This window comes from Centrocercus urophasianus, unplaced genomic scaffold, assembly GCF_019232065.1.
Source record: "Centrocercus urophasianus isolate 14NV4802_14NV808 unplaced genomic scaffold, USGS_Curo_1.0 seq_73, whole genome shotgun sequence".
NCBI lineage: Eukaryota > Metazoa > Chordata > Aves > Galliformes > Phasianidae > Centrocercus > Centrocercus urophasianus.
Window position 1 is genome coordinate 12733887 of NW_024885344.1, and position 144179 is coordinate 12878065.

The window sequence follows — 144179 nt, forward strand, 5'->3', positions numbered from 1 at the left end:
CACTCAACAGTTGTTAACTTTTTGCATCAGATATTTGTAGGAAGATTTTTGCTAAAGAGGACGAAGACCTGGAGTTTGGTGAAAATTTGGGCCAACATGTGGGCAAAGTGTAGCAGAACATCCTGACTGTCATGTTACTGATGTGTATGGTAAATTTTGGTTTTCTGTCCTGGGCCATCCCTAAAAGCTCCCAAAATGCTGAAGAGCTATGAAGGTAAATTTGGAATCATGGAGTCATAGAATATCCTGGGTTGGAAAGGACCCATAAAGATCATTGCATCTCACTGCAATCTTTCATTTGCAAGCTCTGTTTTCTACTGACAGTTTGAAAAATGCGGAGTGGCACTAGTTTTCAGTGGGGAAATTCTGATGGCAGACTGATAACTAACCTTTTGCTCCAGAACAATAACATAGTCAGCTTGGAAGAGAATACCTGATGGATTGCTACTCAAAACATCCTATCTCATACATCTCTTTTCCCTGCAGTAATAATTATTTCAAAAGAATCTGAGATTAAATAGCATCTCATCACTATGAATAAATGTCAGAGTCCTTCAGGGAGCTTTAATTAGTTTCTTTTCTAGGAAGTCTGAAGAGCTCACCCTTACCTTCGTCATTCTCTAAAATTACTTTTTGTATTTCTGATACCATTCCTAAAATTCTTCTCATTGTGTTTGTTAGCAATATTTTAGCTGCACACCAAAGCAGTGATGTCCTCCAGAGAAAGTCCCAAAGGAAGTTACAGGCTTTTCACATTTATTATGGTTGTTTCAAGTAATGAAAAACAGAGAAAAGAAGAAAAGGCAACTCGCGTGGCTACAAAAAGATATGGTATTTGTAGAACTTTGCCAACATTTGTTTGTTTTTAACAGATCACATAGGCTTACCATTCTTTTGTTTATGGATTTGTGTTAAATATATTTTGGCACAACAAAACGAGGTGTATTTAATTTTGTTAATAGCACTCACTGCTTTGGTTTGAATAGTACTTCAATGAGGAGAAATATACCCCAATTTTGGACTGTGGAAAGGAAATAATTTGGAGTAGATATAAACTTCTGTCCTAGATTTGCACTAAATTGAGTGGAATACTTATATAAATCTGGTTGATATTATGTATATTCTTATGAGATACAAGATTTTTGGATACCACGTGTATATCCTCAGTGTTCTATCAAGGTCTTTTTTGTGGAACTGCGGATCTCTGTCTGCCTTTCCCTAACAGGCAAAGAGATCTTTATAGCTTCAAGTCAGAAGGATAGATTTGGAGTTATCTATGGGACAATAGAAAATAGATAAAGCTCAGCACAGAGAAATCTTTAGAAAAGAAAGAAACATGTCGGTTTTATTTTTAAAGCTGCTTTTTGCTTGTTTCTCTCTAAGCAGAAACTGAATGGAAATTAAAGCTCCAAATGAATTTTCTGGGTTTTTGAAAGCAGAAATGGAAGACTGAGCTGCTGTGTTCCATTGCTGGCATTTTACAAGCCATCATGATGGCTTCAGACAATTGATTCACTTTTTCTATGGTCAAATTTCCTCTTTTATTAAAAAGAAAAAGGAGGTTAGAGGATATGATTTTGATGTTTTCTCTATTTGTTACAAAACCTTGCACTCAGCTCTACTGCTCTTGGCAGTTGAGGAATGGGTACTGTGAGAGATTTTTGGGTTAACAACTGATCTTGGACTTCAGATTAAGCTCATAATTATGCAGTTCTCACCTGTAAAAGTGATGAGCAGCACAAAACCAAGTGAATAAAATGAAATGTTGATATAACATACCAGACCTGTGCATAGGAGACATCACGTCTCCCTGCAGCAGTGAACCCTCTCAGTGACTGAACTTACTGACATCAGAAAACATTACTTGTTTAATTATTGCTTCGAAGGTACGTGCTCTTCACTCTGACAATCCTGAGATCTTAAACGTAATTTTGGGGGAAATACTGTAGTGGCAGTATAGATGTTCTTTGGTGGCTTACCCAGAATTTCAGAGCTTCTTGGTCCAATATTTATCTTGCACAACTCAATATATTCTCTTATCATGCTTCAGTTGTTAAAATTTCAGGAAAGAATGAGCTTCCAAATTTCTCAAAAAAAATTGTAGATTTATGTTTGCAGCTGATTTTGTTGAAAGTGAATCATGAATAAGACAGCTATAGTAGTACTGAGTAAAGTTATTTAGATATGTTATATTTCCCATAGCTTAAAAACTAACTGAAATACTGAACAATCCTGAAACTTTCTTAAAGTATAGCAGGATATCAGAAACCTGGCATTAATTGCAAATTCCACACTTAATAATATCTGTTACATCATAATAATAGTTTCACTTCTTTCCAGTTGTACTTGCAAAAATTAAAAAAAATCTAAACCTCAAAATCACCTGTTTCATTACAGTGTTAGTGTACTAAATCTATATATATATGTATCTAATCTATATATAATTATTTGTATATATATATATATATATATGATTGAAAAAAAAAAAAAAAGAAGTATAGATTGGATCATAGAATCATCATAGAATCATAGAATGGCCTGGGTTGGAAGGGACTTCAAAGATCATGAAGCCTTAACCTCCCTGCTGTAAGCAGGGCTGTCAACCTCCACATTTAATTCTAGACCAGGCTGCCCAGGGCCCCATCCAACCTGGCCTTGAACACCTCCAGGGATGGGGCATCCACAGCCTCTCTGAGCAGCCTGCTCCAGCACCTTACCTTCTCTGTGCCACCTAAATGGGAAACAGATCTGAGATCTGATTTGAGATCTGCTATTACTATGCAGCTTAATATTTCACGGTGGACCCTCATGATGCAGAATGTTTTTATCAGGATTAGGACCATGGCAGCTGCCAAACAGGTCTGTGCTTTATCTATGAGACAATCCCTTATCAGCAAAAACAGCTTTCCAACTCTTCAGAACAGCTGTGTTCAGCTTTAAGAATTCACATCCAGAGGTGTAAGTAAATATTGCATTCCTGCAAGAGAAACCTCTGAGCTGTTACACAGCCTCTTTGTCCACACAACATCTCCAAATACCAGAGTAAATGAACACCTACCATATAAAAAATCTGACATTAGGACGATGACATTGGAAAAACAAAATAAAACTACTTCTGCTTTGGAAAATTTAGCAGAGGTGAAAGCGATCAGTCCAAAAAAGTCAGAAGATAACTTTCATCCTATTCTTTGATTTATTAAATGTCTGTCAGCAGTGTGAACTTACGTCTGAATTTCCTACCTTTGTACAGTGGGCTAGAAATGGAGGTTACATTTTTCAAGCTTAGGAGCCAGGCTGGCTGTGCTTTCTCCATGTGTTGGCCATCAAAGCTGTGAACTGGAGTCCTGACCTATCCGTGGTTTAAGTCCCTAGTGTCACTGAAGTCCTGCCCCAGGAACTTGGACTGTCTCTGGTGTGAGCTGTGCTAATAGCTTTTCTCCTGTGCAAATGTGTTTACAGAAAGCAGGCTGAACAAGCCTCGCAGACCATCATTATCGCCTCCTGGTAAACTCACAAAGGTGACAAGCTGCTGCTCTGTATTGTCACAACCCTCCAGTAATTAGTGCCTTGCGCCTGTAATGGAACCAAAGAGAGTAACATCAGGGTTTCTAAAATGACACTGTTTTCATCATATATTTCATTTTTCAAAGAACATAAAGGCAGATACATCAATCTGCCAAGGAACTCTTTTTAATTAAAGCCTCCATTTTTCTTTTCTTGTCAAGATATGCAAATAGTTTGAGTCATTAAAACAACGATAAAAGAAATCCGAAGCACTGTTTATCTATAGCCATTGTGACTGCATTTACTTTGCATTACTTTAACTGAAGCAAGTTACAGTGCAGCTTGACATAACTCAGAGCTGCTTTGCAATGCTGTTGAGGCAAAGAGTGGAAAAACGCTTTACCTAGCTTGGGGAGTCCACCTCAATGCATAGATCCTGCATCTGGATATCACATACTGCTCTGTCGGTGGTGGCATGCTTACACACTTGCTGCCATTCACCTACTCAATATTTAGCTTTGGATTACTTCATTGGCCCAGATTTGGAGGAAAACAAGGAAGTGATTGCTGCTAGTTCTCCATAGCTGTGATGAGGCTTGGCTACTGTACCTTATGCAAGGTACTTACAACGTACCTTCTCTTCAGAATAAGGAGACTGTGTTTGTCCTTGGAAAATGAGCATAGCTGTTGGCAGGTGTTTGGCTGCAACCAAATCCGTGGCAATTATCTCCTAGACCTCTCATTCTGGGATTTTACCTGAGAAGCTTGGGATAAAGACCCATCTTATTTTAGTAAGCATGAGTGTGAAAAAGGGTTTCCAGCGTGCTTCAATGAGGTCATTTAATAACCGTGGCACTGTACCACTTTTGATCAGCTTTGAATTGGTAACCATAAAATGGCTTGGGTTAGAAGGGACCTTAAATATCATTCATTTCCGAGCCCCTGCCATGGGCAGGGCTGCCACCAGCGAGCTCAGACTGCCCTGGACCCCATCCAACCTGGCCTTGAATGCCTCCAGTGATGGAGCATCCACTGCTTCTCTGGGCTGTGTTTCACTGTAGATTCTGTTTGACCTCTTGATTTTAGGCTTAGAAGCCAAATAAGATCAAATAAACTGATCCAAATGCTGAGGTGCTTGTTCAGACAAAATTCATTGCTTGTTTTCTAAGATAAAGCGTAAAAACCCTGACTCAGGAATTCTGGAACTGATCATTTAAAAGCTATATGACAGTGTTTTGGAGATAACTAACAGAAAACGAATGCAAAAGAGTTCAGTACGGACAGCACATTTTTTTTTATTATTTTTTTCTTATATATTATCTACAAGCACAAGCTTTCATATTTTTAATGTAAAAATGCATACAGATCATTATATATATAAAAATCAACTAGCCTTGTAGCAAACTGCCAGATGCAACCATCCCCAGGTTTGGGGACAACGTGTCTGGATCCAGGTGCAAATTCAATGGCTGACCCTCACTTCCATCCTTGGTTGCACCGAACCCCCAGATATGAAGATTCTCAAAGTTCTAGGGAAGTCTTGGTTCCTGATCCAGGTCTCACAGCATGGGCATGACTAACTCTTCATCAATTGAAGATAAATATTTAAAAACTTCATAAATGACAATCAACTTGTTGCAGGTAACAAGTGTCCATTTCACCTTTCCTCCCCCTTTTAGTTTTTCTTCCTTCCTGTCCTCCCTCTGCCGAAATGGAAAGAGCAGAGGAGAAGAACCGATTGTTAGCGTTGTCTATGTAAATAGCAGCATTAGAAACAGAATTTAAGCTGTTGATATCTGCTGCAAAATGGCTACTGAATGCAAATTCATGTTGTATTTGGTCTTTCCAGTGCTTGCGTAAGCTGGGGCTTAATTTGCACGCTGTAGAAATACGACACATTTATAGCATAGCCAATATTATATTGCTACATTGTGAGGAACAGTAGATCAAATTGCATTTAATACTATGTCGTATGTATCAATAGATTATCATAGACTCTACTATAATTGGCTTGTCAAGCAGCCTATTACACAGAGGGGGAAAAAAAAAAAGAGCAATTAAGTAAAGAAATTCGTATTTGTGTGGGAGGAAAGGTCATAAAATAGCAGCCTCCTTTCTGACTGAATGTTTATCATGTTCGGCAGTTTCCAAATTCAGTCTTTGCAAAGAAATGTTACTATTTTTATTAGAGGTTCTTTATGTAACAAATAATGTTTGCACAGTGGAATATTTTCTTTCATGGAGATTTTATAACTTCCCCATAACACTACATATATATAATTCACTGGGATTCTTTTGGAAAGTATTATGGCCATACCTTAGGCTTTCAACTCTCTTAATACAAATATGATTTCTTTATTTTTTCTTGTAATTCATGTATTAATGTTTTTATATTTTAAATGCTGCTCTACTCTGAAATCTAAGACAAGATTTCAGAGAAAAGAGCTGTTGATGTTGTCTTAGAGAGGGATAAATCATTGCTTACAATATTAACATGATGACCTTCCTCATCAGCTGCATTCCTATAGGATTGCAGGTAAGGATTTTGTTTGCTGCAGATTCATACAACAGCACTGATGTGAAAGATAACAGACTGATTTAGTGCCTGAACTTGCAAATGCTTACTCTTTCTCATAAAGTTGTAACGTACATGTATGCAAGTTCAGACCTTCAGCTAATGACTGTCAGTGCATTAATTTAACTCTCACATTCGTGTTGATTCTATATTACTAACAGAATTAAAAATTGGCTAAACCTCTCTTCCTCTTTATTTCATTTATTTATTTATTTTACAACAGATAGAGGCATGACCAATAGTTTGGGAACAAATGTGTCAACAGTGATGTGATCTGTTGCCAAAACCACCTGTCCAGAAGCACACAGTCATTTTGATTGCAGAGTGTGTAGCTGATGTATGGCAACGTGCCTGAATATGAGAACCAAAACAGAAATATTGATTCTGAAAGACTGGAATGAATTTTCACTATCTACAATGGGAAACAGAGGAAATAAACAACAGCAAAAATACATTTGAATGTGATTTTCATTTATGCAAACTTTTTTTTTTTTTTTTTTAAGTTACTTTGGTAAGTATCTTTAAGCCAGTGCTTTGAGCATTCCGTACTTGGGACATTTCTCTGTCCATGGGAATATAGACTTGGTTCTCCAGCCAACGTTCCAACAGATGTTCCATCATTTATACGGCTACCTACAACTGCATAAAGTGCTGTCCTACCAGATATCCTCACTCTTGTACATCTATAGCAAATTGGATTTGATAGCCTTTTGGTGTTATTTTCTCACAAAGGCGAATAACCATATGAAGTGCAAAGCAGTGGAGAATGAAGTTGTAAGCAGTTGCTATAAGAGGGCTATTCTTCAGAATAAAGTACTGCTAATAATCTCGTTTGTCAACCTACCCTTTGGCTGTGGTTCTACATGATGTCACTTTGAGCAGCACACAAAGATGTCTAAAGGGATGCAACATCGTTGGTGAGGCAAGCACTGTCTGAAAGTCTTCCAGTGCTAGTTCCTGTATCTCTTCTTCTAGAAGACTTCACTACTACAGTTAAGACAAGTAGACAGGGGAAAACTTGATAGCTCGCTTCAGTGTGAGACATGAGGGAAGAACAGGAGAAAAAAACTGAATGCCTTTTATCCCAGGAAACAAAAATATGATAAACCGCACTTTCTCTTGAAAATGCCAGATAGAACCACAAAAAAACTGCTGGTTTAAACCACAGATGCTTCAAGCAACATCTGGAAGTTAAACAACTGGAAATTATGGCCTTTTGATATGGTGAAGGCCATTCACAACTGATTCACGAGGGCTGCTCTAATAGTAATACCACTTACTCTATTATGTTGGCCACAATGTCAGAGGTGGTATGGCAGTAGTGGCTGAACCTTCCCACCAATATTCTGTTACATTTTGTTGCCGTGTGACAGATGGGAGCAGAGGGGCAGTCTTAAAGAATGGCATCTGACATGCAAGTGTGTATGAGGCAACGGTGTGTCACTGAATTCCTTCACGTGGAAAAAATGGCACCAACTGACATTCATGGACACTTGCTGAATGTTTCTGGAGACCAAACAGTGTATGTCAGCACAATGACGCGGTGGGTGGTGCATTTGTGCAGTGGTGACAGTGACATGAAAGACAAGCCATGTTCCAGATGGCTATGCACAGCTGTCACACCATGAAATGAAGAGTGTCCCTATCAACTCATCTGCATAAATCAGCTGATGGTGGTAACTGTGTTGAAAAGTAGTGTTATGTAGCTGAGAATTTTCTCTATGAAATAGTGCTATTGTGCTTTTTGTAGTTTTTGTCACTTTACATGGAAAAAAAAATAGGAGGCGATACTTTCAGAGCAGCCTACATACATTCGGGCTCAGAATTTAAACATTTGACTTCCTATGGTTTGAATTTTTCTTCAGTGGAAGATAGAGCAAGGGAAACTACTTGAATTGAAATAAATCCAAAACAGAATTGTAAACAAAAGCTAAAAACTACCCATAATGAAATCAACAGAAATGTGGTTATCCTTAAAGTTCAGTCTCCTGATGCATACGCTCCCATTTCCCCAAGTACAGAACTGTACTTCAAGGAGGAAACGCTGAAATGCCACTGGACTAGCTGATTATTTCTTGATGAATTCTGTAGTTTTAGAGGATCTCAAAAAGCAGCTGAACTTTAGCTCCATTGAAATGTTTGTCTTGCTAGCTAAACATTCCATGAGAAAGACCTTTACTGTACTTTTTGCATAACTCGCTAAGAACATCAGCACTCATAGATCTGACAAAATGACAACAAGGAAGGACTGTTTGGAGTAAAAGCACACAATGCGCCAATTTAGAGCTGGTGAAAGGTGTCAGATGAACCTTCTGGTGCAACACAGCAGCCTCAGTCCTTGAGATTACCAGTTGTGATGGTTGTTGCTGGACTGAAGACTGAGTTACTCTCCAAGTAAGTGGCTACTGAGCAGTTGGCTGGCTGGGAATGATGTTTAGGCACTACTGACTTGCAGGGGATTGGAGCCAGCCTTGTAGAAGCAGAAAATACTCTGTGAGTGCCAACCCCCACAATCATTTAGTCCTTTGGAGTTTGTTTGTTTGTTTTTTTTTCCACGTTAGCCCAAAGCAGTGTGGCTATAATACATTTTGAAACAGGAAGAAGTCTGATTCCATGCTACTCAAAAAGTTGTGTGGTTTCAGTTTTCTATTTTTTTAATAGCAAAGCTTTGACCATTTTTTATTAAATGTGCTCTGCCTGCCTTGTCCCTACCACAAGCTAATATGCTCTATAATGCTTTTCTGGCTTAGTACAGATCTTTTTAGCTGCTGATTTTGGTAAGCATCTTATTAATAGCCTGCTTGACGTGCGTGGTGGAGCTTCGTCTCCGAGTCTTGCCCTGGACCATCTTTCGACGCCGTACCTCACGACAGAGCTCATAGAAGGCCTCCATAATGTTTCCCTCTCCTGTGCAAGCAGAGCACTCGTAAAAAGCACATGCTAGTTCTGTGGCCAGCTTTTCACCTTCCTCTGTGCTGACCTGCCTGGAGTGATCCAAGTCTGCTTTGTTCCCCACCAGGATCAGAGTGACATTTTTGGGTTTTTTAACTTCATCCAACAAGTTCTTGAGTGGTAGAACTTCCTCAAAGCTGCCTCTGTCCGTGATGTCATAGACCAGGACGAAGCCTTCACCCCATCGCACGTGTCCTTCTTTCTGAATAGCATCCTCCTGTTTCAAAAAGACAGATACCAGCTTTAGGAACATGATTTTTGAAAAAGACACAAGGTCTTCATTCAGACAGAGACTGCTTTTCCAGTGCCTGGAAAGCCACATACATCTGCCTGATTCTGTACTCTACACACATTGTTCTCTTTATTGTGTGGCATAGGACAATGTGGTGGTTAAACTGCACCACAACTGCTCTTCTCCAGTCCTCAATGGGGTATGTGGAGAAAATGTGATGAAAAAGGGCTTAAGGACTGAGATAAGGACAAGGAGATTGCTCACTCATTTCTATCATGGACAGAAAAGATTCAGTATAGGGAGATTAATATAACTTACTGCCTATTACTAACAGACTAAAGCAATGAGAATTCACAGCAAATTAAAACCACCATCCCCCTATCCACCCTCTTCTACTTCCTCCCCATGTGCAACAGCAGGGAATGTAGAGAGTCCATCTCTGCCTTTCCTTCACAGTTGCTCTCTGCCCATGCTCCATGTGGGGTCCCTTCCATGGGATGCTATCCTTCCTGAACAGATCCTGCCTGGGTTTCCCATAGACTGCAACTCACTAAGCTCTGCTCCAACACAGCTCTGTAACCATGGGGCCCATTCTTTAGCAGCACACTGCTCAATCACAGGGCCCCACAGGTGGCGTCTCCACAGACCTCCTGCTCCACCATGCTCTCCATGCGCTGCAGGGAACTTCTGCTACATGGTTGGAGCACCTCCTGCCCTCCTTCTGCACTTGTGGCTGCAGGGCTGCTTCTCTCTCATTTCTCACTCTCTTTCCCAGTTGCTGTATTTTAGTGTTTTAACCCTTAAATCTCTTGCAAAGCACACCCAGTGTTGCTTATAGCTTAGCTCTGGCAACGGAGGATCCCTCTTGGAACAGCTGGGGCTGGCTCTGACATGATCAGGGGGCCCTGCTCACAGAGGCTATTCCTGCAGCCCCCCTTCTAACAAAACCTTGTCAAGTAAGTCCAACATAGAGACCTACTCTGACAAGCCATCACGGGCTGTCTATCATGGGCAGACTGGTAGCAGGCAACCAGAACAGGGTCTCTGCTGAACGATACCCAGCACACAAAATGCATAGGAATGTGCAGCTTGAATGCCTGTCATGTTTTGAAAAAAAGGGGTTCCTTGCTATGACAAAACCGTTCTACAGTTTGTTGAGAATCATTGGTAGAAGCTATTGAGCTTCATCACTTGACTGAAGAAACAGATTATGGCTTTCTGAATAGTAATAACACATTATATGGTTGGCCCTCAGTCAAGGAATGAAGCAGAAATAATTTTAATCCCAGTGTAAACCCTGACTTTGTTCTTCTAGCGTTTGAAAACTGTAAGCAGGGTCCCTTGCAGAACAGTCTGGAATATAGAACACTTGGTCTGGCAGCAGGCTTGTGATGGGGGGAGGAGGGAGAGCTGTGTTCAGAAACAAATCTCAGTCCCTGGGAGTGGAGCACATTTGCCACCCACCACACTGCCTCCACCGCAGTCCCTTCCCTACTGCCTGTCTGAGCCAAGGCACTGGATGTTGGTACACGCACTCACGCACCTGACCAGCTGTATCTAGTATCTCCATGGAAACCACTTCATCATCAATGGTAGCTTGGTGACGATACGTAGACTCTAAAATAAGAACACATTTTGTGAAATGTATTAAAAAAGAGTAATTTTTTTTCTATCTTCTTTATGGTTACCCCAGACATACGTGACACATGACTTTGCTAGATTTTATTTGTTGGAGGTGTTCCAGCTAGTCTGGAGCACATTCAAATCTTCCTTTCTACATCTGTGACTCCATTCTCTCCCTCCATATCTTTCTTTCCAATTTCTTATACTTATGGAAGGCTATACCTGTGAACACTACACTCTACCCCCAAGAAAAGGACTGAGTCTCCTGCAGCAAAGAGCTTTGCAAGACTGCAGGCAGTTTTTCTTGTTTGCTCAAATGAAGGCTGCCACTTCTAAAACACAAATTCTGCTACTCTGGATGTATCCGGCTCAAAAGCCTGTCACTGTGGAGCCTGAAGTCTGACAAGACCAAAACCAGCATGCTTGTAGATTAGGGATAAAACTGCTGTACTCAGGCCTTACACAATGATAAAACGACAGAAGAGTTAGGTATTTTAGGAATGTCTCCTTGAAACATACTGAAATCATCACATTCCCCGCTTATAGCAAGGGCTCAAGCAGTAATTTCCCCTTATGTGATTTATAAGAATAGCCAGTGGCATTAAGCATTCACACTATCTAAAGGAAAAAAGGAACCTATTTACTTTGTCCCAGGTTCTGGAACGGCATAACAAATCAGAAACCTCATGACAAAAGAGCTTGTTTTATCTTAATGAGCTGATAAGTTAAATTTGATAGTGTCTGACTCAAAATCTGGAAACTCATCTATGCTAACATTGAGATTTATTACTGTTGCTGGCTCACAGATGTCCTATATCAAAAGGCAAACATGTATGTTGTGAAACTGTGGCTCATTACTATGAATGCTTTGTGTTGTCAGAGACACGGTGCTTTTATTTGGTGTAAATCTCCCCAGAAGGAATGCAGGATATGTTAAAGGAAGGACATTTCTTGAGTTAGAGCTTCTGAAAGGGCTCATGTTTGGTGCATGTCTTTTTTTTTTGTTATATACTTGAATGTATCACCTCTTCATTGTTGAGAATGTTTCAGTGATGTCAGCACTTCAAACACTCTCTTCCCACACCAAAAACTGTCACTTCCCCACCCATACCCCCTGCCCTGTGCCACCTTAATTGCTTTACATAGCACAGCTGCCTCTAATAGGGACAAATGGTCAATTTAATTAGGCAGATGGCAAGCAATCTTGCATAGGGCTTCAGGCAATGAAGGCTCTTGTGGTTTTTTTTTATGTTTTGTTTTTTTTTCTCTTTCTTTTCAAAGCAGAAGCCCCCCACTGCTCTTCATTATTGTAAGGCTGCTGAAGGTGTTGATGTTCTACCTTTGTGATCTTGACATTATTCCTACAGAATAGAGTAAGATATATCTAAGAATCTCAGTATGACTTACCTAAGCACTTCCTGCAAGAGAATGCAGCCAAGCAAAAGCTTTGCTTTGATGCAGAAGACAGAGGGATGCTGCTTTAGAAAACTAGTTAATTGGAGAAAATGCCCAGTGCTAATTCGGGACTCTGTGTGCAGTACTCCCTATTCATGGCCATGTGTCCAGTTCTGGGCTCCCTAGTTCAACAGTGACAGGGAAAGAAGGAGTCCAGTGGAGAGTCAGCAAGATGAGAAAAGGCCTGGAGCATCTCCCGTATGAGGAAAGGCTGAGTAACCTGGATCTGTTCAGCCTGGGCAAAAGAAGACTGAGGGGAGATCTGATTAATGTTTGTAAATATCTAAAGAGAGGTGGGACATGAATGCATGGGGCCAGGCTCTTCTCGGTGGTGTGTACCAATAGGACAAGGAGCAATGACCTAAAACTTGAACACAGGAAATTCCAGATAAACATGTGAAAGAATTTTCTTATGGTAAGGTTGATACAGCACTGGAAGAGGCTGCCCAGAGAGGTTGTGGAGTCTCCTTTGATGGAGATATTCAAGACCTGTCTGAACACCTACCTGCGCAACCTATTGTAAAGGGACCTGCTTTGGCAGGGGGGTTGGACTCAGTGATCTCTTGAGGTCCCTTCCAACCTCTGCAATTCTGTAATTCTGCGATTTAGCATCTTAGATTTCATTTCCTAGGTAGAGAGTGGTATGAAAAGATTTTTCAAGGGAGTAATGTGATATTAGCTCTTCACTCATGTAGGTCTTGCAGCCTAAATGCCTTCAATCAGCTGGCCCTGCTTGACCAATTGCTGTTAAGAATTGGTCCACACAAGTCCCAAAAAAATATATCCACCCATGTTTCCAGCAAATCTGTGAAATGATCTTCTTAGGAAGCAGAATGTGGTAGCTCATACGGATCTTCTGCACGAAACTGCAGAATGAATCTCAAGGAGCAGACTTCTGCCTGCTTCAGAAAAGAAGTGTGATTCTTAAGAGAGATTTGAATTCTTGAAACAGTACTTTGCCAGTGTTTCATGTTGCACATTTAACTCCCTTTATCTGTCTTCTTTAGGGTGGAATTTAATTCTGGCTCAGTAGCATTGATTGGGGTCAGATTAGTGTAAATACAACTTAGTAGAAGTGAGTCTGTTCCCCTGCTTTGGAATGTGCAGTAGCTGGGGTGCTTTTTAGTGAGGAGTGTAAAACAGCTGGATCTTTAAAGCATTTTTGGTGTAATAGCAGACATGGCTTTTCCTTCAAGGGAACAGAAACATCCAAAGAATCTGGTCAGATGTTATGAGCCCTGAAGTTGTGATTTCCAATCTGTTCACACTGAGCACCCTAAAGCCTTAAGATCCCATGATGCTTTACAAATAAGTGGCCTTGCTTTGGGTTTTATTGATGTTATTTTCTCTGTGCTACCCTTTATTTTGAGACACACAGCTCGAGAGAAAGATGACTTGAGATTCTCTAACTGAAATCATCTGCAATACAAGCATCTGTGTCTCACCTAAGTACTGTGACCCCTGTTGGAGTGGATGAAGTAAAATACATGCTGGATGTAGGTTGTCTGATCTCTTTCCTGGGATGAATCATACCTCAGAAGCACTTACAAGTCTAAAATTGGTCAGACGAATCCAGGCTGTAAATATCTTATCCTTGCATTATCGTGTTCAAGTAGGAAGAGTAAAGCGTATAGCATTGTGCCAGCAGTCTTTGTGATAAAGGCTCCCAAGACGATACCAGGCAATTTTCTGAGCTCCAAAATATCATTTACACCAGGTGATGCCTATATTTTATATTTATAGTTATATGGCTGATATCCCACTGATAGAGAATAAACCTCAGAGCCAATTTCACTCTGTGTTTTAGAGCATGATATGTGTGTAGACTGTCAGAACTGCTAATCTCAAAGCAGAAGTAGACAGCTGATGCTGATGGAGTAATGGAATACTAGACGACAGCACTATGGAAATGACAGTAGTCATATTCAGTTCCGCTTTGTTATAAGCAAGCCTGACCTGTTCTTGTTAGTTTGGGGGTCTTCTATGTTTCTGTTCATATTCCCAATAACTAAAGAGCTTGCTATTGTGTGGCTCTGGAAGCTGATGTCAACTTACAAGGTCCTCTTTTGCTTACAAAACTGCAATCTCCCAGTGCTTTTGCTGTACAAAGAACTGGTTCTCATAGTTACTTTGTTTAAAAATTAAAGCTCATTCCAGGAATATGTAGGTCTGTTGAAAGGCTTGAGAAACATGACTGTTGCAACTGGCTTGTTTTTCAATACGTAATATATTGCCTCATTAATTCATTAATAGGGATCATTTTTTAAAAATTCTGCAGCTGTGGAAATAGCTTTGGAAACCTGATCTAGCTGCAGGTGTCCCTGTTGGTGTGTCACAAATCTTACTCTTCTCAGCAATCTTATTGTGCAAATGCAGAAAATACTAAAATTGCATAGACAGGCTCTAAGCCTATACTATGCAGACTGTCTGAGGATTCAGTCACAGCTTGATCACAACCTTGTGTGATGCTTATTGTGACATTCAATTGCATTTAGGCCTTTAAGTACTAAGTAGTCATTTATCAAACATGCTTGTCCAGTGCAACCTAGATCTATAGAATACATTTGTTCCAAAAGATTATGTTTTTTACAGGAAAAAGTCTAAGAAATAATTGCTAGGTCTTAGTCTGTAAGTCTAAGTCTAAGGTATGCATCCCAGAGCTCTGAGAGAACTAGCTGATGTAGCTGCCAAGCCACCCTCAGTGATATTTGGAAAGCCATGGTGGTCAAATGAAGTCCCTGGAAACTGGAGAAAAGGCAACATCATACCCATTTTTAAGAAGGGTAAGAAGGACAGTCCAGGAAATTGCTGACCTGTCAGCCTCACCTCTGTGCTGGGTCAGATGCTCCTGGAAGCTATGCTAAGGCATATAGAAGAGGTGATACAGGATAACTAGCACAGCTTCACTAAGTGCAGCTCCTGCCTGACAAACCTTGTGGCCTCCTATGATGATGTAACTGTGTCAATGGACAAGGGAAGAGCTATTGATGTCATCTGTCTGGACTTCAGTAAGGCCTTTGACATGGCCTCCATAATGCTCTTGTCTCCAAATTGGAATAATATGGATTTGATAAGTGGAATGTTCAAAGGATGAGGAACTGTTTGCATGATTGTATCCAGAGAATGGTGGTCAATGGCTCAGTGTCCAGATGGAGATCAGTGATGGGTGGTGTCCCTCAGATTTCAATACTGGGACAAATGCTTTCATCAGTGACACTAACAGTGGGATTGAGTGCAACCTCTGCAAGTTTGCAAATGATATCAAGCTGTGTGGTGCGGCCAGTACACCCGAAGGATGGGATGACATTCAGAGAAACCTGGATAGGCTTGAGCAGTGTGGGCCCAGGTGAGCGTTGTGAGAATCAACAAATCCAACTGCAAGATTTGGCATCAAAAGAAGTTAGGTGACTAAAGGATAGAGCACAGCTCTTCTGTAAAGGACTAAGAGGTACTGGCAGATGGCAAGTTGTACATGAGTAAGCAATGCTCCCTCGTGGCCCAGAAAGCCAACAGTATCCTGGGTTGTAACAAAAGCAGCACATCCAGCAGGATGAGGGAGGCCCCTTTACTCTGCTCTGGTGAGAGACTTTATCTAGGGTGGCATGTCCAGAGGTGGAGTCCTTCAGTACAGGGGAGATGTGGACCTGTTTGAGTATGTCCAGAGGTGAGCCACAGAAATGATGCAAGGAATGGAACAACTCTCCTATGTGGACAGGCTGAGAGAGCTGGAGCTGTTTAACCTGGAGGGAAGGAAGTGGGGAGACCGGAAAGTGGCCTTTCAATATCTAAAGCAGGGCTGTGAGAAAGAAGAGGACAGACTCTTCAGCAGGGTCTGTTGTGACAGGACAAGGAGAAATAATTTCAAACTAAAAAAGGAGAGATTTAGATTGCATAAAAAAAGAAGTTTTCAGCAGTAAGGGTAATGGCTTTATTGTAAAACTAAGGAGCAGGCTGCACAGAGAGGTGATGGATGCCCCATTCCTACAGACACTCAAGGTCAGGCTGGACAGGGCTCTGAGAAGTCTGTTCTAGCTGTGGGTGTCCCTGTTCATTGCAGGGGAGTTAGATTAGATGACCTCTAAAGGTCCCATCCAACTCAAACAATTCTGTATTTGCAGGAATTTAAGGATTTCTTTTCAATACTTGCTTGCTTTGAACAGGCAATGCATAACATGAGCATGCTATCAGCTCTGGAAGCAAATATTTGCATTGCAAGGTTTTATTGCTTTTAGGAAAAAAAAAACTTGCAGTAGGAGTAGGTTCAGTTAAGATGAAACAGTGACATATGCTATTTTACATGCAAATTTAAAGAACAGCTTGTTGGTTTTGTTTTGTTTGCTTGCTTCTAAGTACAGAGAGACATGGGCTTTGTTTCCATTCAGAATTCTAGTTCACTTTTGTCAAGAAAGGTTAATAAAACAAGTACATAGAAAAAATACTGTAAAAAAAAATTTTGGTCTCCATCCTGGTGGCTTTCAGCCAGTTGGATCTGAGAACTGCAAGAGACCTAGAAAAATCTTTTTTGTTAAAATAATTATAGCTGAGTTTCCAGACCAAAAAGCTGTAGCTAATAGGTATGATCTTCTAAGTTATGTTAAAAATGTTGATTTATGGTGATGCAGAAGTATGTTCAAAAGACTAAAATTTCCCATAATTATTTCTGATTACATGATACAAGTTCCTGTTTGTTGTTTTTTTAAAAAATAAACTCCCTGATCATTTAGACATCTGTGATCCTTGGCATCCATCAGTAAGGCATCTGTCTCTATCATATTTTAAAAAAATACATGATTTGATAGCCATTGGAAAAACAGTTTACTTCCATTACTAATTGTGGTGCTGTTTGAGGACGCTCTCCAGAGCCTTGCCTCAGTCCGCCTTTGAGAAACTCTTCTGCCTTTCCTTGTTGCTTTAGGAACTTCGTGCCTTTTATAATGCCCTTGTAACTTGAATGGGTCCTTTCTCTGGTCAAGTCTCTTCGTCTCTCCTGCCTTCTTCTCCACCCTAGCTTTCCCTGAAACTCAGTTGAACGTATTTTTCTTGCTTGCATTTTGTTACTTTCTCCATTTGTTATTTACCTTGTAGGAGGGCTTTTATTCTGCAGCCATCAGTGATTTTACAGTAACCAGAACTCTGACCGTGTGTACTTAGAACATATCCACTGCTGTGTACCTCCACATGTCTCATTATTAATAGATACTACAAAACTCTTAATAAGCATAGTTGGGCATTTACTATTTACCAAAAAATTGTCAAATTATATGCAATCTGTTTTTTTACTATCTTTATCACGTGTAAAAGCAGTAGAAAGTTACAGAAAGAAAGCCATTCACATGGCTCTGACAGCACTGATAGTTGGGCTTGCACTTGTCAATGTTTTATGTGTTTTGGCACACGTAGCCCCAAGACTTGACACATACACAAGCAGAAGTTGCAGAAGCGTATACCGTTCCTGTGATGTGCTTTATATGTATCATTATCATGCAACATTAATACACTCATGTCAAAGCACAATTTTAAACCAGGATGTGTATATGAAAGAAGGCTTTTTTTGCAGTGATGTTTAATTTGATTCTAGGGCCTCTACCCTATACCCACATGCATTCTATCACTGTCAATGCTGCTTTTGGAATTGATATGTTGACACGCAACGGAGTTTCTTTTTGAATTCCACTTTGGCTTTTTTGGCTCCTTTCTATGAAGCTACATTTGCTGTTATCAGAGATGTGACTGCAGTACAGCAAGCTTTCCCAAACTAGCCAGATTAGAGCTAAGCACGGAGCTAAGCACATATGGCAGTCACTGCAGCCACTAGGAGTCCTTGTTTGTCAAGCTGCTTTTACTTGCTGCTTTCAGTCCAAGACAAAGCTCTCCATCTTGTAGATTTTGCTAAAATAAGAATTGGGCTGAGGGTAAAACCCCTATCAAACCCCCTGCAGACACACAGGAAGATCCGGCATCTTCTCTGGGTGCCCAGCAGGCACATGTGTCTGTATGAGCCAGAATGTGGCTACCCATACTCCACGCAGATGTTTGAAGACATCAGGGTACACTGGATGAATAAAGAGGACACAAGATGACACTCTGTGAAACAAGAGAGCATGTGCTAAGACAGAAGCTACTGCAGAATGAAATAGGGAGAACAAATTCAAAACAAATGAGCCTCCGGTAGGTTTGCTGCTCAGTAAACACTTTGGATTTATCATGTTTACTTTTTTGGGAAGCAAAATAAATTGGTAATGTACACACAGCCACATTAAACTATGAAGTTCTCATTGTGAAAGGATCTATATTGATTATCAAAATTTGGTATCCAGGTAGAGCAGGGGGGATATATAAAACTAGCCTACAAAGAACTCTTATTTATTGCCTTAATAGTATTTTCAGTAAATAACATTTTGCCTCAAAACAGAAAGCCTAGAATAGTTTTCTTGAACACAAATATGTGTCTGTCGTACTGTGCTGCATTTAACTTTCTCCTTGGTGCTAAGACTGGGCTTCTTTTGAAGAGAATAGTGTTACTGTTCCTTTCCTATAGGTCCCATCCTTGCTCACTTTTTGCTGAGACAGGCAGAGAAAATGTGCACAAGTACTTGGGAACTGGATTCATTAAGGCAAGTAAGAGCAAAACCAACAAAACTGAGGCAGCACTAACTAGTAGGGAGCAAACTTCAAGACCTCAGCTGTTTTTCTAATTGTCTGATTCAACTTTCCCACCAACACCAAGCAGAGAGTTCCTGGTGGGAATTATGCCTGTCTAAGTCTAAATAAACCATTTCTGGATGGATTCTTTTGACTGTGGCAAAAAGTCTTTCAGCAAAGCTCTGTGCATTTCACCTTATTTCTGCCAATATAAATGAAAACTAACCGGTGAGCCTCTTCTCACACCTAAAACAAGCAAAATAAATCCTTTGCTCCTGAAGGTCCAGAAGCGAGCACTGGAAACTTCTTCTCATCTGGAGAACATTTTGGAATATGATGAACAAGAAAATTGGGGGCAAGATATCTTGCAGCTGTAGCTGCAACAAGAAGTGCCATTTCCATTCCTGATTTTACTGCATGCGCAGCAACAGTGAAAATACAGTATATATATATATATATATGTTTTACTGGCATCAGGAATATCTTCATCTTGAGACCCATATGAAAGAAAACAAACCACATTTTTGGGTAACTGCTTCCCATGTTACTTTAAACATCTTCCTCTGCTGCTCTCAATTACACTTTCATCATTTCAAGTCTTTGAGCATTTTAGAAGCCAATGTCAGGGGTTTAAGGTGCTGTAGGCCATACCAATCCATTTTCTACAGACACCTTAGAGAAATTGGAAGGATTTTCACGTTTTATTTCCACGATACACTCAGTATAAATTCCTACCAGAAAGAAGCATAGTAAAAATGATATAATGTGCATTGAATTTATATCAAGTTAAGTAATATTTCTAATGTACTGAACTGGGGAAAAAAACAAAACTCAGGGAAGACAGGTAGGAAGGCATGATCTGGATTATTATTGGACTGAACCTGTTAAGTACTGAAGCATAAGGAACATGTAATTTTTCAAGAGAAGTTGAAGATGTTATTGGCTTGAGTCTTGCTCGAAAATAAGGCTGTTTTCCAGGGAAGTATTAAACACATACACATTATTTCCTGAAACACAGGCTGGCAGCCATTCCTCCCAGCCTCCAACGGTTGGTTACCATTATGTTTCATTTTGGCTGGAAGCCAGTAATGAACAGCATACATTATTTCTGTCTAAGCACTTGGATAAGGTGTAGTTGTCAACATGGGTGTTCAGATGAAATATGCAGAAGGCAATGTTTTGCAAGATGATGTCCTCCTTCTCTCCCCTCTCTTTATCTTGCTATGGAACATGGGTATTTTCATTAGCATACCGGTGATCTTGTCTATGGCACTCCGTAGACTGCTGGATAGCAGAAGGAGGAAGAGGCTGAGAGAGGGGTGACTTCTCCAGGCTGCTCCCTCTAGGGCTGCTGTTCTGTCAGCCTCTATACCCCATAGCTGAAGGGACCATCAGTTAACGATTTATTAACACTGATGTTAGCATGGGCCTGTTCGTTAAAAAGTTCAGTTTGCTGTCTGGGCAGCTTCTTTCTCTGCTGTGCTGCTGGGAATTACTGACTTTATGGTAGAGGCAGGCAGTAAGCCTTCAGGAGTGGTAAGACAAACTTGCTAAGTGAGCCAAAAGTCATGAAAGCTAGAAATCTGCAGTATACAAAGACATGCATTTCTTCAACTTGCAATCTGCAGCAGTGAAAGCAATCCTGGGGACAAAGACTCTGTATTCAGACTGTATTCCAGCTGCCCAGAGAATGTGTTAGCTGGATAAGCCAGAGTGCAAAGGCATTCCTCGAGAAGTGTCTATGGACCTGAGGATCTGTTTGGAGGACCTCAGCTCTTTTTCATGGCTGGATTGGTATAAAGTCCAGAAATACAGTTTTTGCATCTTTATCTCAATAAACTATTTTTACTGAGGTCTTGACTGCCACAGCTAAGTTCCTTTCTGGTTCTCAACAATTTTGATGGAAGCTAGTTGGGATATATTCACAGTCAGCTCTGTTTATGTGATTTGTATGAATCTATCCTTCTTAGGGCACAGAAAAGAAATTCAGATGCCTGGTCCAGTCTAGAAATACTTGCTGGGGTTATAATGCTAATTACTTTATCATATCTGCAGACTGCCCCTGTGATCTCTGAACATTCCGTTTTGTCACCAGAACCCCCCAGCTACAGATGTTATATAGGCAAAACTGCCCTTTTAAGGTGTTTGTTTGATTTGATTTTTCTTTTTCCTAAACAAAAAAAATCTTTCTTACAACAAGTTTTCCATTGGGAAAAGCCTTCTTGCCAAGGTAAACAATATCTGCACAAAGTGATTTCTGCTGTTACAGCCATGGTTTTAAAAGTTTTAAGTAGCAGCTGGTCAAAGTTCTCCGGTCTGGGATAACTCAGGGCACTAGCAGAAGTATCTCTGTCCCTCTATCTAGAACTTGCAATTTTGTGCAATCCTTTGGCCATCTCATGTTTAGTTGAAGAACAACAGTGTTACCATGGGCCTTTCATAATCAACCTAATAGGAGATAAATGGATACAAATTGCTGTCCCATCTTCTCTGCTTTACTGATTCCTATATATTTCATGTATATTTAATGTTGTCTTCTAGGTTGAACATCAACCCAGTGTCTTTTTTTTTTTCTCTCTCCCAACTTAAAGAGTGAACAAAAACCTGAGCAACTTGAAGAAATCCTGAAATAGTTAAAAGGGAGCACATGCTCTTAACAATGTTACCATTAACCTAGTTACCCTAGCAAAATTATTTTTCTTTAGACATGTGTTTCTATATAGTTACCTTCGCTCCTTCAAAGTAATGAATAGTCTTTGCTCTATCACATTCAAATTAAAGAAACCCTTATATTTTCTGCCTCTTTAGCTTCATAGATGGGCCAGTCTGTCATGCTGTGTGCGGCTGGTTGTCTGCTCAGGGACACTTTTCCTTTCAGAGGATTAGCAAAGTTGTATGAAATATGTGAACAGCTAGAGAAAGACATCTAGGAATAGTGTGAGAAAGCCAACTGAGTTTTAAAAAGGTCAACAAGAATGTTAACTCTTTATTTGCTGTTTTTTCAGCTTAAAATTCAGTCTTTGCAGAAATACTTGGTATTTTTGTGCGCCTTTAACATGAGAGTCTTTAAGGAACCAGTACTTGAAGAGTTAAAAATTTACAATCCTTCTATGAGATGAAGGATTTTACAGGTGAGAAGTAGAAGCAGAGAGACTACAGGAAACGAATTAGTGACAGAATCAAGGAAAGAACTGAGGAATATGTCTCCTGCACTTCCTTGGGGTTTTATTTGTGTGGTTTCCCCCCTTATATGGCAAAAATGGATGCTGCATGTCTTTGCTCCTCGTAACACCTCATTCTCTTATCTGTACATACGTTCTATTGTAGAATAAATGATACAGCTGAGTTCATAATATCCTCTTCCTCTTTCTTTTTCTAATAATTTCTTCTTAGACTTGATTATCCCAAGTTCTGCTTCTAGCTGAGTGAATTGTCCCGATATGTTAGAGAAGCACATGGGTTTTCAGTGAAATACTGCAAAACTGGATTTTAAAAGCACTCATTTAGGCATAACTGATGAATTTTATTTTTTCATCATTTGAACAAGCAGATTTTCCCTGCCTGTCATAGCTGATACAGGCAGGTCATTTGCTGCTGCTCATTAAGTACTTTTCAAGCATGAGTGTTGTCCGTGATGACTCTTTGAGATTCTTCCTCCTTTTCTGGCCTCCAGGAAAAAATGAATTGGTTTGTTTCCCTTCTGATTTTAAAACTGGGGATGCTGAACCAATTAAATATCACAAACTACAGTATCTCTCCATCTTTGAGGGCAGGTGAATCACAGAATCATAGAATGGTTTGGGTTAGAAGGGACTGTTAAGATCATCCAGTTCCAACCCCCTTGCTATAAGCAGGGACACCTCCCACCACAACAGCTTGTTCAAAGCTCCATCCAGCCTGGCCTTGAATGTTTCTAGGGAGGGGGCATCCACAATATCTCTGGGTGACTGCTCTTATCACCCTCACAGTAAAGAACTTCTTCTTAATGTCTAGTCTAACTCTACCCTCTTCCAATTTAAAACCATTTCCCCTTGTCCTGTTGCTACATTCCTGTAGGCCCCCTTCAGGAATTGGAATGCCAATATAAGGTCCTCTTTGAGCCTACTCTTCTTCAGGTTGAAGAGCCTCTGCTCTCTCAGTCTATCCCTGTAGAGGAGATGCTCCAGCTCTCTGATCATCATCATGGCCCTCCTCTGGACCCACTCCAACAACTTGATGTCCTTGTATTGGAGGTCCCAGAACTGGACACAGTGCTCCAGGTGGAGTCTCACAAGAGCAGAGTAGAGGGGCACAATCACCTCCCTTGACCTGATGGTCACATTTCTCTTGATTCAACCCAGGATACAGTTGGCCTTTTGGGCTGCAAGAGCACACTGTCGGCTCATGTTGAATCTCTCATCAACCAACACTCTCAAATCTTTCTCCTCTGGGCTGCTCTCAAACTATTGAGAGCATATCACAAATCCAGACTGTATTTGTGCTTGGGATTGCCCCTAGGAGGCACACTAATTCTGGGCAATGCCAATAGTTCATGGAGGAAACTGTTGAGATCTGTACTCTTACTCCTAATTACTGGTGCTGAGAAGAACAGCTATTCACAACATGCTTTACAACGGACATGAAGTCCAGGATGACTGAGATCCATAGGAGTCCTGAATTCAGCCCAAGATATTACCCACAGAAGGTAGCAAGCAATATGAAGGCCTTCATACCTCCACCTTGATACATTTCCCCATAGAATATGTCTATCCATGAGAAGAGGCCATCTGGCACATGCTATGCATTTATGCACATCTGTTTTTGTGGCAAGTGGCAGCAATGGTTGAACCCTAGGAGAACTGTGAGGGTGGCAGCTTGCTGCATGTGGGTTGCTTCTAGCAGCTGAGCCGCCATGTTGGCAGGCCAACTGTCAGTCTGCTGCCACCCGTTGCCTGGCAAGCCCTGCTGAAATGGCACATAGCAATGCTTGTTTTCATATTTCCTTTTTATGAATCTGTCAATAGAGCCAAACTGAAATATAGCGCAGATTTCCAGTCCTGTACTCAATCCATCGCAGAGATGTTGCCTATGTTTGTGAAGTGCTCTTAGGCTGCAGGCTAAATGGTGCTCTAATGAGGCCAAGGTGGTTTTCAGGCTTTTGAACACCACAGTGAATCTGCTTGTTAGCTGGTGAGTTGCACTCTAAATAAAGACACTGAGTGAATTTTAGATGAAATTCATGTGGTGGCCCAATCCCCTTTCTCAGCACATATTTAACTAACTAAAAATGACAAAGTTTAATGCTGAATTCATATACTAAATATTTTAGAAAACAACTGCACGTGTGTTTTTAAAAATGTGCAGTTCCAGCCTATTTCTTCACAGGGCTCTTTCTTGGGACCTTCATATTCTGTTGCATGCAAAGGATACTAGCATAATTTATGACAAAGAAATATTGAAGGAGGAAACTCATTCACCTTGATAATGCCAAGTAACCACACAGTTTGAGTGACTAGGCACCTTTTCAAAAAACAATCAAATACATTTAAAAAAAAAGCAAACAAAAAAACATTCCGTGATGGTGACAGTGACTTTCACGTTAAGCAGAAATGACAGAGAAGTCAAGGCTGACAGTTAATGCTCCCCACAAAATGACCTTCGCTGCAATTCTTACCCCTTGGCTGGGAAGGATAAAATAAAAAGCACAGTGGTATGTACTTTTGGTGAAGATGCAGCTGTCATATCAGTGCCTCCACAGATCCAGTACCACGAACAGAAGGGGCAGAACTGCAAAGTCCTGACTTCCTTGACAGCTCCATGTGCCAAGACTTGCAAGATTCAGTGGTGTTGCTCTTGCCAGAAAATGTTATTTTGTGGTTTTTAATTTGGCTCCTGGAGATACAGCAGCATGTCCAGACAGTGCTAAAAATACTGTCCTTCATTTTCTTCTGGCAGGTTAGAGTAGTAAAAAAATATCTATAATGTATGTTGTTTTTTTTCTTTCTGGTTAAAATGTGCCACCCTTGAATTAAGAGCACAAGAGATTATTCATTTAACCTTGACACTTAGCTTAGGACACTGCTGAATTTCCATCAGGCCTAGTATATCTTGGTGAAAGCTTTCCTAAAAATAGGAATTATCTGTTCTAATGGGGGATTGAGAATTTGACATAAGAAATAAACCATAAAAAATGACACTTTTGTCACAGACCCAGTGATTTTTTTGGCAAAACCTCCTGCTGCTTAGTAGCTGGATGGTTTGCATCTGTTTAAACTGACTATATAGATGTCATTCTTTCCACCCAATTGCCAGTCTATTATTACTAAGAAGAAACAAATCTGATAAAACTTCTCAGTAAGTTCAGTTCAGCAGTATTTACAGGTAACTGGACACTAAGTCGCCCCACGATGACCATGATAAAGCCAGGAATGCATTCTTCAAAGCACTGTTTCTCACAGCTTTTGAAAGTACAATCCTTTTGATTGATCTCTGAAGGCCTGAGTAATGATTAGAATTTCCTGAGATGTGTTTTCTAACGCTTCAGAACCTGCTCGGAATCCTACTGTAATACGTGGTTTGAAAAACAGTACTTCAAAAAAGTTTCTAATGCACATCTTCTGTCAGAGATTTCTATGATTAAGAAACAGCTCCCTGACAATAGTTTATTGGTTTATGCATTTCTGAAGCCTTTTGCTCTGAGCAGGCTAAAGCACTTAGCTTCACAATAGCTGTAATATATAGTCTAAGCTGTCAACCTCTAAACTGGATGAGAATGTAGAATTCAGTCAGTCAAAAGAGATTTAATTTTTATTTTATTGAGACAGGAGTACTGTCTGCATTAGAGCTTTGATGTTTCTAATGGAAGACAATCCTGAGGGGCATGGCTGGATTGCAGTTGTATTAATTTGTAAAAACAGAAACAAACATCAAGGCTCATACACAAAAAAGGACACACAGCCTCCATAATGGGACAAAAAATAATAAATCTTGCAGCATGCTAACTTCTTAGATTGTGTGCTTAAACTGGAAGTCTCAGAAAGAGCTGGGATATTGTAGTATGGAGTGTCCCTACAAGACATTAATGAACTTGTATATAAAGTTTTTTATATCAGTGTATTCTATCGTCAAATTCTGACAGTGAAGTATTAATAATAGAAGTGTGAAATCTAATGAACATTATACTGAACATCCTATTATGCAGGACAGGTGACATACACCAATACATTCATCAGTGAATTATATTAGAAGATGAAAGAATGTATTTGTGTTCAGTTTGTTCTGAGAAATATTTTCTCAACGATGAGAATTCTATTATCTGTCAGTCCTTCATCATCCTTCTTCTTAACAGTCAAAAATGTGCAGTGTGATACTGGAAACTTTCCTTTGTAGAAAGGGTTGCTGGGTTTTGTGTTAAAGTGTATTAAATTTTCATCTTATTTGTTACAAGCTTACATTGTTCTTTATTTCTTTAGTGGGACCTCTTAAAGGAAGATCCCTAAGAAAGAAATAGCTTTTAACTGGACAGTGTTTATTCAAGTCTCCAAAGGAAGGTAAAGGAGATGGCAACTGACTCTAGAAGAAAAGGAAATTGCCTGGCTCGTTACTTCACACCTCATCTCAGAATTCTTGGCCTGGATTTTCTTTGGCACTGAGTGTTCAAACATTCACTAACTTCAGAAATAGTAACAAATCTAATGTTGGCCTATATTTTCAAGAGGCTTCTAATTCAGAAAACTATTTGAGATCTTTTTGAATTAGCTGTGTTAGCTTCTCAACAGTGCCAGACCGAACTCAGCTGAGCAGGAATTGTGGAGGGGACATTTTGATGCTCTTATGACTGGTGTCCTTTATCTGGCCATCACATATAGAAGTGAAATGCAATTGTGCTTGACAGGTGAGAACTACATATGTAGTAGGCAGAGTGTAAATACCTATGCTTGTTTTTCCCTTGAATTTCTGAGATGCATATCCCAGCCTCCCATTCTCCAGCAATTGCTGGCTGTGTTATCCCAAAGCCAAAAACAGATCCCATGCTCAATGCTTTAGTTTTCAGAGTGAAACAATAATCGCCTTCAGTGGCAGAATTCCCACTGACCTCTGTGTGGGCAGAGCTGTGCCTTGTTTTTAATTCTGCTTTTATTTGAGTGCATTATTAGATTTCTGTTCTGCCATCTTAGGTAATATTTGTTCCAGCTTTAAGTGACCATGGAGGACCTTTCTACAGCAAATGATCTTAACCGAGGCTCAAAATTTTGACTCCATGATTATCCATTACTTCAGACATGCTAGTGTATACAACATACTGTGTAGATGGAAGAACATGTAACCTACCTAGAGTCGGGTCATACTCCCAGATAAATCGTTTGGTCAGGAAGCGCACAACGAGAGCTGGAGGAATGAAAAGACATACAAACCATCAGCTTGCCCAGTTAATGAAATTCTATCAACAATTTTTTTCTGTGTGAATGCTTGTGTAGTGGCTCTTCTAAACAGGGGGTGGAATTCAGCTTTGTTAATGGGGACAGTTGAGACCTTTTCACTATCTGTCGCCCACTTCTAACATTCAGAGGAGGGGAACAAAACAGGAAAAAAACAAGTTATAACATTAATGATTTACCCGTGTAACAATGCTGGGAAAAGAATGCCAAGAGGCTTTCAATGGCCTTTAACTTTCTTTCATGTTGTTTTCTTCACACAATAGCTTTACTGTTAAAAAGACAAATCAGAACCTTATTTAGAATGCTTTGAGTTGGATGAGCAGATGACCTTTGGTGGAGGGAACCACATTTCTTTTGCTGCTTTACGGGATAAGAGCTGGCAGTTTTGGAACCAGAATGCTTTTCAGCTTCAAAGCCAGAGGTGTTCATCATCATTTATGTAGGTTGCTCCAAAACTAATGCCTTGTATTTATTTTTATTGAAACTACAACAGATATAAGGAGCACAATAATGCTACTTGATAGAGCAAATTTTCAGCTACAAAACACCATTTGTCATCACAGTCTCTTCCATTAGATATGCCTTTTGCCAGTGATGAACAAAAGCCTGCATGCCACAGTTGTAAAAATCTCCACAACTGTCCAAAACATGCCTTGTCCTTCACACCACCATTGCTGAAATGCACCACCCACCTCCTCACTGTGCTCACATCTGCTGTTTGGTCCTCATAAACATTCAGCAAGTATCAGTGAATGTCAATGGGTGCCATTTTCTCTGCATGGAGGAATTAAATTCTACACCCTTGCTTCATCCTCACTTCCATGTCAGATGACATTCTGTCAGACTGCCTTCCTCACTGCCATTCGGCACACAGCAACAAAATGTAATGAAATATTGTCCACAGGGTTCAATCTCTACTGCCATATCATCAGCATCTGCCTCTAACATCATAAGCCAACACCATAAAATTGGAGGCATTACTTTCAGAGCAGCCCTCATAATTTCTGATAAACTTTCCCTTCAGATGTGAAACTTCAAAAAGTAAACATAATTGGCTAAATTGCTTCCTCTGCAGCTTGACATGCTTTCCTTGCAATAACTTGCCTTCAGTATTTTCCCTACTTACCACTGGCAGTGATCAGCTATATTTACATTCTTGACCAACAAGTGCAATTAATGAATTTGCAGAAATAGAAATAATGTTTTGGATTTTGGAGCATGGGATAATTAGTTTTCAATTTCAGTTTATGGGCTAAGATCTTGCTACTTATATTCTTATATCGATTTTTTTTTTTCTCTCCATCCACTTAAAGACATCCTACAAATGCTTTGCCAAGATTTTGATTATGTTCTAGCTATCAATCTTAAAGCTAAGCACTGCCTTGTAGTTCTAGTGCTGTAATTCTGTGATTCCATAAGCAAAGCATTCACTGCTGTCAAATATTCAAAATTCTCTCTGTGCTTTCAGATTGGAGAAAGAAATATCCCTGCATTAACTGTGATTTTAGTGATTTCAGCTATAGGAGAAGGTTTTCTTGTCAGCCCTACAGCTTTGTTCTATTTCTCCTTCAGCTGCAGACAGACAGCAAAAGGTGACATCTAAGCTGAATTCTGGCTTTTTTCAAAATCAAAGCAATAGGAATCTCTCACACTCCAGACTTCTGTGCCCAGAAGCAGAATCACAGAATTACAGAATCACAGAATTGAAGGGTTGGGAGAGACCTCAAGAGATCAAGTCCAAACCCCTGCTAAAGCATTACCCTACAATAGGTGACAGAGGTAGGCGTCCAGATGAGTCTTGAAGATCTCCATAGAAAGAAACTACACAACCTCTTTGGGCAGCCTGCTTCATTGCTCAGTCAACTTCACCATAAATATGTTTATCCACATGTTAGAATGGAACTTCCTACGTTCAAGTTTTAGGCCATTACTTGTCATACTGCTATACATCACTGTATAAAAAAAGCCTGGCCTCATCCATTTGCCTCCCACCACTCTCTGGATATTTATAAACATTAATGAGATCTTCCCTCAATCTTCCTTTTCCCCAGGCTGAACAGACCCAGCTTACTCAGCCTTTCCTCTGATGGGAGATGCTCCAGGCCCAACACTATAGAAAAAACTTCATTAATTCAGCTTTGGTCACTTCGAACCTATTTTATTTAACAGAGTCAGAACCTTAGTTTTCAGGAAGACTTAAGTATGCTTCACACTTGGAAAGTAATAAGAATGTGATCCTAAGGAAATGAGATCACTAGACAAGATGCAATTTTAAATTGCTGTTATTTTATGATTCTTTTATACCTTAGGAATTTTTTTAAGCCTTTGCAGCAATGCTCTCCTTGGCCCTCTGAGTGAATGTGGCAGTACTAAAAGTACTTTTCAAGTCATACCACTAACATGGATGTCATCATGGAACAAGAATATCTCTGTGTAGCTCATTTTCCATCCATAATGCACAATTTCCCCCATGTTTTACCTCAGCTGGTGAAGTTCAAACATCTTGACGTTTTAAAATTTTGGTCATGACTCTTCTCTAATTGCTAGTAATTGGTTCTTTAATTGCTGTTAAAATAGACGGCATGTTCTATTTTGACTGGGGAAGTAATGCAGGGTAGAAATTCTCCTGACATGCTTTTTGAAGCTCCTTACCATGTTACTTTTCAAGAACAGATTTTAAAAATGCTTCCAGGAGCTTTGCGGCCCACTAAAGTGAAAAGCCTGTATGCTTGAGCACTCAAAAGAAACAGCATTTGCTCTATCCTGCCTCATGCCTGCTGCATACTGTTTTTCAGATGCTGAGAATTCCAAGGTGTTCCTCAACCCTTTCGGAGAAGGTGGTTTGATGCGCATTGTATCATAGCAGCAGAGTGGGTTCTCAAATGGACTCTAAAGGTGGAAAACTATAATTTGTTTTAGTGACAGAATAAGAATTCACAGAATTCACATGAGTATAATCATGTTTTTTCTCGCTTCTCAGCTTATCACTTTGTCATTGTTCTTAATGAGCACCACCCACAGATACATAGATGCTATAAAATGCTGGCAAAGAGAAGAAAACCCCATGGGCTGGCTTTTATGGCAGCACATTGAACTTTTCTACCTTATGACTGAAGAGGGCTTTTGGGATGCTGGCTCACAAGTGTCCAGCAACTCTGCTTGCATTCTGCTTGCTGGGACTGCAGCTGAATTGCTTGGGCATGCTGTGTGTGGTGACAAAGAAGCAGGTAAAGCACAGCCACCTTGTATTTGTAGATGGAAACTGCTGGAGAAAGAGGGTCAAAGAGATGAAGGAGACTGGAAGAAAATCTGTTAAGCTCTCATGTCTGAGAAAGACCATAGATGTGCAGCTCTAGGGGAGGAGGGCTTATTTCAGATATAGCCAAAATGAAGGAGATGAGGCCAGGTGAAAAACAGAAGATAGAAGTGGACCATGACTGCTGAGGTTACCCTAAGAGAACAGGGTTACAGGTGTGTACACTAAATGAAACAGCACTGGCTTCCACACTACTAGACTGAAGTTTAGCAGCTGCGTTTTACAGATGGGAACATGAGATACTCTTGATCCAGTATCTATCCTGTTTCTAAATTATCACAAGATGTTTTGGATGGAAAGCATCTCAACCTTCATCTCGTTAGGGGTGCTCAGCAAATGGGTCTCTGATGTACAGTTGGGTATTACAGCAGTGTCTGACTTTATCTGGTTTGACAGAAGGGAGTCAATGAGAGGAGAGCTGGGAGAGAGAAAGTGCTCGGCCTAGACCAGTTGCTGGCTCATGTTGCCTGCCCTAGAAACGATCTCTCCAGTCCATGAATATTACTGTGGAGCCATTTTGTTTATTGCTGAGCTCAGTTACTGCCAGATTACATCACTTTTATTTTAGTAGAATAACTTCTGCCAGCAGAAGAATCAGAAACAAAGACATTAGAAATTGACTACATTCAGTGTTGTGGTGCTCAGATTTTTGCTGCTGGCAAAAAGGACATTTCAGGCAAAGCAATAAATCTTCCTCATATCCTTAGCAATGCTACAAATAAGAAGTTGGAGTTGCACAGACCTTTGCTAAGGTGAGCAAGAAGCACTTGACCTGTTAGCCATGTTTGCTCTGATGTTTGCTAAAAGTAAGCCAAAAATAGCCCAACACTTTAAAGTAATAATAATCTGCTTACTGGATTTTTATTTTAAATAATGCAGAGATTGAAAATGTATGAAACATTATTTTCCCACTAAACTAGGTGACTAATTCTGGTGTTCATATTATAATCAACATTCCTAGTGTTTGTTGTAGGAAAAGACGAAATGCATTTTGAAGCAGACAAGATTCGAATTGATGCAGTACTGAACAGAAGTGAATTTCATTGTTCTCTGCTGAGAGGAGCCCACACCCTCCCCCAGCACTCACTGCTTGTGAAATGCATGAATTTTCAGGCTGTGAAGGAAAGAATCTCCAACAAACTGCAATTTGGATTCTCGCTGTGTTTTGGAGACATGACCATTACCTAAGGAAATTGATGTAATGGCTCATGTCTCTTTTTGCCTTTCTTTACAACCTCATTTCCAAGTCAGCTGTTTTGTACAGGGTTTAAATTAGGGTAGAACTTGACTTTCATTCAGTCATGTTTAAACCTTCTGCCTTAGAAGTTATTCTTGGAGAAGAAACATGACTATCTGTCAAACACATTTGCACTGTAACTCCAATGAAGACAGTGAAATTATAGCAGGAGTTAACTTGGTTTATAAACTGAGATTGTCAACTACACAATTAATCAGTTTCTTTGGGACTTGTGTGGCTAAGGTCCTTTCCCAACTTTAAAAATCTCAGTCCATATCTTTTTGGAACATTTAAATGTATATACACCATTGAGTTTTGGTTTAGATCTTTGTTTGGATTTAGTAACATAAATGGCTCCGGTAAAATTTACAGTCTGCCTGAATACATATCTTCATGATTCTGTTACTGTTCCAGCTAATACAGACTGAGCTTTTGGGGCAGGAAGGATGGAAGTTGGATTTTATTTGAAAAATGCTTCCTTCTTCCCAAAAGAGACAGAGTTCAAAGTTATTCTAAGAAAAGTAACAGCTCTCTACAGTTAAATAACTGTATGATGATTCTTTTATGCCATGAGAATTTTGAGCTATAAAAATTATCTGAAAGAAGTCCCATTATTTAACATATCAACAAGTCCATTCCTGGTGTTGTGATGACGTGTCATCAGTAAATCATACTTGGCTGGAGAAAGCGGAGTGGCTGAAACTAGTTGTTACAATGATCAAAAGGCACTTTCACATGGCAATTATTTCATTTTTAAAAAATGTGTATTTTGGGGGGGGGCAAATGGGATACGGACTCTCTCCTGGAGGCCCCTCATGATTCTCATGATTCTGAGTTTCAGTGGGCTTTGAGAGCAGCAATGCAGCACACTGGCGTGGGAGTTCTGTGACCAGCTTTGGGAGGTAATGGTTTGTGTTAAAACCTCTACCATGAGACTTCTAATTTGCTTCTGAATGTGCAGGCCTTCCAGTGAGGGGGAAAAATGTGAACTTGTGGTGTGGCACTGCCTTCTGATCCTGGCTGCACCTTGAGTGTAGACATGCAGTCGTGGCTTCTGGCTCTGTGCTCGCGGGCTTGGATTTGACTTAGTTTTGACAATGTCTCAATTAATTTAGCAAGGCCAGGTAAATGGTGAGCTGGACATCAACAGGATTTCTCTGCATTCCCTACTCTCACTGTGATCACTGCTAACACTGAGACCTAATGTGCTTGCATTAAACTAGAAAGAACATTTAATGGAGCAAAATTAGATCAATAGGGGACATGGAAGGAAAAACTGTATCAAGTATAAAAATCATAGAATCACAACAATTGGAAAAGGCCAAAGATAATCTAGTCCAACTGTCTGTTGGTCACTTGCTGACTACCTTGCTGTCTCATACTCTGCACATTTTATGGGTATTTTAATCCACGTCTTAAGCAATGAACTCTTCAAAAAAATCACTGTGTGTTCTTCTATATTTTTTTGTGTGACAGTGTAATGAGGTCCACTGACTAAGGTTAAGTACAGAACAAAAGCTTATATTATTTGTAACAATAAAGACAAACTAGGATTGAACATGTGTGAAAAAAATATGTTACTCTTTCATTTCAAGAGGTTATTTTGCTTGGTGCTATCTAAGGGATTTCCTCAGTCAAAATGGTACAGGCTTCAGTGCTGCGGACCTAATCTGAACAATCCCTGTTTTAAATGCTAATTCAATAACAAGCAATCAAAAAAATTGCCAATTTTGGCAAGTTGTTTGGAAGGACAGTGCCATTTTCCTACTCGCAATCCATAATCAGCTATGTCTTTTAGCTGTCATTCCAAGGATATTTATCCTTTGGATCTGACCAAATAACAAAGTAGTTGATGTTTCATTTTAAAATCTCTGTCCCGTTTCAGTTTATACTGTAAAGTCTTGGGTGGCGCTTATTTTATCAGTAGCAATTTAAATTTCTCTCAAATGCATCTGCATTTCACTGTTGTGGAAAGTACCTGCTTTTAGGAACCTATGAGTGGGAAGCATCTGGAGAAAAGTAACTTGTTTCAAGGAGCTCATCTGAAACTATCAGTCTGTAAGTACTGTTTATTTCATAATCTTCTCTCCACTGTCTGGATAGAGGACTTGAAGGAAGCACCATATCAGATTTTACAAGCATGTCTTAATTGCAGGAATGAAACAAGGAAAAAGAAAGCTGTGCTTTTATCAGAGTGTGCACAGTAGTTTAGTTTTGCTTTTGTTTTTAGTTTTCACTGAGAATGAATGTAGAAGTCATTGAAATGTAATGAAACCAATGCTCACAAGTGCTTACCAAACAGAAAAGCGAGTGGTCGATTTCCTGGATTGTACAAGAGTAATTGCTCTACCCGTGACCACACTTATCTCCAGGACAACTGCTTACAGTTCTCCACTTCCCTTGCTTCATCTCTCTCGGTCAGACCACGTGGGCTGTACCAACTTCCAGATGTCTACTGGCTCCACACACTCAGACATGGGCTCTTAAGGGTTCTCCAGCTCTTGTGCATTTCTAGCCCTGCCCAATCCTGTTCTTGTAGTCTGACACTTTGAACACCCCCTAAATCTGTTGTTGTAGGGCAGTTGGTATCTCCTTTCATGGATGGAGAAGGACTAAGTCTTCACATGAGAGGCAAAGTTTGCCATTGCTGAGACACTGAGCAGAAAGCAATCTCAGCACTGACATATTTGCAAACTGAAAGCCTTCATTATTCAGTACTGAATATGAAAAACGCAGGAGTTGTTCATCAAAATGTTCATTATTAACCATGTCCAAATATTAACATCAGGAAGTGGTTTTTGCCTTGCTCCTGGTGTGGTAATTTCATGATAGAAAGAATTCCATATATTCTTCTGAAATAGCCTACCACAATCTTGCAAAAGACGCAGTGTGATGGTCATTCATCCCATCACCTCTTATCTGGGACGTTTTTATACTAAAGTATTGCCCACTGTCTTTTATACTGGGACTATTTTCAACCGTTACCGCATGTGGCACATAAGCAGGAAGCTTAATTTATCTTGTTATCCCATTCCATAACAAACTGTTCCAATATAGGGTTGTTTATTTTACAGGACTCCCTTCATATAAAACACAAACTGTGAGACTGGCCTCTCTAATGGTTTTGATCATTTTAGAAACATGGTGTGCAATATCCATACCTCCACCATTTCTCCTCTACTGACTTTATTGTATAGCTTGTTATGTCGCCGCTTCATGAAGACTAAACTTTCTGGTGTGCTATTACTAACACATATGGCTTTCCAAAACACAGTTAATGATAACACCTCCAGATGTTTATGTGTACAAGACGGAACGTATTTGTGATCGGACTGTAAAGCAAGTTCTACAAGTGAAATCACACAAATAGCTGTGACTTTCCTAGGTAATTGACATGGGTAAGCTTTGAATTTGTGTGCCCTTTTGAAAGACACTGGACAAAGAATAGGATGAGGTTTTTCTGTACTAGAGTAGCAAGACAGCAAGATTTGCAGGGGTTTCTATTTTTTTCCCCTTAAATTTCTCCCAGTGCTGACTTCAGAAAACATCTCACTCTGTTCTCTGGTCATGTTTCGTCTGTCATCTCTACAACAGAAAAAAAAAAAAAAAAAAAGAAAAAAGGAAAGAAATAACAGGGAATTTTTTAATACTCTAGGTGGCAGAATGGACTTCTGGTTATTGTCAAAACGTTTTTGTATGAATGAATTTTTAATGGAAACTGCACTGTGAGTAGAAAGGCCATTTTTTATTTGTGAAGGAAGAGAGTATTTTAGATTTCACTTTCAAAGGGAATGCCTGAACACCTCACCTTTTTTTTTATTATTCCTGAAAAACCTGCAATTAAAAGCCAGATTAAATAAAGCTCAAAGCTCACTAGCTCCATTTGTTCTTTGACTTCCTGCAGTATTTTGTAATACACTGAAGGGATCTGTTGGACTATATTATATTATTACATACATAGTTTTTATGAAAATAAAGAAGAGGCATCACTTTCAGAATGACCTGTCTGTAACCTTCAGGATAGCATAAAGTACCTTCGTAGAAGTAGCATGCTGTTTCTCTGTCTGTACATATCAGGACAAGCAGTATCTAGAAATGACACAAATTGCACCTTTTCTCCTTTGATCCAGAAACACGGCGATGTAAAGGGACACAGAGCTCTCTATGTCACTTTTGTTAGATGTCACTGTCTCCTTCTGTCTCCTACTGGCCACTGTATGAGCAGAATATCGGTCATCCTTCTCTTGAGTCTGACCGTATTAATTCTCTAGTCACACACTAACTGCATGCATGGTTTATCAGATGTGACTGCAACTCATACCTTCAAAGATCATCTGTCCTGTGCAATTTTCAGCTTTGTCTGACAAAAGAGCTTAGGCAAACACAGGAATACTACTGGTTTGTCAGGACTGGTCAGTAGGATCAGCAATCAACAGATACATGCCTGTAAGGTGCCTGTGTCACACGGGAATGCACATTTAAGGCAACCAAATGCACTGAAAACTGACTCATGTACTTTCAATTTTTTATTTTTTTATTTTTTAATAAGGAAAATGATATAAGCATTGATAAATGTTACATCTTCTTAACATGTCACAGTATTATTTTTCTGTGAACCCAGTGTTTTCAAACCATGCAAGTAGTTGGCTTTGCATTGCAGCTCCCTAGCTACCTGGTGTTTTAAAGGCAGAAGATACAGAATTTACAGCTTTCTTTCTGTTGAGCTCACTGCCAAATACCTGAACCAGACACATGGGGAAGTTCACAGAAGAAAGAAAGGAGAGGCATGTGAGAGCAGACATATCAGAGAGCGACAATAAACTATGGTGGTTTTCAGGCTTCTGTAACCAGTTACTGTCATCATAGTGTATCATATTCAAAATGCCTCAGGCATCTCACTGAAAGCAGTGGCAAATGTCTTAATGGCTGCTCTCACATTTTATGTTCACCTTTTTTTTCCCCCCGTTCTTTTCTCTGCATTGTTAAGACATCTGCTCCTATTACTTGCTTGCCACCTGGAATCTTGCAGTTCTGTTTGTGCCAGCATTTTTTACGGTAAACAACTTCTCCGTTACACGTGGGAGACTAAGAGGCACAGCAGCAGAAGCAGAGAATCTCTAAGAGAAAAGCTATTATTTCCACAGTAGGGTTCACAATACCAGAGAACAAAACCAGTAAGTGATAGGCTGTGTTTAACAGTCAAAATAAAACATAATTTAAATACTATGGACCATATGTTTCTTTGTCACAGTACAAAGAAGAACGTTCCAAAGTGGAGAAGTGATGAGCTGAGGAGGAAAACTCAGACTAAAGCTTTTCTAACATGCTGTAGATAAAGAATCCCAAGAGAGATGAGACTGATAGGCACCAAGTGGTATCTAATAGCATCACAGGCAACATCACCTCTTTTCTTTTGTGGAGAAGGCTGGAAGAGCAGGTGTGGGTGGACAGCAATTTTTCATAAATCACTGGCAACCAAAGCCTGTTTCAGTCTGAAACTTTAAGGGTAATCTGAGTGATCTCACATACTGCTCATCTCATACAACCACCGTCAGCAGGAAGTTTGATGTCTGACTCCAAAGTAACAAGTCCCCATCAGAGCTACAGCATGTTAGGCTGGGTGACAATAAACACTACTAAGTGGTCCAGCCAATATGCTACAGCGTGGTGTGCTTGGTTCCCAGTACTGACAACAGCATTAATGAAGTTAAACTAATCCATTGCTTTGATGAATGACTCTAATCTCCTATCTCTGTCTGCAACTGCAATTTTATAAGTGCTCATTTGGTGCTACAATAATGTAGGGGCTATTATTAACCTTCTGCTTGGAATTTGGACACGTGATCATGAAAGCTGCTCAGATTAAACTTTAAACTCCCAAATTTAAATGGTAAATTTCTGCTTTCATTTTCAATACTTGAGGGCATTCAGCTAATAAACATCATATGACTTCAAACAAAATAAAAAACACAGTAGCAGATAACAGATGTTGTGAAAGCTCTGACTTATCTCAAGCCTCAGCCTTGGAGGTTTAACATAACTTAGTTTATGGTGGTCATCACAGCTGCCAGCAGACCTGGCCCTGCCCCTCCAGAGTGCCACAGATTCAGAGAGTCTTCTGGTCTCAGCTAGATAATTAGCTAAGCTTAGTTAAAATTATATATTAAGAGGAAGTTCTGCTACATTTAACTCACTACAAACAATGAGCTAGTTCCCCCAAAAGCTGTGGTTCTATTTGTTTGAGATTCTTTTGCACATTTTTTATCTGTAGAAATTACACAGATGCAAAGATAAGAAGTTGTATACTCAGGGTTCTTCCAGTCATTATCTCATCCAGTGGTTTACCCAGTTTAAAGTGACCTTAGCAATAGGATTTTCTTCATTCCTTTTAGATGAGGCTGAAAACACCAAGTTCCTGTTTGTTCTAAGGGAAGTTAAAGATCCCATAGCAGTTTTGCAAGAGTGTTATGTCATCTTTTCCTGCTAGCATCTTATCCTCAGTCCTGAGGGTCGGAAGGTATGTGTCATCCAGTGGATTGAAGTGTCAGATGCTCAGAGACCCTTCAGGACTAAGGAAGTTTGTGGTATTGACTTCTATTATTTTCTCAGGCTAATCTGATAATCTGTTCATTGCTGAGTTTTTCTTTCAATGCTTTTCTTAAGAACACTTTCTCAGTTTCACCCCATTGTCATTTCAGAGTGAGCAGAGCGAATATAAATGATTCCACTTTCTCTGCCAGCGGTTGAATAAAGCAATTTAAGTTTATTTTCCCCATTACTGCCCTATAGAGTGCTGTAACCTGACTGCAGCAATCTGCATTTTCTTAGCTCTTGGTGATGACATCATACAAATTGTGAGGAAACACAGCCCTGGGAATCTACAATTTGACAAGCAAGAATACCTCCAATTGCATGTAACAAAGGCTGATACAGAATCTCTGGAGCTGGTCTGAGACGAGGTTTACATTCCTTGCTCCACCATGTTTTTCTCTGGTTTAAAATGGATTAATGGGTGATTACGTATTCAAAGCTGTTAATGTGCCCAGCAGGGCAGAGAGGCCACCAGCAGTCCAATAGTGGTTAGATGGTAGTGGTCTCTAATGGATGCCATTGCATGCTGTTGTCTTCTGTACCCATCCCCAATGAACCTCTTGTCATTCTCCAATCCATAGCTACACGAGTGCACCCACCCAATCCCTGTGGGGATGAGCACCATGTGTAATCAGTTCAATCACCCTCATTAAAAAGGTGCTCTTTCCCCAAGAAATTTTTGTCTTAGCCCCAGTGATCCTGGAAAAAACTTCTGAGTGACTTCTGAGCCAATGTGGCCAAACTAGGAGCAGAAAATGATCTTGATGGAAAGGAGGGACATGCTTGGACTGGCTGTACTGCTGGAGAAGACGTACCCTATACCTGGTGATTTCACTTGTGCTAGGGCATTTCTTAAAATTCCTTTTAATACATCATCTGCTTTTAGCACCTGAGCAGCTTCAGAGACATTTGGTCTTTAGTTTTTCTGCACATTCCTCAATTTCACTGGGAACCTGGATGGAATAGGGTTGCTGTGGGAATAAATAGATTGGCCAACACTGACAAACCAAAAGGGCTTAGGAAATATGAATATTGTTTTTTATCTGGATGCTGAAACAACGCTCGCAGGGATGGAACTTCAAGGAAAGTATTCATTTTATTTTGTTTCTTTGCTAGAAGATGCATTTTCCATTAGCCGTTTACAGACAGCAAAAATATTCTATGACCCTTTGTTCCCTACTACAAGGGTGCACATTTAGTTAGCATTTTCTATTTTCCTCATTCTCCTTGACATATCATTGAATCATAGAATCATTAAAGTTGGAAAAGACCACTAAGATTATCAAGTCCAACTATCAACCCACCACCACGACCACTAAACCACATCCCTGGGAAGGCTGTTCCAATGCCTCACCACTCTTTCCGAGAAGAAATTTTTCCTAATACTCAACCTGAACCTCTCCTGACACAATTTCAGCCCCTCTCGTCCTATCACAGTCACGTGGGAGAAGAGACCAAACCACAGCTATGCACAAGCTGCTTTCAGGCAATTATGGAGAGTGATAAGGTCTCCCACGAGACTCCTCCGGATTGAACTATCCCAGTTTCCTCAGCCAATTTCCATAAGACCTGTGCTCCAGAACCCTCACAGCTTCACTGCCCTTCTCTGGACCTCAATGTCTTGTAGTAAGGGGCTCACTATCCTCCCCAGGAGCTAAAGTTGAGACTTGCAGTCTGACCAACGAGTCTGCTGAATGGAGCAGATGAACTCTGCAACTCCAAAGACTCAGCCAGAGCTGAACTTCCTACTCACTTTCTTTGTGGGACCAAGGGTTATTTTTTAAGTAGTTGAATCCCCTCTTTATTGTTATGTTTTCACACAGAAGAAAAGATACGGTCTTTCAGCTCCGAGGTGCGCTCCGTGGGCTCACTGTTAGATGGTGGAGTACCTGGGAGGGCTATGTCACCTCCTACCAATCCACCTGGGGCTAAGTGATCACACCCTAGTGACATGGAGCCTTCCAGGGGCAACAACATCCACAGTGATCCTGTTCCTACTCCACAACAGCTTCTGCTCCAGGTGGGCCTATCTCCTCTATCTGCTCTACCTGTTGTCCCAGAGGAGGTACACTCAGGGTAGCAACTGCTGCTCTCCATGCTGCTACCAACCTCATAGCTGGAGGAGGAATGTTATTGTTCCTCCTCATTCTCTCAGTCCCTCACATTTTTCATAATTTAGTCCAAAAAAAGCACCATAAGCAGCAAGAAGAGGTAAATAATTTGCTGCTCTAAACAAATGAGCACAGTCTGGTTAGAAGAAGTTACGCGCTCATTTTAATAAGGCAAAGAACAACTTTTAAAGGCATGTCACGCATTGATACAGGAGATAAGAAGGCTGTGACTGTGTTTAGGAAAGCAGAGAAGTGGTGGTAATCATTGTAACTTACAGTTAGATAAGCTACTTTTGCAGAAAGCGTTGGCTGGAAAAGAGAAAAACATTCTTGGAAAGAAGCTGATAATGAAAGGGCAGAAAACTCACATGCCACAGAATTTATTCCTAGAGGATCAGAATAAGGAGGCTGCTTTTGACTGGGCTGTTAAATTGTTCAACAGCTGGGAAGCACTCTGCCGTTGCTCAATGTAACTATATACTTCTGCAATGACTTTTGAACAGAATTCTTCCTTCTTTGAATGGAGCCTGAGGCGCAACCCACTGAAGTCAGCGGCAGCTTTGCCTCGCTCTTTGTAGGCTGGAGCCTGTGCCCCCAGGGAGCTGTTTAGGTGTGATAAGTAATGTTCTCAAATTGATACCAGCAGCAGCCTCACCCTGCAAGAAGGAGAAACCACAGCACATGCAATGGAAAAAAGGAGACAGGCTAAATTCCTGCATTGTAGAGCGGTCTCTTAAAGAGATCTTCTGATCTCTCTAGTATCTTCTGTGTGGGAGTTAATGCAAACATTTCACTAGATACTGATCTTAAGATTGGAGTGCTTGTTTTCCTATTCAGTGCTCTGAAAAGCTTGTCTGCATGGGAAAATCATCTCATGTGTGGAATGAAATACAACTAAAATTCTTCAACAGCTTTTATGTGGATAGGCTTACTCCTGGTCCTTCTCTGGTGAAAGCTGGTAAAACTAAATTGATTTCAAGAATCATTGTGAAAATAATTGTTAGGTCAAATTCCATCTTGATCAGACAGGGAATTCCTCCAAAACTAGCTGGCTACCTTTTTTCCCTGGTATTTATTTGCTCACCTCCTTGGCTTTGGGTCTAGCACAGCTGTCTAGATGGACCCATGGAGAAGAACCGCAGCCCTGCACCAGCTATTGCCAGAGAGGTTAGGCAACGAATGCCAAATATGTTAGCAGCAACTCCCTGAGCAGGGAAGTGCAGAGGATCTCTGGTCTCTTCTCCTTGAGATTCAATAGCAGGATGTGTAGGAATGGCAAAAAGCTGTGCCAGGGGAGGTTTAAAGTGGACATTAAGAGAAATTTACGTACCGTGAGGTTGGTCAAACAGTGGTGCAGGCTTTCTAGAGAGGTGGCTGATGTCCCATGCCTATCAGTGCTCAAGAGACATTTGAACAGTGCCCTCAGTAACATGTGTAAACTTTTGGTTGGCCCTGAAAAGTCACTTCCAAAGGAACTATTCCATAATATTACTAAAATAAGCATGCAGCCTAATAGAAGAGGAAAAGAACATCCCATGGATGTCTATAAACATACAGCTCATGAAATACGGACAATAACTGCTGGCTTAGATTAGGGTCAGCTGTTGCTTTTTTGTGTTCTTGCTCCATCGAACTTGAGCTATCTTCCCATTAGCTGTCAGGAGAGTGCCTAATAGATGGCAGATGGATGTGCTATAAACCACAACAGGCAACTAATTAATTAATTTAAAGGGGTACGGCATGGTTGTGTCCCAAAGGGGTCATGGTAAAAACACTGATTCAGTGTGATCATATGTCTGAGGGAGGGCCTAGACAGTTCAATTTTTATCTATCAAGTACAAGAAGTATGTATAGAAAAACTCATATCATTACAACTATCACACACTGCCCTTATCAGAAGAGATTTCACTAGAACTTTTTAACGAAAACGTTGCCATTTTAGGCTATTGCCCATCTGATCCCCAACTCCTATGCTCCAGAAGGAAACTTGAAATTTCAAGGTAGGTTTCTCTACCCTTCTGCTTGATCACTCCGTTTTTCTTTTCCTGCCCTTTTCAGAAGTAAAAATATTTTTTTTTCCAGTAAAAACATTGTCAGAGAAAAATGTGACAACTTCTCAGGCAGCTATGTTTTGAACTAGTTCTGAAAAATAATTCCAAAGATGCAAACAGTCATAATACTGAGCTAATTCTTAGGATTACCATTGTCAACATGATACATTTTCATGGATCTTGTCTCTTTAGTTTGCAAAATAAAAAATAATGACATAAGATACCTATTTTGAATCCGAGCAGATCATAAATCTATCAACTGATGGATTAGCAAGTGCTACGATGGTATTGCTTGCCATTACGGGCAATTTCATGCAAATTATGTAGCAATGTGCTTACATTCTTTTTACAAACACTTGCCAATCAAACAATTAAATCACTTTCCCTTTTTCAAACATTTAATCTAAAGACTTTTACAGAAAAGAAATCCTCGCGTTACTTGTCCTGTAGAACAAGAAAACTCAGTCTGGTTTTACGCAGCTGATGAGAACATCAGAAAACCACATATCCAGACTAGGGTTAATGAGTAACTGATCCCTTCATAGGGTTGGTGCATGGCTGCACGGCTGATGGCCCATGGGTCTTTTCCACTAAGTCCTTGCAAAATGTTTTTTCCACTATTATATAAGATCATAAAGTTAATTTGTCTCCAAAAGACCAATCTGAGCAATTTCCTATAATAACATTTGGTCTCTGGTTGTCAAAAGTTTGGATGACCCCAACAAAAGATTGGGAAATTTTCAATTGCCTTTGAAGATTTCCCAGTCACTTCAGTGAGATGAGACTATTTTTTTTTTTTCAAAGGCCCAGATCAACATCAGTCTTTGCAGAAGTTCAAATTTACCATATTGTAAGTTTACTTAAGCTCTTTACTTACCATTGTAAGTTTACTTAAGCTCTTGAAATAATAGTGATTTGCATCTGAATTTGATTTTCCAGAAGCACCATTCGTGGCATTTATCTGCATCTTTAGAGACGTGTAAAAAAATTTGGTCCTCAGTCTCTGTTTTTAACTTACACGTTCTGTCATTTTCATTTATTCCAAGAAGAGTTACAATCCCTACAAGCTTTCTAAGTATTAATGCATCTCTGCCAGTTTAGAATTTGCTGTACAGGTTATTTCAGCAATACATACAATTAATCTTATAGTTTCTACTTGGACGTAATTAGAAATTTTCTGCATTAATACGGAACCTAGTGAAAAGTACTACAGCATATAGGACAGCAAAGTCAAGGTGAAAAACCATGGATGTAAATCAGGAGCAAGTATAAAACTGTTGGCAGTCCCAGTATTTCTCTGCAAGTCAAAGTACCTTTTTTAGGTGAGTAATTCTAACAACAGTACTCAAATAGTAGTCAATTCCAAGGGTCAGTGGAATCATTATGAAACTCCAAATGATTTTCTATTAGGTACTTAGGTCCAAACAAAGCAATATCCAAGCTCTTGCACCCAGCTTGCTTAGCAGAAATGAAATGTTTGGCTGCTCTCTTGCACAGTCAGCTAAAAATAAGAAAAACTGGACACTTATGCTAAGATCTGAACTGTGTTAGGGACATGCAGAGTAGCTGGCTTTACTCTTCCAGGACTAATTTCTCCAAGGTCTCCTTCTAGCTGACACAGTAGAGTTTCTTCTATAATCCAATTTAAAAATCTAAAATTATTCTCTGTTCTAGCCATGCTTTTACCTACCAGTTTTGACAAAGTGATTTCATATGGGGAACTCTGGAGCAGTGATGGCAGCAGCGGATCCCATATCTCTGGATATCTTCCTCTACTTTTGCCAGCTGGGTGACTGGCTACTGCCAGCAAATCAACGCAGAAACGGCTAAGCCCAATAATCAGATGAGGCCCTGTGTTTTACCATGCTTTGCATGGTATCTCTGCTTTGCACTCAATCATAACAGCCTGCTGAGCAGACCTGCTGCAGTTTAATTAAAGTGTCTTGGTCCACCTCCTGTTCCTTCTGACATTAGTCAGAAGTGAGCTGTCTGGTGCCTGCATCTACTTGGTTAGTATGAGCTGCTGATGCAGAGCTGGCCAGATTGGTTAATTGCACCCCTGACTTTTAAAGGTCAAGTTTTATGGAGTCTAATAATGCTCCATAGTTTTCCAAAACAAGGTAGATTGGAAAGAAGAATCTGGATTCCTCTGCTGTGATGCTGCATGTTGAGACATGGGACAGCTCAACATCTGCAGCTCCCCAGTGGGGCAGCTGGGAGAATGGGAGCTCCCAAGGGCAGCTGGTGCAGGGTGTGCTCACTGCTGGGGGTATGCACTAAAGAAAAGAGGACAGAGCACTGGAAAAGGTTATCTAAAAGAAAGCTGTAAAACAAGTCGCTACTCAGCTGATTTGCCTTTGTGTAAGGGATTGCATCATGCCCCAGAAATCCTTCATCTTTAGCTTATCCTGATAAGAAAGTTGAATGGTTCCTCAAACAGTATCAGCTAGGACAGAAAAACTGAGAAACTTGAAAAACATCTTGAGTATGATGTTCATGATGTTTCAACAGAAAATGCACTAACCCAGTCTTGTGCCTGAGCCACCTGTCCCTTCTAGGCAGGGAGTGATCTGGAGAAAAGGACCCCTAACTAGGATCTAGCATTTGCATGGTTTTTCAAAGTTAGTAGCTACTGTATCTGAACAGCAAATTATTATCTGTTTAAACCTTTGTAGAAGAGCAACCAACAGCCCTAACTACAAGCACCTCTCTCCTAGCAGAGGGGAGTGATACGAGGGAGCTGCTAGCCTTCCCCCCTCTGCAGGATATCTGGAGGCTGGAAACACCTGGGAAGGAAGGGTGATTGTTAACTAGGGCATTCCTTTCCCCCATCCTTTCTGTCCTTATGCAAGCACCTGAAAAGTGTTAAGGTCGTAAGTCCTAGAAATCCCCAGTCCTCCCACTGTTCCTAATTCATCGTGCCTTAGCCAGGTTGTCTTCACCATACTACCCAAAGAAAAAGGGAAAGTCTGAAGGGGCATCAAAGAGCTTCTGCTCTGCTTTTTACCAAGAAAGATGAGTCAGCCTATTCAATAACAGCTGGGATTTCCTCTTTTCCTTTTGGCAGATTGCCGTGTTTAAAATCTTCCATTTGCCACTTTACAACTGAGTTTATACAAGATGAGTGGGGTAGATATGGGTTTTTTTTTGTGCATGTCTTTCTTTAGTTGACAATTTTCTAATTTTGTTTTTCAAGTAAAACATTGCAAAATGCCTGAACAATTCCTCGTATTTTTTCCATACTTCATTCTTCACCACTCGTTCTCATTGCTTGTCTAAGGGCTTTTTTTTTTTTCCTTTTCTTTTTTCCCCTGGGACTTTTTGAATGGCTTATTTCATTATTTATTGCATGTGCTTATTTTCAACTGATTTGAATGTAGATGGTGTCCAATGGGACATGCAGTTTGGGTAAAGAGATGTTTACAAACTGATACTAAAATACTCTGCTTGTTTAAAAAAAGCAGTAATTGAATAAACACTAGTTATTAGTTGCATATTTGCTTTGCTTTTACTTGTTTTTCACAAACAACAGGGTGTTTGTTCTATAATTAACAGCATTTAGGATGTTCTTTAAAAAGCTCTATATTTTTCTAGAGAAGACAAACCAATGTTTCTGCAAGAATGAGTCTCAGAAAGTAGTCTATGTTTTCATAGTATTGCTGCCTTCCTAATAATTAATCTCCTTTCATATTTATTCATTTATTGGCTGGGTAATGCTCATGAACTGAGTCATTGCTGTCACTGCCCTTTCTTGTTGCTTATTCTCCAGCTCTATCTCCTACTTGTTTTGTTAGATAACACAACCTAATAATAATAAAAGGAAGCTTAGCATAGGTGTATTCATATTTCAGGTACTGAAACAGCTTTTGTGCTTTTACACCAATATGAACTTCCATGCACCAAACTCAAGCCATGTACTGCCATTCGTTACAACTGTACCAAGTTACAACTTACATCCAATATCCAACTCAGGTGGGATATTAGAAAACATTTCTTCTCAGAAAGAGTGGTCGTGCAATGGAACAGGCTGCCAGGGGAGGTGGTGTAGTCACTGTCCCTGGAGGTGTTCAAGAACCGTGTGGATGTGGCACTGAGGGACGTGGGGATGGGCTGGTTGTTGGACTGTATGATCTTAGTGGTCTTTTCCAACTTTAATAATTTTATTAATTCTGTTAACTTATGCCTAGTTTATAATTCAGCGTGGCTTCCAGATCACTTTTAGTGTTACTGCGTCCATATTATCATCCTTAAGTTATCACCTTGATTTTATACAAGCTAGGTTCTGAGTTCTTAGTTCCTGAATATGTATCTAACATCCATTAAAACACTTTAGTCAATCCTGCTAATTTATCATTGTTAAATAGCTGGTAATGTTTCCTGTTTTCAAATCACTGTTTCAAAACTTTGCATTTGTACACAGCTTCTATCCATGTTGTATTTCCAGCTATATAAGCAAGTTAATATATAAATATTTGATATTTGCTCTTAGATAGCTCTGTCTTCACTCGCAGTTTACAAGGGACTTTTTCAATAGAAGTCTTGTTACTGTTCCATGGGAGAAGAGGCCAATCCCCGCCTTGCCAAACCTTTGTTTCAGCTACTGGCTGTTTCCTTGTAAACTGAAATTGCTAAGCACTTCTTTTGAAGTTTGAAACAGTTAACTTACTTCTTCCATTAGATCTTCACGTGCTTCTGTTCTTGTTTGTTTTCAATTTGACCAGAAGAATACTGCACTTTCCTGGCAGATGGTGCTCTTTAGATTCTGTTCTCATTTGTGTGACAAAAAATGCTAACAAAGCATCAAGATTTTTCTGCACAGGCAACCACAGTCCTGAGATATGCTGGCACCAGCAGTCAGCAGAAAATAATGAGCAATGTGTGGGTTCATGAATGGCACCGTCATTACGTAAGCACAGTGGTTTGACAAGCCTTTCCTAGCACTGCAGAAGCTCAAAGCAGGAATTGGTTAGATTAAATGTTCCCTTTACTGGTCATCACATTATTCTCTTAGCATTAGCATTCACCTAAATGAACACTGCAAGGTATATGAGAAGAATGGTATGCCAAAACTTCAGAGGGCAGGTGGGTAAAAAGTAGAAGGTTCATGCCTGTGCCTAGCTAGAAGTTTTAAGTATATCTTTCTATATTTTTCCTTTACTTGAAACTTACCTAGATATACCTTAGAGTTACATTTACATATGTATTTTTTTCTTATCAAATTTGAACTCACACACGTTTGTGTATTTGTATACTAACAACAGCAAAACTACAGTGAACGGGGTAAACTCTTAAGCGGATCAGATGTGACTAAAGCTATGACAGGAGTTTTGAGCATCATTTGTAACTTCACTGTGATCCAGTAAGATCAACTGAATTCTGCTGTCTTACACCAGCTGAACGTTTGGCCAGAAACACATTGCCAGAAATGAAGAACTCATGCTGCTAACATTCTTTAGATAGAACAAGAATTTGGAAGGGGTGGTGGTGGAAGGACTGATGAGGTTTAAAGTGGCTGTTGTCTCAACTCAGAGAAAGGGAAAGACAGTTACCATTCTATGCAAAATGTGTTACCAGATGTCCAGTGTAATTTCTAGACGAGGTGTGTTCAAAGATCTCTCTAGATCTGTATTATTATATTATCCAATCCTTTTAGGAGTCAGGTTAAGAGTAAATACATACCTGATCTTGTAATTCTGGCTTGTTTGGTTTACTTGTCTTCTAGCACCTAAAATTCCCAGTGACTCACCAGTGTAGTCCTCCAGGTTATTTTTTATGCTGTAGACTCTGATCTCTCCTATTAGACACGGATTAGATATTACTGACAGTGTGAGCCTAGCATGTCTATTCAAGATAAAACAGACCTCAGGCTTCTTGACAGTGCTCCTCTAATAGTACGAATCAGGAGTCTTTCATAAAACCCTCCAACATCCTATCACCTATAATTATGGATGTTTACTGAATACTGTAAACCACCTAGAATAAGAAAAGGATACAATGATCTTCTGTGGATGTGCAATAAGGAGGCTAGCAGGCTGCTGTTTGCAGTATTATTTCTTTTTATTTTCCTCTAAATTATATGTACCAGCTATTAATCTTTCCAGAGTGATTTTGTGACACTGAGAAATGAAATAGGAGGCACTGACTAGATCCTTCATAATTTCCCTTCATAATTGCATGCTCTCCCTTCCTCCTCAACTGCACTTAATTTTTATTCCACACTCTGTGGACTCTGGTGTGAACTCTGCTTTTCTGTAGTGTGTTAAAAAATCTGTAGTTAAAAAAATACAGTTTTTCTTTTTTAAAAACTTAAAGCTCAATTATTAGTTACGGTATGGCTGAAGCAGTCAAGCATTCAGTCTTTAGAAACCATTCAGAAATAGTTTCAAGCTAAAAGAGGGGAGATTTAGATTGGATATAACGAAGAAACATTTTACAGTAAGGGTGATGGATGAGGCAGTGGAAGAGGTTGCTCAGAGAGGTGGTGGATGCCCCATCCCTGGAGATACTCGAGGTTAGGCTGGATGAGGCTCTGACCAACTGATCTACCTGTGGATGTCCCCGTTCAGCACAGGGGTGTTGGATCAAATGGCCTTTAAGTGTCTCTTCCTGCTCAAATGATTCTATGATTCTGTGGTTTAGAAATAATGGTAAGGATGAGTTATTGTGCAGTTTAATTTTATTATGGTAGTTCCTATGTAGACCTGTCTAATGCACTCATTTAAAAACATTTTTAACAAACTTAAGGCACAAGTGGATATTCCTCTTCAAATATAGGAAGATTTGAAGAGGGTGAAATCTCTGTCCATCTTTAAAGACCGGATGGTTCTCCTGCTATGGGTTCCAGCTGCCTTTGAAGCACAGGTTCTAGTTAGAAACTGAAGCTGAGAAACCTACTGCACTGCAGGGAATTCATCACAAGGAAAAGCTGCCTTGGTGGCATTAGAGGGAGGAAGACACTGTATCTTCGAGAAGCAGAGCTTCAGGGTTTGCTGGATCCAGATGTCAAGAGAGCGTGTGCAAGTCATTCAGGCTGAGAGATCTTGCTTTTGTAGCCTGGTCCTGAGAGCTAAGCAGTGCAAGGAAGGAGCCTGTGGGGAGGCATCCCAGTCAGAGCTGGAGCCAAGCGTAAGGCAGCTCTGCAGAATTGAAGAAATTGATGGAGCTTGACATTTTAATTGTCTTTGTTTGCAGGGCTAAATTAGGTTATGGAGAACAGTGATCAGTGGCTGTGATTAAAAGTTTGAAATGTGCCATGAATCCTGAGACTACCAGATTGTGACTGCATGCTCTAAGTGCTAGGTTTGAAGTGGCTGTTAGCAAACAGGGGCCAAGAAAACAAGCGAAATTGTCAAAGCCAAATGAAAATGCTTTTCCTCCTGTGCATTGCCCCCTGAAGCGTTACTGTGTTAGAATTTGGTTTCCAAAGTTACCACTAATTTGTGAACTTGCAGGATTTTAATTTTGCTCTAAGTGGAACTGTCAATGTACCTTTAATGCTGGAGTCCCTGGTGCCACTTATGTAATGATATCTCTCTGCTGATTTTGACTTGCACTACAGCAGCAAATAATTTCAGTGGAAATTACATGAGTGCAAAGAAACATGCACGTATCCTTGAACTCTTTCTAGCTGTGCTAGGGTTAAGATGGCCAAATTTGTTTTGCTAAAAATCTCCAGCACCATGCAGCCCCCTACCTGAAGGATGCTTGCTGTTTTTCTTCTTAAATTCATTTTCCTCCACCAGGAAAGAATATGTAATGCCCAAGTAACCTTGAGCTCAGACAAATAGCAAGTATTATTATAGTGCAAACCTCCCAATGGTTTTATTGCCCTCTTGAAACACAATTGTCATAGAAGCATCTGTGAGAAGCTGTACTAAAACTGTCCCCTTGAATGTATTAATTAGAATCTGTCAAGCATATTTTGACTGGAAACAGTTCATGACACAGTGAATATATTTTTGGCCTCAAAAGGATTCTAAGATGAGAACAGCAACAAAAATTAGTTAATACTTGATATGTATTTTTGTTTCTAAAGTTACATAGCCCAAGTCACGGCAGGGACTACTCTTGATACTGACTAGAATGTCTACCTTGTCCTCTGAAATTCTTAAATTCTTCATAGCGGCTTGCAGGCTTGGGTTGTTTGGGCCTGAGTGTTTAATATCTAGACACTTGCCTTCATCAACAACTCATGAACGTGGCTTTCTGTTGAGCAATTAAACTTCTGATATTTATGGCTCTACACTGTTGTAGGACGAATGAGTCACATATTTACTTAGGAGACAAGACACAGGGGACCTGTTGCGCAGCAAACAACCGCCCCTGTAGGTTCTGAAGCACTTACGGGCTATAAAGCACTAGCTTAATGATGCTGTTCCTCCTGAGTAATGTAAAAAATGTCTTTACTACTTAAATACAGCCTCTGATGATACCAAAATAATATCTGAGAAAGTCAGAGAGACCTATAGACAGGAACAGAGTGAGGAAAACAAGCTGGTTAGTTGTCACAATTCAGTGTCCCACTATACTGACATGTATTCTAGACCTTGAACTGGACTTGAACACTCACTTGTCTGTGTCAGAAATAGTCTAAAATTGTAGAAAACAGGAAAAGCAGAAGGCACAGAGATGCACTATTTCTGCTCTACTTTGTGGCAACTGAAGGGAGGCAATTAATCTGTCAGGAAAACTGCTGCTTTGGAAAATGTTTAGATTAAGAGAAGCAGTGCTGTTGGCTCTGTTATTTGGTGACCAGTTCCACTTACTTTCTATGCTGTGCTCACTGCTTTGCTGTTTGTATAAATAGTAGAGACCCTGAGGGCTTCATTCCATGGGCTGAACGTAAAGCGGCATTAGATATTCACTGTGGTACCTCAGGTGGCTCTGGCTGCCCTTTAGAAAAGCATGGATATTTAATGGATTCTGTCTCATATCTACCGGTCTCTTAGAGCTTTCTCAGATGGCACCAGGGGACTCTGTTTAAGCAGCTTCGTAGAGCTTTGGCTGGGTGTGAAGAACAGACCTCTCGTGTAAGCATGAAAAAACAAGTATGTTAGATCTGTCTTTCTGCTTGAGTTCTGCCTTTAGTCTCTCTCAACATCTCTCCCACAGGAAACCTAACATGGAACTTCACAATTAAATTCACACCCAAAGGAAGCTGAACAGCCTGGGAATAACTACAGCCTAAAAATAACGCTGAAATGATCCTGTGAGAGAGATGATGTAATAGGAGGCCACTGTGGTTTTTATTTTTTTTTTCCTGCTTTCCGTAAGAAGAATATAGATTTCTTCCTACTAATATCTTTGATTTGCATCTCTAAGGGTTCCTCCTTGTAGAAATGCGAGACAGAACAGACACAGCAGAATACTCACCTGGTATCAGTAGTGTTATGGATTCAGAATTCTACTGTGTGAGCCAAACCTAAACCATTTCTATGGATGTTGCTATGGGAAAGTTTGTATGCCACCAGATATTATGGATTGTCCCAAGCTGATGTTATAACCTTGTTCAGTTTCTGAAAGGTGAACACCCACAGTTTGCCAGTCTTAGCTTAAATTGCTCAGAGGCAAAACACTTATTAATACAGCTCTTTGAGCAACTAGTTGGATGGCAATACTGGTGTGAAAAATGAAGAGGTGTTGGTGTGTTGAGGCCATTTGTTATCTCTGAACGAGATGTAAGGGCATGCACTCTCAGAACAACGTTATCCTGTCATAGAATTAGTGGAAAAGTTGAGGAGACAGTAAAAGATAAGCCCAATTATTAAAGATTTGACAAATAGTGGAGGGCAAAATTGCATGTCGCTGCTCTCTGCTTCATTTGGTAGGAAATATATAGGTAGTTTTTCCTTTGGTAAAAGAAAACCAAACAATAAGCCAACCCCCAGCTAGCCTCTGACTTACAGGAAATAAAGGAATTGCTAACTCTTATTCTGCACATACAATTTTTCCCTCCTCACTACTCAGTTACAATCCTTCTTTGTGCAAAACAAATGAATCTAGTGCCTGGAAAGGCCCTGATGAAAATAACATACACACTCTTGTACTGGTGAGATCAAACAGAAACCTTTCCTGCTAGAGATCAGTATCAACATTTGTGACACTACATAAACCACGGTACAGAAAGACAATTCCTACCCCTTAAAATAGACATTGACAGAAAGCAGAGCAGGTCAGATGGGGAACAGGAATAACTGTACAAATTCTTTGGGGTTATCCCTACTGTTAGTTGATTCCAGCACTGTTCATTCATACTTGCGCACTAATAGTTCAGCGAGAGAGAAGAAAAGCCACATGGTACAAAAGCTTCAGTATTTTGTAGTTACTTTAAAACTGGATTACATGTTGTGCAAGAGAACTTCACCTCTATTTCTATACAAATCAGGAGATTAGATTTGTTTTTGTGATCCCTAGCTAAAACTGTGTTCTTACTTGTTGCTACAAATTTTTATCCTGGGTAAACAGTTTTAAAAGTGTTCACTTTAATTCAGTTAAGTAGTCCCTGTTCGTGTCTGACCAAAGGAACTCCTACAAAAGCAGCAAAAAAACAACCAAACCAAAAAGAGACCAAAACTCCAATAAATTCCTGTGCCTCGTGGACAAGTAAAACATCACAATCTGTTTCCACAATTCTCATAAATTTTCCTTCTGACCCCTTATGCATAGGCTTGTTTTCATTGTGTGAGGAAGGAGCGACTGAGTAAGACAAGTATTTAGTCATTTTGTGCTCACTGTTTGCATTTATTTTTGCCTCCTGCAAAGATGCTCTTATGTTCTCGATTCACCAAGGCTTCATGCCTCTAGTCAATATATATGCTGACACAGTAGGTGTGTGCAGCACCATAACTCCATCAGTAATCGCTGAGATAGTGTTTGCTGCTTCTTGTAGCTCCGATGGCACTGCCCATACTTACACCCTTTCTCTACATCATCTTCTGTTCGGATCTGTACCTTTGATTTGAGGCATCTGTCAAATCTTCAGTTCCCTCTTTCAACAGTGGTCCTCAGGCCTGTCTGCCTTTCCATTGAGTACCCAGTTTTAGAGAGTGAAATGAAGGGCTCTTTTTTATCAGGGTTTCCAAGCACAGAACTTAAATTACACAAAAAATAAGCTGCCTACATTCTGAAAGACCTTTGAAAAGGTTAGAAAAACGTGGCTGGTGAATACAATTAAAGGGAGTGCAGAATGAAGCTTAAAGGAGGTGAAATATTTTGTGCTTTCATTCCTTTCATTCACTTGTGACCTTTTTATTTACAAATGGTATTTTGCCACCAGTCTACCAGTGACGATGGCCTTCCTTTCAGAAATATGACAAAATTTTTGTTGTTTGTGATCGCATAATAGACTGGAGCAAGTATCCAGTCTGTGCAATTTGACATAACTCCATGCAAATCACTGAATGCTTCTATGAAGAGAGAATAAAATGCAAACTATATGTATATCTGTTTTCATAGGAACATATTTTCAGTTTTACAAATTTCAAAAATACAGTTGTCACTCCAAAAAATAGTTTTGCTTGCCCTGTCTCCCCAGATGCTGTAAAGGCACTTGCCATTTGATTGAAGAAACTCCTGAGCAATTCCAATCTCAAAGACTTTCTTGTTTTTAAGTTATGAAGGACCAGAAATAGCCGTGTAGGTAGAACAGAATGGCTCTTTCATGCAGGCTGTGTGTGTGATAGTTGTGATTTCATGAGCTGCGGCCAAAACCAGGAAATGGGTAGATCAAATTTCTCATGTTGTTAGGGCAGTTGATATTACCTTGGGGAAAAAATTATTGCCTTCAAATTTGTTATAATACGGTCAGCACAAACAATTTAAAGAGTCCTGTATTGCATCCCCTTCTGAATCTCACAAAGCAACAAGGGATCTTTCTGGACCTAAGGGAACTGGTAGACTGTTCTCCCACATGCAGCTGAAGGACCTAGGGATGGATGTGGTGCACAGAGAAAGTTCTGCTGAGATGTCTCTAATCCTATTGCTCGTTGTGGCTGCTCTCCCTTGAGGTACGTACGTTTGCTCAAATGAACAGATTGTGCCAGGCAACCTGGAGAAGGCACATCAATCTCTTTGTTCAAATCAACATCACAAATTCCAGTTGGATCAAGTTAGTATGTAATAAAGGCGGCAGACCCATCTCTACAAGCTGTAATGAGTCTCAAGTATCCTGGCTTACCTCCAGATGCATTTAGATGGGAAAAAACTTTTGACCAGCAGCCATGTGGAATAGATCTGAACCAAGGATGAAAATGAACATAATCTTGTTACTGCTTTCCCACATACCAGTCATTAGCTCCTAGCACAAACTTTTCAGCTCACTTTTAGCAGAAAGTCAGACAAGGGAGAAAATAGAGCTAGTCATGCCTGCTGTCACTTGAAATGCTTCCTCCAGGGAATCAGAAGTGCATTTAGTAGCTCCTCTAAGATATTCTTTATGAACATTTTGTTGATTTCCCAGTTAGCAGAAAAATACACCAAATATGAAATCCATTTTGTTCTATGCAGATCATATACATAAGCAACCCCCAGGGGCATAATGAGATGAGATGAGATGAGACGAGACGAGACGAGATGAGATGAGATGAGATGAGATGAGATGCACAATGGAGATGCGTTTCTATGAAAAAGTACTTTCTGTATTTTCAAATATCACCATGTTTTTTTATCATTAAGTTCCAACAGTTTTACACTAGTGTATCCACTTTGATAACATTTCCTCATCCAATTTCCCTTCACAAGTGCTGTTTTTATCCTATGGATCTCCTTTCATACATCCTGGCAAGCACGAAGATATGTCCTCTGCTTCTATTACCAATCGTTTATCATATAGAATATGGGCAGAATCTGGCCTACAGTGTTCTGTGCTCAGAAAACACCTGCTTTCAATTCATTTCAGCCAAGTCAATTCATTTTTCAGCTCTATATCATGTCAGATTGCATCATTTGTATCTGAAGAATGTGCATCGAAGGCTGTGGTTACCATTCTTTCTATTCAGTTTTAAAACCAAATGAACAAACAAGCAAAAAACCTCACAGCACCAAAAAAGCAGGTTTATTCAGGTGTTAATGGGAAGTAGAACCTGAGCTGACTGTGGTGCACTATGACAAATGTGTGTTTGCTTTTTTAAGAAGTGAGCACCCAGACAGCATGTACTACTTGAAAGATGGTCTGCATTCATGTGAATACACAGCTGACTGCCCTTATATGTGTTTTCTCCACGTCAGGGAGTTTTCTTGAAAATGTTTCCACAGTGCAAAAGTATTCTTAGTCCCAAATACTGCTATTAACTTGTCTGGACTCCATATAGGACAGTAGAAGAATCCATCAAACAGAAGACAAAGCATTTCCCTCCTTTCCCTGTTTTGCTATTACTAGTGTGCAGTAAAATGCAAATGAAAAAAAATTATTAATGTTGCCACTGCCTTCATTATCTCACATTTTGAATATGAAATGAATAAATATTTACGAACAGTAGTAGCACAATCTGAAGGTGGGACAGTGATCTGTGACCTTAGACACCTATTATCTTTGCATTTGCCACACTGTGGGAGAGGACAGTGGCATCTCTCTGACTTCATTTCCCAATTCCCTAAGTTGAAAAAGGTTGTGAGTTGTTTATTACTTATTGGTAAAGCACTTGCAGGGCTTTATGCCTTCCAAGAGGCAATGTAGGCATCCGTATGGCCTTTCAACAGCTGTTGAAAATGCGTCAAAGAGCAGAATCTGGCTAAATGAGGTTTTCCAGATAAGTGAGTGGAAGCGGGTTCTCTGCCCTGGTTAAATGTCAGGGCAGGGGTGATATATCATTACACTTCTGAAATGTTCAATAAGAAGGTGATTCTCTGTCTTCTACAATATTTATTATTATACAATAACTCTTCTGCCAGTAACTCATCTATCTTCCCAGGTTTCACGTAAGGAAAATTCAAAGAAGATGAGCTTTGTGGTTTTTTTAAGCAATGACAGACTCTGACCTACAGAATTGCTTTTCCTCCTATCTTTTAATACCATATATTGTTAGAAGACTTTCATCCAGGAATAATAATGGACTTGAAAGTTGTGTTGACCATTTATAAGAGTCAGCGCTAATTCAGAAAGAAACAAGACATGCTGCTTTCACTACCAACACAGTGGAGTGAGGATGAGCTTCTCAGCCAGTCCAAAGCTCCATTTAAGCTAAAGACTGATTTATGCTCACTCTGAACTTGGCCTTGCTTTCTTACGGTATCCTGTGTGGGCTATAAATCAGTTATGCTGTACAACTATGTATAATCTTCAGAATAACTTTCCTATTTAAAAAAGGCAGTTCTAAAAGACCAAACAAACAACAAACTCAATTTTCCACAGTATTTTTGCCTTTTTTTTTTTTTTTTCTTTTTTTTTGCAAAATGTTGGGGAACATTATTTTGTTGTTTCTGCAACAGCAGAGATGAAAAATGCTGTCTGTTGATCCTCAGTTATTTTTCTTTGGTAATTTTAATTACTTTCCAGAACAGTCAAAAATTTTACCTAATAGAAGTATATTCATTTTCCATTAAGAAGTAAAATATTTTCATTTTCAAATTAACATAAAAGAAAAACAAACCAGCAGGAGAATTACAAATATGAACAGTCATGTTATTTCCTGAGACTTCCCTTAAGACCCAATTATTACTTTCTTAAATACACTCAATTAATAATACCTTCTAAGATGTCTTGGAAGCTTCCTATTTTCAACAGGATTAACTACTGCTTTTGGCAATGTAGCTCTCAATTCTTGTCATACCCTCACTTGTTAAAGTTTATCAATCTGTTCTAAAATCTCATTGATTTATTCTCTTCAGCCAAATTAGGATAAAATTGCAGTGAGGAGCCTTTTCTTTCCCTGATGTGTGATCACAGCTCATTTTACAGCTGTTAATAAACATTGTCATTGCAGATTAATTGTCTTATCTTTGAGGCCACTGTGTGGTCTCTGTTCCATGCACAGACATGAGGTGCAGTTGTTTCTCTAACATCTTTACCAGTCACTGAAAACGGATAAGCTTCTGAAATGGCATCTGGCAAGCTGTAACCCTAAATCAATTGTTTATCATTGGACGTGAATATTTTCACGCCTGGCCTCCCACAAGATTCATTTTATTATATTTGGCACGGTGTTGGGAAGAGACACAGAAATAAATGAATAGCAAAATACTGTTAGCCTGCTTAAAGAAAAACTGCAGAGATTCATAGTACAGCCACTCTAATGACTGATCAGCAGAAATTCATGCATGGAGAGAAACAGCTTATTAAAATAAATAAGCATAATTACCTTATCTCTAATCTAGACAGGTATGACTCCATGTCCAAAGGCCACCACATCATCTCTACTTTTATATCCGTAACTACAAGCTTTTTTTATTCTGCTCAACAAGCCTTTTACTGTGCAGATGCCCACATATTTCCTGCAGTTTACCAATAGAAATATTTGATTTAAAAAATTCTGTTATAACCCTCAGTTTTGACTATTTGGACTGCTCAGTTTCTATAATACAGATGGATATTGCCTGAGTAGCAGCAGAATGCTTAAGGGTCTTTTGAAGTGCTGGGTTAGTGGAGAGGTGTTGGAAAACAAGGCATTGTTCTTCATCCCTAATTGTATAAGAACAATCCACTGGGAAAACTTCCCAGAATCATGCTTGAAGGGGAGCAGAGGAAACCTTTGGATGACCAAAGGACCAGATGTGGGAGCAGGGCATGCAGATAAGTTATTTGACAGCACTGATGTACTTAGAATAGATTTCTTGCTTGAGTCTGACTATGCATTCAAATATGAGGAGGCACTGCGCATTTTTATCTGGTTTTCTTTTTCCATTTACATAGGTAAATACTTAAGTTTCTTAGTTTCTTTCATTTTCTATAATACAACAGCTTTGTAGCTTCAGAACCTAACATATGTAGTTTAAAAGAGCTTTTTATTGATGTTTTTATTTACCCTGAGATCAACTATTTATTTAATTGCCCCTAAGGCATCTCTAATCAATTTTTTTTTCCATGCATCAGTTCACTACTTTTTCAGTTCTCTATGTTTACCCCCTTCATTGAAAGATGACTCAGATATTACAGTGAGAGTTGTACATTCCTTTCAGGGATATTTAGAAAGATGTTTCGGCTATAAAGATTGTAACCAGATCTCAGTCTGTCTGAAAGCCTTGCTATGTTTGGATCCAATTGCTCTGGTTTATATATATCTCTAGAAATGTTTAGCTATCCTTTAACTGTAAATGATGATATTCATACGCATATTTGCTGTAATTTCTTCCATTGAAAGTGATATTTAAAGTTTTGCTTTCAAGGAATTAGGGTAACAATCTCTGAAGCACTTAAATCACTTAAGCACATTGGAACACTTCAGCTATTAAAAGTTGTAAATGTTTGCCTCTGCTATCAGGCTGACAAAGTTACGTAGAAAAGCCTGCTGACAAATACCCAAACCCACCACCATTTTAAAAAATCAAACCCTCAAAAACACAAAACACCATAACTTCTGCAGCCTACAAACTTGCACCTCAAGGCAGGAAATGCAAGTCCACTAATTGAGATTTCCTTGAAAATTGCTATTTTTAAAATTTTATCCTCCTTTTGTGTATATATCTGATTGAAGTTCTCTTCCTCTCACCGAGTAATGGAAAGCTTACTGTAAAGGACACAGTTCTGAATAGGATTCCTAGGTCTGCACTGTGTTTTATACAGTCAAATCTTGATGCAGGCACCCTGTCCATGCTGTGCAATCCCTGCATACTTGTTCTGCCTCCCATCCTTCACTCTTCTGGCCACTGCTCTAAGTTGAGGTTAACAGAGTGCTACAGCCCTAGCCCTGTAACAGCACTGGGATTCTGGCAGTGCTCTCTTGCTCTGCTCCTCACACAAGCAAGTGCCTTCAAATGGTATCAGACAGATTCAACACAACTGTACATGTGGAGATCTCCCTGTGGAAATGTGCCAGTCTCCTTATGCTAGCTTACTACTGGCTAATTTGACTTTATTGTAAATGTTTTATCATGATGCAGCTTCCATTGAATGGGAGCCTAAAACATTCCCACTAAAGGGCCTGGTTCCTATGGAAGGCTTCAGCATGAAAGGATCTGCTAAGCAGGAGAGAGTAACTAAAAAAGCAAGAGGAAAAAGTGTAACCACAACGACTCTCTAAATTTACATTTATGTCTTATCAGCTTTAGGTGGAAATATTACTTTGTTTTATTGAAACAACATAATCAAAAGATATTTTTGCCAAAAGCTTCAGGTATATTGTAAATAATACCTATTTAAAAGCTCAATAAGCAATTGTCAGCAGTACCCTCCAAAGCCGTGATGTCAGAAAAGTTTGAAAAGATTTCTTTTCAATTGCTTCTTAGCTTGAAGGATGGTTAATTAATCTATTGATTTTTGCAGAGTTTAACCAAATAGTTTTATTATTCTGAAAAACTGATGTGTTCAACAATTCAGTGTATTTGGAAAGAGATCAAATGTAGATGAAAACTCCTGCTTACTTCATTTATTGATGTGTAACGAGACAATTTACAGAACTGCTCTATCTTCTCTTATCAGTGCCTCCAAGATCTCCTGAACTGCTAATGGATTCTGTGAAGCAATTCAGATCAACATCTGGTGCTTTGTAAAAAGCAGTGCAGTAACATGTGCTTAGCTATGAGCAAAAGCTGATTTCTATATCTGAATGCAACAGAGATTTCCTGCTGAAATGGCTGGAAAGGTTTTGTTTCACTCCCTCTTTTTCTCTAGTCAGTTAGGACCACAGATTTGGAAAATCGAGTTTTCTAATATCATGCTGCTCCACCTTCATGATGCTCGCATTTTGGCTTGTGAACATGCCTGGCGTGAGGCTGCTACTGAAGGAATGTCCTGGGCTGTGGCTGCTGCCTTGAGCACACAGTTCTTTGCATTTGTTGCTCCCTCCACCTGCCTATTCTCTTTCCAAGACGTTCTGTGTGATGAGATTGTGATGGAGATATCCTCCAGAAGAGTTGGGAGATCCACCCTGACATTTCTCTACAATAATCTGCCCCCGAGGAATATGAGCAGACAGCATGTAGCCTCATGCTGCATGCAGTCTTACAGTCAAAAACCCTTAATTAGTATATTTTCCCTTGGTTGGGGGACAGTGATTGTGTTTCTCCAGAGCGTTGCAAATGTGAAGACAAGCTAGTTAGGTGCTACCTTTGGTGCATTAAGCCTGCCACATTTGCAGTGTACTGGGAGCACAACGTGCTAAGCCTTCTGCTGATGTTGCTCATTTGATGGCATGCTGTAAAAGGTATAAACATATGGCTTTACTAACCTGAAAAAAAAAGGAAATGGGATGTTTAATTTTCTGATTTAACAAAATATGCCAGCCGCACTCTTTCTTTCAACTTGGTCAGCTCATCCCCATTTTTGGCTGCAGGCATGTATTGTGACCCACATCTGGGCTCTCAGGTCCCTGAAGGCATTCAGGAGACATCCAGTTCTACTACACTGGCAAGCCCTTGTGTCTCTCTTAAGTAGTGATATTTGCAAAATAGCATGAAGTGGCTTCTCCTGAAGTAATTCTGTTACAAATAAGAGGAGAGAGCAGTGAAACATCAGACAGTACCAATCACTGTGGCAAAGCACTGTGTTTTCATAACCATCTTACTGAACTACATACGTATGCTTATGTCATTACTTTCATGAAAAGAACCAGATATATCCCATTATGTTCTATTAGCTCGGTAAAGGAATGGAAACATTGTTACTGAATTACCTGAAACACCAGTGCTTCATGCAGTTTATCTTTAACTACCTGGAAAAGCTCGTTTTTACATTTGTTCTACCTTTTAAGCTTATGCTTTACATAAAAAATGTAGGATACTGAACTGGAAACTGGGAAACAGAAACAAAAATAGAGCAGACTTGAGTTTCTAGACGTTTGATATGTCAAGGTCAGGGATGGCAATTTTAACTGAAACAACAATATAAAAAGAGGTGCAGTTGTGAATCTCCTCTCCCACCCTCTGAGAAAATAGTGCGTTTTGACTTCAGAGTGCTTTGCAACTGTAACTGAAGTGGCCTAGCTGAATCTAATAGCATGCATAAAGACTTAGGTGCATCAAGGACTGTGTACATAATGTGATATCTGAATAATTTTTGTGGTGGAAAATTAACCTCCAAAAGAATGCTTTAGAGCTATTTACTGTGCAGCTGCAAAAGCTCCATGACTAAGTGGTAGGCTAGGAACAGAACTGTCTGCTTCCTCTGACAGCATTAATTGCAGTTCACATCATCTAGCATCACCGTGAAATAGCAGGTCCATGACTGCCTCAGAGGTCATCAGAACAGCAGCTTAGAAACTCTGAAAATCAGGTGCATGGGGATTGCTTTTCTGGTTTTCAGTTGTCATTCCTGAAAGCAGAGCCATTTTCTTGAATTGTAGACAGAAGAGCCAATCAATTAGAGCAAATTGAGGTTAGAGTGGGCAGTTTAGTCATTCAGTTACAGATGTGTGTCTCAGCACATTTAGATGATCTGCTTGTCAAACTCGTGTAGATTAATGTGTTATGTTAACATCATTCTGTGAATATCTGACATGCATAATGGCCAATCCTCATATGCTTTCCTCAATTTTTCTTCAAGAAAAGCACCCCTTAAAATCTACAATCACATTGCTACACGTACAATGAGTACCTTCAGACTGAGCCAAAGAATGAAAATTTGCCAAGGAATACAAAGGCGGATTGATTTAGCGTTCATCAGACAACACACAGGTATTCAAGGGATGACAGTGCTCCTAAAAAGTGTTATTACTGATTTAATTGACAGTACAGTTCTGCACCTTCAAAACGCTACAAAAAAAAAAAACAAAACAAAAACCAACATGGTAATAGTTGAGGCAATATTCTACCTCCTTTTTAACTTGAAGCACCTTTTTAATTTCCTGGGACTTTTCATAATCCTATTATCTTTTGTCATCAAAAGTAATTTGCCATTGATTTCTACAGTGACTTCTCCTGCAAATACTGTATTTACTTATTCCTATGGAAGATGTGGAAACAACTTATAAGTGAGGCAATTTTTAGTGCATTATTCATGTAGAAAGCAAATACCTTACAGGGGATTCATGACTTGAAGAATTAGACTCAGTGATCAAACCCTCTTTCCTGTATCTTCACTACACCATTTACTTATAAAAGCTTTATTTACATTGAAGATAATCTAAATTTTTAGGTATTTTATGAGTGTAAAATTAATGGGACATCCGTTTTTTTTTAATACTGACAATCAAAGACACCTAGGAGAAGCATTCCATGTTAATAATATTCTTGTTTAGTTTGTAAAATCAAGTTTCAAGTGCTTAACTTTTAGATTGCCCACAATACCTTGACGTAATCACTTTCTGTCAGCTATACAACCTCTAGTTAGATGACTATGTATTATTTTTTCAAGACCTTTGCCATAGTTGATGCACTTGACAGAAGGTGGAAGGTAGAGCTTTGCTTCTGAAGTTTCTGTATATTGAAGATCAAACTCACTCATCGGAAAAGGTGCAAAAAGCAGGATTAAGATTTGCATCTGACTGTAAAGCTGTACCTGGGAAAAAAGAAGTCTTAACAAATTTGATGCTACAGTAGTGAATATATTTAGTAAAAGTATGATACCGCCAAAGAAAGGTCTTTACTTCCCACCTAAGGACTCATCATGGTTACAATCAATAGCTGGTCATAAATTTGCCACGAAAATTATTCTTCAATACTACTAAACTGACTTTTGATTAAAAATAATTTTATGAAGCATTCCTCCCTATAGCCAAGTTAATTTAATGACAGAAAATTACATTGTAAAACTTCAGTTTTTCACCTTGCTTTGCTTCAACGAAGAGGATTATCCTTCAGCTCCCACTTTAGTCAAGACTTGGACTAACTTTGGGGGTTGGACTCAATGATCTCTGGAGGTCCCTTCCAACCCCTACAATTCTGTGATTCTGTGTAACTTGCGTTGTTTTTTTTTTTTAAATTTTAACTCTATTCCACATAATGTAATGAGCATCCAAATGAAACACTTCAATACACAATTTTTTTTTTTGTTTCTTTCTTTTTTAAAAATAAAAATAAGATAAAATACAGTCTCCAAGAAACTAACAGAATTATAAAACTCATCTAAGGACCCCATTCTTTACATCATGATAGTTTAGTGTAGCTATTATTACCAAGCCCTCTGGTGACTGTTAATAACGTAGCAGCTTTGTTGATTTGATTAGCATTGTGATCTAAGATTTCAAGCTATACTGGATAAATTTTGTTTATAGATGCTTTACTCTGAGTTATTTTTTAGGCTCAAGAGTAGAGAATCATAATTCCCCACATTACTGGAATAGCCAAACATCTCTCAGTTTATCCATTTCAAACTACAAAAGAAGACATATGCAAAAGTCCTGCAAAATGAGATAAACTTCCCAGCTAAGATTCTATTTTATACTTCTTTGTGTGTGAGTGATCTGTCTTTAACAAATAAATATTAAAGGTTTAATGTAGTTTCCTGAAAAAAAGATGAACCCAAAGATATTAGCATTTTTGTCATGAGCTTTTTAGGAATAAGACTTTGGTTTCTTTCATATTTTTACACTGGCAAAGAACCAGTTCTGAGACTTCTATTGAAAAAGTAAAATAATGAAACAGTACATAATGATTAGAAAGGCAGACACAACTGAAATGATCATTATAGATTTTATACAAAGATACATACAAAATGCCTGAGGCAAACAGAAAAATGTATTTTCATTAACAACCTACAAACTTTATGACTGATGAACAAAAGAAAAAACTCACAGCAAAGACAATATAAAACGTGAAAGAATCTGTACTCCTCACTACCTGAGTGATTCCTTTCCATGCCTGTTTTTTGCATTGTGCTGGGATGCCTCAAGAGGTAAAATCAAATTTGAACTGCTGATACATGTGTCTAGGATCTGTTACTTTCTATTTTAAGAGTGCTCATTTAACAATAACATTGGATCAAGTTCTCCTTTGAATTGCATAGAAAATTGCAGATGAATTTTATTGATTTCTTTGAAATTACTTCGAACTTGACTCAAACAGAAATATGGTCATTGTCATTCTAAATAGAGTAAACAAGTGACAAGAACGTATGACTTTGTTCTAAGAAAGATGGTCCACGGGGCATTTCAGTTTTGGTATACGGGTAGCAGGAATGGAATGGATTCATAAATTAAACACTATGCTGACTCCTTCATTAAAGAATGCAGCGAAGTACTGATACTATTAAAGCAGATACAGTTTTGGGTTTGGCACTTTTTCTTCCCTTGTTAACACAAGCAGGGTCATATTTGCATGTGAACCTTTGAAAAGTAGAAAAATAGCTGTCCTCCTTCAAGTTGTAGAACCACCTTGATTTTGATTTCCTCCTGATGAGGTATTTCAAGACAAGGGAAAGATACCATTTATTCTCCAAAAATTTGCACAATTAATGCTTAGAATGTGAATTCAAGCCTTCCCAACAGATGAGTGATTGTTATCACAGGGCTTCACAACTCGAAAATGGAAGTCTGTCTTTTTAGACTTAGATCCACACTTCTGAGTTCATTTTGAAAAGGAGGATTTGAATAACACTATTTATATCAAAAGGATCTAGAGTCTTAGCAAAATAATTCAGATCAAGCAATCATATTTCATTTTGAGCAATTAGTCATTACCCTGTCAATATCAGCAGAGTTCAGTGGGAGTTTCATGTGCTCAGTATTGGTCCTTGTCTTATTTAAGCAGTCAAGATTGCTAATGATAGCATGAACTGCAGGTCTTCTGTAATATTTAAATTTCAAACTTGCCCACATTTTTCTAAATCCTCACTAAATTCTCTGCCCTACTGCATCAGATTTGAGATAAGCTAGTAATATCTCAGCGGCATAAAACGGTTGAGGCAGAGAAGAGAATCTGGTAGAGACCACCTCTTTCCATCTCTTCATTACCTGCTACTTCACAGTAATATGAAAAGCCTGTTACCACACCCTTCATACACATGAAGGGTTGCAGGATGGCTCTGTCCACTTTGAAAGTCTTCCAAACAGACATTTAACCAGGACACCAGAACACAGAGCTACTTCAAACCCAGCAATTCCCCACCAATACCACACCAATCCAGATTTTTAATGTTTGTGGTGTAGTAAAGATATAAATCTCAATAAGAGTTCTTTAGAATTCTATTTCCATGGAAACTGAGGCCTGGAAAATTGGAGGGCTCAAACTTTCTCAGAGGATTTCACATGCTCCTTGGATCCTGTCAACTCTACACTGCCATTGGAGCAGCCTCCCCCCTGGAAGTCTGCTGCTTGTTTCTGGTTGACAACGGGAAGTACTGAGGCATGTGCAAAAAAAGGTAACATTTTTTCCCCCTGAATCTCAAATAGCTTGCAAAGTTCAAATGCAGTCACAATTATGTGTTGGTTGTAAGTTCTCTATGTCCTCACTACAGATATTTCATTTCTAAAAGCAGCCTGTTAATGTCAAACATTTCCATTATAACATTCAGAGATTATGAGTTTATTGTAGCAGCTGTAATCTTCATGTATTTCAAAGGAAATATATTAGGAGACATTTTAAATGTATTTTCCTCTATTAACATAAATCTTGGCATCTTGTGTAATAAAGTCAAATAACAGGGCATAAATTACCCTTTTAGTCTTGAAACAATAAAAAGTCCTAATGGAAAAATAGAATTAAATTAAGTTTTCAGGTTTAAGTGAGTTGGGAATGCAGTTCCTAGACATCAGGTAGCCTTCTGTCATCAGGGTACGAAAGCTGAGACACAGCTAATGGGACGCAAAGCTCTTCTCCATCAGGTTAAATCACTCTCTCTCCACAGTGTGTGGAAAACTGCTGTCTGGCCACTTCATGCCTGAGTTCAATCGTAAGATTGAGCATGTCCAAAGAAGGGCAATGGAGCTGTGAAGGGTCTGGAGCACAGGGAACGGCTGCAGGAACCGGGAGCGTTCAGCCTGGAGAAGAGGACCTCAGAAGAGACATCACTGCTCTCTACAACTGCCTAAAAGGAAGTTGTGGCGATGTGAGGGGTGGGTCTCTTCTCCCAGGTAGCAGTGATGAGAGGGAGTTGCCTCAAGTTGCGCCAGGGGAGGTTCAGATTGGGTAAGAAAAAATTATTCTCTGAAAGTGGTTGGCACTGGAATGGGCTGCCCAGAGAAGCAGTGGAGTCAATGCTCCTGAAGGTATCCAAGAAGCATTTAGATGTTGTACTAAGGGACATGGTTTAGTTGACAATATTGGTTACAGGTGGACAGTTGGGATGACCTAGATTATCTTTTCCTTAACCCTGATGATTCTATGATTCTGCAATCCTAAAAACAGCTCCAAAAATTCCCCCAGCCCATAGGCCCCGGTCCACAAGGCAGAGAGCGTGGACGATGCAGCTTTACACACAACGGGTTCGTAGGTGCCAGAACAGCAACTTGCACACTCAGACAGCTGTCCACAAAACCAATAGAGATCAACGTGCACACTGAAATCTCACATCAGCCCTCCCCTGAAGCTCAGCCTCACTGCTTTCTCCGTAGCAATCCCTTGCAGGTTTCACTCAGCCCGCCACTATTCCTTCCACCAGTCCACTGACAAAGCCCAGAGCTGGGAGGGAGGCCAGGATTTCCAAGGACAGGGAAATAAGCCATGAAGGGGAGCCACTGTGCACTGACATGTTAGCGTGCAGGCTGCGCATGGCAGCTGGCTGCAGAAGCTCTTACTCTGGACAGATGCTTAGCAGCTGTCACCAGTGCTAAACACATCTTGGAGAAAAAAAATCTGGTGACGTTTTCTTGTATGACACACATGAAAGCCGATGTTGTTGATGACATCTGAGGGTGCTGGATGCTTATTCAGGACTGCAGCTCCAAGTCAGCAATGTCTTTCTGCCCAAACATAGCTAAGCTGGAAGTGCTGTAGGTACTGGGATGCTGGAAGGTAAGCATGTGTACCCTTAATGGCATATTGTTTAAACTCTGCACAGATGATAGTACAGATGTTAGGAGAAAACATAGATGGTAATTGATTATATTCAGCCAAACATTTTGGTTAATCTCTTCAATTAAAGTCCCCAAACTTGCACTTAATTTATATTTAGTTAGATTATCATGCCTTAATAAATAATGCAGACTTATTAGGGATTTATCTGGGGAAACTTTATTTCACTGGAGTAAGATTACATGTAACCTGTTGTGCACTCGGTTATTTCAGATGCTCTGGTTTACATGAGAATTTCTTTTTTTTTTTTTGCTGCAGCAGCTGTTTAGCTAAATGGAATGGGGGCTGACTTGGGGGAGCTGCAACAGAGAGGACACGTGATGATGTGACTGTTGCACATGGTGACAAGTACGATCATTCTTAGTCTGGTTAGGAGTCTATCCTCATACCAGCCTTGGGAAAGGCGAAAATCTGGCTCTGGCTCACAAGCGAGTTTTGCCTTTCCATCCAGCTGTGCTGCCCTTCCCTGAACGTCCCTTTGCAGACTGGACACTTGGCTCTCTAGAAGCAGCTTATTGCTTAGATTAAAGTGACTTCAGAGAGACTGCTCACATACGACTCTCTGTCTCTGCCTGGTGTAAATGCCCTGTATTTCTTTTCCTTCTGTTTGATAGACCTGTATCCTTGCTAGATGAATAAATAAGAGCTTATCCCAGGAAAGTGAGACCGTAGGAAGGAAATAAAAACAGAACGGGCTGCACAGCTGTCCAACCAATCTGTCTGTCCTGAGATTCTCACCTTGATGCTGACAAAATGCTACAGGCATTTCAAGTGTAAGAAGTTTCTGTGCTATCCCAGTCTACCATTATTTGCCACTGCTTTCTTTGCCCATTCCTCTTCTTTGATTTGGTGTCTATTTACTATTCTACTTATTGACTATATGGTTTCAGTATGGAAGTAAGAGATAGAGAGATTTCACTGTTTGGGAAACAGTGCATATGTGCTGAAGTCAATGTAGTAAAGCTCTTGATATAGTAGCAAATTCAGCAATATTTCTTCTGCCAGTGAACAGGTCTTGATGCACACGTCAAAGCACTCAGTCTCCCACTCTTGCAGAACTTTCTTACACTCTTAGACAGCTGAAAGCTAAAGTGAAAATATAGCTTCAAGGGTTGCACTCTTGCAATGCCTTAAAGTGATCTATTTCTTATTCTTATTAGCTCATTCTCTTGCTTTGCTCAAGTATATTTTTGAAGTATTTTCTTCCATGTTTAACTTTTTATAAGCAGCCGAATTAGAACTAGATCTGCAGTATGTAAGGACTGAAACTATAGGAAGCCATTTTAGTTTCTACAGTGGGCTTCAGGGAGAACTGGAGTAGGTAAAACTTCACATTTATTTCACAAATGTCTAACAGGAATCTTGCCAGAAGCCCAAACACAGTATTTGCCTGTATCCTTCCAGGGATAAATAAAGGGAAGGTGAGGTATGAAGGAGGCATGAATTGTTTTGGGGCCAGAGTTCCTCATTCTCACCTATGCTATAAAGTCTGAAGGAGCTGAGCTCTCAGTGCTTGTTTATGTGGACTTACATGGCCAAAGCTGTACTGCTGCCAACTCTGAACATGAGCCAGTGATGGACAGTGATGTTGCCATATCCCTTAACTGAGCATCCTGTGGACAAACAGCAAGTGGCTCTCAAGTGTCAATGTACTGTACAGCTTGGGTCAGCACCCCATCTTGCTTCTCCACTTGCCCTTGTGCTACTCTGCTGCAAGCTGCTCTATGTGCTGAACAGTTGCTGTTGCCTTTCAGTCAGAGACAGTAAGTACCAACAGGAAAGCACTGCCTGTGGTTGCCCATTTTTTCTTAGGGCATTAAAGAAATGGTGAAAGCATTTTATTGAGCTCTGGCTCTTTTGCATTGGCTTTATCAACAGACAAATGAAAATAAGGAGCCAGATGTCACCAAATGTATCCCCGTAAAAGCTAAGCCATATCATTCTCCAATGGGCAAAAGTTTTCCATGATTGCTCAGCTCCTCTCTCCAAAGTAATCGGTTCCAGGGCTCCACCATCCTTACAGCTTAATGTTTGTCTTTCAACCCTCCTCACTGCATATTTAAAGGCACTGCTTTTGCTGTACCCACAACTACATTTTAAATATTGGAGAATGCTACTTGCTGCTTTCTTGGGTGTAAGCAGCTCAAAGTAGAGTGGAGGAATTATTTCTCTACTCTTTGTACAATTGATACTATATTGACACACACATATATATATATATACACATATATATATTGATATCTTTGTACATATTGACACTATATACACAATTGATACTATAGTTTAAACATACTGTTTAATATTTTCCTCATTTGCCTAAGGAAGACTGACTCATGCTCATTGCTTCTGATTCATTGTAACCCTCCATTCCTTGCTGGATGAAGCAAGACAGACAACCCCTAGGCTGTGTTCCTGTCATTAATTTCTTCAGCCTATGTATCATATTTTCCACTCTTCTATGTTGTACCACAACATTTTTCTAAAAAGAGATTATTTTTTCCCCTAAAAAGAATAGTCTTTTCAAACAACTTCTCCAACTCATCAGGATCATTCTGAATTACTATTCTGCTTCTAGCACATTTGTTGTCCATACCAGCTTGATATCTATATTCTCCCTCACATCATCAAAATCATCAATTAGTAAACTGCACAGTGTGCACCAGAGGTCAGGAGCTAGCAAAAAATCTTTGCATCCCCTGTACACTTGCTCATATGAATTGCCAGAAAAAGACCAAAAATTTAACTACAAATTATCCAAACCTCCACTTTTATGAATTCTTGATACACTCCAGCTTATACTTCACGTGTCTTTTCCTGTAAATGGAGACTTCCCTAGTAGTACAATCTTCTTATAACTGATTCCTGGCTGAGCTGGGAAGAGCTGTTGCTTTATGAACTGACCAAGGCAAACCATCTCAGTTGTTGTAAACGGTCCTTGTCTCACAGCAAAATACCACACTATTGAAATTCACTTGTTTCAGAATAAAATGGCAAGTTGCTAAAATTTTCTTTGCTGCTTCAGATTAATTATCAACTGTGACCTGAAGTTTAAAGTTCAAATAACTTCTGCCTTTTTGTTCTTGTGAGCACCCTGGGGAATGATGCACTCAGTTTTGTCCAGCACCTAGCTTAATCATATCATATTTTTATTTCTCGCTGCTTCTTTTTACCATAGACATAAGCCAGGCCAACACAACAGAAGGCATCACCACTAGCAGAGACAGGATCAAGAATTACAGTAAGCAAACTTAGTGAAGTCAATGCAAATAAGACTTAGAGAGACTGATAAACATGAGTACATAATGAGTGAATTAGACTGAGATGCCAAAATGAAACCTTCTTAGAATGTGCACTGTGTTGTCCTTGGAAGCATCTTGCAACTGATGTTAATTTCTAACTTCTGCCATTTTGTCATTTCTGATAAAAACCCACACTTCACCTCTTAGAGCTGTGCTATAGTCTCTGTATTTATTGCTAAGTAAGAAATTTGGTATCTTGCTTATCAAAGTGAAACAAAAACGTAGCTAAACACATTACAAAGACAAAAACATATAAATAAAATACAAACAAGCTTCTTCTTTTTTTTTTTTTTTTTTTTTTTTAAATTTAAAAACTCACTTCCATCAACTTGTGAAGAACTGTCATTATTTGGGTTGAAATCTAGCTCTTGGTTTTTGAGTTCATGGTCTTGGCAGTATCATTTTGGCTTGTAGCTCAAGACGTAGCCAGCCACCTGCACTCTGAGAATCCATTACCTTTGACAGAATAAGTCTGGGTAATATAGCAGTCACCCAAAGCATAACAAAACCAACCCCAAATACTTCAAGATTCTATAGTCATATCCCTCTGTCTCGCTGTTTATAAACAGGTTAGCTGAAGTACTCCACACATTCCTGTTTATTTTTGCAGGTGCCCTTGAACCAAGTAAAAAAAAAAAAAACAACAAAGTGGCACAGGGTTAAGAAGGGGAGAATTTGTTTGCTGCACACAGTGAAACCAGTTGGTTCTTCTTCCAAATCCTCAGAAATGATACATGAACTGCAGTGGAGAATTGCTGGAGTTGGTTCAATTCATTTTGACACTTTGGGGAATACTAATTGAGCATTCAATAGCTTCAACACTGCAGGAATAGGGTAAGCCAATCCAGGGAAAAACATCAGCCATGGGGAAACCAATTTCCTCTCTCAAACTTATTGTTTGAGCAATCCCACGAGATTCTACTTGTTGCTGACACATTCCAGAAGTCATTTCATTTTCCCAGTACTATTTTTCTTAAATCAGCAGAAATATGCATGAGAGTAAGACTCAAATAAGTAACCTTATAAAAGAAGAGTTTGAGAAAAGAAGCAAGTTAGGTAAGAATAGGCAAAAATGTCAAGCTTGCTGGTTTCCACTGCCTCAGGAGTGCTATGCTGTGTATGTACGTATGTATCTACAATTAACTGCTGTATCTGCAAAAATGTTATTTCCTTGATCAGCCCCTTTGCTCACGTGAAATAAAGTGGCTTTGCTGAAATCAGCAGAATTATTTGTTAGATCGTAGCTGCTTAGGTCACTATAAAACAGAGAGACAGATGGTCCCTGGAACTTGAAGCTATGAGATAAATATTGCTACCCCTCAGCTACAGCACTCTCCGCTTCTGCTGAAGATGTGATTACACCATGTACCAGAGTAATCCCTGTTCTGCAGCAGAGTTTGAGAAACCACAGGAAATAAAAGAACTGCATGAGAAATAAGACTCTTTCTATTTCTCATTAGAAAAACCTCCCCCCAGAAATGGGCTGTATGGCTGTCCGAAATAAGTGAAGACCCCTGGACAGCCACAGTTCTCTGTTCACTGAGCTGCATTAAACCAGTGAACACACAGAATGAGCAACAGGCTCCTCCTATGTGCACTGCTTCCCCTTCTATTTGGATGAACTGTTCAAAAGAACAACACAAGATTGCCTAATTCTTCTATAAAACAAGTCTCTCAGCAGTTTCAAAGACATGGCTTTGCCTCAAAGTTTCTGTCTCCTTTCCTGTAGGGAAATTAGTGTCATCTGACAACAAATATTTTGGTGAAACTAATGGCAACAGAGCTTTTAAATAATCTTCGCACTTCTTGATTAAAAAGTCAGCATAAAAGATTTATTATGTGCTTCTCCACTTCATCAAAAGTCTACACTTCAATATTTTAAACCTTGCAAAGTTGAATGCCAATGGCATCACATCTGTCATTGGCAGAATTTAGCTATGTGAAAACCAACTGTGGTTCTCCTTGTGCTGAAACAGAATGGCAGTAGGTCAGTGTTTCTTGTCTGCTAGGTATTTTCCCTGACATTTCAACACACAAAGCTGTTCCTGACTTCCTTACAAAGCGTGCTGGTACTGCCATCACTGTTACACCAGGATCTCACACATTCATTAACTGGTCCTTGCAGGACTCCTTCATTAGATGCCAGATTTTCCAGAGAGCTCAGACTCAAATTTTTGAGTTCTCAACATCAGAATCACAGCCAGATTTTTACAAGAGTTCTCATTTAGGTTCTGAAATGAGGATGTCTACAGGAGTTCCCAACCACCCTCTCAGCAGTGCCTGTTGCCCAGATTGTGTAAGCAGCTGATGATCCAATGCACTAAACTTTTTTCTCTACATATGAATATTACATTTTGTTGCCTAAATGGGAAGTGATTTCCTTGTAAAGTCTGGCTGTCAGAGTGAGAGGCTGAGTCCTTTTGAAATTCTGGAGTGCTATTATAAGCTTATCACTACTTAATATAAGAAAAACTGACAGAGCAGGATCCCACTGCAATAGAATATTTGCATAACAGGTGGGCATAAAATTAGGATTCAGGCTTTCAAGCCATCCATTCCTGTCCACGTATGTTCCTACAAATTGGCATGTGGTGTGGCTGGCTCTTAACAGCCTGTGTGTTCATCTGCAGTGAGAACCATGTGTCAGCAGTGTGTGAGGTGGGCAGTGGCTAAACTAAGTGGTGAAGCCTTCTGCACAATGACAGAGCTGCTGCGTGTGACGTAGCTGATGAGGCAGAATCAAGTAAGTTCCTGGAAAGCAGCGATGTAGCACTTTTTCTGCCCTCCTCCTACTCAAGGGAGCTGATGAAAATAAAGACACACTGAGTCTGTATCTGCATCTCAGAATCAAAGCAGTCCTGGAATTATTTTCTTTTTCTGCACTGATTGCAACTTTTTATAGTTTCTGGGTCACAGCTTGAATACACACACTGTGATGCAGATTCAACCATTGTAGCTCCATGACCCTGTAATGCATCTATCTTGCCAAGGGATGTTACTCAGCACAGCCCCAAAGAACAAGCAGCCCACAGGACTGAGCAGAATGGGAAGTTCATGCAGCACCAGTAGGCAGACCCTGCCTTGAGTGAGAAGATATGTGGTGTGTTTATAATCCTAAATGATATTGGAACAGAAAGCAAGATGTGGCAATAGCCGTCCACACTGTTCACTCACTAGATTGTCCCAGCTTTGCTTTGGACTGCACTAACTAGGTCCCTCCAAATCTGCTGCAAAAGAATTTGGCCATAACCTTTCAATGTCACCAAATCTCAGTGGTACAGGTACTCAGTGGTACAGGTCTCAAGGTCTGTTCTGTGTAGCAGAATAAATACAGCCATAGACCACCAGAAAACTAACTCTGCTTACAGGTAAAGTTAATTACTCTGGGAATGATTTTGCATGGGCAGGAGTTCAGTTCAAACAAAAGACTTTATAATTGGTGAAGTGCTATGAACATTGGGTATGACACAGGAGACAAAGCTTATTCTTAAAATATCTTACAATACATCTCTATTAAAGTGTGGGCAGAGATAACTTTGAAGGATTCCCATTTAAGCTCTGAAGATTGCAAGCACTGGAATTTTTTGCTTCTCTTGAGGATGACTTTATTTATAAGTGACCAGAGCAGTACGTCAGAGGCCAAACTTGTAGTTGTGCTATGGGCCTACAGCGCAGGCAGGGAGTGGTGGAAGCTCATCATCTTTAAAAGAGGGCTGCTGTTTCAAGCTGGGCCCTGAACTTCAAACCCAAAGCAGCAGCACTGCACAGCCTCCCATTAATTCTGATTCTCCCAGCCATATAAGCAGTTCCCTACTCATTCCCTCCCTCCATATGATATCTCACGTTTTTAAAAATACTTCAAATCTGTCCACGTTAATGTGACAGATGGGAATGCTCTGGCATCTCTCATTTATAAGGGTACTGTACGGCTTCAGAAAGCAACATATTAGGAAATGGGGTGGGGGAAGAGAGGAGCTTTCCTATTTTAATTTCAAGAAGCAACAGCCTGAGTAGAGTGAGTCATATAGCTCTTCAAACACAAATCCCAAAGCAAAGAACAAAAATGAAAGCAGTGAAATTTAGATTAGGCAGCTCTTGCTAATAATGCTTTTAATCACTGTGGACCTAGATGGTGAGTTGTTTGCAAAATGCCCAGAGAATGGGATGAGATGCCACACACAGGTGTTTCAGGCACAGAGGGAGATAAATCACAGCTATACATCACTACTGGAGCCTAATCCAGCAGGTGATGTAGGGTGTGCTGAGTACCAAGGGTGTGAGCAACTGTACTGATGGGCTCCTGAATGCTGAACAGTTTGCAGTTCGTGTTCATGGCCCCACAGTGAGAGATGCTGTGCAGCTGCAGCAGGAAAGCTGCCTTCTTCACAACTGGGAGGTTCATAAAGTTTAGAAAGTGGGAACAGTAAGCACCCCTGCACTGAAAAAGAAGGGTGGGCGGAGAAGATATTTCTGGTTTTCCTCACACCCCCTCCTAGCAATATCACCAACATGAGTACTCCCATAATGCGCAATATAATGGTATCCCAGCAACCATGTTGAAGTAACACTATTTTGTGCTTTCTGTAAAGAGCGATACCTGCGCAAAACTCAAAGCCTTTTACAAAGACAACAGTCATAATTACCCTAAGGGATAATTTTGTATGGAGGGAGACAATGGAATACCCGTGATGTTTGTGCCAATGAAACAGAAGGCACGGATGTGTATCTTTCCTGGTCATTATTTATTTATTTTGGTCAAGGGCAGGTGCTAGTATGCTCTTCAGGACTGCTCCATCATGGAATCAGCCTTTATTACCTGCGTGGCAAAATAGGGTAGAAGAGACAAAATTAAGAGTGCCTCAGAAAGAGGCACCATCTTTCACTATATGTTATTTAGAGATCCAGGACTCTCTTGGTTGACATGGTCCATAGTACCTTTAATCCAGTCTTTATTTTGCCACTGCCAGATTGCACAGACAGCCAAGCACGCTTTCCTGTTTACTTAGCTGGAGTCACTGCACTTTAATGCTTATTATCAGTGCTGAGAAAAAATCCAGCAGTTTTTGTTGTTGTTTTCGCTGCAGTATTTGCTTATTTGTTAAAATTGAAAAGTTCAAAAAGGTGCTTTGCTTTTGATAGTTCTCCTTCACAAGTCAGGAAGATTTGGGATCAGTCAGTACAAGGGCTGAGCTTCTTGGGCTCTTGGCATGGCACTGCCTCTGGGGAAGAGAGCCAAGGTGTCTGCCCCGGAGTCCTGGTCCCAAGGCTCTTTCTTTTTATAGAGAAATTTAAAATATAGCCCTTCTCAGAATAATGCTAGATATTGAATCACTTCAGTTTTCTATTAAGCAACATTTATGCACAGAGAACCATCACCAGAAGCACCTAAACACACAGGAGCCCTGTTTGGAGTATTATCCAACCCACACTAGCTTACACATGATGAAGCAACGTGTCTCTAGGGCACCCGTGAAATAGAAGTTCTCCTTTCACTGACTCATTGCCACCTAGACAACCAAGTCTACCTGGAAATGAATGCAGCTTGTTAGATATTGTGTATAACCCAGATGCTTCTCACTGGCTTTTCCAATCCAAAATATACTCCAAGTTTTAACAGCCCTGATATTTTTAGATCATCTCCATCTTAAAGCTTCGTAACAGTCCTTGGAGTTGGAGGGAATATTACAAGTCCCCATTTTGCAATGGAGGAGGGAGGTTGCCAAAGATCACAGAATGGTTCCAAGACAGCGTGGGGAGAACAGGACAGATGGCCACCCTCACAGGAGAGGAGTTGTATTATTTTTGGCACCTCCACGCTGCCAGCCTCCACTCTGGAAGCTGAAATGACTGTAGGAGCCCTTCATTTTCTGTCCAGAAAAGTCATGCAATGTTGCTTTGTGCTATTAAACAGAATCTGCTCTTTCCTCCAAGAAGGCTGTGTTTCAGGTATAAGTGAAAAGACTTGCACACATTTTACAGGGCAGGCACAATATGACGTACACTGCTCTGTATGGTAAACAGGCCAAAAGGGAATTATCTTGGTAGAACATTAACATCCCTAACTGTGCAATCTACACAATCTCCTGCCCCTCTCTCCTCAGCTTCAACATTCTTTACAGAGAGCATGTGAAAAACATAGGCACACAAAGAAGTTTCTGATGAATCACTTGGTCCCTGGGGATGTGAACAGCACCAACCATAGGAGCCAACTCAGAACCATGTTGAGAACAGAGCTCCACACCTCCATTGTGCTCCAGCTATGTCCCATAGGGACATAAAGACTAAATATTTCATTTATCCTGCAGAAGGCACTACAGTGTTTTCTCAGGAGCTGATATTGTTCAATGGCATTCCTCTTGCAGGGCACAGAGAACTTCAGCATCTTAGGCTGTTACCATTTATAGAGTTTTGGGAACTAGTAAAACACACTGTCTATATATCATCTGTTACTATGGCCTGGAAGCATTTGTTTCCAGACAGATGAACAGCTGTAGTAATGTAAAAATTCCAGTAAATACATGGCATGTGGCTATACACTACATTAGAACTGCTGTGAAAAGCAAATCAAGCCACATCCATTTATTCCAAAATTCTCTGCCATCTGCACTCTACACAGTGATCTAATTCTGATAGATCTGGCCTGGCAAAACTTCTTTCTCTCAAACTACCTGCTAAGCATGTTAACTCAGTGCCAGTGAATCTAACCTACACGCACAAATTCACTTCTGCATCCCTAAATCTGTATTTATTGTGGCACAGGGTCAATGAATAATTAACTGCAGTCACCTGCAACAAAGACATCTGATATGAAAGATGATTTCAATCTTCCAAGCTGCAGCTAAATTCAGCACTTGAACACAACCAAAGAGGTTTTCTAATTCTCATATTAATCGGCTTTGTAAGAAGTATAAGAAATGATAAAAGTATAAGAAAGGAGTATAAGAAATGGTAAAGAACTGCACTACAGTTCTGCTGGTATGGGGGTTTTTAGTTCACTCAGACATAAAGTTTAATGCCCACTGAATAGCATCACTGATTAGGAGTAAATGGTTGCATGTAAGTTCACACGCATGCGAGAGGAAAGTGGAATTCTGCCTGTCCACATGCAGCAATGCTGTTCTAGGCCAACAGCTGAGCCACACTCTGTGAATCAATAATAACAAGACATCAAAACCTTAGAGTATATGTGATTATCATGAATTCTGAATGACAGCTGAGCGAGTGCAAAGTAAGGCTGGAATGCCAGGAAGGCCTATGCCAAAATAATTGGGGATCTGAAGGAGTGGAAGTCAGGGATTGGACAGAACTGGTCCATGAGGCTGTGGGCAAAGATCTTAAATGAGCCATTTCTCCTACAGTCAACAGACTGAGCTGCAAGGAAGAAAGGTTCAAATAGCTTTGACTAACAAAACACTAGCTATATGTGGACCTAATTAATGCTATAGGACTCAAATAGAGACGGCTTGTGGATGAACATCCCGGGAAGGAGTCAGAGATCTTTTTCTAAGCCATTGCTGTTTCCTCCTCTGTTAGTCTAGATACATGTATTTTACTCTGGAACTATTTCCAGATAGTCTTCCTCTCTGATAGTCCTCTCACGATGATTTTTGTTTTGTGCTCTTCGTGCTCTGTGTCTCTGTGGCATCTAACAGAATCCAGCCTGGTGTCCTGAGAATAGAAATGGTACACTGGTGGGAACAGCCAACCAGGAGAGCAAGGACACCAGTGGGATCCAGAGATTTTTCAGATGTAGGTCCCAAGATTAAGCTGAGATGCCTAAAGAGGTGAGTTTACAATGCACGCATTTCTTCAGCTGAGGCTTTACGTCTATTATTGGAACATAATATTCTTCAGATAACTATCTGTTTGTCAAATTTGGCTGGAGCTTGGTTAATAAATTATTAGAAAGAAGAGACAAATGGCAAGATAGAGCAAGACAGCACGCTGGAAAAAAAATTGTGGTTTCCTTAGGAAAACAAGATCACAAAGATGACAGGAAAAAGAGACATTCAGATTCACAAGACATTTTCTCATGGTGTGGATCTTTTCCTCTGACAGCTTACACACAATTTTCCAGAAGTACCTCCCCTTACTGTTTTTTCCATCCCAATTAGGCTTTTGTTTCTTGAACCATTAAAGTACATCTCCCAAATTCTTATGAGACAGAATTACAGTGTATGCAATAATGAACCACAGCAAATTAATCTGAGGTTAGAAGAGTAAGCACAAAGCATATTTAAGATACTGTCACAATAATAAATGTTATATTGTAACACCCTTGTACATCAAGAAAAATATTCTGCCCTGTGATTCTACTAATAAGCTCTGCACCTTTTAAATTGTGCAACATTCCCTTCCACCTTTTTATTGAGCAAAACCAAATCCAAATTCCATATAGTTCTATAGGAATTACCATTCCAAGCAACCCAAGTTCAGTTGTATAGAACCATCTCTGATACTAGTGAACCTTTGCTTAGGAAAGGTTCATTTAACAACCTGTGGAATTTAAATCATTATGTAAAATTATGAATTTCTCATCCCCTCCTACTCCCCAACTAAGCTGGGTAGGATCAGCAACTTCTACCCTATCTCTGTCCTGAGAAGACTCTCTTTGCCCAGGGCTATTCCATGCACAGATCTCTGAAACTTCCTAGATACTTCTAAATATCTTTCCTTAACAATCTGCTAGTAAAAGAATTTGAACATGTAACTGAGGTTTTAATCCTTCTCTAAAAATTTCTAGAGCCCAGAATCCTCTCATCGCTTTAGTACAAATCTTACAAGCCAAATCCATCAGCTTTCCAAAACAACTTTTTTTTTTTTTAAGTTGAGAAACAAAGCTCTTGATCATTCTTTTAACCGGACAATGTAATACTGTTTTTCACAAGAAAAGAGATGTCTGCCATGTTGCTTTTAGTTGTACTATTTACAAATTTAGTTTTACTATGACTTTCTACTCTTTCAGTAGCTTCAGCTAGGTTTGTACCTCCATTACAGATATGGAACCTGTGGAGACGGGTTTTGTGTTTATGTGAATCAAATCTTCTATACCAGTGTCAGTCATTATTATTTACTTTCCAACTTCAGAAGACAATTATGAAGAGATATTTGAAGTCTTCTCAAACACAATATCTTCTGCTTTGACATTTCCAAAGTTTTAAATCAAATTTACACTTATAAACTTGCTTTGTGGTTTCAGTCCCCAGCACTGTTGAAACAAGCTTTAAAGGATAACAGTGTTTGTTTAAACAGATATTCAATAAATCATGTGTGTGTGTGTAAGCAATGACCTCTTCATACTAAGATATTACATCTACGTAAAAAAAAAATATCTCCAGCTAGGTTATTCTGAGGGGATAAAGATGACAAGTTTCTAGGCCCTTTTCCTGGCTCACCACTGGAATACTGGTAGCAGGAAATGCATTGCGGCACACTGATTTATTCTTAAATAAATACACACCTGGCTGTACCATCTGCTTTGCTAAACGTTCATTTCTTCCTCAGTAACAAAGGAATCATGTAAATCCGGGCTGAATGTGCTAACCTTTACAAAATACTATCCAACAAAACACAATAATAAAATACTCTGTGAAATGTACCCATGCTACACCTTGTAGATAATCTGAGCAGTAGAGATATAGCAGAGACAAATGTTGCTAATAAAATGCGGAAACGTACATGATGATACAGCTATACACCAATCTCAGTCCAATCCTATTTCAGGCTCAGTAAACTGCTCTATTGTACTGTATTGTACTGTGCTTTTTTTTTTCTTTTTTCTTTTTTTTTTTTTTTCCTTGAGAATTTCTGTGTTTTTATGGTCCAGTTTAAGCAGAAGCAAGAAGCCCCACAAATCACATTAGCATGCGTATTCTTGCAAGACTTCCAAACTACTTTAGGATGTTCTGGTATTTTGATAAAATAGAGTTGAAAAAGAGATTTTTGTTCTATTTTGATCAAGCTATGTGGAACCATTTGACATGTTCTTTTACCAGTAAAATCTCTTACACGAGAGAGTAGTTCTGAAATAAGTTTTGATACAAATCATCTCCAAGAAAGGGTTTCTTGCTCATAAACATAAGCAATCTCCTTCCTAGACACTGCAAAAGGTGAAATGTACTAATGTGCAATGGAACATTTTAAGGCCTTAGTTCTTCATCACAATTCCCAGTGTAACAATACAGGATATAAACATTTCAGAGGCTGTATGTCAATGATTTGTACAAGGCTTTGTGCTCAAATATCAAATCTAACAAAACAAAGGCAAAGTAGTGACAGAGGGACTAACTAACCTTCATCTTGGAAATACTAAATTCATTCAAATTTTCTTTCTCTCTTTTTCTCTCCCTTTTCCTTTCTATTATTATTATTTTTTTTTAACACATATTGTATAAGACATCGGTGCAACAGTCTCTTCCAAGGGGATCTCTTTTCATATGCTGGAGCAAGACCTAACCATACATACTCTGAGACAGTTACATCTGTCTGGAAAAATGAAAGATAGGACAGATGAAATTATGAAATTCTACGATAAACTGAAGCAAAACAATATCAAGTTTTCAATATGTAATATACTTCTCAAATCTGCAGCCCATTGGAAATAATGCTTACTAGGAACAAGCGCTGATGATGCCCATGTCCTAAAACAAGGTGTCCCAGGTTTTCTACAAAAGCAGAAAGCATTCCCCTTCACTCAATTCTACTGAAAGGACATTGATAAACTCTCCCTTTATCAGCACATTAATGTTATTCTCTTAGCTACTGATTGTGTTTTGCCTAGACAATTCATTGGTTTCACATACAAAAATATTACATCATTAGCAATGCCAGTATTAAATGTAGCCATAAATCATCAGTATTCAGCTTTTACTCACAGATCATTGCTTGCAATTTTGAGAATGTATGTTTAGATAAATCATTTTCTTCATCGAGAGTGATAAATTTAATCTCAGCTTTAAAAAAGTGTACCTAGACCACAGGGACTACTTGTTAGGCTCTTTCTCACAGGATGTTGGGATGTACTTGGAGCACTGGCTGACTAGCCATGTATATTACTTTCAGTTTCAGTATCTGGAACTCCACCATCCACTGCTGCACATATCAAAGCTATCTGCTCTGCTAACAGCCTCCGTCAAATCATTCCATGCTCAAACATGATGCTATTTACTTCCTACCTATTTCAACAGTCTTAGATAGCGAAGTAGAATGCAGGGAGCCTCTAGAGCTGAAAGCTTTGCCTTTGTATCTATGCTGTTGTTTGCACTAGCTGGCCTTTGGATTACTGCTTCTGCAACACCCTATACAACAGGGAGGGTTGGAAGCAGCCCAGAACAAAGCCTTGATGGGAAACAGTCTGTGGCTGAAGAGGAACATGGGAGCAGGTGAGAGAAATCAGCCGACTGCAGCACTGCCTTTAAATTGCAAGCCCTGGGCTGCTTAGGTCAGAATAACTTCGGAGGATTTGTTTGTTTAGTGAGTAAAAAGCTATTCAGAAAATAATGTGGGGCAGGTCTTCAACAGCAGTTTTAAATAATTTATGGCCTGATAGAAAGTATAATGCCTTACACGCTATAAAATTACAGAGGGGTTCTGTCCTGTGTGGGTATCTCCACCTTTTCAGCTGCTCTCAGAAGGTTGAATAAATCCACTGCCACTTTGATCCTCAGATAAGAGGTGAAGTTTTTGGTTTGTGAGGGTAAATATCTTGCATACCTGAAGAGGAAGCATCTATGCTCCTGAAACAGGAATGGACTTTGGAGCCCTACCGAGGTGGTAAAAGGCCTGTCTTGTAGCCCGGAGTTTGATTCCCATCCGAAAGAACGGTGTTCTGCTTTGGCTGGAAATAAATCTACATTGCAACTACTGCCATAGGAATGCAGGGTCAGAAAAGTTCAAGGAGTGATCTTACAATGGTAAGAACCTATGCAGGAAATAATGATTTGGTGCCTAGGTGTGCAAGAGGAATTTTCATGTTTTTCCTTTATTTATATTAACTCCTTTATGATGATGCAAACATACATGGCAGTTTTTCTGCTCTGCATTTCTTGGGCAGAGAACTGCTTGAAAAATTTCCAGCTAACATTTTTCTTTTCTCTTTTTTTTTTTTTTTTTTTTTTTTTCCTCTGCTGGGAAATGTCAATTCACAGAAATCAACAAGTTCCTTGGGATGATGGTAGGGTTTTTTTGCTATATATTTTCATTGCACAAAAAAAGAAAAAAATCAAATGGGTGCTGACAAGGTCAGAGCATGTTCTGATGCTTCATTTTGAACTTACAGGGTTTTAAGACAACCTCTGTTTAAAGTTGTTTTGGTTTTTTTTATGCTGTTAAGAAATAAACCATGTTGTTTTTGGTTTTTTTTTTTGTTAACATAAGAGAATCACTTTATGGGGTGACTTTAAGAATTGCATGGAGTTAGAAACAAAGTACGTTAAAAATACCAGATTTTGTACGCAGCTACAACCAACAACTGCTGTTGTTGGTGACCATTTAAAAAGTCATCCTGTAGGTGGAAGAGATTAAAATAGATATGGGCAGGGCTGTGGCAATATTCAAGGAACCACTGTGCTGTTGTTACTGATAGGTTTAGAAGAGCTTTGTATCACTTTTCTATTTCTAAGCTTGAAACTACAACTTCTTGCTAATGCTTCTCATACAGGTGTAGTATACAACCTGTGGGAGAAGCTGCAGTTCTACTTACAGCTTCAATTCATTGCTGTCCACTTCAAGTATCAGTACTGGATTACTTACATTTCACTTGTTGTCTTGTAAGAGTGTGGCTTTAATAAATCTTGACCTGTGAGGCTCATAGTGAATTTACATTTCAGCATTAACAACTGTTCATATGCATTTATCCTTTTGATGTGATAAAATACAGAAGTACCATATCCACTCTGGCTTTAGTTAGCAGTCTCTGCTTGAGAACATTGACTGAGCAAGTTTAAATACTTCAGTGGTTTGTTGGTTTTGTTTTGTTTTGTAAGGGAGCAAGGAGGGGAAGATGATGGTGCTGAGTGTCTTTGCAGAGGGGTGTCTGTTTGGGTTTTTAACCTTGTAAAAATGTTAAGAGATTTGCTTGTCCTTGAGCAAAAGATAGGCATGAACGTAAAATGTTCCTATGGAATGGAATGTTTTGTCACAATTAAGGCACTTATCTCCTTCTGGGCTAGAAGTGTTTTGCCTTCTGCCCTTTTTCTAACTAAGGAAAAAGAATCAATTTTTCGAAAGTAGGGTATTGTTAAATTGAGTTGAAACACCTTTTACAAAGGAAATATCAATACTGTAATAAGACTATAAATGGTCTGCTTCAATTCCCCATATACAATATATCTAAATTCAGTCCGGAAAGGATGGGTCCAGTGGGTGCCTTTCTTCTAGTGGTGGAAGAAGAGCTCAGTGGGGTTTTGCCTTGAGGCCTGCAGCCAGACTTTACTGCCTGAACCCAGCAGGGATGCACTTCTGACCATCCTAAACTGAGGTAAATATCTGATAGAAACATCTTGTTTAAACAGCGGGGGGCCTTTCACAATCTCACTTTAAATGCCCCAATCACCATCAAATTGTGGAAATCTCAGAAGCGTAAGAGAAGAAGTGAACTCAGTAATTGCATTTCCTACTCTGGGGAGCAAATGTGCATCCATGTGCTTTAGGCCTGTTCCTCAGCCCAAGGTGTTTTGTAGTAGTGCTTCCTCTACAGTTTTCCCTTACTTGAACAGCTGTTGAGAAATAGTGATGTGGCCAAAGCTGCATGGCCAAACACATGTAAATAAGTAATTTGTCCTAGAACTCATAAAAGACCAAAGCAATGCTTTCTTTTTCCATATAACAGCAAGGCTGCGTTAGAAAACAGAGGTGATGGTGGAAGAATGGGGTTTTCCTGCCAGGGCAGAGAAGAGGGAGGGCAGGAAATGATGAGCAGACAGTGAACTACAGAGGACTGGGTAGGCACTCATCTCCTACCTGTCTTTGAAGTGCTCGTGACTAGCATGATTACAGTGTCAGAGTAACTCTAATATAGGGTAGCCAGGGAAAAGACAGAGGCTGAAGGCCTCAATGACAGCAAGGTGAAAGTTTGTGAATGATGCAGTCATTCCTACCACAGGCTTTGTCTATGTGATGCAAGCAATGTGTAGATGTAGTAAATGAAAAGGGTGCAAATGGTGCAACACCATGAAAACAGAGGCAGTGCCTGGCTGTATTCAATGGAAAGCACTCAGAAACCTTAGGGAGAAAATGTTCTGTACTGAAGGTTTGGGTCTGAACTAGTCAGTAGGGTTTTCTGTTGTTTTTCTAGACTCTTGGCTGGACTCGTTTGGAGTGGCCCTTCTCCAAAAAAAATGTTATGCTGTTTCTATGGGATACATAACAAATTTTTTACTTTTTTCAGGATCTGATAATCCTATTTCCTTGTATGCCAGGGCATCTTACTATGTATTCCTACTATATTTTTGATCCATCAGCCAAAAACCCATGCATGTAAACACCCTGTGTATAAAATATATGAGCAACCTTTTGAGTTTAGTAGCAAATTAATTCCCTAAAGACATAAAGCCTGTTTCAAAGATGCTTTGTTTGCTGAATATATAGGGTTCAGTAAGATGTATGCTAGAGAAAAATACCTAAGGTATAGAACAGAATGCAAGCTGGTACCGAAACATCTGAAGGATTAATGACATTTGCCGTGCTTCTGATACAGCACTCCTTCTCATCAGCTTCAGTTAAGAAACTGGCTGTCTTGATGTTCATTGTCTGCACACTTCATTGCCAATCCGGGTGGCCTTGGTGACATAGAAAGCAACGATGAAGTGTAATTCATCAGGTCTATGTACTGATCTTTAGCTAAAGAAAACTGTTTCATCTCAAATCACCCTGGCAAATCTTGATGTAGAACTAGCAGGAAAAAATGTGTAATGAACTGAAGCCCCCTTCGAACAGGAAATAGGATCATGCAGCATACAAACCAAGCTGCAAGACTTCACTTTTACTGTTCCACATGTAGACAAGTATTTGATACCGCACAAGCAATACTGTAAGCTAATGTTTTATTTCTGGACTCTAGTGTGAGAAGTGGAAGATATACAACTTGGACTCTTGGAGCTGTATTTTGAGCAAAGACAAATACCTGGAAGGGAATTCAACCGAATCATAAGATTCAGTTTGATGTCAGAACAAAGGAAATATTCTAGAATAGTCTCTGAGTTTGAAGTTAATGCTGTCCCTTCTTATGCCAGAATGATTTCCTTGTCTTCTGGGAATGTCAACACAACTCTTTGCAGACATACCTGGCTGTCACTGCAACGAGCAGAAGCAGCATTAGGTTTAATAAACTTCAATTCTGCACATCTTCCCTACCGTAACTGTAGCTGCCAATCTAGCACATATGCAGACAGTAATGCCGATGGAAAGTCTCTTTGCCAGCACAATAGATTTTATTTCATCTGGCTTAAGCTGTACTGACAAAATCTGGAGCAGGGTATTTGTGTAGCACCTGTTACTAGTAGATCTTCACACTTGTAAAAGTAGAGAAGCTTTTGGACTTGCTCCTTGCTTTGTAGCGATCTGACTAGTTTTGTCCATAGTCCTGGCTCTTGGAAAGAGCACTCCTAACTGTCAGTGCCTGATGCTCACAGGCAGGCTTTATCTTGACAACTTCCTTCATTTTCATAGGGAAGAGGCAACAAGTATACATATAAGGGCTAATAAGTATCACTGGAATAATTACACTAAGATGTTCCCTCTCAGCGATAGCGTTCTCTGAGCCAGAAGCTACAAGGGAGAGCTATTTCAGATGACTGCTTCGGTGCCAATGGGAAAAACACAGGGAGAGAGTTTAAAATGGACTAAGAGAAAAAACATTGTCTTTAAATCAACTTGCTGAGTATCCTGCATTCCATTATGAAACAATTTCTAGCCTCCAATATTTTTAAAGCAACCATGTGAGCTTGCCCCTTGCCATGTAAAGAGAAGGATGTTCTTCTATTGCAAGCCAACACACTCAGCTCTTCCCAGAAGGCTCCTGGCCTATTCCTGGGTGAGGAATAGAGTGCCAACTCTGAACACCATTAATTCAATTCCCTGCTCCAAGGCAGCTCCAAACAAGCATTACTGTCATTGCTGGTGGTCTGGCTTACTAAGTCTCAGTGTGCATTGCTGGTTTTGCAGCAACAAAAATTTGTAGTATAGTAGGCTGTAGACTGGACTGTTCACTAAAGATCCATGGATGCTGGTCTGCTCTTTGGCAGAAACATGCTCACAGAATGGATAGGGTTGGAAGGGATCTCAAGGATCATGAATCTCCAACCCCCCTGCCACATGCAGGGCCACCAACCTCCCCATTTAATGCTAGACCAGGTTGCCCAGGGCCCCGTACAACCTGGCCTTGAACACCTCCAGGGACGGGGCATCCACAACCTCTCTGGGCAGTCTGTTCCAGCCCCTCACCACTCTCTCTGTAAAGAACTTCCCCCTGACATCCAACCTAAATCTTCCCTCCCTCAACTTAAACACATTTCTCCTTATCCTGATGTTATCAACCCATCCAAAGAGTTGATTCCCCTCGTGTTTGTAGGCTCCCTTTAGGTACTGAAAAGCTGCCATGAGGCCACCCCACAGCTTTCTTTTCTCCAGGCTGAACAAGCCCAGCTCCCTCAGCCTGTCTTCCTGCTCTAGACCCCTGATTGCCTTTGTGGCTCTCCTCTGCACACTCTCCAACAGTTCTCTGTCTTTCTTGTACTGGGGGCTCCAGACCTGGACACAGTACTCCGGATGGGGCCTCATGAGAGCAGAGTACAGGGGGACAATCACCTCCCTGTCCCTGCTGGCCAGCCCTCTTCTAATGGAGACCAGGATACCATCTGCTTTCCGAGCTGATGCTCGAATAGGGAATACAAGCAAGCTATGTGTGAGAGTATGGAAATCTTCCTGTGTAGGAAGCATTCAGCATACTTCTCTCCTAGAAAAGTAATGTCTGACAGCACTGAGGTCCATCCTCTAAATTGCACAGAGTTCCTAGTTGCCTCTGAATTGCACGGAGTTCCCAGTTGCATAAGTTCCAGTTAGTTTCTCTGTTTGTTGTGCTTGAATAGTTTATTCTTTGGGCTGCAATGAAGTTACCTCAGGTCAGCATATCCCAGCTACAGGTAGACTGGTGCATTTGCGGATCTTGGGAAAATGTGTCACAAATAAGGTGGGAGGAACTGCAGGAACACTGTGACATGTTCTGTGGGGGATACTAAAAGCACCTGAGTAGTGGCTTCTGGTTGCCCTAAGAAGAAGAAACCAGAGCTGAAGGTTCCTTGTATCCTGGTGTCTTTAAGATTCCTCCAACAGAACATAATTTTTTGAGTGCCCTGTGAATAGACAGGAAATTTGACTTTGAGGATAATGGAAGAGATGTACCGACAAGATGGGAACTGTATTTAAAGGAGCATCTGAAGTTAAGCCCAGCATTATAGGCAGCACTGCAGATAGATTATTTTTTGAATTCAAGTAAATGATTTTGATATTGAAATATATTAAGAAAGACAAATTAGAGGCCAAGGAGGTAGACAACAGTAAAAGTAATTTCATCCTCTTCCTCATAGTAAATGAATTTCCTCAGCAAAACTAAATATACAGTGCTCTATACCCTATATGCTGATGCTTCTTTTTATCTCATCCAAAACATTTCTACATAATTATAACCCAAGCTGAAATGCTCATGTGTGGTGCCTCCCACTGCTGTAATATCTAGATATCTTACAAGCAGGAAAGCATTTACCTTCCCCAGGCTTTGTTGAAATAAAGATATAGTGTAATAATCATGTTGGAGGTGTGAAGTGACTGACCTAATGTTGCACAACAAATCTGTAACAGATGGGAGACTGAGGTCACTAGCTTTCACAGTGAGGTATCTATTTATCCCTGAATGGTAATGGTAATTTGTTTATGTTTGTGAGGCAAATTAGGACAGACACTACCTAATCCCATTTTCTTTGCACTAGCTGCTTCATGTGTGTAGTGTTTCCCAGCTAAAGGAGCAACTCTAAAGCACAATTTAACTTTGAAACTGCATTGATAAATGCCCAGGTAACCTCCTGGCTACCTGTTCTCCTTATGGCAGTAGAAGACTTAGGAAATCATCCATTCTATAGCTAAACCCCTCTAAGGGCTACGTTGCATCTTCCATGGGCTAACCTGTAAGCATGTGGCTATTGCAACAGAGCAGCTAAGAAGCTAGAATGTGAAATTACTGCCTTCGCCACAAACAACTATTGTGTCAGCTTCACTGAGTGTTGTGTAGCACCTCAACACAAAGTTATCTGTAGATATGAAGAGGGAGGAAAAAAAAAAATCAACCCTTCAGTTTGGCTCAAATCCTTGATTTAGTCTTGTACCCAACTAAGATGGCAAACATGTCTCCAAAATTGGTGGCTCATAATATAAGCAAATGGTTTTATGCAGACATAGTTTGTCACTTTTGTATAGATTACTTTTCATAAAAATGTTTTGCAAGAAAAGTAACCAAGCAAACTCTTCACAGGATATACGCTCAGGGGAAGCTCTTTGCAATTCAAGACGAACGTTCTCCAGAGTCATAACTACATTTAGTTTCCATATGTTAGAAAAGGAGGAGGAAGAGGTTATGGTGTAAATGAAATGGGAGGTTCCTCTAGTAAAAAAAAAATCAGATGAGCAGTTGCTCCTTTAGGCATCTGTTTGTAAGAATATGCCAGACAAAAACTTTGCTTCCATATGGCGCTCTGCAAGCAAGGCACTCTTTAGTATACAAATATCGACTGATTTCTTGCACATCTTTTTTGTTTGACAGAAAGTAAATATTAGATACTGTCCTCTAATCTCTGCTGGAACTTCTGGTTCTAAGCAATAAAAGAGGAACTAGGAAATAAAGAGGTATATTCTTTAGTGGCTGGGCAACACAGAGGTAGCAAACAAGACCATACAAGGACTGAACTATTATCAATAATCTTCCCATTTCTTGCAACTGTCACTAGATACAGGACTTCTCACACTGAAACCAGGCTTGCTTTAAGCAAAGCACCATTTAGCTTGGAAACTGTATTGATGTACTCGCTGAATATCCAGATAACCTCCTAGTTACCTGTGCTCCTTAGCATGCTTGGGGATTTAGGCAAATTGTTTATCTTGCAACCGAACTTTGAAAACTAAGTCCCTTGTGCTTGGCTGCACACCTTGCTTGAGTGACCTAATGTCTGGCTTTAATTGGGATGAATGAAACCCTTTTAACAGAGGGATCTAGGCTACGAAGGATGTGTATTCAGGTTGGTGAAGCCCTGACTAATGGCAGCAGACACTCTGAGAATCTCACCTTTGTTGGAAAGCCCTTGTAGATGTACATTCATCCAGTCTGATTATGAAGAAGTTTGAAGAGATATTAAATAGCTGTTGTCCGAAACCTCATACCAGAAAGAAAATAGAATCTTAATAGCAGTTAACTGAAAAAGAAATGAATTTAAAAAACTGAAACCTCCTTTTTTTGGCAGTAGTAATAGCATATGTTCAGAGCAGAGATTAGCCCCAACCTGATGATATCTGGAAATGTGGAGCTAATAAATAAAAGGACACCTTACATTAAAAAACAGAGATGAAATTACTGCACTGCCAATGTGAACTGTTCTCTTGTAGCACAAGAGCATAGGAAATGCACTTTGGGTCAGGCTAGCAGTCCATCTTAGCCAAGTGCTAAGATGCCTCCTCTCTGATGGAAGCAAGAGGAAATCCTACCTAGGGAGAACCCAAAAGCTTGGCTGCTGTTTGTGATTTGCTTCCCTCCTTGAGAACTGTTGTATTAGGAATGCTACAGGGCACGTTCCTGTCCACCACTTTCAAAATCAATTTGTGGATCTCTTATTCATGAGTTGGATTCATAAATCCTTTTTGAGTTTGTTGATAGTTTTAAAATTCCTGCAGCTAGACATATTCTGTCAAAAAATGCTTGTATCTGAAGCCAGTCTTACATTAATTTTTATCAAGTAGCCTTTAGTTCTCATACTGTAAGATGTGATGAAGTCTGTGTTCATTGTAACCAGAACTGTCATAATCGCCATGATCAGTAAACCCTGATCATGCCTTCCCTTTAAAATTTCCTTCTCAATTAGGGAGCTTCATTTTTTTCAGTCTCTGACTGCAAAGCTACTGTTATTTCCCCTTGATTCCTACCCCTTCCTATCTGCCTTGACTGCAAAGCCTAATTCGGTCATAAATGAACATCTCTTTGACTCCGGACTATTGAGAGAGCTCTCTGCTGTAGAAGAAGCACTTGCAGAACTATGCCTTGCAGGGTGCAAGAATTCCCCTCAAGCCTCCCCTTCCCTTGTTCCTTAACTTCCTGGGGAATTCTCCCTAGATTATATATGTTTTGTAGTTATATAGCCTTTTCTGATCAAGGACTACAGTGTTTTGCTGAGACTGATTAAACTCTTTTTCTTTGTATTCCTTGTATCTCAATACAGGATGATAAGCCAAGAATCTGAGAAAGATGGAAATTTTCTCAAGGTTATATGATAAGCAGCAGTAGAGCAAAGAACAGACACTAGAAAACTAGGACCAAAGAAAGTCTCCTGTCATCCAATGCTCCCTGTGGTTCATTTTGTAATTGAACTTTATACCATTTTAATGCAACATTACTTCAAAGCTTTATGCCATCCTGACTTCAAGCTTAGACATGGAATTAGTTCAGGCTGCTAATTAGCTACTGGTGTAGATAGTTACATGTATATGCAAACTTGCCTGAATGAAAGTCAGATTATGATTCTCTGAGTCAAAACAAGGCAAGGATATGCTCTCTTCTCAGATCATAGGAAGAAAATGACTAAGTACTCTGTATCAGATCAGTAAAGCAACTACCTTTTTTCATTTCTAAAAAAAAATTTAAGCACAGGGCTCAGAAGTTTTAAAGGACTTCTCAAGACCACCAAAATTCTTCGTTTTTTAATACTAAATACAGAAAGACATTAAGAAAACTCTTCCAAATTTTTTGCTGTGAAAATGTTTTAAAGGCCTAGGAATTGGAAAATGAAGGAATCTTGACTGTCCTGACTAATAAATGACAATTCAGCATTCAAGCTTTCATGTGCTTAGTTTCTGGGTCTGTGCAACTGATCTTCCACATGTTAGTAGAGCATAAAATAATGTGACATTCTGGATCTGCAGACAGCTCCTGTATCTTTGCTGAAGATCTGATTGTTATCACTCCCTATGGGCGCAAAATTTAGGTGCCTCAGGTCAATATAAACATTGGCTTTACGCCCCTGCAAGCCATAGTGGAAACAGTGAATCAATACAGGTCTGAGCAAAGCAGAGCTTTCAGCAGGAAAAGGCTGACATGGAGGTGTCCTGTCTGGAAGGACACGTACCCAAGGAAAGAAGCAGGGCCCTAAGGCCCTTCAGCGAGGGACACTTTGGAGGAGAGTGAAAGGAAATAGGTGAGAGGGAAGCAGAGAAAGCATAGCACAAACTGCCTTTGTAACAACTGTAGAAGGCCTAAGCAAGAGACAGACCCTCAAACTGAAACATACGGGGACAAATGCTGGAGGGAAGTTCTGCTTCGCATACCAGACATGCTAGGCGACAGTCAGAATGATTAACTTAACACTTGGATAGACCACTGATGCTGCCCTATAAATAGGTCTTAGCTAAGTTTTTAGTTCTACATACTTAAAGGCTTAAGTAAACAAAGGTACAGTTTAATTAAGATATCATGGCACAAGGGATCAAGAACTACATACCAACCTATGCCTTTTTTTTCCTGACTTTTGCCTTAGTATTGCACAAACAAAACCCTTGATCTGGATAAACTCCTAGAAGTTGAGGTTCTTCTCCAAAAATTTCTTGATTCTCAAGAGCCTGCAAAGTTGGCTTTATTCTCAATAGGACAGCACATTTTCCTTCTAGTAATTTCAAGCAGGGTGGAAAAAGTATGTTGAAGTGGAAATTAGAGTGGTGAAACTGAGGAGAGAGAGGAAAACATGGCTTTTAAAAGAAACTGAGCTCAACTAGCTGAGTGACTATGACATTGAAGGTACTGTGAAATGAACGGATTTTCCTACAGTTTCTTTCAGATGAACAGCAGAACCCTCATTTCATTCACTGGTTGTATTTGGGTTAAAACACACACAGAGTAGATTGTCATGCTGTAGGACTCTGACTTGAGATAGTTAATGCTGAATATAACCCCTTTTCAGTGTTGAGTTGTACACCCATCTGTGTTGTGTCCCTCCACAGTATGTTTTCCACATAAATTCCTAGTCAAAACTGTGCTAATAGTGTTAAACAGCACCTTTGTCAGTGCTAAATGTGTTGAGCTTTGGGAGTGGGATACTTTTCACCCCCAGTCCAAACAAAGCCACTAAAAATCCATCAGATGAGCTCAATGTATAAGATTCATTACATTGCTACTCTTGCTGCTGTGAAGCTGGCTATAAAATCATCCAAAAGCTAAATAACAGTGTGCTGCCAAGCTGATGTGATTGCCAATGCGCTAAATGCACTATCCTCATCTACTGAGATGGCACAACTGGAGTCTGAAACTCAACAGAAGTGCCTTTCCTGCTGTTAATGTAAATCTTGTGAGAGACACTTGAGTTATCTGGTAGCTTAAAAAATGACTAAATCACTTAAATCACTTAAAGAAGCACCTAGTTTGGGTCAACACCTAGAATTAATGTAATACCCATATAATGGCAGCTGGGCTTGCAACTGCATGCATGCTTTCAGGTTTTGCAACTGCTTTTTAGGCTGCTTGCTGGCCTCTTCTGAATGTTGCATTCCAGCCCTGCACTAAAAAAGCCTCTTTCAGATAAATTTAAAAAAAAAGAAAAAATCACTGAGGCCACGAGAAACTGATCTCTCAGTTGAAATGAGTGGGAAAACGTGGTTCCAGGTGACATCCTTATTTCTAAGTTGGAGAGAGATGAATTTGAAGGTTGGACTATTCAGTTGAAAAGGAACTGGTTGGGTGGTCACAGCCAGAGGGTTGTGGTTAATGACTCTATGTCCAGCTGGAGCTGGTGATGAGTTGTGTCTCCCAGGAGTCTGTCTTGGGACCAATGTTCTTCAACATCTTTATCAGTGACCTAGATAGTGAGACTGAGTGCACCCTCAGCAAGTTTGCTGATGAGACCAAGGTGAGTTGTACACTTGAGACAATAGAAGGGGGTGATGCCCTCCAAAAGACCTGATCAAGCTTGAGCAGTGAGCCCATAAGAACTTAATGAGGTTCACCAAGGCCAAGTGGAAGGTGTTGCATTTGTGTTGTGGCTATCTCAGATATGTGTACAGACTGTGATAAGAACCTATTGAGAGCAGTCCTGCAGAGGAGGACTTGGGAGCTCTGGTGGATGAGCCAGCAGTGTGTGCTTGCAGCCTAGAAGGCCAATTATAATCTGAGCTGCATCAAAAGAGAGATCACCAGCAGTGCAAGGGAGATAATTATCCTTCTCTACTTTGCCCACCTGTAGTACAATGTCCAGGCCTAGGGCCTCAAGCACAAGAAAGACGTGGAGCAGGTTCAGACACGGGCCATGAGGATGCCTGGAGTGCCTCTCCTATGAAGAAACGTTGAGGGAGATGGCCTTCTTCAGTGTGAAGAAGAGAAGGCTCTGGGGAAACCTCATCATGGCCTTCCAGTGTTTAAATGGACCTCATAACAGGATGAAGACTGACTTTTTACAGGGTCTGATGGTGCTAGGACATTCTAGCATTCTGGTTATGCTGGATATAAAAGAAGAGCATAGAAGTGCAGGCTTGCCACTGTTGATATGCCAACCCTCTTTGTTGTGTGTTGAGTTCCTGCTCGGAGGAGTAGTGATACTGTAATACCTATGTAAAGCAGCTGCAAGAATATTTTTCCATATAGACAAAATCCACTTTTCCCTGACATTGTTCTTGCAGAATTAGTTCTGCAAGCATTTAAAAAATAAACAACAAAAGCAGTCTTGCTTCCAGCTCCACCTGTCAGACTGAAACCTGAGGCTCAGCCTGACAGACGACACTTCAGAGAAAGCAGTGCAGCAGCTGCCCTGCTTTCACTTACTGAACTCAGCATTTTGAGGCAGCAGTACTAATTAGATTCTTACTAAATATGCGACCCTGATGTTTTGCATGCTAATAACTTTGGTGTCTCGTCATTATGCTAAGTATGGAACCTCTCAATAAGCCATCCCCTTCTTCTACTGCTATTTGAGACAAAGAGTATGATATCGCTGTTGCTCATACTTACTGACTTTTTGCTGATCATCTCTTTTCTGTCTCAGGATAAAGAGCGCTCTACTAAAGGCTTATTAATCTAGGAGATGAAGGCCAGTAGATTATGGTAAGGCTCCATTTCTGTAACAGAAAAATCTTACAACATTCTGATAGTGATAGTTTAAACCACAGTAACAGCAGGAAGAGTCCTTGGTCAGAGGAGTCAGGCTGTAGACTGATCTGGAGATGCCCGAGTTGAACTCCAGGCACAGCTATTAGCTTGGTATCAGTTTCTCCACGTCTCTGTGTGCCCGCTCCCAGTACACGAAATACGTGCTACTGAACAGGACTACTGCAAGGGAATGTCACTACTGTGCTATTTGCAGTGTCTTGCTCTTGTGAGGCAGGGGTAGAAAAGAGCTCTGAACTACAGCTTTATCACATTTACAGCAAATGCCCTAAATTCTGAATGGGAAACAATGCAGCACCTGTGATTGGGAAGGAAATAACAATTTTTTTTCTGGGGCCTACTGCCCTTACACTGCCCTTACACTGCCCTTACAATACTTGCTTTTCAATGGTCCTTTGCCTCTGAATTTGTTACACAACTCTCTGAGGAAGTTTGCTAGTGCTGGTTGGCTGGACTCCCCTGGCTCCTGCTTTCCTGCTTGGGAAGTGCCACAGTGGGGCAGTAGGATGCAGTCTGTGGAACAACTGACCCAGCTTTCCAAACACTTGCTCCAAAGAAATAAAAATGTGCTTTTCCATTGACTTTCACAGAATTTGGATTGATCCCTAGATGTCTGTCAGTACTTCTTAATTGTGGAAATGCTGCTATGGAAACCAAGTAAAGATGGCAATTCAGAAGAGACCAAAATTTTTTTCTGGAGGGGGAAAAAACTAACATTTCACTGCAAATCATTGCAAGTTATCCTTGATAAGAAGTCTTGTTCAAGACCATGGCTATAAGCTGAGGCAACACAATCTTAATCAAGAGATTAAAAATAAGCAAACAAAATTTAGAAAATGCCTACTTTCTCACCCTTCACTCAGTAAATGTTTTGAAACCTCAGTTTTTCAGTTCTCCCAGAGCTGTTTCTGACTCTGGAGGACCTCCTCTAAACAGCAACCTCCCTAACAGATTATGAGTTCAAAGGAAAAGAAAACAGTGCAGGGAAGTAGAACCAACAAACAGCAGTTCAGACTGTTTGAAACCAAGTGTTACCTGCTTATCAGCCTCCTCCTGTCTGAGGGACGCAGCACTTGTTCAGGGTGCTGTACAAGATTTAGTCTAACATTTTGTGCCATCTTGAATTAATTTATGTCTTTAATTTCCAATAATTTCCTTCTAAAACTTCTGAATTTAGGTTCCCATCCCCTTCTTGTGTGCAGAGCCAGCTGTGCCAGCCCTTAGTTTCTTCTTCGCTGTGCTTTCAAATATTCCACCCCACCCAGAGGTAAAAATATTCATGTTGGCATGAATCAGCAGAAAGCTCTGTATCTTTGTTCATGAATCTGCATGTGAATTTACAGAAGAGCTTGTGTCTGTATTCTGCTATTCCACCTACTCCTGTTAATCCCTATATTTGCAAATAAGCCACTGCTGTACAAATTATGCTATTGATTTTAATGAGTCCAAATGCATGAAATTTGCTAGTTCTCATCAACACCCTGGTAGCAAAATTCAAACATTGACTCAGCTAATGTTTTCATCTTAGTGCCATAAAGTTATGCATATTTATTTTATTTAAAATAAGTAATTTAAATTTGCTTTTCCTTAATACCATAAAGAGATTTCAGAACTGTACTATGAAAACCATTTGCTTTATAAAATGAAGACAAGGCTCCATATGTCTAACTAGCATATAGGAATAATGGGATAAATAGAATGCAAACTCTATTCAGAATAGTGGTCCAGAGGAGAGGAGTGTGATCTATAGAAGTGAGATTTAGCTCAAGGGAAAAAGTGGAGAAAAAAATGTAATTAAGCACAAGGAAAAAAAAAAATTATGATCAACAAAATACTATTTTTCAATTTAAGAAGAGTTACTGCACCCTTGTAATGAAGGACATAAAATGGTTGCCACTGAGGAACAGAATCCTGAGGGGTTCATGACTTACCTAAAATTGGATGAGCTCTGCTGCAAGAGAGCACTGCAATGACTTTCTAAGAGTAGAGAAATTTCATATATGCATCTCATGTTTCTGCCATTCAGAGTTTCTCCAGGTCATTTAATATTGAGCTGTTGTAGCAAGTGCATGCTACCTGTGTGACAATATTTAGGCAACAGAGTTCTTTCAAATGTGCAAGCTGAGGGAGTGATATGACTTGGCTTCTGGAAATACAGCTGGCTTAAGTTCTTCTACAGTAGGGGGATAAATAACACTGACTGTTATTTTACTACTTCTGTGTGCCAGAAATCTTCAGGATGATAGGGTTTATTTTTATTTTTTTTAGAATTAGCGGTTAGGACATCGTGCTGAGGTTATGAGATTATCTGAACATGTCCCAGTATTTCATCAAAATCCTTGAGTGATGTGATGAGTATAGGAAGACAATTAATATCATTGCCTCCAACACAATCTCTTATCCTGTGCCAAAAGACACCCTAACTGATGAAGCTCAGTAGTAATGGTTATCCTTCATGTGAGAGGTATAGGGATAAACTGAAGATAAAATAGTTACTGTACAAGAGGCAGTCCTCTCTAGCATAGTGATTCAACAGTGCCATGCACTTCTCTTCTTCCATCACTTTAAATAACCAAGCTGAAAGCCAACAGCCCAAGCAGTCTGATTCTAGGAATTAAACCTGGATCTCTTGGGTCAAGCACCACAACTGGCCTTGCTGCTCAGGGAGCTCACAGCCCAGTAGGAAAGTAGGCTTGAATTTGTCTGAAGGCAGAGAAAAACTTATGTATTAACCTTAAAACAAAGAAAACAAAACCAAAACAAAATAAATAAATAAAAATAAACCACAACAAGCAAGCAAAAAAACCTACCAAACTCCACTGTGTTATTTTGATCCCCAAATGCATGGGAGACCTCTCCAGGATCATCTCTAAGACAACTCGGAAACCGTGTAGGCCTCTTTTATGGAAGAGACTCTTGTGCTAAACTACTCCTGCTGAGTTAGCACACTGTTAGATGCCCTGAGCTTCCTGTGCTCATGACAGCCTTGGAAACTCCTCTTTTCTGAGCAGAACAATTTAGGATCTGAAAGTACTTTTGCAGTCAGCAGGATTCTGAAGTGCCACATGAAATATATCTTTAGAATGTCACAGAAACATGTAACTCTGACTCCTTAAAGTCAACCATTAAAGCAAACAGAGCAATCCTGGAATTGCATAATGATTTATTGATTTTAACAAACGATTATGTCAGTCTGCCCATGCCGTAAACTGTAAAGACTGTCTTCACTGTGCTGTGTCTTGTTATCTATAAAACACAAAGGCATTTTAACCTTTGCCAAGAGTGACAGCACTAATGGTAATGAAAAGAAAATGACAATTCACAATCAAGCTTGCAAACGTTTTAATTGTGAACATATTTCCATAAGCCTTGTTCTGGCACCTGCTCTAAGGCATCGTATCCTCCATACCTTTTTGAAAAACGTGAATGTCAGTTACATACTGTACAGAACCTGAAAGTAAGATCCAAGGTGGCAACGTACTGCTTCGATTTGGATGCGAAGATCACTCTTTGCAGCCCGTACTCATCCATACTGCAGCATTTTGACACAAAAAGTAATACTTACAGCACTACAACGTGCAGCCAAGATTCTCAAACTTGAGAATACTAAAATTTTCACAGGCAAAACAATTTCAGGTGATTAAAAATCTTTTAGAAACAGACCTAATATGAAGTGAGATAAAAGACACGGCGCCTGAAAATAGTCCTTATGATAGTGAATCTTCGCTCAGCTGGGTCTAGACATTTCCTGCAGGTAAACTATGACGCTTCCTATCTGCAAGGTGCTGAAACTTAAGAAACTCCCGTAGGTTCATTCTGCATTTTCCATGGTCTGTCCCTTGCCTCACATTTACTGAGCACTATGTGAACTGCCTTCCACCGTGGTGCTGCTGAGTCAAAGCTCAGAAGTCTCATGCTAGATCATAAGTAGAAAGCTTGTAAAGAAAACAGTCATACTAACTATGTTTAAAATAGCTAGTTTTCATGCTTAGCAAAGTGATTATCAAGAATGTGTGGTGAGAGATAGACTGATTTAATTACACTGAACACTAATGAAAGAAGCTTCTTGCGTAAGATGCACTTATTTGAGATTTCCATGGGACACTGAGCATTCATTACAGGCAAGATGTTCATTTTATTGCTTCATTTCAGTGAGACAGCACCACTGGTAAAAGGAAAAGGACAGGTGTGTCTATCCCTCACAGTGGATCTAAACCATTCAGTCAGGTTAGTCCCTTCTTTTTAAGCCTGGATAGCTTTTTGCATCTTTTTGTCTTACCAGTACAGCTCATTAATCAATCTTTCCTCCATTGGCACTTAATAGGGAAAATTTTGATTTACATGTTTTCCATGGAACTGGATGTCCTTTTGTTCAGTTTCAGTTATTTTCCTTCACTTGCCTCTGGCTGGATTATTCACAGCCCTTCCTTTCATCACAAAGTCATCAACAGGACATGACTAGGCTGCCCAGAGAAGCTGTGGGTCCCCATCCCTGGAGGCACTCAAAGCCAGGTTGGATGGGGCCCTAAGCAGCCTAAGCTGCTGGGTGGCAGCCCTGCCCATGCCAGTGGAATTGGAACTGGGTGGACTTTGAGGTTCTTTCCAACCCAAGCCATTCTGTGACATATGAATATTTGTCAACTGAAATGTAGTAAGCTGCGCTCTGGATAAAGCTGTCTCTTGTCCTCAACCTTTCTGGCAACAGCTTTTCAGAAGCAGGTCTCCTGCTCTCAGGATTGTGCATCTACATAGGAAAATTGCCATTTTCTCAGTTCTTGTCATTTGATCAGCAAGGTAAACCTAAATAACAGAACAGCAGGAAATGGATGTGAGGGCATACTTGCCAAGATACAAATTGGAAGAGCTTTCGATCCATTTTAGTTAATTTGTTGACCACAAACAGGAAACAAGGCAATTTCCCCAGCAACTGTTGTGGCAAAGGGAGAAGTGCTTGTGTAGGCACAGCAAAGCAGAGAAGTTGGTAGCCCCCTTCACATTCCCTGTTTTGAGAACAAACTTGTTTGGATCCTCAGCTGCAGTAAGCAGTCATCCGTTGCCAGAACAAGTAGAAGACCATGAGGCCTTGAAGGACCTCTCTCTAAACAGATACATATATAAACAAGGATGCTGAAGTTCTTCTCTATTCCTCTTTGATAATCTTTTGTGACCCAACATGCTCTCTTCAGATAAGGCAAAGTTTTCTTAATTGAAGATAAATGTCCTAGAATTTTGCCTGGCAATTGATCTAGGAGATATAGACTTGTGAAACACGCTCACGCTGTGGATCACTATGAGATTATTTCATGTTGAAATTCCGCTTGGAGCAGAACTAATTGCAGTGTATGTAACCTCGAGCATCCAGTTGGGTTAAGCAGTAGTGCTTGGCGTCACTGATTCTGCCACTGAGTTTGGTTAATACAAAGTGTTTGTTTTGGCAGGTGATACTTCATGCCCCACTTTTTGCAGAGTGTGAAGGTTTTTGTTGTTTCTTTTTCCTGCTGCTGCTCCCCATGGGTCTAATACCACATTCTTCTGTGGTGACTCTTCAATACATTTTTATTTATTCTGCAGCTCTATTTCAGTGAAGAAATAAATAGTCTGCTCTAATTTTTTGGCTTCTATGTTCTTTCTTGCACTTTTCTGCTCTGAATGTCGGATTCAAAAGTTCTCACTTGTAAAGCTCCTCAGGGGCATGGGTCAATAACTGTGTGGGTTAGGAAAAGATCACAGTCGACAGCTCTCTGTAACTGGAATCTGCTGTTGTGGGGAGTGGGATTTTTGTTTCCCATGGCAGGCATGGGGATAAGCCACTGACAAAACACCATGGGCCTTGCTGTTCTAGCAGAGAAGGTCTCCTGAATAGGGTTTTCCAACATTGACAGGTTATGTTCCAGTTGTATATTTACAACTGCATAGCAAATAATGTGCTTTGTGAAAGGTAGAGAGAAGGTCTGTTATGCTTGTGGTCCTGTAGGTCAAAATGAAAGTAAGCCTTGCTGGATGAGAAGTGAAAAACAGGATTGCCAATTTTGCTTAAATACACCTTTTGAAAAAACACATTCTCCATGCCTTATTTCATGCTGTAATTAATAATGAGCCACAAAGATGCACAGAGATGCAGTGGGGCTCACACCCTGCACAATGGCTGCCTGTCTGGGAGCCACTACATGCTGGGTGTCTGCAGGCCTGGCCACAAGATGAACCGTAGAAGGAAGCTCTGGCAGTGAGCATGGACAAAATCCCCTTGGTGACTAAAGGCTATCAGGCTCCTTCTTCCTTCACCTCAGCTTCTATATTGGCCACTTGAGGATAGTTACAGTGGCATGCTTTGCAGAAGGGTCACAGTGCTGGCCCTTGTTCCCACAGCCTGCTGGAAAGCTGAAGTACTGTTCAAGTGCTAAAGAAATTTATTCCCTGGGAAAGAGTATCCTGTGCGCTCCCTGATTGCATCCTCCCAGCCTGAAAACTTTTCAAGCTGTCTGTCTAAACAGTTCCCATATGATAATGCCTCACCACCCCAGGCTTCTGCTTTTGCTTGTCTTCAGTTTCCCTTCTGCTGACCCGAGTGGCAGCAGCAAATCAACCTGTGAATACCCAGAGCTTCGTGTGCTTTCAAAGCTAGGCTTGATGTTTTCAACGTATTCTCTCATTTTCCTGCATGCAGACTACTGTCTAACATTTCTGGAAAGGCAGCCTGTGACTCCAGCCAATTTCTATGGCATTTTAAAGCCACACATATGTTTAATATATCTACTACTTCCTTCCCCAGGGCTTCATGCTTCTCTTGCCATTCATCTTTTCATGCTATATGCATAGAATGAGTTATCTACAGCGTCACTATTGTAATATATGGCACTTCTCAGCACCTACATGGCAAATGCATTAAAAACTCTAACAGCCTCTGCCTGACTCCACCAGTGTGAATGCTCTACCTGGTGAGAAACAACCAGAAAAAGTACTTTTCCCATTCAGAATTTTATGAAAAGGCTATAGAAGCAGATGTCCTTTCTCAGTTATTTTTCTGACTCCGGGAAGAGGTATGAGTCAGTGTAATGCAGGGGAGCTGGCTTAATCTGAAGCAAATGGACAGAAATGCTGGTTGAATCAGCCGTAGCTTTGTCACACATGTGAAGCTGACCCTCCCACTGAGAGCTGGCTGCAAAGAGCACAGAAGTAAGTGACAGACCTTTTCTCAAACTGACAGGGCTCCAGACAAAGCCGCAGCTCACTTGCCCCAAGCAGCCTTGCATTATTTCCCCACACACTCCTGTTCACCGCAGTGTAGGAGCCCCTGCCAGGGGTGTGCTAACAACATGTAAACCTTCAGGCAACAGCAGGTAGTGACAGCACTGTAACCACAGCTCAGCTGAACCCTAAAGCACTTTGTTGTCCTCCCAGTTCTAGGCATAAAGATATATGCAGAAAAAAAAAAAGTCTGCTTGGGAAATACAAACTTCTTTCTATTGTTGTTCTGCTAAGCCAAAATAGGTGAATGTACCCACTTCTATGACTGAGGTTAGTTATGTAAAGTCACACGCTTTACTCCCTCAAGCTGTATGAAATTGGCTTTGTATAACAAGTCTCTGAAGCAGTCAAAGCTGGGAACATCCCAAAAAAATCAGGCTAGAGAATGGTTTCTAAGACAGCAGGAACCTCTTCAGAGTGGCTGTCCTGTGCCACATCACTGCTGCCAGGTCAGTTCATCTGAATCTCATGCCCTGAACCACTGCTGTTTACTGGCAATGTCAGTAAACAGTAGTGGAGGAGCTGGAGATAAGAAATAGAGATTGGAAGAAGCAGTACATGAGAGAAGGTTGAAAAGACAGCTGTAAGCACAAAAAGTCAACTGTACAATGCAGAGGAGTTTGTACACAGGAATCAAGGAACGGGTATTAGGACAGGCAAGATGAGAGAAAAGGGTGTGGGCTGAGGGGAAGTGAAGGAAAAAGTATATGCCAAGCAAGAGGTAAGCAGGGAATGCAGACACTGAGAAGTAAGGAATCAACTTGGGGAAGGGTGAACTCAGAATTTCTGAAAAGAAGAATTAGGTTCAGCAGTCTGGGAGTTGTCAGTGTGTTCAGTGACTCTGTGGTGAATTGCAGACTGATCAAAGCACTGCCATGCTTCACAGTAAGCTGGCAAAGGATGCCTCAGACTCCACTAGGAAGGTCTTCTGTTGCCTTTGCCAGTGACTACTGGAGACAGAAGTGGGCAAGATGACTATCTGACCAAGGAGAGCACTGCAGGAGGTGGTTGAGCGCAGCTTAGAAAGAAAGCTGTACTGCACATAAAAATCCTGAAACCTGGCATTCCTTCCCCAGCAATCAAACTGCAGGCTATATTTAGCCCAACCTAAGCAGAAACAAAGAACAGCAGGAGTAGGCTTAGCTCGAACAGCTGCCACCAGCTGCTCAGAGGGGATGCAGGTAGGGCCAATGTCAGATGTAGTTAAATGAGATGGAACGGGGAACACAGATATGCTTGAATGAACAACGCTGGCTTTTGGTTAGAATTTCTAGGTTTTATTATTTCATGGTTAGCCAAAAAGGAGATCGAATGTCAAGCAAAGCAGAGTATGAATGCTTCTTACATCAAGGGCAATACTACAGTGAAGCACAGAGAGAGAAGCAGAGGAAAGGGAGGAGGCAACAGGTACAAGCAAACCATCTTGCCCACTACAGCAAATGTGTTTGTATCTAGCCCAGGTTGCTGGTGTTAGAACTGAAGAGAATGGAGAAGAAGCAACAACTGCAGCTTTGAGAAAGTCCATGACAGACTGGCTGACGAACAACTGCTGACCAGACGTTCATATCTGTGTGGTATCACTAGTGTGACTTCTCCAAGAAACATATCAGGGGTGCTTGTGGGTACCACTGATCCCAGTAGTGCCCTCTGCTTCATTAATGTACCCCCTGCCCAGCCCTCAAACCAGATGTACTGGGGCCACTCCAAAAGTAGCTCTTGTCCTTGTCAGCATGGCTAGGACCACACATTCATGGGTGACAGTGGCCTATGTGTTTGATTCACAAGCCCCGAGCTCACTCCCCAGTACAGGCATCAGTGTCATTCACTGAATAGGAGGGTAGATAGATCATGTTACTGCAACTAGTTGTTTGCAGTATTACTTGCTTCTAAACATGTGTTTGTGTGCTTGACGATGAGAAAGCATCCCAAAATCTCACCCAGTGTGAGCTAGTTACTGGTATGTTTCCACTATTAGGTACACACAAACAACTACTTTCAACAAACGCACCTTCGAATAAGCTATGTAAAACCAGAGGTAGTAAAAAGTGGGATTGTTTAATGAGTACTTTACCAATGAGAAGTCCTAGGAGACAGTTAATACAGTGGGCATTAAACTTGAGCACTGAACAATCACTTACGTGTCTGGTTGCCACTGCCATTCTTAAGAATAAACACACACACAAAAAGAAAAGCCATTTCATCTACTTTATCAGTGTATAAAAAAATAAGTAAATCCATAAATTCCACTCACTTTCCTGTATTTCAGATGCACCTTTATTACAGTAATCCTCCTGGGATACATCAGTTGGTATAGCATGAAGTTCAAAGCTTTTGTGGTAGCTTTCCTTGCCTTATGAGCAGAGCTGCAAGCTCACTGACTAATCGCTCCTTAATAGCTCATGTTTCCTCCTCAAAAGTCACTGAAATGAAACTGGTGAGGGAAAACTGCTGCAGGGATTTGTGAAGTAGAATATTACTTTGAAATGGGCTTCTTTCCCAGTAACCCATACAGTTTTTTGAAAAAAGGAATTCAGTTCAGGCACTGCAGTTGGAAGTGATCCTCAGAGGTAAATTTCAAATATACTCCCAGATAATGAAAACAAAATACAGATTTGTTTTAGGTGTCTCTCACTTGGCTGTTGCTCATATTTGTTCTGTAGGAACTTGTAAATCTAGGTATCTTTCTCCAGGTATGTTCCCCATCCTGGGTTAGACAAGGAATATAGGATAAGACAACACAGAAATCTGTTCACAACATTTCCAACGGACACTAGAAAGACTGAGGCTGGTGAAACCTTCATTTCTATGGTGGGACTGTCTCTTTGCAGATGCTATTTGCTGATGCCACTTTATCAATCACCCCTTTGCACAAAAGCAAAGAACTGAGCCTTTATTGCATCTAAAGATGACAGCAGCCCTGCGTTTTAGGCACCTTATTCAACAAGAAAAGGGTTTCTATAGCTGCAGATAAGCAGGCATATATTTGCCAGGGAGCTGGTGGAGGTTTTAGCATTTTCCATCCTGTTCAAGCAGCAGTAGAAGCCATATGTATTTCCATGTCACATAGCAGAGCTGCAGCTGCACAGACTGCCCAGACAGATGAGAAGTGCATCTGCCCGTGGCTGAGCGCACCGCACCATTCATGCAAACACACAAACTTGAAGTGTTTAGCCTGGCACATACTGAGCAAAAAATCAAGTTGGAAAGCACATGCCACAGCTGGACATTCTCTCTTTTTTGGCCAAAATATAAGGGCTTCTAAGCAGAGGTATTTTGAGCATTCACAGTCAACTGAGTTATGAGTTGGAAAAGCATCAGCCATGCTGCTATCCAGTACATGCCCTTCTTTTCTTTCCTAGTTAATACATTTTCACTCCTCTGCAGCTTTCTGGGCACATACTGTACCTTGTGATGACATAGGAGAACAAGGCCTTTAAGTCTTCATTAATTGTTACTTCTATATTTTTAAAAGGAGCTATTTAGGAAATTCTAGCTTTTGTTACCATAGGAATGAAGCCGCAGGATTCAATAGAAGAACAATTTAAATAGCAATGCTTAAGTAATTCACATCAGTTTTAATTCTCCCGTCCCTCCAAGCTCCTCTTGGACATAGAGAAAAGAGCTTAGAAAGCTCTTTCCTTCTCAGTGCCACTTGACTCTAGCCCAAATGGGGAGAAGACAGTCTGTTACCTATAGGAGAGCATAGCAGTGCCCCTTTCCACCCACGGGACTCTGCTCCCTCTTCCTGAGTGAAGCAGCAGCAAAGAGATCCTTGGCACAGAGTTCCTCATCTGTTCTTTTTTCAGCTCATTTAAAGCAACTTTTATTCTCCAAAACTGGGAGAATGAAGCAACCAGTCCCCTGGATAAGAGTGGGTCGAGCTAGAATGCTTGTACCTGGTGAACTTGACCAGGAGAAACCCAAGTTGATGCTTAGTGCAATTCTGATCTAACTGCCTTAACAGCGCACTCTTAGTTGCCCTTCTGAGTTGGTTTATTTCTCTGTTTCTATTTGAAAGGTTTAGGTCTACATTAAATACAAACGCAGGATGGCTGAGTTGATCAGTTAATTCTGCTGGCCTTCTGCTGACAGTGGGGAGGCAACGAAAAGGAGGAGAACAGTAAATGCTGACACTCGGACTTGCTGTTCCCTGGTTTGTTTTCAAAACCTTTGAACTATGGAAACTTGATAAGAAACAAGAAAGTAGAGAAAAGGTTTATTTTTCTTGGCTTTAACTTCAGGATTCATTCTTTGGGATGCTCTCACTCCTCTGACTTGTGAACAGCATTCTGGTTGGGAACATTGGGTTAGCAGCTCCCTCCCGGGTGAGAGAGTTGGATTAATCGAAAGGGAGTACTTGCAGAACAAGGAGCCTTGCACCTTATTAAACAGATGTGTAGCATTAATAACAAGATCAGGATGTTCACTGCCTCTCAGTATGGGTAACAACTAAACTGACTTTCGTGGTGCATGAAGGACAGTTATAATTCTCCATGTGTCCCATCCCAGCACAATACTTATTTCATCATAACTGCTTTGATTCACTGATCCAAAGACCTACTCTGGAACTGGGAAAGGAATTACAGTACGTGTTTGTAACTTCACAGATGCTGTGAAGTGGTGAAGCCACTTACAGATTAAGGACCAAATGCCTGGCTCTTCCTCAGCAAGCAAAGATGAGCCAAGAAAACAGGCCAGCAACCATATTTTGGCATGACTATCCAGCAATTACAGTGACTTTATTTATCACCCAGTGTCTCCTTTTCATCATACATATCCAGTCTGGTCCATTGTCCCGTCTTGCATTCTTGCTTCTACAGTCTGGCTTATCTTTCAGCTGTCTGGCCAAGCCAATGCTAGAAACCTATGGCCATAGGACACTGTCTCTACAATGCATCACAAACTCCTGTCATTGATAGGAAATTACATGGAGACTCTAAAAAGATACATTAATATAGTAGGATACTTAACTGCCAAACCCAGCTATCTGGAGATTACTTAGTGTGCAGCTCTGCTTTCAACAAAGGTCTAACAGTTTCCATGTTGCTACTGTTGACTACAACCAAATAGGTACTTTCAGACACCACCACTGCCAGCCCCCCACTTACTGCACTGGAATTGGCTGAGTTGTTTAACTGGATCCTTTTATGGGAACATACAAGAGAGTTTTTCATAGATGGAAATTCTGGGATGCAGTTGCTGCTCTGTAGGGGTGCCTGATAATGCTCCAGAGCTTCCCCAACCCCTTAAATTCACCTTTGTTGTGCTGCCCACATATTTGTGCCTTCATTTCCACACAGCTTCACATGCGTGGTCACAGTTAAAAAGAGGAGACCTTAGTCATATTTTATGTAACTCCTCTCTGCATCTTAAAGGAAAAGAGAAAAAAAAAAGTGAAAAGGGACTCTGAAACTAGGATGTTTAATAGATTTGCATTAAAAACAATCTCCCACTCAGTTTCAGGACTACATGACAACATTTCTAACATAAAATCGTGGTTTAGTGAAATCTGTTTTAAAAAAAAAAAAAGATACAACAGATAAAAATGAAAGGTTTTTGTTGATCTTTTGCTGGTGAGGCATTTTAACCTAATTGGCAGCTTTGCATTCTTAAATATAAGTTCTCAGATGGCCAGGGTTATCAGAGCACAAGTCTAGGAAGAGTAGCTGAGAGAACTGGGATTTATTCTGGAGGAGGCTCAGGGGAGACCTCATCGCTCTCTATAACTCCCTGGAAGGAGGCTGTGGCAAAGTGGAGGTTGGCCTCTTCTCCCAGGTAACAGCAACTGGACAAGAGGGAATGGCCTCAAGTTGCACCAGGGAAAGCTGTGTTGAAATGCAGGCACAAATACGTGGGCAGCACAACAAAGGCGAATTTAAGGGGGTGGGGAAGCTCTGCAGCATTACCAGGCACCCCTATATCCAGTTTGGATATTAGAAACAATTTTTTCTCACAAAGAGTGATGTTGCAATGGAACAGGCTGCCCAGGGTGGTGGTGGAGTGCTCATCCCTGGAGGTGTTCAAGAAACACATAGATGTTGTACTAAGGGACATGGTTTAGTGTGTAATATTGATAGTAGGCAGACGGTAGAACTAGATGACCTCAGTGGTTGTTTCCAACCTTAATGATTCCATGATCAGGATGCAGGGACATTTTTAGTACTGCAGTTTTCCTGAAAATGTTTCAAGGTCCCCTTGCATTGTTTTGAATCCACCCAAAAGACTGGACAACCACTGAAACCATCAACCAAGTACAAGTTGAACCAAAGGAACCACTAAAGTTACTTGCAAAACTTGGAGGGAGCAGCAAAATACAGCAGCAGATTTATTAAAGTGTTTCCAGTTCATAAGGTATGTGGGAAGAAGGTGTGGCAGAAGTGAGAGCAACAGGAGAGAAGGCACGGTTTAAACGTATCCCAGTGTATTAACAGCATTCCCTCAGGTATTTTATTCAAACAGGTAGAATTTAATCTGTGCTGGCTTTGTGTAAGTGGTGTAATCTCTAATGACCTCTGCCTCATATACGCCTTTTTTCCTGAAGGCTGACAGAACTCTTTCACTGATAGCGTTCTGCTAAAAGACCTTCGGGGTAAGCATACTTTCATAAACTGCTTCCCAAGTTAACTAAACCATAATAAGCAGCTTGCAGGACACAACCTCGACACTTCCAACATAAAAGTGACCTTGGGGAAATGGAGCTGGCTGTCAGCACTTGGGAGTCAGCCTAATGCTCTTAAAAGTAGGTCCTAATCCTGGCTTCTCTAGTGCAGGTTTCTCTCATGTAAGCAACACCTTACAATTCCCAAGCTGGCACAGGAGAATGAGTGGCCTGAATCTTCCTGTTTTTTCATCTTTGTGGTGCAAGGACACGTGAGAGTGGTCCTTGAGGTGCCAAGTTAATGCAACACCATCAAACTGCCTGAGGAAGCATGCAACCCCTAGCACTGCACTCATTTATCTCACTGAGGAAAAGGCTGTCTACAGAAAAGGATTTTTCACATTTATGCCTCCCCCTTGTGTTTCTACAATACGAACTCTCCAGGCTTTGCTTATTTCTCAAATGGTCTCTCTCAAAGCAAACTTAACACATCACATTTCTTGATTTCTTGGTAAATATGTAAACCTAGGAGAACTCTCAAAACAAAGATCCTGTGAGGTGTCAAACTGAAAATGCTCCACTGAAATAAACACAAATTACAGCAATAAACACCTATCAGAAGCCATCCAACACTTAACAGAGAATCTGATCCTGGACAGATTGCAATATAGATAATGTAAATAAGAAACATAAAACCTTAATATAGCACAGGTTTTGAAGGGACAACTTGAATAATACTCATTCCCTCAGTTCCCGTGGAAAAGAGGAATCTTGCCTTAATGAGAAGTAGGATGGAGTTGGGGTGTGAAGTTTTCTGTTTTCTATCTTAAAGCAATGAACGTACTTTAATTTTGGAGAATCTGGAGACAATAGTGTAAAAAGCAAGGGAGAGAAGCCCTGGCCTTATCCTGCCCTCTCTGACAAGACTAAGTTCACAGCTCTCCTATTGCACAAAGAATTTGCACGGTGCTGCACAGAGGGAGCAAAAAGTTACCTGCTGACAAGCAGAAGGAAAAGCAGACAGCAAACATACCTGATTTGCCCACGCCAGCTCGACCAAAGATCGCCAGCTTCACTTCTGCACTCTTAGCCATGCTGGAGGAACAGTGTCAACAAATTCACTTGATGATCAAAACTGAAGCAGAAGCAGCGTTCCCCAGATCCTGTCTTCGGCTTCACCGTGTCATCGTGACGTCAGTGCAGAGCCTGGGGATGAACACCACGAGCATGGAGCTACAAGGAGCCAGGCGCTTCCTCACCACTCCCCCGTGTGATTTATAAGTCATGCCAACGGTGCTGCACTCCAGCCTTAAGCGCTGCACTAACACCACTGACACATTTGGCACCGTTAAGTAAAACCTACCTTAAGCTTTCCAGCTCTTGCTGTTTGTTTCCTGCTGGCATTGTAATGCTGACAAAGGTACCTATTCAACCTGAAGTATCTGCCTCAGGGCTCCAGGTAGGGCTCCTTATTCTTTTTGCCTCTGTGGGCTGCAATTGTTTGTACCTGCCTTAACTCTGATGCCTTAGTTTAAAAGCTACAACCATTCACCAGCAACGTCCGCAGACAGTTGATCTGTCCTCGAGCCCTCAAATTCCAGAAAGGTTTCAATTACTCAGCAGCAGTTGTTTAAAACCTCTGAGCACTTGTACCTTGCCCCCTCTCCTAAACAAATCAGTGACCAGGAGTTCTCCAGTGCTCCTTCTTTGAGCTGCCTCAGCTCACATACACACACACACACACATTAGGCAAAGCAATGGGGTTAGACAGAGGATGCCAGATACCTGGCAACACGCTTCCAGCAGGCCCCATGGGAATAAATGGCTTTGCTGCATGACCTTGAGCAAGTCACCTGCTCCTTCCTCGCCACCTTCATTTCTCAGAGCTGGGCAGTAATGCACTTATCGCTGCCTGTCCTCCTAAAGCGCTCTCGGACATCGAGCAAAACACGGCAACGGTGACCCTCAGCCCCGAGCAAAACCTCGAGCGCTCAGTCTGCATTTACAACCGCGGAGAACTTTACCGTTATGAAGGTTAGTCGCTGTGCTAGAATGCCCAGGTTAGCCGTTAATTCTTACAGCGACAAAGCAAACTCTCGCTTACTATTACCTGCTCCGAAGCCAGGCACAGCCCGTCACCCACTGGGGCAGTGGGAAAGAGACACGGGGCTCTCCCTCCCCCGAGCGCTCCCGCTCGCCGCTCCGGGACCCTCCGCTCCCGGGCTGCGCTGCGGCACGTCTCGCCGCGTCCCGCCGGCGGCTGTAGCGGCTGTACGATCATGCACAGCTTCACCACGGCCCGCCTGAGACTCCGGGGTGCTCCGCTCCCCGCCGGGGTCCTGGCAGGTGCCGCCCAGCCCGGTCCCGCCGCTCCCCGGCTCCGCGCGCCCCACGCCGCAGCCGCACACTCGGCGCTCACCTCTTTGCGGTGCCGGGCTGCGCCGTGGCGCTCAACGAGGGAGGCGCGGCCCGGCCCGGCCCCGGGCGCTCCCGCCGGAGGCAGCGGCCGCACAATGCGGACACCCCGCCCGCCCGGCGGCGGCGGCGGCGGTGGCAGCTCCCGCGGCGCACTCAGCCCGCGGCGCTGCAGCGCCCCCTGCCGGCCCCACGGCGCCTCTGCGAGACCATCTCCAGTGCCGCCTTTCCTTCCCTCTTAGTGTTCACCAGTACCTCCGTGCACCCTGTATAAAGGTATAAAGTCAGGCAGTCTCTCCCAGTCCTTACGACAAAACAGCAAAGTGAAAGTGAGGCCGTTTCTCCAAACGGCCTTCTGTCAGCACCGGCTCTTCATTTGGCGTTCCTCCTCTGTGCGCCCCAGCCTGCATTATGGCAAAGGGAAACATTGTTATTTCAATTTGCAAATAGGGAAAATGAAGCATGTAATTGCATCAGTCCACTCGAGAGGTCAGAGGCAGGGATAAAGCTCTGAAGCAACAGGACAAAATTTACCGGACAACTTTTGCTTCCATGTTGATTAACTATGCAGCAATGTAAAGATACATGAATAACAGATGTGAACCAGAGTTCCAAAGCACTTAAAGTTCAGTGGATGTTCCTTTCATGTTTCTGTTCCAGCCCATATCTGAATGAGATACAAGGTGAGTAAAAGAAATGGCTCTCCTCCCTCTGTCCTTCTCAATGCAAAATTAAACGAAAGTTGTCTTGGGAAAGATGACCCCACATCTCTACACAAGAGCACAGGCAGCATTTAGGAGACATCAGCCATGAGGAGACCTGAGCACCTACATGCTGTGCCACTTGGAAGCAGATCCTAAAATAGTTGTGCTGCATATCATTCAAAAGCAAAAAAATTAGAAGGCAGAAGTGAAAGCAGTAGTGTGGTTTGTGCTTTACTTGTTAAAAATAAATTCTGAAGCTTTAAGCCTTCATTCTTTGTTTGGTTTACATAATTTAGAGGGAGTAGATTTTTCCATCCTCCTAAGAGAGCAACTGGTGAGTGTCTATTTTGCATCTGGGGAGATGTGTGCTAGTCTCGAGGCCTGACATTTGTTTTGTGTCTATGGAATTCACCCTGCATGGGGCTGTCAAATTAAATATGATAACAGGCTTTTACAAAGGAGTAGATAATTTATTGGTCATTAAAAATCCCAGTCACTGTGCAATCTGCTTGCGATGAAGTCTCCTGGTGCCAGGGCATAAGAATTCAGTAAACACCAATCCTGGACACAGGCAAAGGTTTCAGAGACCCACAGGCCTGGTCCAGGACCATGTCCATTGCTGTTTGCTTCCTCTGGCCTCATACATAATGTTGATGGGTTTGGGTGTGTTTTTTTTTCCCTTCCTAAAATGAGTTTTGAAATTCATTGGTTTTAGTTTTATAGACCAAGGACCTTGGTCTTTTGCCATGGTTTGCCACACATGCATACTTTGCCATAGGCAGTGATTTACCTGCAGCTGTGCCTGGCACCGTGTTTTCTCATTGGCTTTGTCACTTGTGCTGATCCTGAAATGTACTTATGGGTGTGATCTTTGCATGGGGAATGAGACAGAGAATCGCAGAATCATAGAATCATACAACCACAGAATCGTTTGAGTTGGAAGGGACCTTCAAAGGTCCAACCCCCCTGCAGTGAACAGGGACACCCACGGGTAGATCAGGTTGCTCAGAACCCCTCCAGCCTAATCTTGAGTGTTTCCAGGGATGGGGCATCCACCACCTCTCTGGGCAACCTGTTCCCATTTCCTTTGTGATGACATCACGTTAGCTTCCTGCAGGGTAGTAGAGCAGACTGGTGTGACATTACTGGCATGACAAACAGCATGTGAAGCTGATGCGTAAACAGGAAAGGAATGGTGATATTTTTCTACCAATCAGGAGACTCTGTGGTAGATGACAGTGTTGCAGGTTTCAACAACTTCTGAAAGAAGATTTGGGCATGAAATTTGATGGGAATTGTGAGAAAGGAAAAGATGACAAAGGTCTGATTTCACAAAGGCATCTAGGAGCTTGAGCTTCATAAAAGCCAGTGTCACTTCATTCTCTGATCACCCTTGGTCATCTGAATCCAGATGTTTACAAACTGTAGAGCAGATAATGCCAATGTTGGGATGGCTGAGGAGACAGACTCTCCTGGTCTGCAGTAGGGTACCTGCAGTTGGTAAGGGATTACTGAGCTCAGGATTAATGCCTTTGCTGCTGCTTTAGGAGAACAACTCAGAACTGCAGCAAGGATTGCTCAAGAGCCATGCACACCTGGTCAGAGCTGGATGCTTGTCCTGAGCAGCAGCCCATCAGTGAGTAGGATTACAGCCTTTTCTACCAGCACTCTCCTGAGAGCTGAAATGTTGCTTGATTACTGTTAGAAAAACTATAGAACAAATAACAAGTTAACACAAATATTTCTAGCTATTTCTAAAGGTTCAAAGAGAAACATTCTGATTCTTTTCTTCATTTTCACAGAATATCTTCCAAATGTTTCTGTGTTGGCTTCCAGCAACGTACATAAATCTGTTCAGTTATGCTAATCTAGTGCCATGAAAAAAATTGCAACTTTGTCATTAGATTATGGGCACCCTTTGTTGTTAGTCTGTAGTCATTATAATTGCTGGTTTAAATTAATGTTGCCTTTGCTTATGTTTTCCCTTGTAGCTCATGAAACACTGAGTTTATAATGATGTGCTTCTTGAGTGTATGCTGAGTCTTTATAACTTCCCTCAACTCTTTTCTTACTATATATAAGAAAAATTAAACACTTTTGTTTTAAGATACAGGCTTTATTGTTTAATAGGTGTTTATTTCTAGTGTAGTAATTGAGATCACAATCCTGGAAACATTTGGTTGTGTTTATCTTACAAGAGCAGGCTTAATGAAGTAGCGAAGGAAGCTACAGCTTCGCCTTTGGGATAACGTGGTGCCATACTAACTGTGTGCCACTTCAAGGAAAATATCTATACAAGCACAAAATCCCTCACATACATAATTACTGTGGTGTTTTTTGTTTTTGTTTTTGTTTTTGTTTTTTTGTTATATGTACAATTGGTTCAGGCCCATGTGAAGATTTAAAAACCAAGCAGATGTTGAACTTTGCTGAAATTCAGGCTATAGCAATCTCTAATCCGAAGCTCTGCAACAGCCTGTATTGATGTTGCAGCCACAAAGAGAGAAGCAGAATCTGGGCTTCAACGTTTTGTTTCATTTGGCTTCATGAGGTGCCAAAACAGAGTACTGGAGAGGGACAAGGGATGCTCTTCACAGCATCTTGTGGATTTCACACATGGAAATGCTTCTGTGCTGTTTTCTGACTCAGGCCTTCTATTTCAAACATTTGGCGTGTTTTCAAAGAGATACATAAATACATAGCTAGGGTTTTTTTGCAGTAGCAAGATTTTTATAAGGTATGCTTCAAAGTGATACATATGCATGCGAAGTTGATATACATGGTACCTATGTTGATATACAAGGTCTACCTATGCTAGGTAGATTAGCAAGGCATAAATTCATGTTTTGTAACCCATGACAAATGACTCTTCCATTATTTAAAGGAGGCCTGCAGGAAAGATATGTAGGGACTCTTCATCAGGGAGTACGGACAAGAGTTAATGCCTTTAAGCTAGTAGAAAGTAGGTTTGGATTAGACATTAGGTAGATATTCTTCATTATGTGGCCCTGGCACAGGCTGACCAGAGAAGCTGTGAGTGCCCCATCCCTGGAGTGTTCAGAGCCCCATCCCTGGAGTGTTCATCAGGTTGGATGAGGCCTTGGGCAGCCAGAGATGCTGGGTGGCAGCCCTGCCCACAGCACAGAATTTGGAACCAGGTGATCTTAAAATTCCCTTTCAACTCAAACCATTTTGTGATTCTGTGATTCTGTTGCTCACATTAAAAGTCATAAATTCTGCTAATCTGTGTTTCTCCTCATCTGAGCCATTGACTAGGTTTCATCCTATCAGTCTGCCTTTAAATTTGGGCAAGTTGTGACTATATACTCATTTGGAATACAGCAATGATTGCATTGACCCTATCACAGTTTAGTCCTTTTTGTTCTTTGTTTATGGTTTGCTTTTCTGATATTGTCGCTTCTCCTTCCTCACTCATCTTTTAGAGGAGAGATCTTTTAATAGTTTTTTATTAAAGGAAAATTAATTAATACATAACCCTAGCAAAAACAGGTTGACCGTAATTCTCTTGTACATATTCAGAATTATAACATACTTACATGCTTGAAAAAAAAACCAAAGAATTCCAGTTTCCACACTGAAGTAAGTTTGGACTAATAACTAAATCACCTAATAATATTCTGTAAATCAACTAATAGTCTTCTACTAGAGAGATTTGTATTATGGATTTAATAAAGTACAGTAATGGAATTAAAAACCTCTGCTAACAGTTGCAACAAATTTTGCAACAAATGTGCAATACCAGACTTTATTAATGAATGAGTTACACTGATGTGTCAACTTAATTTCTTACAGATGTATTCATGTGCTTTGAAAAGACCAGTGGAAATTACCATAAATTCATTTGCTATCCATGTTAATGAGTGCTAGCCCTTATTCTTCCTCAACGGTATTATGATTGCAATCTGGATTGCCGTAGGGACTCCATCGTAATTCATCATTGCTTCAGTGTTGAAATTCTCTGGTGGAACCAGATATTGGTGTCGACAACATCTGGAGTTTTCCACCTCTCATCTTTTTTCTACCTCCTTCCCTCTGTTTAATCAAGAGAATGGAAGGGGTAATTGCTGCCATCATTAATAATATGTTGAGGGAGCTGAATGTCTGAGAGGATTTTGGAGGATATTTAAACCTGGAGTGTAGTAGATACAGATTCGTTCTTGTCTCTTGTTTCTCTCTCATTGTAACAACCACCCAACAGAAAATGCTGAATGAGGGCTGGGTGGAACATCCCTAGTGCAGAGAGCCAGGCCCAGGCAAGTGCTCTGCTTTCAGCCCTGGGGCCTTGCTTGCATTGTGGCTCAGCTTCTATACAAAAGGTAGACCTGTTCATAGAAGTAAGACTGAAGAATATTCACTTTGAACACACTGTAACATGCCCAGAGAGGCAGGAGGCCACACTTCAATCTCCCACTCTGAATCCAAGCAGTAGATTTGTTGGGGTGTGCCTCTTCACATGAGTGCACTAGTGACTGCAGTATATAAATGGGTATATATGGCTATTGTATGTTATATACACAGCTTCTATACTTGTATTAAAGAGAGAGGCTGTTCCGGATTTTAACTAGGAGTAATTATCTGTGCCTCATAAAATTCAGATTTACTTCCTACTCAAGCTGATCAGTTTCTAGCCCATTCTCAGGGGCTAGGGACTAACAGAGCTCACGGAGGCACAGCAAAGGAAATCTTGAGTGTGAATTGTTCTTCAGCATAGATCATATCTGCCTGCCCAGCAGTGTATCACAATATGTATCCCATGCTGTCTTGTGGAAATGTGGCTATGGCCAACATCAGCCATAGGTTTTCAGCCTGGGTCCTTCCTGAAATGGCTGCTAGCATGAACAGGAAGGTGCTGTGGGGGTAGTGAATACAGACATGTAGCAGTATGGGAATTCACGGTGCTGTCAGGGATCATCCATAGACGTGAATGAAAGGGTCAGCCTTGCAGCCCTGCAGTTATAGAAGACCCTGCCACAAAGAATATTTGGTTTTGTTCAGGAAAATATTAACGTAATGAAATCATAGCATTCTGCCTCAAAGCAATATGGTCTTCATTGGTAGGCTACAATCTTGTTTGGGGCAAGATCGATTTGGAATCCTTGAGAAAAAGGGGAAATTCATCTTGGTGTCCTGTATCCTCCACTGGCTAAAGGGTGAATATAAAAGGGAGGAAGATGAAGACTGTGTCGCCATGCTTATAATTTTCTCAGCTTTTCTTTCTAAGCTACCGAGAATGAAATGTTTCATTTCAGGTCAGGACAGACCACTGCATTAACAGAAAATCAGTTTTGTTTTTGTTTTTGTTTTTGTTTCCTAAGAAAACAAAACTTTTATGTTGATTTCTCACTGATGACTACTTCTGCTTGTAAAAGTCTGCTGTATTGTTTATGAAATCCATTAACATTTATGAAATCTCCAGAATTGTGCTGTGTTCTTTCCTCTGTCCTGTCTGCTGTGCTTGAGAGGAGCTAATGCAAAGATAGTTCATTATCCTCCTTCACATGTAGCCCTTAAAATTCCTCCATGCTGTCACTCTTAAAATCATCTTGACAAGTGTTTGTCTACAAATACGTTATGCCCACTGCCTATCATGATCAAAATGACATTTTGACAATCTTTGCTCTTCTGTATCTATATCAATCAGTTGTCTTCCAGGAAAAGAAGAGTGTTGTAGTGGGGAATAACTTTTCCACATCCAAATGCTCAGGAACTGCAATGTCCTGTGCACAGTTCATATCAATGTGATGGTGACATGTCATACAAATATCTCAGAAGAAAAATAGCAAGTGCCTTTTTCAGGCAGGAATTATGTGATATACTCTCTGTGAGGCTTGAAAACTCCAATCACTTTACTCAGAGTTTCGGAGGATCATAGAATATCCTGGGTTAGACAGGACCAGCAAGGATCATTCAGGCCTTCTCCTGGCTCCACACAAGTTCAGCCAAAATCCAAACCTATTTCTGAAAGCGTGGTCCAAACTCTCCTTGAACTCTGGCACATGTGGCCATGCCCACCGCCCTGAGCAGACCCTGTCCCTGACCCCCAGCTGCCCTCCCCTGACGCAGCTCCATGCCGTTCCCTCAGGCCCTGTTGCTGTCACACAGAGCAGAGCTCAGCGCTGCCCCTCCGCTCCCCTCATATACATATATATTCTTTGGTGCTGTTTTGATGAATGGTGCCTGGGATTATATATCACTATTTTTCACCACAGTATTTGGGGACAAGATCTGGAGAGGAAAAGCAACAATTGTTCGGATAGTTAACTCCAGTAGCATTAGTGTCATCTAAATACATTTTGGAACTCTCCCTGAATTTGTGTGTAAGGCCATGAAAGAATCACACAGCCTGTGACTCTCTTTTCCATTCAGTAAATAGCTGGAGAGGGAAATTAGCTTGTTCTGGCGTTACAGTAGTTAGCCCAATCTGGTGACCAACTCTGAGACTCTGTGGTGCTCTGCCACTGGAGAACACGAGGTGCTCATGAGTAATCCATCCTCATTGGAAATCATTATTGCTAATCAGTCTAGCTTTTGTGCACTGGTTACTGTTATGAAGTGCACCAGAAGTTTCAGTTGGCAACAATGACCATTAGGCATCATTTGTAAATAAGTGATAAATAAATCAACACACAACTTTGTGTGGCAATGTTAACCAACAGACATTACAGAAATGAATTTCTCAGCATATTATTCTGTGAGGTGGAATGACTCCAAAAGGACTTACTTTGAAAAGCGATTAGTAATGCTATAATTTCAGAAATCTTTTAAGAACTCTTTGAATTCCTGTTGACTTCACATTCAACTGAAAGCAAAGCTTAAAGGATTCAGTAAGGCAGAAGCAATGAAAACAGCAAACGCCAACACCTAAAGATTAAGCTATTTCTTATGATTTCTCATTTTCATATGAGCACAATCCCATGGAAAACAATGCAATAATATTGTGGAGATTCACTAACCAAGCAGTAGTTATTTAAGCTGTTCATTATTTCAGTATCCACTGGGAGTGGGGTAATGGGTGAAGAGAGTGTTCCTTAAGAAACACTATCTGATAATGCCTCTCCTGTACCCTTAGTCAACATGATATCATCCACAATAATAATGTCATTTAAAAAAACATTCAGTTGTTACGTAAGTCTTCTGCTTCAAGAATGAAACAGCACATTTTTGCTAGTGTCACACAACGCCATAGTTCAGCCACTTAACACATATTGCTGCACAGCAAATGGGCACTAAAAAGGAGATACCCTAGTCATAAGCCTTTAACAATATTTTGGCTGATTGGCTAAATTCATTCTAAACTGTGCATTCTTTGTAGTTAAGATCATTTCTCTGTAGCATTTCATGCCCAGACCAAAACACCAAAACATCTCATAGCTGTCCTTGCAGCATGACAGGGAGGCGTCAATATGTTATGAAGTGCCACGCACAAAACAGAGAAGAAAAGTAACTCTGATGAATATAGCATATATTGTAAATGCCAATACCAGTGTAAGACTTTGTCATCTGCTTACTAAAAATAAAAATTGTTAGATGATGGTTCTGTTTTAAATTTTTTAACATCTGTTTAGAAAGCCCTGAAGAATTATGAAGAATTCATCTGTACTTTTTCTGGAAATCAGGCCCTGAGAGGTTCCAGTTGCTTTAGAAAACACCAACTATTGTCTAAAATCCCTATTAACTGAATCAGTACTCATCTTTTGAGTGATTTAATGAGTGGATGCTCGACTTGACAAATCTCAGACCACTTTGTCTTTTAGAGAACAGTGATCCAGTATTTTGTAAATACTGGCTCCACACAAGGTGCTTTCAAGTGAGGAGCCAAACAGAGGTAGCCCAAGCCACCCACTTTCAGTACAATATGGATGTGTGTATGTGATACTTTGCTTTCACTCTTAAGTCATGTAAGTGCACAGAAACAACTTCTCTGTTTTATTTAAAATTACAGGACAATTCATATTGTTCCCTCTCATGATTCTGGCAGACACAGGCTGAGAGTCAGGCCCATGTACAAGATATTCATCACATCAAATGCTTGAACATGGGAAAAATATCCCCAGCTGTGGACAGTGTTTCCATTCTGACCACTGCTATTAACTGTGGTCCCTCCAAACCACCTTGAGGATGGCAAGTTATTTCATACAACTTTAACCATCTAACAAGCATCTAGGCTGAACTGATGAACATTTCTGCAGTCTGTGAAGTTAGTTCTAATAGGCAGTTCATCTTACCTGTCTCTGAAAGTACCTTGAAAGCACAATTGTTTCAATACAAACCATCAACTTAATTGTCAATATAATCCACTTGAAGCAAGACATCACCTAACTGAAGATGGGTCACAGCAATCCTGCTTCCTCTTACGGTCTAAGTAATCTATTTTAATATGAGAGGCATTGAGTCTAGTGGCACTTATTTTCCTATTAACTGTGAAATGTTTTGTGTTGAGAGCTCTCACGGAGTTTTAGTCAAATGAGTCCTATTGCCATCAGAAGCCTGGAAGGTTTAGTTCTCAAGGTTCATCCCAGTGAGGTGTGTTTGCCAAAAAGTGACTGCCCTGCAGCTGGAAATGCAGGAATTTTCTTAGTTCTAAATTTTGCATTCATATTCTATGTTTTTCTCTCATGAGGCAGGTTGTTGACTTTCATTCTCGTTAAAGATGAGAAACCTATAAAAATGGCATATATTTATGTACAATCTTGTACACAGTTTTGCTATGTGGTTTTCCTGACCACAACAGCAGAGTTCTGGATAGCTTTATATGACGTGTTGTTGCTGCGAGGTTCTTGCCTAAGTAACTTTGTCTCAACTCTTCGTTTTGTCTTCCTCTGGCTTTGACAAACTAAATATGTATATATATATGTTAGCCACTCTTTGTGTGAGCTAACATCTGCCTGTCTTTAATATGAGATCTGAGGCAGTCACCATCATCATCTGCAGCTACGTAAGGGGTTTGATTGCTCCTTCTCTTGAGCCTGAATGGGAGAGACAGTTTGGCTCAGAGGAGGTCCACTATTGTCCTCAGTGCTGAACCCCACCATTAGTGCCATGGCAACCACGAGCCTTTCAGTGTAACAACCATCTCCAGATGCACATTGCTATTTAGCGTGGGTTTCAGGGTGGCATATCTTTAAAAGGCACAAACTAGATGTCTGTATTTAAAAATTCGGATTCCTAGGCTGGATTCCAAATGAAACAAAGATATTTTCCCTCTTAGCTTTTCTGGGGATGCCATGGTGAGAGGAATGCATTTTTATTTCATTTTATAAAGCGGGGAGTGTGTGCATTCCATGGCTTTGTGCCATCTTCATCATTAAGCCACCTTCTTTCCTGTTGTATATTAATTCTGTAAGAACTGAAGCTTTGCTGACTGTCCAGCCAAACTAAAAATACCCTCCAGAAATAATATGATGTAAAAATGATTGCCTTCCAAGGCAAAAAGTAGTCTAATCTTTATGATCAAAACCAAGAGTATGATTGTGATAGAAGCAAAAGTGAACTGTAGTATTCTCTATTCACAAAAATCACACAATATAGGTACCAAATATGAGCTTTGATTTCTGGGCTTCAGTCACATCTAAAAAGTTTGTTCCAGTCATGTTGGGCTTAAAGCTCCTTGCTTTTCTCAAAATATACATGTTCTCTCAGCTAAAAACTCAATTACCACTTGTTTTGAAAGGTCATGTTGTTGTTTTTGTTCATCGACTGCTTCAAAATAGATCTAAAATGTATCCAAAATTGTCCATTTCTCCATTATCAAGGAAGTACTAATTTATTGTCTTGGTTGTCCTGAAGAACCGGATGACAGTGCTGAACCATTTGAAAATGTGAAAAGTCAGGTATTTTCCAAATACGAGAATAAGACATGTTAGTACATCAAATAATGAACTGCCTATTGAAAATTTGAAATGCTATAGGAACAAGGTGATAATGGGGAGATGCTTTCCATGACTGATTAGAAATGCATTTTTCAAAGTGTTATAATACTAATGTAAAATATTTTCTATGGATATTAAAGGAATTTTTGTCCCTGCACAAGATATAGATCTCATGCAAGCAAATGTACTGGGAAAAACATTTGCAACTGACCCCCACTATCTCTCATGCAGCTCATTAGAGGGGCAGAAATGAGGAAGAGGCTGAATTTTCAACTTCGTTTTCAGATGTTTGCATCTGCATTACTCTTTAGTGGTGGCTGGCAGTTAGAACTCAGTTTTGCAAGATTTTGTTTCAAAGCTAGTCCTGAAGCAGCAGTCTTTGTCCATAGGAATGTTTCAGTGATTACTTACATACAACATTAATTATTCTGTATGGCTCAGGCATCACGTTATTGAGAGGAATGTTCTAGTTAGATGGATTATCTGCAACAATGGCAAAGTCCTTCAGGGCAAGGTTTGGTGGAAAGGCTGAGATCCAATGGGAAAATAATGATTTGCATCATATAATGAAGAAATGTATAACTGAGCATACACTCAAAGAATGTGAATTAAGAAGCTTTGGGGTACACTGATTTCCTTTGACATTTTTTGGTCTGCACATTTGTTCTGACTTTGTATGGAAAAGGCTGATAAATACAACAATTTATATACAGACAATTTAAATCATTTTGTAAGCTGCAGCTGATATAAAGGGCAGCAGCTTTCTTTGTAGGAGTTGTACCTGGATAAATGTGCCACAGCAATTTTCAGCAACCTTTGCTTGTTGGAAGACAATTTGACATTTAATTGCAGCTCTTAAAAGAACATGAATAGAAACTAAGATTTTTAAATAATTTTGTGTATCCGTTCTTTCCTTTCTGATTAAACTGGGCTACACCCAGACTCCAGAACCTGGAAGGAGTTTTGAAGCCTCCAGCCTGAGCTGGATCCACATGTTTTTCATGCAAGTGCAGGCGAGACCCCATCACACACCAGTGCTTGCAGACTGCCTTGCTTCCACCAAGAGGCAGCTCGTGTGTTGCCCAAATGGGAGCCAGCTGGCAGCAGTATGTATGTAATAGCCAAGCAAATGAAGACAGGGGAAGCCAACAATCAGCTTCTCTACATTCGTTCCACAGCCTCCTTATTTCAAAACTCTTTGCTAATTAGAATGTTCCTTAAGGCAGTATTTGGCATCCTTCTGCTTTGGTTTTCTGTGGAGAAAAACTACATGTTGACCAGAATATTTTTAGGTAATGCCACAAGGCTCAGAGCAGATAAACAGAGTTTTTCCAATTTTTTATTTTTTCTGTAAAATGAAATGAAAATGTCAGACTAAGCTAAAGAATAACCTCAGGCCACAGCCTGATGACAGGCAAAAGAGGTGTTTCTTTGAAGGAAAACTTTCTGGTTAGTAATAGTTGCTTTGACACTTGGTGCAGTGTACCAAGAGGGATAAACTGCAGGGTTTTATAAAGGATCTAAACGATAAATAAATAAATAAATAAATAAATAAATAAATTGTGTTTGATCTACTGAGCTACTAGTTGTTTTAACAAAGACATCTCTGTTGACATTCTGCAAGATAGAAGTACTGCAGTTAGCAATAACTTCCACTGATTTTCCTGGGTCTCAATAATCATTCACAGGGCTTTGCCATTAGATGCCATTTTAAAGACTCAAGTCTTTCATTTATTCCTGTGATCAGGCAGGCAAGGACAGGGACTTGTGCTGGCTGCAGAATTGATCGAATTATTCAGGAGTCACTGATGTGCATCCTGAGAAAAGTGTGAAAAGATGGTCTACTCTTAAAATGCACCTATTCTGAGGCTGCCTTGGCTTTGTTTTCCTGGTGAAGGTTGTGTCACTGCACTTTTGTTGTTGTCACTGTTATTGTTGTTGTTTTGCTAAAAAAGTGATATACACAAGACAATACATAGCTTACAGAAGATAATATTAATGTTGACAAAGAAGAATTAACGCATATCCTGTGAGTATCTTTTACAGATTTTGTTTGAGGGATCATTTGTGAGATCCAGTTCTTGTAATGATGACTTTAGCCAGAAACATTATTTCCTCATGAAAATGTGTATCTACATACGACAACCACTTGTTTTTTTGTAGAATATTCAAACAACATTCCTTTTTGGGGAAAACAAAGATGAAAAAAAACAACTCAACACTTTGGTGCTCAGCGTATTAAAACAAAGCAGGATTAATTAATTATTTGTTACAATAGAAGGAATTTGCTACTGTAATAAAATATCGAATATTTCAAGTCCTATCTTTGCTATTGAGGTAAAAGTAAATATGATCTCCATAGGATAGTTTTGTCTTAAGATTAACTTGAGCTGGTTTATTTATTCATTTAAAAGGAGCTTATAGCCAGGAAGGAGATAGACTTTTTACAAGGTCTGATAGTAGTAAGACAGCAGCCCTGTCCACAGCTCGGGGTTGGAACTGGATGGGCTTTAAGGTCCCTTCCAATTCATACCATTCTATTATTTACTATATGAGGCAAAATATTTTTCAGCTAATAAATAAAGAATGGAGGTTTTGCCAGATGTACTTTCCCTAGATCGTGATTGACTTTGAACAGATTGGCTTTGCTTCTGATGTAGTTTTTCTATTACACAGCTTGTCAAAGACAAGATTGTTCTGTACTGCCCTATTTAACTGTGAAGATTGCCGTGAGCTGCAAATCTACTCACATAATGTAGTTCAGACTCAGCTACTGTCAGAGCAATGGGGAGAAATCTCATGGATGTCTGTTGTTTGCACCCATCTGAGGAGCGATGGAAAGAGCAGAATTTTGCCCATCAGTGTGGAAAAAGATGTTAAGTATAGTAGTTTATTACAATTACAAGACATTACTCAGAAAATGTCAAAGAACTTTAAATTGTGAAAGCATGGTGAAATTACAGTTGAGTTGAAGTCTACAGCATTGTGAAGGGTTGTCTTCAAAGTGTGCTGAATTTCACTAGAGTAAAGGAAAATAGAGATATTTTTTCCCCAGCACTTCACATGTGAATGAGAATCCATTTCCCAGTGTACCACAGATTTCTATCCCAGCAATTTTTTTGCCAGAAACATCATGAATTTGTTTTTCAAAAGTCTTGCTGCCCGTAAAAGTTTATCATTTCACATAATCATGCAGATCTGTGAAGCTTATTGGAACTTATTAATGGATTTTAATCTCTTTCTCTCTCTCTCTCTCTTTTTTTTTTTTTAAAGCTCTTTTGGTTTATAGTAGTTGTCAGGAAGCCAGAGCCTGTGCATTTATTTTTCTTTTTTTCTATCACATAACAAAGAAGAGAAAGAAAAAAAAAAAAAAAAAACATGCCTTGTTATAGTTCTATGTAACTGGACAGGGCAAAGAGACTTTTTAACTAGTGGCTGGGTGTCTGACACCAGCAGTGCATGAATGCATCCAATCACCCAGATAATAATTTTCTGAGATTTTTTTTAAGACACCTAATTGAAGTGATGTGCACATAAAAAAGCAACAGTATAAAAGTGAATCAGGCCCTGGGCATTGATTTTCATCCAAAAGATAAAAGCAAATGAAGAAATTCAAAGTACAAAACAATGGATAAAGAACTGGAACTGAATCATTTCTGGAGGAAGATTTAGTATTAATCCTGCCAAAAAAATAAAAATAAAGAACTATTCTGGCCCTGATCCAAAACAGTACTCAAGTCTTAACTGTAATTCAGTCAGCAGTTTCATGTCTGCCCAACTGCTTTGTCAGTTGGGGCCAGATGAATGGTAATTTGGAGGGATGCATTCTCAAAAAGAGGATCTGGGTCAGATGAAAGGGACTGGTAACGAGCTGAACTTGCAAGAGATGGAAGGATCTTGCAATGTGCTTTTCAGTGACTTGCTGAAGATTAGTGGGGAAGTTGTAAACAAACATACTGGAAGAAATTACCTTTACAATTATGGAAACACCTACAACTTTTGGGTTCTTTTTTCCAATTAGAATAATTTCTCAATGTTTTTTGGAAGAGAAAGATGTCTTGAGAACTGTAAGTTCAGTAATTTTTCATTATGGCAATTGTTTCCCTCTTTAAAATTTTCCATCAAAATTGTCAGGCTAAGAGCTAGATTCAGAATTGAAGTTCATTAAAATGCCTCCAGATGTATCTCAAGATATAAGATTATTGCTCAGCTTTCTTCTCAAGAAGCTCTGCTGTGGGTCTAGATATTTGAATGGTACAGTGCACACTATTTTCCTGTTTGCATGATTTTGAAGATGCACAATCAGTTTAATGGTACAAGTATGTAATATATTCCCAATTATCTTTCATCATTTTACTTATGCAGCCTACTTCATACTTAATTCCATGTAGGTTGTTGTTCCTTAAGCTGAAATCTTAATTGGACCATTTCAAATGATGATTCCTTCATGGTTAGTTACCCTCTGAGGTAAACAGCAGAGAGGTATTTTGGTTGTGGGGGGGAATAATATAGCATTCTGAATGCTAGGTTGCTGCTTGTAGGAAAGTACGACTATGAAAATGTCAGCAGAGATGTAAATAGATTGTGAGTAACTGCTTGCCACTGAATAAATATTAGGTGAGGAAGACCACTCAATGTTAGGCAAGATTGTAGAATAGCACAGAGCACTTGGAGTCAGCCTGAAGCCAGCCATCATTGCTTAGTGGGTGACATGGATGAAGTTGATCCGTGGAAGGCTGAACTCCCAGCAGGGTCTGCCCTGGGATCTCCTTTTTCCAAGGCTAGGCTGAATTTTAGCAAAAAGGTGCAGGCCTGCTGGCTCCAGGGATGGGACTTCAACCACACAGCTTACTGCTGTGGCTGGGCTTGGAGTGGTTTCATGTCCCACAGGGCTGATTATGCCTTGTACTCTGGGTCTGGTACGTTTGGGGTTCAGCATGTTCCTTTCCAAATGAAATGTGATAAAAATTTGCTTTGTAAGGAGTGATTTGGGGAGGCGGGAGAGGGGGGGTAAGAGAACAACCAAGAATCCAGAGCTTATATTCAGGTCAGAGTTCAAGTTTGAACTTACATTTGCTGGCTCATGGTAAGCTAGTTTTAAATTCCTAAAACTTCCCAGGATCTGTGTTAGGATCCTTTTTTTTTTTCTTTTTCCTCTGGATGTTTGGATCTGGAACTGTGTTTTTTGCTGTTTGAGAAAAGACATTCTGATTCAGATATGGAGTCTAAATCTAGATTTAGTCAGAGCTGTCTCTAGTTATAAGCACATGTAGAAAGGGAGAAACATATGATAAAGAAGGTGACTAAATTCCTCGGCACTGGGAAAATGTTCCTGTTCAGATTCATTTGTGTTTGGACAGAGATTTGAAATAATTTTCAAATTATTTATACAGACTGTCTTGCTATGTCTTAATCTAAACTGGACATCTTTCTAAAATGATGTTTTTAAAAGCTCTGCTATAAACTCAGTATAAAGTACTGATGTGGTGCAGGAATCTCTAATTCAGAATCTAAGGTTTATGGCATTTTAACATTTCCATTGGATGATATACGGGCTGATCATTACAATGATTAAGAGGACGACATGAATGAAAGTAACTGCAGATGGTCCTCAAGCTGCTGTAGCGCTGCATGCAGATTTCAGAGAGACCTCCAGCTGTTCAGGCTCTCGTTTTGTAAAGCAAGGCTTGCCCCAGAATTAACTTTTACTGCAACCCCCCACAAGACATTGACCACCCAAATACACACTAAGAACATTTCTGCTGTGTACCACTTCATTTTCATTTATGCCACTTCATTATATGTGGAAAATAAGTGTAAATAGCAAACAACCAACGAGAGTCCTTTTGTCTGCTACTCCAGAGTCCTTTTGTCTACTACTCCACATGGGAATCATCTAACCTTAATAGGGAAGATGTTCTTTTGGAGCCCAACCAAGCTGGTAGTAGTCCTCCTACATTTGCTTTTCTTTAAGAAAATACAGTTCGTGCCCTTTCCCACTAAATAAATGTTTCTAATTATCTGAAACATTTCACATTTTTTCCAGTGTTTAATCACTGCCTTCCAAAAAGCCTGGATTTAAAACAGAGTCTGGAAGCTTTACATGGCCACAGCCATTACTCTTATCTGATTTAATCTTCCCCACCTCAGGGATAATTTACAGTTATTTGATCTGTTATGTAGAATGCATCCAAGGTTATTGACCTATAGCCTCCTGTAGTCTCACTTGCTCACATGGGATATTTCAGGGCTGCTTTAGCTCAACTGAGCAATAATATTTTCCGAAGCAGCCCCAGTGAAACTTGTAGGGCTAGCTACTTGTTTAGAAAAGCCATGTTTAGTGTGTAAAAATCCAGTAGAGCCCAGTGCTGCTTTCTTCATAAAAACACCTGCTAAGGAAATTCTGCAGTTGGTTAAAAAAAATTTAGATAAGTAAATAAAAATCAGTGCCTTTGTCACTACCAGGATTTCTGAAGAAGGGAATCTGCACTTAGCTGAAAATCTGTGGTTTTTTAGCAGCGTAGACCACCCTGCAACGTTTATCCATTACTTGCTGAGGATGGGAGAGGATTTCCAGGCAAGCAGGTGGGGACGCATACTCCAGAAGTGGCCACCTCCCAGTACTCGGATGGCTAAGGAAAACTGGGATTAATTACACATTCTGGGGTGAGTGGAAGCTGACTGCCTCCTGGCAGTTTGGCTTTGAAACTACTATCTGTTCTGCCTCAGACAGAAGCAAAACAAAACAGAGTTATTCCAGAGAGAAATCCTGTTTTCTTTCTTTTCGATGTTGTTCTGATTAACTGAATAAGTCAATATATTCAGAAAGTTAAAGCAGATGGTTTTATAAAGATGAAAGTGTAATTAGGGGTGTAATCCATCTGCACCTCTGACTGTACAAAATCCTGTAAGGAGTAATAAAGAGAGAGTTGCATGCACTCCTTAATCCTGATGCTGGTGGTGACTCCTTGACTGTTACTGTGTGACCTTTTAAAGGCTTGTAATGGAAAGAGGAAGAAATGTCTCCTGCTTCTAAAAATCTAGTTTACCATTTTGGCCTATGATAAATGAGCTGCTTTGTTACAGTGACCATTTGCCCTGTTTAAATCCCAAGAAAGGCAAAAAATATAAGCATGTCTGCCTGGCATCGTGTGTGGAAGTAAGCAGCATTGCCTCCATTCACTTCTGGTTTACTGTGCTGATACTAAATTCAAGAAACACAGAATTAGAGATTTATGTAAGAATGTACTGGATACAGCATCAAAGCATGGTCTTGATCACCATCATCCATTCACAGTCTTGCGAAGTGTAGTAATGCATATTTTCTTGCTTATTCTTAGATTTGCAGTTTAACCCACGAGAATTACTTTTATCTCTTTCTGAGATCTAGGGAGCAGACAAGCTGCACCAGAGCTTTGATATATTAGCTGATTAGAGCTTCTGGCAGCCCTCAGCACAGAGTTTCTCAGTACCAAGCTCTCCAGAGGATTTCTGAGGGTGGGATTACCGTTAAGGCTTTTTTTGTTGTTTTTCCTGATCACAGTCCTGCTGCTAATAGTGTGTGTGAAACAAAAGTTCAAATGTTGGCACATTCTCCTATGGGACAGCAACATTCACAGCACATAATTTTCACTTCTCTAATATGCTACTTGATGGTTTTTTTCTGATCTGTGATGCATCCAGAGGAAGCATAGCCTGTGGTTGTTAGTCTAGTTCTTAGTTTTCCCAAGTGCATGTAACTTACTGTTAAAAAAAAATAAAACCAAACAACAGAAACAACGTGATTGTTTTTCTATGAAAATGGGATATCAAGAAGGAAGGAGGAATTCCTGCTACCTCAGATGGCCGAGGTAATAGCACAGTCACTGTTCAGCTCTGATACAGTCATTGTAAAAAGTCTAAGAGCTGAATTTCCTCCAAAAATGCCAGTTCTCTCCATCAACAATGGAAGGATACCACTGTAACTCTGTTCTTGAATTTGGTGCTTAAATCTGGAAGTAATTAGTTATTGCCCTCCAAACTAATAGTATAATTTGAGGCTTACTTCTGTTCCTTATAAGCTTTGAAGTCTTTGGTGGAAATTTGATTTTCTTTGTGTTTTTCAGACAGCTCTGGTTTGGAATAGATTCAAAGTGACCAAAATGTGAAAGAAGCCACTGTATCATCTTAACAGATCCATGATATACACACACTGAACAATATTTGTATCTGGTGCTCTTCGTGGGAAATGAAATATTAGGTTTAATAGGATTTTATAAGAATTTAAGGGAATTTAAAATTATTTTTTACTCCCTGCGAGTTTCTATTTCTCTCCTGTACTTTTAGCAAAGAAACTGGAAATCTCATTCTCTCATCAAGACAAGTAAGAGAACTGGGGTCCAGAAACATGTACAGTCCTTGTGGCTTTCAGTGGACATCATACAACAGAACAGTGCATCAACAGAACAGTATATCCTTAACATATCCCAGCTAGATTATCATATATTGCCATGATTCCTGCTGGAATTTAGAATCTCCCTTAATTGCTACTGCTTCCAGAATCCCACCAAGTGACTTTGAAGATGAAGTGCTGCCTTCACACTCTCTTGCATGCCCCTTCATGAGCTGGGACCAGCCCCCTTTCATGAGCTGGGACCAGCCACAGGCAGGGCTGAGGTGCCCACACCTGCCTTCCTGGCTATTTGTGCCACATATGTATGTGTGGTGTCCCATTGCCCATCCTCCCACAGCAGGGCATAGAGCTGACCTGTACTTACCAGCTATTCTTTTAACTCTACTTTTTGGGGGGTTTAGAGGAAGAAGCAGGAGAAGAAGCATGGACCTTGGTGCTCCCCCTGCCCCAACACATGGGCCCAAGAGGCTGTGAGGTCTTGAGGTGGGGAGCAGTGGGAGTGGTGTGATGAAGCAGGCACAGCTACACTGGCGTATAATTTCCATATCTTTGATTGGTATGATTACATAGAGGGCTAAACCCACATGTAGTTAAAAGGGGATCAGCACTATGAGCTGATAATGAGATCTGGGGGGACTTAGCATATAACAGTAGCACATCTGGGAGGAACAAGAAGGAATAGAAATTAAGAGTACTGTATCTTCCTTGTAGCAGTGCTTTAAATATTCTGGACTAAGTCCTAAAGGAATCTTAAACATATTGGACCTGGAATGGTAATTTACATCTCCTTTGAGATTCCATGGTCTGCCAAGCATAGGCTGACAGCAAGTAACAAGTAAAGAATAGCCTGAAATCTATTTCTTCCATCCTCCAAAAACTGTATTACTCCAAGGAACATGTTCAGCAAAGCCTGTAATAAGGGAAAGTGAGATAGGAAAGATGCATATCTTAACAAATCAGAAATGAATTCAACACTGGACTGTACCTTGCACTGGGTGCCCACTGTGAGACAACACTAAATGAGCAGTGCTCAAAGGATTGGCAAATAGAAGCACTGAGAAGACTATTCTGCATCTCCAGGCCACGGTAAGTGAGGAAGCCCTCAAAAACTGATCCGAGATTGCCACCTGCGGGTGGCTTCGGTGGTGAAGCACAGGAGAATGCAGGAGCTGCGGGGTCCTGTGTTACTGCCCCAAGAGGGTCACAGGGGCTTGGGCCAGCTCAGTCGGGTGGGGGCTCGCCTTTGGGAGGCACTTTGCTCATCGCAAATGAACGTGAGAAGGAAACACTGGAATTAAAAGGCTGTTCTTGTAGAATGCTGGTTTCATTGGTGGACTGAAGGGGAGTGATTAACCTTCAGTGCCTTTCTGAGGTTAAATAATGGTATTGGTGATCCAGCTAAATTGCTCACTATGGTTTTAACTGGGAATTTGGGGTTGCACGCTACTCTTTTTCTCTGTCAGATTCTCAGTGGCTCCATTGACTTCTCCGGGTGATATCAGCAGCAAAATTTGGCTTCTGCTGTGTTACAGCAGAAGGGAATTTGCCAGTTACTGACAAGTCTGTGGCTGAGTGCAGCACTTACCTTAATTAAAAGTTATATTCAAGGAGCCTGTATTTTGTTGAAGGGTGAATTTAGCTGATAAATCTGTTTAATTCACTGGTGCTGTACTTAAGTGCAGAATTTTGTAAATGTTTCTTCTTCTTCATAGCTTCATTCACTAATCTTATCACACATTCTGATTGCAGTGTGTACCTGCATTCTTATGAATGAAATGTGAGGATGAACACTGAAATAAAATAACTAAGAATAAAAGGTAATTCCATGGGTATGCAGGCACAACATACATAGAGGTGTGCACGTGTTAGATTTGTGTGTATGTATTCATGTTTAGATGAAAGCCAGTGTAGGAAGAAGAGGACACATTTAAACATTGTGAATTCAAGAAATGGGCAACATTAAACTGTGTGCAAGCTAATTCATGCACACACACTACAGTAGGCTGAAGTGCTTGATGGAGTCATCATAGAAGCTGCAGTCTACAGTGTCCTGCTACTTTTCAGAAGTCTGTGTTCCCTCCATGGGGTGTGTAGAGTGGGAGGAGAAAATTACTTCTAAGAAAATAATAAATACAATCTATGCATTGTTTCCATGGATCTCTGCTGACCTTGTTCAGTTGAAGCTCTGGAGCGTGGCATAAAAATCTCTATTGCTTGGCAATTTTTTGTCAACCAGGTTTTTCTTCTGGAAGGAACAAAGGAAGCAGATGGAAAGCTTGCAAAGTATGCTGCCTGGCTGCAGAATGACGTGTGGTCAGCTACAGTGGGAAAGCTGCTGGCATGAGAAAAGTCAAAGAGGAAAGGCGGTGAGGATGCCTGATGCTGTCTTTGTGAATGAGCACTAAGGGAACAACCCTAAAACGATCTTGAAGTGTCATACTTCTTGGAAAAAAATGAAATTGACATTTTTTCATGGTCTGACCTGTGGACAATATAATATTCTCTGCGTAGTCAAAGGAGAGGAGGTTGTTCTCATGCTTCTTTTCCTCCTGTTTGTCTCCAGCTGATGTCCAAATGTTGTCTGTCTTCTTGAACCAGTTGAATCTGTGACCTGCTCAATTAGAGGGAATCAGAATGGCAAGAGTGTCTGGTATACAATAATAGATAAATTAGACTTCCAACACTGTGTTTTAATCCAAATTCAATACTGGATTTCTCCACCTTCAGAAGTTTGAAGGCTTTTTGTGAACATGTCATTGCTCATGAAGCATAGATGTTGTATGTTATGCTAACTGAAATTACTGCTGCATAATCTACCCATTGCAACCTAAGGTGAAAAGCTTGTGCTTCATGTATTCCTTCTGGAATGCAAGCACATGGGGCATAACAAGAATGAACTGAAAAATCCTCTTCTGAACTATTTGGGGTCCTCAGAAATATTTTATCTTCCTTTTCATATGCTCTCCAGATTGTTTCATAGTCACGAAATTTCTATGTTTGAGATTCTCTGTGGGACTTGAAATATTTCCTGCCTAGTGTCAGAACAAAGGAATCAAACTGACAAGGGCTGGATCATTTATAGGAGGATATTGGTATGTTCCTATTTTTACAGTCTGAAAGATTGTAGTCTTTACTCTTAATTTTTATTTCAAATTGTGCTCGTGTAATTTCTTAATTTTTTAATTTCTCTACTTCCTTGGAAGGCGCAGTTGTGTTTGCACTCACTTAAAAGATGCAAATTCACCTTATATCTCCACAGGCTGAAGAGAAGAAAATGGGGCCATGCTATTGCTTCAGAGTTCTACTTCTGCTGCATCCCGCGAATTGTGATATGTAAACCTCTGTTGGCCATAAATCCCCAGTCTTGACAGACTGAATGCAGCTCATGAAAGGAAAAGGGAGGGTAGGATGCATTTTAATGTTTTTAAGCTTTGCTGAGGACATCTGGCCTGGGGTGATTTGCTTAAAAGAGGATTAATTGTAATGCAAACTCAGGAAGAATGGGGATTCTTCAGTGACAAGTGTCAAGTATACAGGAAAGGCATTGTTTATGTGAGCCAGTGGAATCAAAACAGAATTATAAAACCTTTCCAGGATCTCCCTGATGTTTCAAAATGTTTCAGAGAAATCCATTATATCTGGAGAATTTCCCCAGCAGGAATTCCTTATGTAATAGAGTTTTGCCCACGATGTCCTCCACTTTAATAAAGGACTTGTTTGAAATCCAAAGTTACATCAAATGAAGGCTAAATTGCATTTGCCATATAAGTGTGCTGAAAAGAAGTGCTTTATATAAACACAGTTTTGCCAGCAAAAAGACTTTTCTGCATTGAACAAGAGTGTTTGTGCCATGCAGTCAAAGCTCCATGTTGCAGATGTACAGAAATGTGGATAGATGGATAGGTATGGGATAGATGAGTGGACAGTGAAATGGACTGAGAACTTACTAACTGGAAGAGTTCAGACAGCTGTGATCAGTGTTGCAGAGTCTAGTTGGAGGCCTGTAACTTGTGGTTTTCCCCAGGAGTTGATACGTTAAGTCTTGTTCAACATCTTCATCAGTGACCTGGCTGGAGGGATGGAGTCCACTCTCAGCAAGTTTGCTGATCATCTGAAGATGGGAGGAGTGGCTGACACACTAGAAGGTTGTGCTGCCGTTCAACAAGACCTGGACAGACTAGAATGTTGAGCATAAGGGAACCATACCAGGTTCAACAAGAGCAAATGTAGAGTTTTGCACCTGGGGAGAAATAACTGCATCAGAACAGATTAGGGGCTGACCTGCTGGAGAGGACTTCTGCAGATAAGGAGCTGGGCGTCCTAATGGATAACAACTTGACCATGAGCTAGTGTTCCCTTGTGGCCCAGCAGGCCAATAGTATCCTGGGTTGCATTGAAAAGAGTGTGGCCAGGAAGCTGAGGGAAGTCTTCTCCCTCTACTCTGCCCTGGTCAAGCCACATCTGAAGTACTATGTCCAATTCTGGGCTTTCCAGTACAAAAAAGGCAGAGATCTCCTAGAAAGACTCCATTAGAGGGTGACAAAGATGATGAGGATTCTGGAGTATCTCCTGTATGAGGAGAGGCTGATAGACCTGGGACTCTTCAGTCTGGAGAAGGCTGAGAGGGATCTCATCACTGTTCCTAAAGTATGGGAGTCAGGTTGATGGGGGTGCCACTCTTTTTGGTGGCAAGCAATAGTAGAACAAGGGGCAATGAGCAGAAACTGGAACTCAGGAAGTTCCATACTAATACAAGGAAGAACTTCATTATTGTGAGGGTGCACTGTGACAGAGCACTGGAACAGGCTGCCCAGAGAAGTTGTGGAGTTTCCTTCTCTGGAGATATTCAAGACCTGTCTGGACACCTACCTGTGAGATCTGCTGTAGGGAACTTGCTTTAGCAGGGAGATGGGACACAGTGATCTCTAGAGATCCCTTCCAAACCCTAGAATTGTATGATCTTCACCTTTATTCCTGTGGATGAACATCTGCAGCCCTGAAGTGCCCTTCTCCCCGTGGGAAGGATTCACTAACCCTGGTAATACTGACCTCCAAGCTGGAGATGGCTGCAGAGATGTCCAAGTTTGGAGAGATCACCATTACTACATTCAGCTACAAGCAAATAGCATCTGTAAATATGTCAAATGTGGATCTAAATGCAGTCTTAACTTTTTTTTTTTTTGTGAAGCACAATGCTTAAGGTAATAACTCTGCCCTAGGAGAATCTTTTTAGCTGTGGTCCTACGGATACATGTGGGGATGGATTCAGAAAATGAACCAGTGTTTTCAGAAAACAGCACAAACCATTTCTGAAAATGAAATATTGATAACAGTCAGGTGCTGATTTCAGAAAAATGCCAACTATCACAGTGTTTGCATGAATTCAATACTGAATTCTGACAGAAAACTGACACCTTGTAAGTGGAACACTCAAAAATGTTAGAGGACTTAGGCTTCTTGTTCTGAGATTGTGCTTGTGGAGAGCATCAGATATTAAGGCCGTGATATATGTTTTTAAAGAAGTCAGGAGGAGCTGAATGATCTTACCTCTCAGGATCTCTTCCAGCTGTATTCTCTGAAAGTTTATGTGTGAAGTGTATCCATTACAGTCGATTTTTTTCCCCCTTTTCTGTAACAAACTGCTTGCATGACTTAGAGCTGCAAGCAAACAGGTTTGGCAGTCCTGTAAGACAAAATTCCCCACAAGGCAGAAGGAAAGGGGTATCTTTTCCTCTATCCAAAATGGAAAATAAACCCCTCACCACCACTGGAATAACAGTACTAAAAATAGGAAAAAACCCAACCCTATCAGATAGAAACCCCCAAACATACCTTATTACCTTAATGAAACAAATACTTCATTCATCCAGCATAAAAATATTTCACCTTGTTAGCAATCTTTGTTGGATTGCTTTTTGCTTTAGGCTTCGGCTTTCTTCCAAAGAAAACATTAATTTAGGATGAAAAATGAAAAGAAAATTGAAATAGCAAAGAAATTCAATTATTGGAGGGTTTTTTTTTTTCCCTCAGAAAAATAGCTGCATGAATTTATTGCAGATTTGTGAACCACGTCATCTTATAAAAATGCACATTTCTGGCAAGATACTTAAGCTGAATCTGCTGTGACCTTTTGAAGTCACTTTTATTTTCTGTGTCTCTTCATTTTTTGTGTCCACAGAAGCAGCACAGTCGTGTCAGTGAAAAAGAGGGACATGCAATAGTTCTTGAGGGAGAATACTATGTCATGCTTTGTTTGTTCTGGCAACCATAGCCTCATCTTGTTCTTTGGAGCCAAGTGTTTTTCTGGAGAAGCATTCTGTTGCCACCATGGGAGGAATGCTGGCCTTGCTGGGGGCAGAGCCATACCATGCCCAAGGACAGTCCTGTACCATGATGGGTTGGTCGTCACAGTGGGTAATTAGGCTTCAAAATACTGTTCTTAGAGCAGCGTGAACTGATTTATCAACAGCTGGATGTACAACACATATTTGTACAGATATTATGTATGTAGTATAGGTTATGTTTATGATGTTTACATGATGGTGGCTGCAGCTCCTCACAGGGAGCGGAGGGCAGCGCTGAGCTCTGCTCTGTGTGACAGCGACAGGCCCAAGGGAACGGCATGGAGCTGCGTCAGGGGAGGGCAGCTGGGGGTCAGGGACAGGGTCTGCAGCACAAGGCGGTGGGCATGGAACGGGCTGCCATGGCCCCGGGCTGATGGAGTTTTGGACAGGGCTCTCAGACATAGGGTTTGGATTTTGGGTGGTCCTGTGTGGAGCCAGGAGTTGGACTCGATGACCCCCCTGTTTCCCTTCCAGTTCAGGATATTTTGTGATTCTCTATTAATTAATTGATTGCTTGTCACATACAGAAAATGGCATATGGAGATGTTTCATTACAACTTCCTTACCTGAGCTTCGAAATGGAGAGCAGAATGCTTGAGTATCAAATAAACAGCAGCAACCACTTGGCTTGGACAGCAGAGGTCAGCTGCTCCATCATTTAATTGGCATCATTTGTGCCAAGCACCAGACATTTCTGTGGGATTGCAGCAGCCCCACTGGAACTCCCAGCCTTTTTTCAACTCTTCATTTTTTAGAGACTTTGTCCAAAGCATGTGCTACCAAATAACAGAAATCTCTGATTTACTGTCCTTCTGTCTCTGATCAGCCTGCTTGTTTCAGAGGTGGAAAGCTGCATTATTCCCAAGTAGCAGTGCCATCTGGTGAACAGAATCGACAATCACTTCCCTTAAAGCAAGTACATCTCCCTCACCCCTCGTTTTGACTGTGTGTAAAATGGTTAAGTGAAAGATCCAGATCTCTAGTCTGAAGGCACATTTTCTATCATGTCTCTTTAAAAGCCGTATGTATCCTTTCCACTTCTGCAATCAGCTAATTACAGTAACAAATAACAGGGAGGGTCACTCACAGCAGTGGTTAATAGCAGCAAATCCATTACAAGTGAGGATGAAAGGAAACGCCTCGTTCAACTGATCTGGGAGAAAGCTTTCAGCGAGTCAGGTGATATTAGTTCAGACTAGAATTTGGCTATGATGGTACATTTAGCATCCCTAATTTTATAAGGAGGGACATGAGATCCTCAATAACCAAGCAAGTAATGAGGAACTTTGTTTTATATCTCATACAGGAATTTATTTTTTTTCTTTTTTAAAGGAAGTAAGGTGTAGAAAGCTACCAGTGCATGACTGAATTAGTTGTCTTCACTGCATGTTTTCTCACTTTTTCCAGAATTCCTGCTCCAGGAGCCTCTTCATTGTCACAATTTTTCTGCTGACCAAGCTGCCCAATTATTATCAGCACTATTGCAGGCGTTTTGCCTGAAAGTGCATGGTAAATCCTGAACAGGCATTTAGCTGGATACTTAGATAACCCTGCCCTTCTGCAGATCATTTGTATCTAGTGTCTTGATGGCAGCTGCACTAGGGTGCCAGATGGTGACAAGGACTTTTTCTTGCTCAGCAGTAGTGGGTTTTTCTGGATTCTAGACTTCTGTAGAGGAGGGTCGGAGAGGGTGTTAAGGCATGTTGTGTTTAGTGCTATTTGTACGCTCAGGGTTGGCTCCTGGGTCAGCTGTTTGGAATAACCCATGTCTCTGCATAGAATGAGGTTCTTACTCATCCCAAGAAATCCCCAGCCCTCTAATACCCTGTGTTGAGCAAACACATTGTATAAAGACAGCCTCTACCCAGAGCTTTTGGAGATTCAGTGAAGTGGAAGGGGCTGCAGATAATCCAAAAAAGGTAGTGGGGTGGGGGAAAAAAAAGAAGCAATAAGTGTCTTTACTGTTGAGGGTAGAAGCAGCGGCCCCTGAACTAGCAACAAAGCACTGGAGGATTTGCAAAAACAACCTGACTCTGGCTTCCTGACTTTATTTCTGATTACAGGCACCAAATTGTTTTGCTTTTTGTGAGTTTCACCTGAGATGCTTGACATTCAATTGCCAACATATTCCGAAGCATAGAAAAGCATTGCTTTTTGCTGGGAAAGGTGCTGAGATGATCTCATAATCCTCACTGCTTAAAATCTCATGAGGTCCCTTTTCATAGTCATGGTTTATTTCCTCTACCCCACAGAAAGAATTACAGTAAGATACTATTAAATGTGAGTGCAGAGACGGGCTGAAATCAGGAGCTGCTGAAGCTAAGGCTGTGTACACTGACTTAATGCTGCTTTGCTGTGGATAGTATTTAACTACTTAACCTGACAAGACAGTGTTCCTACGTCGCCGTTGCTCCCCAGTAATCAGTCAGCTCCCTACCACCTTTACTAATTGCAGTTATTTATCAACACCTTGAAATTGGTGGGGTAGAGATTTCCCTCTGTTGTGTGAGTGAGGGTAGGACAGGAGAAGCTGATATTTCACCACCTCCACCTGTGTGTAGCTCTGTATTATTTTAGCTGAAATGCTTTTCAGAGAGTTGTCTTTTCACTTGTTTTCTGTAGTTAGGCCAGTAGCAGAAAGTGATTCACCTTTGAGCACCTTGTTTATGTTGGTGATTTTTTTTGCAGAACAGAGAGTGAAACATCCTCCTGCTACCTGTTCTTGCTCCAAGAGGAGGAAAACAAGGAAGTGAGCTCCTATTCACAGGAGCCACAGCCTTTTTGGAATTCTAGAGAGCTTCTCTGGGCTTTAAGGAGAGCTTCTCTGGGCTTGCTGCATTCCCATAGGCTCAGCTGCTATTAAGAAAGAAATGCAGGGCTTGTGGGCTATCTAGATTTACAGATGTTTTATAATTCTCATATGACCAAATGTCTCAGATTAGGGAGTGCTGTGGATGTTGTTTGTTTTTTTGGTGTTTCTTACAGTGGGCAGTACATTCTGTAGGACGAAAGCCTGGCCTGATGCTTGTGGTGTCGTGAGGATCTAAGAATGGTACTGTGTTCTGTATCTTTCACACTTACATGAAATAATGAGAATTTAATTAGCAGGCTCTATAGTCTATTCTTACTCTGTGTTCTACCACACAGCTATATTTGTGAAATCTGAGAGTCTCATTTGCTTAGATGTGAGCAGTTCAAATATTAGGCTTGGTTAAAATTGTCAGTGGGTTTTCAGGGAAAAGTTCTCTATATTGAAAGAAAAATGCACCTTTTTAACTTCCAGTGTTAAGGAAGGGTTAAGGTAATTCGTATTTAGACTAATGCCTCTCCACACATCTGTATAAGCAAGTATACTTCTTACAGCAACCAGCTGCTTTCAGAGGCTCTGTAACATGTTTATTTCTCCTATTTGTAACTTCTCAATATTAACTGAGTTATTATAGAACTACAGAATCATAGGGGTTGGGAGGGACCTCTGAAGATCTAATTCAACCCCTCTGCTAAGGCAGGTTCACTATAGTAGGTTGTACAGGATTATCATACTGCTACACCTTTTCATGTTTATTTTTGTATCCATCATGTCAAACTGTTTGAAATGTATTGCCTGCATGTAGTTTGTGTTTTAGTTCCGTGGAGACGAGGAGCAAGGTTTCCCTTACACTTCAGTGGAAATAATATTTTTCCTACTCCAATGCAATCAGCAAAAGGGTTCTCTGAATAAATTTTGTATTTGCATTCTTAAATCTATGATTATGAAATCTTCTCCAAGATAGAATACATTTATATTGCTCATGCATGCAAAGACTTGCCATGTTTTCTGTGTGAAATGATGCTTTAACCCTTGGTTGCATTCATGGAGATAAGAGGTTCAGTTTTGTTGTACAAGAGGATTCAGAAGAAGAATTTGCGTATCACCCAAGTGGTGTGACTATCAGACCCTGAAGAGGGAAAAAGTATTTTAAAATGTGACCTACTTGCTCCTTTAAAAAGACAACAACAACAAAAAAAAATCCACAAAATTTGTAAGAATGTACAGCGGTGAGAAATAGTTAGCCAGTGCACCTCTCTGAGCCTGACTATTACTCAAATCCTGCTCTTGATTTAATTCTGAGATCAACACTGTTATCTAAGCATGGAGGGGGGGGGGGGGGTGGAAAGTAGAGCCCAGTCCAACCAAGCTCTTCCATGACAGCTTCCTGAAAACCACAAGCTTCTGATAAATTCTTAAAAAGGAAAAGGCAAATGGACATATCTGATGTTCAACAGGGAGACGTGTGGTAACTCCCTGTTGGCTAGATGAAATGTTTGCTTCGTTTTACCTTGCTTGCCTTTGGATGTGATACTGGAACATCCACACAGACAATATTTCAAATTCTGCCTTGCTTGCCCACAATCATCAGCACAAAATGGCCATTTCATCTTTAAGACTTAGTGAGTTCTTTGTGTTGTAACAAATAGCTTCTGATAAATTCATGTTTGTGTAATATTGCGTCCATCTGTGTAACACTTCAATTTGAAATTTCTCAGAAATGAGTTTCTGTGATGTTACTGTAGAGTGTGAAGATCACTGTGAGGTTGTTGTTGTTTTCAGTGACTATCTTCACTAGAGCTACTTCTTTGCTAGAAGTCTTTCTCATGGTAACTGGAGACACTGAAACATGTTGTCCAGTGGGGCTATAAATGCCCCCTTCCTGGAAGCATTCAAGGCCAGGCTGGATGGGGCTTTGAGCAACCTGCTCTAGAGGGAAGTGTCCCTGCCTATAGCAGGGGGTTGAAACTAGGTGATGTTAAAGGTCCTAAACCCAACCCGAACCGTTCTATGATTCATTCTATGTGATGTCATGTGCCATAAAAGTTAAAATGGGATTTTACAGCTGTACATGAAGAAATGTGTGTGTTATACTTTCAGTTGCCACCAAGTGGCAATGTTTCAGAAAACTTCCAAAGATTTTACTGTACCCTATCAGTGGCCTAACGGTGGAGGGTTACCCTGCTCCATCTGTACTCTGTGTAACTTGATGCAACAGATTCAAAAGATAGGATGAATCTACTGAGGTTCTGGCACATAGAATTGCATGGGTTTTTTTTATTTTTTTTTTGTTTTGTTTTTTGTTTCTTTTTTTTGGGGGGGAGGAACGTGGGGAATTAAATTACATTTTAAAAAAATTCCTTTTATTTTTAGTCAGGCTGGAAGAAAATCAGCATTAATATTTTCTCAGATCTTCATTTTCCTCTTTTTTTTTTTTTTTTTAATGATTTTTAGGGTCTAGGAGTCTCATTTTTTATTTTATTTAATCAGAGAGAATCAGAGGGTGGTGACACCATACTGGAACAGGTTGCCCAGAGAGGTTGTGGATGCCCCATCCCTGGAAGCATTCAAGGCCAGGCTGGATGTGGCCCTGGGCAGCCTGGTCTAATGGTTGTTGCTGAGCAATGGGTGCGTGCTCAGGGCCCGGCCGCTTGGTGGGGCAGTCACTGCCATGAAGGCTCATGGTGGGAGGTGAGCTGTGCCAGGTAGCTTGCAGTCCATGGGCTGGACATACCTGTGCTATGAAATAGGTGAATATGTGAGAATAGGAAACAAGTATGCAGTTCTACCCATTGTTCATCTTCAAACCCACGGTTCGGATTCATAATCACAGAACAACCTGGGTTGAAAAGACCAGAATGATCATCTAGTTTCAACCCCCCTGCCGTGGGCAGAGTCACCAACCATTAGACCAGGCTGCCCAGAGCTACATCCAGCCTGGCCACTGGCACTGTCTGGGCTGAAACCAAGGCACAGGAAGGGCTCAGTGCATAACCCAAATTATGGTAAATAATTGTATGCATTTTGATACAGTGGTTAATCACTGTGATCAGTGAAAAAATCTGCAGCTGTGCTTTCTGTTTTGATTAAAAAAAAGAAATTGAGAATGTTTCAAGTTTGGTGGAAAAAAAATCAATTTTTGATTGATATATTTGTGATTCTGTTTTCAATTGACACAAATTACCTGAGAATTTTGAAATGGAATGTATAGAGTTGCAGTCATATATTCAATTAAAAAAATATGTGATCATGTCTCTTTACCAGACTTTTATAAGCCCTCTTTTGCCAGTGATATTCCTCACTTCACAGTCATGCCTTATTCATGTTTCAGCTTTTTGGCAGTGTGTACATTTGTGAACAACTGTTTTCAGGGATGAAGCACAGGAAGGGTAATATTTCATCAAAAATCTCTGACGAAAAAGAACCTTGAGAGCTCACTGAGAATAGCAACCACTGCTGTTGAACTAAACTGAAACATTAGTTTCACAAAAACAGAATCAAATATTCCACTAGTGTTATGTTTTTATTGCTCACTTTTGAAAATATTTTAATAAAAATGTTAACAGTCAAAACGAGCTTTTTTTTTTTTTTTTTTTACTTATATACATTAAGTGTATTACATATTTTATGAGAGATGCTCCAAAAGTAATGCATCCTATTTTATTATGTTGGCCCATCACAAGAGAGGCAGATGTCAGCAGTATGCCAGTAGGGGTTGAACCTTCCCACCAATGTTCCATTGCATTTTGTTGCCATGGAACAGATGGCAGCAGAGGGGCAGTCTGACAAAATGTCACCTCACGTAGAAGAGAGTACGAAGCACAGGTGAGGAATTGTGTTGCTCTGTGCAGAAGAAGTTGCACCCATACACATTCAGGCACTTTCTGAACATTTATGGAGACCAAACAGTGGATGTGAGTACAGTGATGTGGTTTCAGATGTAGTGACAGCAAGCATGGGTCACCTCCTCTGGTGCAAGTTTTGACAAACATGGCATGCAGGCTCTTGTTCATTACTGGCAAAAACACCTAGCCAGTGGTGGTGAGTATGTTGAAAAATAGTGTTTTCCAACTGAGAATTTGCTCTATCAAATTGTCTATCTCTATCTATCTGTTCTCTTTGTATTTGCTGTGTTTTCCATGAAAACATGTAGAAGGTTATTCTTCTTGAGAGGCCTAAGTATAATTAGCCCTCTTCACCCAATGCAAACCAGCCAAGGCAAAAGGTTGGACACCCATGCTGTAATGCACAAATGATACAGAATTGCAGTAAGGCTGTTAAACGTAGACAAGAATGTTGGAAGATGCTAAACAATTAAAGTAATAATTTAGGTTCACACAAATGCTGT

At 40.4% G+C, this 144179-nt stretch overlaps 1 protein-coding gene across 3 annotated transcripts; it reads right to left on the reverse strand.

Moving 5' to 3' along the window:
- Nucleotides 1-4837: 4837 nt before the first annotated feature.
- RERG (RAS like estrogen regulated growth inhibitor) lies at nt 4838-111747 on the reverse strand. Of its 3 annotated transcripts, none has more exons than XM_042838061.1 (5): nt 111697-111747; nt 110311-110483; nt 27294-27350; nt 10807-10880; nt 4838-9248 (listed from the first exon to the last, which is right to left on the reverse strand). In XM_042838061.1, the coding sequence occupies exons 2-5, from the start codon at nt 110369-110371 to the stop codon at nt 8841-8843; spliced, it is 600 nt and encodes a 199-aa protein (XP_042693995.1). In that variant the 5' UTR covers nt 110372-110483; nt 111697-111747; the 3' UTR covers nt 4838-8840. The 3 variants fall into 3 exon arrangements, with proteins under 3 accessions (XP_042693995.1, XP_042693996.1, XP_042693993.1); XM_042838062.1 differs by lacking the exon at nt 111697-111747 and adding an exon at nt 111388-111463; XM_042838059.1 differs by lacking the exon at nt 111697-111747 and adding an exon at nt 110641-110860.
- Between the last annotated feature and the right edge of the window lie 32432 nt (nt 111748-144179).

What these genes read in the sequence shown, in the direction of transcription:
- RERG (XM_042838061.1), bottom strand. Translation starts at nt 110,371, where the DNA reads ATGGCTAAGAGTGCAGAAGTGAAGCTGGCGATCTTTGGTCGAGCTGGC. An exon ending in GGAGTATGACCCGACTCTAG is followed by an intron (nt 10,881 to 27,293) that starts GTAGGTTACATG and finishes TTCTTATTTTAG; the next exon opens with AGTCTACGTATCGTCACCAA. An exon ending in TACTAGATACAGCTGGTCAG is followed by an intron (nt 9,249 to 10,806) that starts GTGCGTGAGTGC and finishes TTTTTGAAACAG; the next exon opens with GAGGATGCTATTCAGAAAGA.